At 42.6% G+C, this 144,179-nt stretch overlaps 2 protein-coding genes across 3 annotated transcripts; both read right to left on the bottom strand.

Annotated features, from left to right (window-relative positions):
- Nucleotides 1-2,289: 2,289 nt before the first annotated feature.
- Nucleotides 2,290-15,698, bottom strand: TCEANC (transcription elongation factor A N-terminal and central domain containing). 2 transcript variants are annotated; one of them, XM_040336521.1, is made up of 4 exons: nucleotides 15,569-15,698; nucleotides 13,070-13,220; nucleotides 11,948-12,073; nucleotides 2,290-3,650 (listed from the first exon to the last, which is right to left on the bottom strand). In XM_040336521.1, the coding sequence occupies exon 4, from the start codon at nucleotides 3,646-3,648 to the stop codon at nucleotides 2,629-2,631; it is 1,020 nt and encodes a 339-aa protein (XP_040192455.1). In that variant the 5' UTR covers nucleotides 3,649-3,650; nucleotides 11,948-12,073; nucleotides 13,070-13,220; nucleotides 15,569-15,698; the 3' UTR covers nucleotides 2,290-2,628. The 2 variants fall into 2 exon arrangements, with proteins under 2 accessions (XP_040192455.1, XP_040192454.1); XM_040336520.1 differs by lacking the exon at nucleotides 11,948-12,073 and having other exon boundaries at nucleotides 15,569-15,697.
- Nucleotides 15,699-36,789: 21,091 nt separating this feature from the next.
- Nucleotides 36,790-136,347, bottom strand: EGFL6 (EGF like domain multiple 6). The gene is made up of 12 exons (XM_040336519.1): nucleotides 135,951-136,347; nucleotides 104,013-104,128; nucleotides 92,118-92,210; nucleotides 76,299-76,418; nucleotides 71,437-71,556; nucleotides 67,476-67,610; nucleotides 66,183-66,305; nucleotides 60,792-61,133; nucleotides 46,193-46,279; nucleotides 42,116-42,211; nucleotides 39,634-39,899; nucleotides 36,790-38,432 (listed from the first exon to the last, which is right to left on the bottom strand). Exons 1-12 carry the CDS (start codon nucleotides 136,055-136,057, stop codon nucleotides 38,340-38,342), a joined length of 1,698 nt encoding a protein of 565 aa, XP_040192453.1. The 5' UTR covers nucleotides 136,058-136,347; the 3' UTR covers nucleotides 36,790-38,339.
- Between the last annotated feature and the right edge of the window lie 7,832 nt (nucleotides 136,348-144,179).

The raw sequence follows: 144,179 nt of genomic DNA, 5'->3' as shown, positions 1-144,179 counted from the left end.
CGAGTTCAGGTGAACTCACATGATTTCAGTCCCGATTTCGGCTGCGATTACGGAGACATCTCTGCAGTTTCTGCACAGATGTAAATGTAAATCATGATCCGAAATCGCAAAAAGTAGTTTAAAAACTAGTTTTTGAAATCGGTGCAGCGACGCAGGTGCAGTGTCGCACCGATTAGGACGGTGTCATTGCCGGCAAATGCCGCCAATTTCACATAATCGCATGTCAAATCGCACCAGTGTGAATCAGGGCTTAATTCAGGTTTTTTAAACAGAAGCAGTGTTGCTGCTTTCAAAGTTGAACTGATTTCCAGATAAGAACTTTAAGATATTAACTACAAACCTTGACAAATAAATAACTAAAGAGAAGGTTAATAAATATATTTAATATGTAATCTGTTTTAGCTAGATCTGCTTTCTTCAAGCCTTCTTTTTACATCAAAATAATGGCATTGGTTTATCATAATGCAAAAATGTGCTTAAGGCTGAACTCCGGCAAAAGGACACAGTTGAAATACATATAGGGGAAGATTTACTGAAACGGGAGAATAAAAAATTTGGTGCAGCTGTGCATAGTAACCAATCAACCTGCAACTTAATCTTGTTCAATTAAGCCGACAATAGCTTGGAATCTGATTGGTTACTATGCACATCTGCGCCAGATTCTGTGTGCACTAGTTTTAGTAAATCAGCCCCATAATGTATGAAAGCTGTTTAAATTGGCCTAGGATTTGAACTTCTGGCCATCCAGTCCTACACAGCTGTGCTAAACAGTATAACCGGGCTGGGGACCTGACATTGCTCTTCTGCTGTTAAACTGGATGAACTTGTGTCTTTTTTCCCCAACCAGATTAACTATGTAACTATGTTAAAGGGCTGAAATCCCTCTGGTTAAAACGTATTCATGACGATATCCCACTGTATAAACTTATGGTACTTTTGAACTCCAGAAACAGAACAAAACCTTCCACAAAATTTGGGGTAGATGGTTGGCTAGTCCGCTAACCCTCTCCCAGCACTGATTGTACTACTCTTGCTTGACCAATGATGGGCCGTGCCTCACGGATCTCGAATGTCTGGACCTCTGCTTTTGCTATATCCCGGTATTCTACCTGAGCCTTTTACCACTGTGCCTACTTTATATTTTGCACTGATGTCAGTTTATTTTTCTATGTTTGAGCCCAGGTTCACACTGGGTACGATTTGAGATGCGATTTCACATGTGAAATCACATCTCAAATCGGCGGCAATGACACCGTCCTAATCGGTGCGACGCCGCATCTGCGGCGCTGCACCGATTTCAAAAAGTAGTTCCTGTACTACTTTTTGCGATTTCTGGCCGCAATATACATTGACATCTGTGCAGAAACCTGCACAGATGTCTCTTAAATCGCGGCCGAAATCGGGACTGCCGGCGGGAGTGAAGCTGTGCGAGTTCAGCTGAACTTGCACTGCTTCACTCCCGCAGCCCAGTGTGAACCAGGGCTGAGTGTATTGCCTAATGTTTATGACCAAGTTGTCTGGTGGTTTTTTTTTTTTGTATGTTTTTCTGTTTGTTGGTTTGTCTTAAACCTAATAAAAATATCTTAAAAAAAAAAAAAAAAAAAAAAAAATAATAATAATATGTTAAAGGGGTGTTCCAGGCAAAAAAATAAAAATATTAAAAGCCAGCAGCTACACATACTGCAGCTGCTGGCTTTTAATAAATGGAGACATACGTGTCCCTCGATGTCGGCACCGCAGCTGATGTTTCCCATCAGCTGTCGGGTGCTGCCGTCGCCATTGCGGGTAAGGGAACCCGGCATTGTAGCCTTTCGGTTTCACGCCGGGAACCCTATTGCGCATGAGCGAGGCCCGCTCCTCTCTTATTAGCCCGGCGGCCAGGGTAGAAGGAGGAGTGAGCCCTGCGGTAAAGTCACAGCTGCGTCACGGCCGCGGCCAGACTCCCGGAAGTGGGGAAGGATACCTGTCTTTGACAGGTATCCTGTCCCCCCTCCCCCCGAAAGGTGCCAACTGTGGCACCGGAGGGGGGGGGGAATCCAATGAGCGGAAGTTCCACTTTAGGGTGGAACTCTGCTTTAAGCAGCAAACCTGGTCACCTCCTGCCCCCTGCCTGTTATTGCACAGAGACTGAGCAACAGCTTCTCACTTTGCTGTTACTATATGCTTCCTCCTACGAGCAATTATTTTGTGTGCATAGGTGTAGGCAGAACTTGGCTCCCAGTTCTGCCATTGCCTCCTAATCGGAGTGCTGCTATACAGGGAAGTACAAAAAGCTGATACCAAATCTAATTCAGGTGGCTAAACCAGTTACATTTACGGTCTTTAAAATGAATAAAAATAAAACAAGACTTTAGTATGACTTTAAGTACAAAGCATCAAGTGTACTGCTACATGACGCTGCTCTGAGCAGAGTGTAAACCCTGATAGCCTGTAGTTAAAAACACATACTGAGTAGAAGTTCATAGAGTAAACTGCAGATACTGTAAATCTTTATCAGTGTGATGCATCTCTCTGCAGAACTGGGGCTGGATGATCATTACAAAGTCTACCCTTGTAGGCTGCTCCTCTTATCATCTAAGGAGCCAGGGCACATAGCACAATAGTAAGAATAAACAGGACAGAATGCTTTCACAGACAGATCCACCTACTATGATACCACTTCTCTCCACACTCATTACAAATGATAAATGTCATCATTTCTTCATCAGGGTTTCCAGCCCGCACCCAAGCAGGCAGAAACAGAGTTCCTCTTGAAATCATTGTAACTGTACAATTAAACCTGTCACACTTCCTGCATTTAATTTTATTTGTCTGGAGGCCATCAACGCCTTGGGGTAACTGATGCTCCTGAACACTTTCTTGTGTATAGCTGGCTCTGAGCGTTCGGAGTTCATCACTGGCCATCTCCAATGCAGTCATTGTAGCAAACGCCCCAGGACTTAATGCGCCAGAGAAAATCTGCTTTTTTAGATGGGAATTCTTTGGATTTCTCAGATTGGAAACTTTACTCCGTACACAGTTTCTATACTTCTTCTCATTTTTGGCATACATGTTATAGATGCTTTCCTCTAGTGCGTGTGCATATGCATGCGTTTTCTCTGGACACTCTGTAGTATCAGACAAAGCCTGGCACAAAAGTTCTCTGCATTTTACTCTCAATTCCTCAGCAATGATTTTCTCTTCACCTACATTGTCCTCACTAGATTTTGTACAACAAGCTGCTTGAGTGCTTGCATCAGTATTTCCAGCTGCTGTTTCTTGAGTTGCTGTAGACAAATGAAGTTCCATTGTACTACCCAGAACACCTTTGTCTTGTTCATTTTCTGGGACTGACTGCGCTGTTACAAGTTCTTTGCTTTCACCTGTGTGATGTTCCTCCTTGGGATGGGCACAGCTTTCTTTATACAAAAGCTTCCATTTGGACAGCAAGCACTTGGCCTTCTTTTTCATAGCTCCTTGGGAACAGCTCTTAAGTACCCTGTAAATAACCCCGATGACGTCTGTCTCTTGAAGGGTTTGCAGACTGACCTCAAGAGTTTCAAAGTATGAGAGGTGGTACATAATGTCTTCATATTTTCTGTCTGCTAGAAGTCTTTCCACTTGTAAGGCTCTGTATGTCAGTTCTTTAATACCAGTTGCATTCAGCATTCCTATGGCAGAGAAAAATGTTTACATTTAAAAAACTTGTAAATATAAAGATTTTTTTATAAACCCATACAAAAGGCTTATGCACATGTAAAAACTGCCTGCAGAAATATTAAAGTGGTTCTAAAGGCATTTAAAAAAAAAAAAGGAGGTTCTATATACATGCACTGTGCAAAGATATTGCACAGAGCAATCCCTTAACACTTCTTTTGCAGTCCCCAGACAGTGCTCTTTTGTTAGGAGTGCCCTCCATAGTAAGTTGTCTCCTCTGGGGGCACCTGCGTGGGCAGGCTCCCAAGCTGGGTGACTCAGCCAAGCACCCCCTGGCTCATGCCTTACACCAGGGTGATGCAATTAGCGGACCTCCAGCTGTTGCAAAACTACAAGTCCCATCATGCCTTGGCCTCTGGGTGTCATGCTTGTGGCTGTCAGAGTCTTGCTATGCCTCATGGGAATTGTAGTTCTGCAACAGCTGGAGGTCCGCTAATTGCATATCCCTGCCTTACACTTACAGCATTTGACTGACAGCAGATGCTAGTGGCTCCTCCCACAGATCTTTCCATGCTCATTCCTGTCCACAGGGAAGGATCACGTGACTGCTCCAATACATGAATAATAAAAAAAAAAAAAAAAAAGAAAATATATTTAGATGGGGTTTTTTTTCTACAAAAAAAAAAACACCAGTTACACTTACGGTAGCTGTTTTTCTGTAAGTCTTACAGGACGGCACCTTGAGAGTAGACTGGCTCCACCTGACAGGAAACACAATCAGAAAGAGGTTTAAAAGCCCCGCCCCTCCCCGTGCACCTCAGTTAGTGATAAAGTAACCACCATTAGAGCACGGGAACCAGTATATAAAAATACAAACCATATAAATTCCTCAGGGTGGGAAATAGGCCTGCCGTCCTGTAAGACTTACAGAAAAACAGCTACCGTAAGTGTAACTGGTATTTTCTCAAGTCGTCTTCCAGGACGGCACCTTGAGAGATAAGCAAGTAACCCTCAGGCCTACCTTAGGGCGGGACCACTGCCTGCAGGATTCTTCTGCCAAACGTCAAGTCTTGGGGTGACAGAAGTTCCACTCGGTAGTGTTTGAGAAAGGTGTTCTGGCTTGACCACGTTGCTGATCTACAGATTTGTTCCACTGAAACTCCTGCTCTCTCTGCCCAGGAGGTTGCTATAGATCTCGTGGAATGTGCCTTGACTTTAGGTACTGTTTTGCCAGCCTTAATGTATGCTAATGAAATTGCCTGTCTTATCCACCTAGATATAGAGGCTCTAGATGCTTGGCAACCCTTTTTCTGTCCTGAAAAATTAATTAGCAAGTGTGATGAGCGTCTGAACTCGCTCACCCTTCCCAAATAACTTAACAAACAGCGTCTTACATCCAAACAGTGGAAGGTCTTTTCCCTTTCGTTCTGTGGATTTGCGCAAAATGAAGGAAGAATAATTTCTTGTGACCTATGAAATTTTGTTGCCACCTTAGGTAGGTACAGGGGATCCTGACTTAGGACTACCCTGTCTTCAAAAAGACGAAAATAAGGCTCTTTGATTGAGAGCGCCTGCATGTCTCCTATTCTTTTGGCCGTAGTAATCGCCAGAAGAAATGAGAATTTAAATGTCAACAGCCTAACCGGAATGCTGTCTATCGGTTCAAACGGAGGTTTGGATAAATGGTCTAGTACCAAGGTGAGGTCCCAGGGGGGAACCCTGGAGATTTGAATAGGGGATAACCTATCCCTAGCCGACAGGAACCTCTTGATCAGCGGATCCAGGGCCAGCCTCTTGTCTAAGAAGTAGGACAAGGCGGCTATTTGTACTCTTAAGGTTCTTGTGGCTAGTCCTAGATCAACTCCTTCCTGGAGAAATTCCAGGATGACAGATATTTCAGGTAGTGGGGCTTGCCTGGCTGCACACCAGCGTGAAAAGATCCCCCAGGTCTTAGCATAAATCTTTCTAGTGACCTCCTTATGACTAGCCAAAAGGGTATTTATTACCTTCTCCGAACATCCTCTCCGCTGCAGGTTCCACCTCTCAAGTACCAGGCCGTCAGACTGAAAAAGTCGGGCTCTGGGTGAAAGATCGGTCCCTGCCGCAGAAGGTCCACTCGGACCGGGAGAGGAAGGGGGGGAAGAACAGACCAACGTTCTAACATTGGGAACCAAGCTCTTTTGGGCCACTGGGGAGCGATCAGGATCAGCTTCCCTCGTGAGCGACTCAGTTTCTGTAGGACCCTTGGGATCAGACTCAGGGGAGGGAAGGCATAGGCCAGCTGAAATGTCCAGGCCTGTGCCAACGCGTCCACACCCTCCGATCCCTGATCCCGGGAGAGGGAGAAGAATCTTTCTACCTTCCTGTTCTTCCTGTTCGCGAAGAGGTCTATCTCTGGGTTGCCGAAACGATGTCGAACCCAGTCGAAGACAAATCCTGAGAGGATTTGTCTGGTTCCATGGGAGGCCTTCCTCCAAATTCTGAGGAATGAGCCACCACCCCAGTGTGCATATTACCGACTCCGGGATGCTGACCCTGGAGTCTAGGGATGAGTCCTTCCCGTCCCAAGAGGAGAGCAGGAAGGCCTGCAGGGTTCTGTAATGAAGCTGGGCCCATGGGACCGCTGGGATGCATGAGGTCATCAGTCCCAGTAACCTCATGATCTGTCTGAGGGAAATTTCTATTGAACCCATGACGGACCTGACCACTGACCCGAGTCTCTGGATCTTCTCCTCTGGAAGAACCAGCTTTTTCTCTACGGAATCTATCAGGAACCCCAGATACATTTTTCTCTGTTCTGGGAGGAGAGAAGATTTCTCTCTGTTTACAATCCATCCCAAAGATTCCAGAGTAGTCAGGACGGTGGTCAGATCCGAGAGAAGAAGTTCTTGGCTGGGGTTGAAAAGCAGTAGGTCGTCCAGGTAGGGGACAAGGGAGATCCCTTTCAGGTGTAGAAAGGCGACCACCTCTGCCAGGACTTTCGTGAAAACCCTTGGGCTGGAGGCCAGACCAAAGGGGAGTGCGGTGAACTGCCAGTGCTGAATCCCCTGAGGGGAGGCAATGGCAAATCGGAGGAACCTTTGATGGTCCCTGAAGATTGGGACATGGAGGTAGGCGTCCCTCAAGTCTATGGTTACCATAAAGACTCCTTCTAACAACAGTCCTTTGAGACTGTAAATGTTTTCCATGCGGAACTTCTTGTAGAGGAGGAAGGTATTTAAAGGTCTTAAATTTATGATCAATCGGAATTTCCCCGAAGGCTTGGGCACCATGAAAATATGTGAATACACCCCCTGACCCTGTTGTCCTGGCGGAACTGGGATTATGACTCCTTGCTGAGCTAGATCTGCCACATTTCCCAGAAGGGCAGCTGCCTTGAGGGGATCTTGGGGTAGATGGGTGAGGAGAAATATTGGGGGGGGAAGTTGGCGGAATTCCAATCTGTAAGCTTCCCTCACTATTTGCAAAATGTGAGGACTCCGCGTTATACTCTCCCAGGCTGGAAAAAATTGGGAGAGTCTTCCCCCGACTTTTAAGTCACTTGGAGTCCTTACCTGCGGGTTTGGGATCGGGGAAAAGGATACCCCCTTTTGGCTTATCCTTTCCCGCGATCCATCGCTTATTAAAGGCCGATCTTCGGTCAGAAGGCCGGTTTTTATTCTGGGGGCCTCGAAAAAATCTTCTCCTGTTAGGTCTGGGTTTTGGGGGAAACCGTTTCCCCTTTTCTGAGGCCCTAGTTAGAGCTTGATCAAGTCCTGCCCCAAAGAGAAAAGTGCCTTCAAAGGGCAGGGCACATAGACGGGTCTTGGAGGCAAGATCCCCTTCCCACGTCTTGAGCCATACCGCCCTTCTGGCGGCGTTGACGAGAGCACCCGTCTTAGCAGAGGATCGGACTGTTTCAATCGATGCATCTGCAAGATAGGCTACCGCACTGCCTATGACTGTAAGAGAATCTCTAATTTCTTTAAACTTGGAGGTCTGAGGTACATGCTCCAGAAGTCTGGTTAACCAGGTATCTGCATTCCTAGCGATGCAGGAAGAGGCCAAAGCGGGTCCAAGGGCGGCCGCATTAGCCTCCCAGGACCTGCGAAGGGAGGTGTCTGCCCGCCTGTCTAAGGAATCCTTTAAGTTCCCTGCATCCTCAAACGAGAGGTCAGACTGCCTGGAGAGTTGTGCTAGAGATGCATCTAGTTTAGGAGTTTTAAAGAAAGTATTTTCTAACTCCTCCTTAAAGGGACAGCGCCTCTTCCAGGTCTTGTACCTTAGCAGTTTCTTTTCAGGCTCAGCCCATTCCCTCAGAACTATATCCTTAAGTGACTGATGGACTGGGATAACCTTTGGCTGGGGTTTAGCTAGACCCTGGTACATTCTGTCCTGAGGCGACACCAGCTCTGTTGGCTGTTGGATCCCCTCAGAGGCATAGACAGCAGACAGCAGACCCCCCATGTCATCTGCAGAAAAAATGTATTTGCCTGATCTGGCATCCTCATCCTCATCCTCAGAATGGCTATCAATTACCCCATCTTCTGCAGCCTCTGAACCTTCGGTGTCAGATAGGAGAGACTCCCTGTCCCTGGAAACTCGTGGCACTGGGGTGGATGAGCTCTCTTGGGAGGAGGGGCCGGCTGCTATGGGCTCAGGATCCCTATTTTTTAAGGTGTCTTTAAATTCCTTTAACGTGGAGAGCATTTGGGATTGGACAGTTAGGAATTCTTTCATAATCAGGGAAGTTTCCTTTCCTGCCAGTTTTTGTATGCATTTGGCACAAAGAAGTTTGGAGTAATCTGCAGCCAGCTTAATGCTACAGTTACCACACCTCTTGGTTTTGGAAGTGTGTTTTAGGGAGAGATTAGCAGCTTCCCCCTGGGCAGAAACCTCCTCCCCTGTAAGGGGAGAGAAAAAAATATCACAGTCCATACAATTATGTGAGGAGAGGGGGGGGGGGGGGGGAGAGAGGACCCAGTCCAATATGCCCCCCTGACATTCTGAGGCAGACTCACCCTTGGTGGTGTCCTCGGCAGCGGCTGTTAGCGAACGATCTTCGCGCTCCATAGCGAAGTCGTGTAGGCGCCACTCTCCTCCTTGCTGCAAAGAGAACAGCGAGGAGCCGACGCCGCTGGCGGCCGCCATTTTGGTGAAGACCGGAAGTGCGTCATCACCGCGCGCCGCCTGTGACGCGGCGTCGACTGCTGGCTCCATTAGAAAATGTCCCCGGGAGGACAGCACACCGGAGCCACGCTGAGGAAGCCCTCACACCCGCCCAGCAGGTAAGGGGTCCTGGAGGAGAGGGAACATGGCCAAAAATAGGAGTACTGGGATAGCCACTATCCCAGGGATTCCTATAGAAAGGAAAGAAGGGGGGGTATTGTTGCAATCTTCCTCCCCCCCCCCCTATCACACGGGGAAAACCCCCCGGGACAGGCATGAAACCTTTAGCTGAGGCAGGGACGCCCAGGACCCACTGCTCAGTACCCGGAGGGGGACCACCAGCCCCAGGCCTTAGGTCTAACAAAAATAATAAACTGTTTCGCTGGTGGGAAACACAATCAATAACTGAGGTGCACGGGGAGGGGCGGGGCTTTTAAACCTCTTTCTGATTGTGTTTCCTGTCAGGTGGAGCCAGTCTACTCTCAAGGTGCCGTCCTGGAAGACGACTTGAGAAAATTAGATGCTAAAAAACTGTTTGTATACTTTGTAAAAACAATCATTCTATGGCACTTAAAGTATGACTAAAGAAAAAATTTTTTTTAGTTTTGAACAGTGTGGAGAGGGATTAAAACATCGTATACATTTTTATTTCTGTCTGTGGCCCCAATAAGAAGATTCACTCTCTATTTGTCCTGTTACCATTATCATTGAAAGTGAAAATAAACAAAAATTCCAAACTTGGGCTGTCCCCAGAAATGTAATAGAGGAGAAATCTCCCAATGGGGACACTGGTTATGGTGACCGGGGGGTCCCCAAGGAATTCCCTTAATTTGTTGAGATTTCCTTTCACTTTGTGTTTGGATTTGGGACAGGAACTGAAGGGAAATGTCCACAATAGGACACAGATGGCAAAAAAAAAAAAAAAAACCTGATGGGGGATAACCCTCCCTTGCTCTACACAAAACGGAAAAAAAGTTTTGCCTATGGTTCTACTTCAACCATTTTGGAAAAAAGGAAAAATTACCCCTAGGGGCTTTGTGTTGCAGCAATAAGTAAATGATAATGAATCAGGCTGCTTAAGAAAAGGTCCCATCCCATTGGCACCCCCACCCCAGACAGCAACGTTGAATTCTGACAGCGGGTCTCTCTCTGCATTCAGTTACAAATGTCAGTTTCACACACTCAGCGGCTCTGGCAAGCATCAGGGCAAAGAAAGGAAGAATATCTTCTGGACAGCCGCTCTGGCGCGTTTCATGCTATACTTAGTGTTTAATCATAGCTATCTAACACACAAATCATTTCTATTATATACCACTCATGGAGGACCATGTGACCCAAAAAAACAAAAGAGGGAGGATAATTGATGTTTAATTGATAAATTGGTGAACTAGCAGTGAGGATGTGCAATTCAAATCTCATGTGTACTAAATGAAAGAAATGAATAAGAACATCTAAATTTATATAGACATTAATGGAAATAAAATTAGTAAAAATAAGTGAAGATGCATGTGGTATTGAAATTAAGTTGATTCCACTCACTGTATGGATTCCACTCAGTGGTATATAATAGAAATGATTTGTGTGTTAGATAGCTATGATTAAACACTATGTATAGTGTGAAATGCGTCAGCTTTCCAGTTTGCTGTGACTTGTGGCGCTGTGTTGGATTTTACAATAAAGGCAATTTTATTTGGAGTGTGGCTGTCCAGAAGATATTCTTCCTTTCTTTGCATTGCCTGCACCCGTGGTTTCTGTAGGACTACCTTTGAAGACGACCACACCTGAGCGGCTTTTCCTTTCTGGCAACCGTCAAGCGCCGCTCTGCCAATAGAGTGTGGGGAAGGGAGGAGGAACACTTGTGGGTCGACGAGGCACGGTGCGACTAGATCGGCCGAATTTGCGGAATAAATCGGCCAATGCCGATTTCTTAAAAAAAGCCAAAGATCGGCCGACCTCTAATACTGTATGTTATATGTATATCCTAACTATGTCAGAAATGCTCTCCCCGTTATTCATAGGCCCCTTTCACACTTGTGCAACTTTTCCTGCGATTTGGGATTGCAATGTTGCATGACAAGTCATACCCCATGATTTCCAAAGAGTACCGTTCATATCTGTGCGACTTCAAAGTAGGGCCTGCACTACTCTGATGCGAGTTGATGTCCATAGACCTCAAAATTACACAGGCATTGCTTCAAGTTGCAAGACTTGCAGGGCGTACAAGTGTGAAAAGGGCCTAAAGCCAATGAGTTGTGTTTGTTTTAGATGGAGTAGAGAGCACCTGTCACATTTTATCTGTTGTCTGTATCAGATGTACATCGGACTGAAGGGAAGGGAAAACATTTTAAAGTGTTTGTTACTCCAGCATTTTATATAACTGATATGTGTCTGCTGTACCATGTATTTGTATGAGAAAGTATCCTGTTCTCTTTGTATTGCTTCTTTTATGTAAAATCCCTGGTGTTCCTGCCAGTCCCTCTACTTTCCTAATAAAAACTGACCACACAAAGTAGGAGAGCACAGCATGGTCAGTTCGCTAGCTGTGCTGGAAACTCAGTCTGCTCTCCTACAATGATCAGACTTGTCCTGACACCCCCCCCCCCAAACTGCACAGCCATTCAGTGTGATGTTGTTTCTCCTCCTCCCAGCTCTTATGCAACTGAGAACAGAAGGAATGTGATGACTAAATGACAAAAAAAATTTATAATGTTTTATTATATATCTATACACAAATGTTTTGCCTTTCATTTCACTTTTAAAGTGAATAGGTTGTTTTACAAGGTGATCGCTTACAATCACTTTAAGTTGTCACTTGAATGGAATAGGGATAATCTTTATAATGGGGACACTCTTTTCAGTAACAACTAGCTAAAAGAGTGGTTCCCTTCCTTTGGAAAGATCTCCTTTCACTTTCGTTCTAAAACACATGCACACACACAAAAAAAAAAAGGAAATTGAAGTAAAATCTCTACACGTATTGGTGGGCGGCGGGACTTGACTTTGGTTTTAACTATTCTTTACTCTATCCATAACTATACCAGCCCCCACTCTCCTTAGAGCACCTCTCAGCCCCCTCTACTGTATTAATTACGTTGATCCTCTTTGTTTTAGGTCCCTGTTCAGTACAGTGTGTGCGTTTTCCTAAAATGATAATGCTAAATACCTTCTTTGCAGAGCCCTGCTGTGATATGGGACCTCCCTCTGCTTTCTTTCCAATGTAAGCGAGTACCGTGGGAGGGGCTGAGATTTCCCTCTGATGAATGCACGTCAGCAGAGGGGGGTCATGGCTCTGCAAAGAAGATATTTAGCATTATAATTTTAGGATAACACGCACACTGTACTGAACAGGGACCTAAAACAGAGAGGATCAAAGTATTAAATACATGTTTATTTACTTTACAAGCACAGGAGAAGAGGAGAGGTGGGGGCTCACACACTGACTAAGGAGCTGACATGGAGAGAGAGAGGGGTGGAGGAGATGCAGAGAAGAGAACTGGATGACAGAGGCGTGTAAACTGACCATGGTATCATGGATCAGCAGCCATAATAAACGTGGAGTGTTTAAACAGGGGAAGACAGGATCAGCCAGGTATTGTACAACATTGAGAGGGACAATTGACATGGCAAAAGCGCTGTGCTACATCTTGTGCCTTTAAAGGGACAGGAGTATGTTTTTTTTTTTTTTTAAGGGTTACAACCACTAAAATGTAATTAAATCTGTAGTCTTTACTATGGTCATATACCATTATATTTCTTCTTCCTACAACAATGAGCAGGTCCTAATTACTGCAGAAAATAGCACCATGCAGTAGTGCAGTGCTTTTTTTGCAGCTTTTTCCTGTGCGTCCAGAGCTACTTGAGAACATGCCCTCCAAGGTCAGATGCTTGACACTCTGATCACAGGAAGCGAGTTAAATTATACTGTGCGGCATGGAGTCTGATAGAAGAGGTGTTGGGCAGTGAAGACTTTTTTGCTGTATTAAGAGTAACAACGCATTACATCCCTGCCCTAGCACAATATACTGTGTTCATTTGCTCCTGTACAGAGAGTTAAAGATGAACAACCAGGTCTGCTCAAAACTAGAAATCAGCCATACCAAGTACTCGTCCCTGTAGAACAGGGATCCCCAAACTAAGGCCCTCCAGCTGTTGTAGAACTACACATGAGGCATTGTAACACACTGACATTCACAGACATGACTAGGCATGATGGGAATTGTAGTTCCTGAACAACTGGAGGGTCGTAGTTTGAAGACCCATGCTGTAGAATATAATACACACTTACTTCCGTGTAGTATAGCATCCTCTTCCTCACACTCAGATCTTCCCCAGCATTTTCTTTCTTTGGTGATATTCATCAAGTGACAGCCAGATTTGGAATGTGAGATGGCAGTGTTGTCCTGAAGTTCATGAAGTGCATGAAAATCTCAGGGCAGCTGGAAAGAGGAGAGTACAACTTTAAAAAGCAAAGATACCTAAATATATATATATATATTTTTTAAATACAACAGCGATTATGCTAAAGTCTAAGGGGTATACTAAAACAAAATTGCATAGCCACATGTAAATACATTTTGTGCAAATAAGGCAAAACCAAATGTTCTCAGGCTATATTCTCTGCCGATAGTGTGAATGAGGAAAATACAGCATTATAGCCACTAGATTGCGCTACCAAAGATAGGAAATAAGTATGCTCTTCGACTCCATCTAGAGGCTATATTGTGGCATTTTCCCCATTCACACTTTCGATCTAGCCTGTAAACATTTTATGTTGCCCCATTTGCACAGAATTCATTTACATGCAGTTTTAAGGAAAAAACGCCAATGCAAAGTTTTATGAATGCACCCCTGTGATTTAGAAAAGTTGAGAAGAGGGGGGAAGGTCTTCTTCATGAGGAGTTTTCAAGACAGACAATACAGGTAAAATAATGCCATCTGAATTCTTTAGGCCGGGTTCACACCTTTGCAAATTGAATGCGCGATTTCCCGCATTCAATTCGCATAGCAGGGGAACGTGACTGGCTCTCTATAGAGACGGTTCACATATCTCCGCAGCGGGTCCGGTGCGGTGTGCCGGAAAAACGCACGCCTTTTTTGGTGCGTTTCAGTTTCGATAAATCGGATCTGAACCAGTGAACCAGCACGCACCGAACCCCTGCTTTGAGCCGCATGCGGCTACGGTGTGAACCCGGCCTCAAACTAGGTGTAGCACCCTCTACCTATGTAAGTGCTAGAGGTAGATTTTTTGCTTTGAGTAGGCTGGTGACTCACGAATAGCATCACTTCTTGGTTACATCCCTCTGACTTCTAGAAGAGAGGAGGGGAAGAGAGGTGGAGCAGTCTGAGATGTCTAGGATTGGCAGGGGGCAGGCCTCCTTGATATACCCTGGGTAGGGAGAAGCTCTGGCGTGTTCGCACAGTCCACGTGCAGAGCCCGCCAGGAAGTCTGCACGGTGCTGTGCTAATCACAGGCAGGGAGACATATTGCCGATGCTCAGCTGCAGAGATCGGGAAATGTGTCCCTGCCTGTGGTTAGTGCAGTGCCATGCAGACTTCCTGGCGGGCTCTGCACATGGACTGTGCGAACACGCCGGAGCTTATCCCTACCCAGGGTCAGCCTGGCTGGGTTGGATTTGTTGGGTGGAAAAACTGACAATGGAGTGCTAGGCTGTCGGGGTCTTTGAGGGTGCTCCCTATTCTGGGGGGAGGGGTGACCTTGGGCTGGAGACTCGGGTTCAGGAAGGATCCCTTCAAGAACGCATGAAGGATCTGGACAGGAGGCACAGAGAGGAGTCAGGCAGGACAGCAGGAGCTAGTACTGCCGGGCAAGTCTTCGGATTGGAATCACCGGTGTGTGGCCAGGAGGACTGGTGAGTGACAGGCGCAGTCATGAGGACTGGTAGAGTGCAGTCTAGGATGGGTGCAGAGCCAGCAGTAATGACTGATGTCGCGGGCAGTGGAGTCGGGCAGCTGCAGCCAGGAGGGCTAGCAGGGTCTGTAGAGGGATTACTGGGAGCAGTAGTCCACCATAGATAAGCTAGCACACAAAGTCTTCCTATTCTTCTGCTACATTAAAGGGACCTGCGGCCCCTGCCTGCAAGTGGAAATTTCTAGGGCCTGACCATATGCTAGCTGTACCTGGAGTTAAAGTGGAGGTTCACCCGAAAAGTTCATTTTTAACCTTAGATTGATGCTCATTTTGTCAAGGGGAATCGTGTGGTTTTTTTAAAATCAAAGCTGTACTTACCGTTTTAGAGAGGGTTCTTCTCCGCCGCTTCCGGGTATGGGCTGCGGGACTGGGCGTTCCTATTTGATTGACAGTCTTCTGACGGTCGCATCCATCGCGTCACGATTTTCCGAAAGTACCCGAATGTCGGTGCGCAGGCGCCGTATAGAGCCGCACCGACGTTCAGCTTCTTTGGGCTACTCGTGACGCGATGGATGCGACCGTCGGAAGCCTGTCAATCAAATAGGAACGCCCAGTCCCGAAGACCATACTCGGAAGAGTTAGTGGGGCACCTTTTACTGTAATGCAGGAAATTTAGGCATAAGGAAAAAAAAACAGCGTGACTGTGGAACTAGCTGAATGTACTGCATGTGATGGTAATGCTAGAGAGAGTGTCAGCACTCAGCAGGCATTGTCTAGTGTGATACAGAGCACCACACAAATCTCTCCTCTATAACAACCAAGAAGCTCACTACTTCCCCATGAATGACATGTGACTGTAATGTATGAGACTGTCTGTTTAGTTCCGCTGTGAGAGCACACAGTGATTGTACTGACCTCACTCTGTTCTCTGTACAGGAAGGACCAGATCACAGCAGTGCCCTGTGACACGGAACACAACGTTTCCTACATCCTCTGTGCGCACCCGCACACCGTCTACCACACGGCGCATGAGCAGTCTTCTATCAATAAGTGCCCGCTTTCGGACGAAATGCGCATGCGCCGTACATAACAGCACAACACCTGAGTTTACGATCAGCTGTTGTTTTGGCTAGACGGCGCCTGCGCTCAATAGGCGACTGAAGACATTTTTGAGTCAGTTTGTGCCTAGCGCTGACGAGGCACGTTCATGTAGGTGAGGAGCGGATTTCTCAACGATGGTCAGTGCTGCCAGATACAGTGAGCGAAAAAATGTATTTAATCCCCTGCTGATTTTTGTCCACTGACAAAAAATGGCTGGTTGACGCCAAACTCCCGGGTAAACAAGGCAGCAGACTGACAAGCTCCTGGATCCTGTGGTACAGAGTCCACAATGCAGTAACTGTCCTGCAACATTTTGCACTGTAGGCAACCATGCAAGATGTTACTAGTTGTACTTTTTTAGTTTTTTGATTGTGAAATCGTATTACAGGGTGGTTGAAGAAAGCCAAATGTCAGTAGAAATGGGAAAATTTGTATGTCAATGGTGTACCATGGCCAGGGCCGTTTGAAGGAATTTGGGGGCCCCAAGCAAACTGGACATGGAGGCCCCCCAACCCTCCCCACACACAAAGCCTACTGTTTCTTACTCCCCTCCCTGTGTCCTTCTTTCTCCCCTCCCCCTGTGTCCTTCTTACTCCCTCCTCCCCCTCCCTGTGTCCTTCTTACTCCCCCCTCCCTCAAACCAATCAATATACACTTATTGGGATTTTTTTTACCAAAAATATGTAGCAGAACACATATTGGCCTAAATTGATGAAGAAATGTTTTATAGCAGAAAGTAAAAAAAAGTGGAAAGTGGCACACTGCATCTGGTGTCAGGCTACGGGTGACCCGTAGCCTGATACCAGATGCAGTGTGCCACTTTCCACCCGCAGCCTGACACCAGATGCAGTGTGCCACTTTCCACCCGTAGCCTGACACCAGATGCAGTGTGCCACCAGTCCGACACACCAGACCCCCGGGAAAGTGAACACCCCTCCCGCCGCTGGCTGCTGATGTGACTCCTCCCATGCGGGGGCCAGGGTTTTCACATCTTCAGCTCTGAGGTGTTCATGCTTGGACCTGTAGTTCTTCACTTTTGGGGGGTCACATCCCAAAAGTGAAGGACTACGAGTCCCAGCATGTACACCTGACATCTATGAATGTGACCCCCCCCCCCCCATATTGAAGGACTACAGGTCCCAGCATGGACTAATGAGAATTAAGGGTGTGAGCCCATAGATTTCACATGCTAATGCTGGAACCTGTAGTTCTTCAGTGATTAAGGGGGGTATGTTCAGTTCAGGGGGGTTCATGCTGGGACCTGTAGTTCTTCACTTTTGGGGGGGGGTCACATCCCAGCATGAACCTTGCCCTGATATTTAGGGGGCATCACGCTACAGGCTGCAGCAATTATAGCAAGCGGCTGCTGGGGGCCCCTGGCCAGCTCGGGGCCCCAAGTAGTTGCTTGCTTTGCCTGTCCTGTTCCGACAGGCCTGACCATAGCAATACTACAAAAACAGACTGCCCAACTCATTTCAGGGTGGTGGAGAACTCATTTCAGGGTGGTGGCGATTGGCGAACTCATTTCAGAGAGGTGGCGAACTCATTTCAGAGAGGTGGCGAACTCATTTCAGAGAGGTGGCAAACTCATTTCAGAGAGGTGGCAAACTCATTTCAGGGAGGTGGGGAACTCATTTCAGGGAGGTGGGGAACTCATTTCAGAGAGGTGGCAAACTCATTTCAGGGTGGTGGAGAACTCATTTCAGGGTGGTGGCGATTGGCGAACTCATTTCAGAGAGGTGGCCAACTCATTTCAGGGAGGTGGGGAACTCATTTCAGGGAGGTGGGGAACTCATTTCAGGGAGGTGGGGAACTCATTTCAGGGAGGTGGCAAACTCATTTCAGGGAGGTGGGGAACTCATTTCAGGGTGGTGGAAAACTCATTTCAGGGAGGTGGCAAACTCATTTCAGGGAGGTGGGGAACTAATTTCAGGGAGGTGGGGAACTCATTTCAGGGAGGTGGAGAACTCATTTCAGGGAGGTGGAGAACTCATTTCAGAGAGGTGGCAAACTCATTTCAGGGAGGTGGGGAACTCATTTCAGGGTGGTGGAAAACTCATTTCAGGGAGGTGGCAAACTCATTTCAGGGAGGTGGGGAACTCATTTCAGGGAGGTGGGGAACTCATTTCAGGGAGGTGGGGAACTCATTTCAGGGAGGTGGCAAACTCATTTCAGGGAGGTGGGGAACTCATTTCAGGGTGGTGGAAAACTCATTTCAGGGAGGTGGCAAACTCATTTCAGGGAGGTGGGGAACTCATTTCAGGGAGGTGGGGAACTCATTTCAGGGAGGTGGAGAACTCATTTCAGGGAGGTGGAGAACTCATTTCAGGGAGGTGGAGAACTCATTTCAGGGTGGTGGAGAACTCATTTCAGGGAGGTGGAGAACTCATTTCAGGGAGGTGGAGAACTAATTTCAGGGAGGTGGAGAACGCATTTCAGGGAGGTGGAGAACTCATTTCACACTTCAGGGTGGAATGAGTTTACTCTGCTCAGTTATCACAGGACACAGGAGCTATCTCGCTAACTGTGTCCAAGTCCTGACAGTTCCCCCCGCAGCCGGTGGGAGAGGAGATGAAGGGAGCTGGCTGGGGGGGACAGAGGAGGAGGACAGGAGCGGCAGAAGAAGAACACGGGGGAGAACAGGGGGGGGGGGGGGAGAAGGACACGGAGGGGGCTGGAGGAGAATGGGGGGCAGAGAAGGACACAAAGGGGGCCGGAGGAGAATGGGGGGTCGGAAGACACGGAGGGGGCCGGGGGAGGAGCACACAGAACAGCAGGGAATAGTTGTGCAGCAGAAAACAGCTGTGAACACCGATCTCCCTGTATAGCTTTTTAGGAGGGAGAGAAGGAGAAGCGGCTGGCAGCTAAAAAGCTATACAGGGAGATCGGTGTTCACAGCTGTTTTGTGCTGCACCGATCATTCCCGGGACTTGGGGGTGTGTGGGAGCAGCCACAGAATTCTGCAAAAGGAGAAAAAGAATGATACAAATAATTATAACGGTGCAAGAAAAACTGGTGCAGTTTCCTGCATCATCTTTCCAAAAGTCATTACTCCACAGGAGGCCTCAGCTCTGCTTTAGATCACACACTGGTTCTAGTGTCACCTTCAGGAGTAGGAGGCTAGTTATAACCAAAGAAGAAAACAGCCTAGTGGGCAACCCCTGCCAACTCCCCCACACACTATGGAATAACTCAGTTAAATGCAGTGGCGGCTGGTGCTCAAAAACTTTAGGGGGGCGCAAACAAACAAAAAAAGAAAACCCCATCAATTGTCGCCACTGTGCCATCAAACGCAGGCCACTGTGCCATCAAATTCAGCCACTGTGCCCATCAAACGCAGCCACTGTGCCCATCAATTGTCGCCACTGTGCCATCAAACGCAGGCCACTGTGCCATCAAACGCAGCCACTGTGCCCATCAAACGCAGCCACTGTGCCCATCAATTGTCGCCACTGTGCCATCAGTGGTCGCCACTGTGCCATCAAACACAGCCACTGTGCCATCAATTGTCGCCACTGTGCCATCAAACTAAAAAAAATCTAAAAAAAAAAAAAGTATTTACGCAGATAGACAGCAGCAAGCCAGCAGGAAAATAATTATGTCTATTCTTCCTGCAATATTAAATTTGGTCACTAGATGGAGTCTGGAATAAATTGACTGTTTTACAGAAACTAGAAAGTGTTCAAGTAATATTAAAGTCTTGATTTGTTTTGTTTAACCACTTAAGCCCCGGAACATTTTTTTGCTAAATGACTTTTTGAGATTCGGCACTGTGCGACGTGGCTCCCAATCAAAATTGATGTCCTTTTTTCCCACAAATAGAGCTTTCTTTTTGGTGGTATTTGATCACCTCTGCGGTTGATTTTTTTTGCGCTATAAACAAAAATAGAGCGACAATTTTTAAAAAAATGCAACATTTTTTAGTTTTTGCTGTAATAAATATCCCCCAAAAAAGATATAAAAAAACATATTTTTTTCCTCAGTTTAGGCCGATACGTATTCTTCTACCTATTTTTGGTAAAAAAGTGCAATAAGCATTTATTGATTGGTTTGCGCAAAAGTTATAATGTCTACAAAATAGGGGATAGTTTTATAGCATTTTTATTAAAAACATTTTTTTACTAGTAGTGGTGTCGATCAGCAATTTTTATCGACATTATGGCGGACACATCGGACACTTTTGACACATTTTTGGGACCATTGTCATTTTTACAGCGATCAGTGCTATAAAAATGCACTGATTACTGTGAAAATTACACTGGCAGTGAAGGGGTTAACCACTAGGTGGCGCTGTAGGGGTTAAGTGTTCCCTAGGGAGTTATTCTTACTGTAGGGGGGCGTGGCTTGCTGTGACACGTTACTGATCGTTGTTCCCGATGACAGGGAACACGATCAGTGACAGTGTCACTAGGCAGAACGGGGAGATGTTGTGTTTACACCTCCCCGTTCTATCTCTCCGTGAGACGATCGCAGGTATGCCCACAGCGATCGAGTCCACGGGACCCGCCCTCCTGCCGAGTTCACCCACAGCAAGCAGCTTGCTATGGGGTACCCGAGCCGATGCTCTGTGTGTCCATTGAGACATTCAGCCCCTCTCTCTCCTCCATAGGCTTAGTGAGAGCTGATTGGAAGAAAGGGACACACTCCCTTCACACAGGAACAGAGCTTAGGCTGTGTGCTGGAGCTCCACCATCGCCTTTTTTTTTTTCTTTCGTGTCAGGATAACTTGTCAGAAGTGACTCATGCTGGCAGCAGAGAACTGACACCAAGTGCTTTGTATTGAGACAAGTACATACAATAGAGGGATATGCTTTGTTCATATTTCATGTCAGAGGTTTACAACCACTTTAAAGTAGAAGTCCATCCAGAAGTAAACTAAGCTTACATTTTCTCCCATCCCCCCCATTCTAAACCCTATGCTAACTATCCTGTACAGGAAAAGTGTATACTTATCTAAGCTAAGGTGCTTCAATCTGGTCACGTGATCGGGTCCCAGCGCCAGCTTCAATGTAGAGAAGGCACAGCGGACAACACATGCCCCATAGTAAGCTTATGGATGATGTCACTGCCCAGGCTCTGCAGCTGTTGTCAGCAATCTCTCCTCTTCCCTAAAGTAAGGTGACCAGATTTTTTAAATGAAATCCGGGGACATATTTTTTCTTTACTAGTAATGGCAACAATCAGCGACTCTCTGCCCATTGCCACCCGCCTCACAAGTCTTACTCTTCGGGCCCCGGCTACTACTGGATGGGGAGCGGAGGAAGATCACTCTGCCAGGGAAGGCAAGGAGATATGCAGGTGGCTGGCCGGGATTTGAGCCAAGGCAGAAGAACATGCGAGCGGAGCTAAATGGGCATGCACCCGAAACTGAAGAAATATTCCCTCCACTCCAACCAGCACATGATCATCAGAAAGGGGGCACAGATAATGGGAAAAATACAACCCCCTATGCTAGTAGGCAATTGTGTGTAATTCTAATTTTTTTATTTTAATTCTGCACTGACTGTCTTTGAAATTGCCCCTGCCCCCTATTAAAGCCAATCTGGGGACAAAACCAGGGACAGACTTGGTCCGGGGACAGTGTCCTCAATTAGGGGACTGTCCCCTAAAACTGGGGATGTCTGGTCACCCTACCCTAAAGCTACCGGGGTGCCCTTAGAATAGGTAAGTATAGACATCTTTCCTTTACAGGGTAGTTAGTATATGGCTTAGAATGGGGGTGGGAGTTGATGTAATCTTAGTTAGCTTTTGACCAGACTTCACCTTTGTTCATGGAGTGGATGAACACAACTGATAATTCACACCACAACACTGTGTTTTAAAAGCCAAAGCCATTAAAAACAGTTGTAAAGCAGTGTGGCAAGCAAGCCCTTAAAGGGGTTGTAAAGGATTTATTTTTTTTCCCCTAAATAGCTTCCTTTACCTTAGTGCAGTCCTCCTTCACTTACCTCATCCTTCCATTTTGCTTTTAAATGTCGTTATTTCTTCTGAGAACGCCTCACTTCCTGTTCTTCTGTCTGTAACTCCACACAGTAATGCTAGGCTTTCTCCGTGGTGTTGAGAAAGCCTCTTGAGGGGGGAGGGGCGAGCATTCAAGTCAGGACCCTCTCTACTTTGCAGATAGAGAAAGGAGCTGTGTGTTAGTGGGTGTCCTGACACTCCTGCTCGCCCCCTCTCCCCTCAAGAGGCTTTCTCCACACCAGGGAAAAAGCCTCGCATTACTGTGTGGAGTTACAGACAGAAGAACAGAAAGTGAGTATTTCTCAGAAGAAATAAGGACATTTAAAAGCAAAATGGAAGGATGAGGTAAGTGAAGGAGGACTGAACTAAGGTAAAGGAAGCTTTTAAGGGAAAAAAATTTTTTCCTTTACAACCCCTTTAAAACAATGGGTCTTTTCAGGACCAGTAGAATCCCCAGACAAATGGGATCGGTATTCCGAGACCTGCAGGGCCACCAAAATCATCAGACCCTCATGACTACTATCCAGTATGGTAGATGAAGAAAAAGGCAGGTGTAGCAAACCCATAGAGCCACACATGTGTCAGCTGCATTTGTCCAGGGTTCCTTTGTCCTTGTTACAAACCCGCTGCACCAGAAGATGATGGCAGTGTAATGATTGAAGGCCAATTTAGGGGTAAACTTGTGTTTGAACAGTCTAGGTAAATGCTATCTCTGACAATGCTTACGTTATTTAATATTGAGTTGGCTTTTGCAATGTAATGAACTACAACCTATTGTTATAAGAGATTTGATGCTGTAGGGATTTTGGTTAGAACTATACAAGAAAACGTTTGAAAAGACTAATCACGTAGGGTTGTAAGGCCAAGTTCTCAGGTAATGAAAATGCTTGCCATTCTCCAGTAGAGGGCATGCACACACTACTTTAAAATAAAAAACATTTGTACTTTTACTGCTGTTTAATTGTATCGGGATTCATTTATTAAACTAGTACCATCAAAATTTCCTTTTGATCTGAAATTTTGCACTATATTTTTTATATTTACAAAACAATTTAGTCATTTTCCAACACAGAAAGAGAGTCGTACTTCTTCATCAAAAGGGTGCTGTAATAGCATACACGTTTTATATTTCACATAGCATGAAACATCTTTCATGTTTTAGTGCAGTTTTTAATCAAAAAGAAAAGTTTTAATAAAAACAAAGTTTTTAATTAAAACTTTATTAGCAATCTTTCTAGGATGGACAAAAAAATGAGTAGTCAGTAGACTCCTGGAGAAAATGTTGCACCAAGCTATCATATGACCAAAAACCTTGTTCTTGTTTATACATTCCAACATAATGCTGATACATTAAGGTTAGAGTTGAAGTGGATCTTTACCCTTTTTTTTAAATACATGTGTATGTGTCTGAACGCCTCCTACATATAGTCAGGGCAGCCATCACAAATTTTGGGGCCCCTTACACAGCTTTAGGCAGGGCCCCCCTGGAGCAGAGAACCGGGGGGGGGGGGGCTTCCTCTCTCTTGCCGCAAGATTATAAGCAGGGGGGTTGTGGTAATGAAAATGTCATCCCTTCTCTCTCCTGCCACGAGATGATAAGCGGGACCCTGCTGCAAGTTGCTAATGGGGGGGTCAGACGAAGAAAAATAAAATGGGGGGGCCACCACCCCTGGGGACCATCAGGCTCCTTACAGGTGTAATCTTCTGATGGCGGCCCTGCATATAGTATATCCAACATTTGGATATTTATAATATTTTTTTCTTTAAAAATGCCTTTTTCAGTGAAATCTTCCTGCGCTTCCAGTTCTTCTTCTTCCACCTAGTCATATGCTATATATATGATATCCTGAAGGCTCCTGGGATATCGGCGTCATTGATCCCAGGAGCCCTCAGGCATCCTAAGCAAATACAGCAACTGATAAGAAGCATGATGATGTGTTAATTAGGTTTTTGGTTAACCACTTCCCGACCTCCTCATGTACATATACGTCAGCAGAATGGCACGGACAGGCACATGTACGTACCTGTACGTCCTCTGCTAGACGTGGGTGGGGGGTCCGATCGGGACCCCCCCGGTACATGCGGAGGTCGGGTCCGCTCGGGGAGCGTTCCGGGACGACGGCGCGGCTATTTGTTTTTAGCCGCGCCGTCGCGATCGCTCCCCGGAGCTGAAGAACGGGGAGAGCCGCGTGTACACGCGGCTTCCGCGTGCTTCACTGTGTCGGCGCATCGATCGCGTCATTCCTTTTATAGGGAAGACACGATCGATGACGTCATTCCTACAGCCACACCCCCCTACACTAGTAAACACACACAAAGTAAACCCTAACTCCTACAGCACCCCCTGTGGTTAACTCCCAAACTGCAACTGTCATTTTCACAATAAAGAATGCAATTTAAATGCATTTTTTGCTGTGAAAATGACAATTGTCCCAAAAATGTGTCAAAATTGTCCGAAGTGTCCGCCATAATGTCGCAGTCACGAAAAAAAATCGCTGATCGCCGCCATTAGTAGTAAAAAAAAAAAAAAACTATCCCCTATTTTGTAAACGCTATAAATTTTGCGCAAACCAACCGATAAACGATTATTGCGATTTTTTTTTTTACCAAAAATAGGTAGAAGAATACGTATCGGCCTAAACTGAGGAAAAAAAAAATGTATATATGTTTTTGGGGGACATTTATTATAGCAAAAAGTAAAAAATATTGCATTTTTTTCAAAATTGTCGCTCTATTTTTGTTTATAGCGCAAAAAATAAAAACCGCAGAGGTGATCAAATACCACCAAAAGAAAGCTCTATTTGTGGGGAAAAAAGGACGCCAATTTTGTTTGGGAGCCACGTCGCACGACCGCGCAATTGTCTGTTAAAGCGACGCAGTCCCGAACTGTAAAAACCCCTTGGGTCTTTAGGCAGCAATATGGTCCGGGGCTTAAGTGGTTAAAGACTGTAGCTCTTCTTTAAGTTTAAAGCTAAACTCCAGTACATTTTTTTTTAAAGGGGGGGGGGGGTTACACAACGACCAATCCCATGCTTTACCTCTAATAATGCAAATCCCATGTTTTGTTGGCAGCTGCTTATTGTAGAAATGTTCTGTTCACTGTTGCTGTATACGCCGTACAGCGGTGATCTTCCATTGCTGCGAGAGGTAAGAGCAGTGGATGTGACTGTGAAGGATCATGCTCCTCCCCCTCCCCATCTGATTGCTTATTTACAAAATGTCTTCTATTCTTCTCCCAGAAAGCAAGACAATTTGTGAATGGCCAGGGGATATACTGTTATTTACTCACCCTTCCCCTTTTTACAGGATGCCTTGCACTCTGTGAGAAGAATACTAGGACTTCAGAACACCTCCTCCTTTCTATTTTAATGCCATTGGGGGGGGGGGTGTTCTGTAGTTCACAAAGAGTTTAGAACAAAACTAACGGTCAATGGAGGCAGAGAGCACAGGAAGGTATGAGCGTACAATTTATTTTTCTAATTTCTGGATGTTGTTTATTTAAAAAGCAGTCATATCAAGAACACTTGTAAGTACCTTACATTTTTTTAAATAAACCTTTTTTTTTATGGAGTGTCTCAATGCCAGCACACTTTCCATTCGATTTTTTTGTATTTTTTTTTTTTTTGCACTTTTTGAACAGATATAAACAAAATTCTTTCAAAAGGAACATTTAACAAACAAAATAGGAAGCAAAATTTTGAAGTTCATTGTTAGGATTTGCAGTTCAATTTTAAGGATTAGGATTAGTAATAGGGTTGAGGCATTTGTAGTTTTCAGGAAATAGCTTGAAAAGAAGATAACATTGTTTGGGATTTCAGCTCACAGGAAGTGGCAAATACATTTCTGGCAAAATCAACAGGCATTTTCGGTATTTGCAGAAAATGAAATAAGAAAACAAATGCAGCCACATCATCCAAGAACTGATAAGCTGCCATACTGCAATTTAAAAGGGAGGAGGTGAGGAAGAGGAAAGTTCATAAGTGAAGTTCACCAGTGACACTAGTCAGATTGTCCTTCCATGGATTTTGCTGATGCAAGATGCTGTTTACCACTGCAAATCATTATTTATTTTTTATTTGGCAAGCATGAATCAATTACAAGGCAATTACTTGGCATGAGTTCATCCAGACCAGGCAGGACAGCTTCAGGACCACTTCGGCACACATTAGGGCCCAAAACATGCTATTGTGCCTAACAGATAAGCTCTATCCAGAAACACCCCTCTAGCCCAGGAAAAAAGAGCAAGCACATTGCCTACCCAAATATTTTTTATCCCCTCCCCCAGCATACACAAGTGGCATAAACCTTCTACTGGATTGGCTGAAGAAAATATAAATATTCCTAACCTAGTTTTGTTTGTGAAATGTCATACTATGACCAGTAATACCCATGACATCTACTGGCGACAGTGAGAAATCACAAGCCAACCTAAGCTAAGGGAAAAACCATGTAAGAAAAAATATTCAATCGGTCTGCACTAACTATAGCCCATCCAAAAACAAAATTGATATAGTAGCCCTTGTTTACACTAATACGTTAATTAAACAATAATATCCACTTACAAGAAAGTTTGGGAAGTAGCACAGAGGGTTAGCCTAGGTGACATAAATGCCATCTCTCATTGTGTGTGATGCAACAGCAGGGACTTCATTTTTGGGGGACCCGCAGAAACATGGAGAAGACTGGCATCCATGTTAATGTAACCTGTCAGTCTTTCCACTCCAGTATCCTCTGACAGGTTAGAACTGCATATACTTTGGATTACCTATAGGCTTGTATGTGCATTTAGCATTCAGTGTTTATGTTTTTTCTTGCCAAGTCTATTGCATTGCTGTATCAGGGATCTATGGTTTGGCCCTATTTACATTTCCTTCTGCATGGATAGGATATGTTTTCAAATGTATGTAGTACTCTAAGGCCTAGTACACACGACTGAACATGTTTGCTGAAACTGGTCCGCGGACCAGTTTCCGCGGACATGTTCGGTCGTCTGTACGGCCGACCGGACCGGATTCCCGGCCGAGCGGACAGGTTTCCAGCGGACAAATGTTTCTTAGCATGCTAAGAAACATGTCTGCTGGAAGCCTGTCCGTCGGACATGTTCGGTCGTCTGTATGACTCCCCGGACATGTCCGCTCGGCCGAAAGCCCTCGCATGCGTTGAAGTGATTCGACGCATGCGTGGAAGCATTGACCTTCCAGGTTTGCGCACGTCGCCGCGTCATCATCGCGGCCACGTCACCGCGTATCCTGTCCGTGGGAAATTTGGTCTGATGGTGTGTACAGCCATCAGACCAAATGATCCCAGCGGACATGTCCGATGAAAACGGTCCGCGGACCGTTTTCATTGGACAGGTCCCGTCGTGTGTACGAGGCCTTAGGGTCTTGCCTCAATTGTCTTCACTATATTGTGGAATAATGAGCAACACTTGGTTGGAACATTTATTACTTCAAATTGTATCTCCAGGATATATACTGTATAAACAACATGCTTTTCATTATAACCCGTTGTTATTGTGTACTGGCATTTGGGACTTTGTTTTGGTGCTCTACACATACAATACTTGAACTTTCCCTGAAGGGCACATGTGTATAAAATGTAATCTAAATAAAATTCAACAATATTCTTTTCTGGAAGGAACAGATTAGTGTCCAAATGTTCCAAGTCATCCAGAATTCCCTGCCAATAGGTGTCTGCTAGAACCTAAAAGTATTCACACTGATTGGTCATGAGCAATTAACTTCATTTAAGTACCTTTTAGTTATATCATAAATAAGCATTTTGAAAAAAAATAATGTTTTTTTTTTTTTTTTTTTTTACATTACTCTATTTGTATGCAATACATTCATAAAATGGTTATATCTGGCCAATGTTCCCGTGTGGGAGACATAAATGATATTGTTTTATGCCGTTTTCTATCAAATCTCCAGATGTTTTTGGCTCAGTACTTGTTGGCTTGTTGATGTTTATGTGTGTTTTCTCTCATCTTTCAGCACTTCTAAACACAGCTGTGTATGATGTATGGTAATAAAGTATGTATCTCCTGATTACCATTGCAACACCCACTTGATGATCCAAAGCAGAACTAAAATGTATCAATCCTCAGATAGTCAAAGCTATTTTTTCATCTTCAGCATTCCTTATCCATTTGCAGTGTTGCGCTCCAGCCATCATTCATGATGTATCAGGTGGCAGGTCTCAGGTAAATTTTTTATTTTATTTTGGCCCATAGTGGTGGTACTGCGCTTTGGACAGTTCTACCAACACAGTTGATGGGAGTGGGCTCATCATGCGGGCTCAGTAGGAGGGAGTATTGCATGAGAGATGAATTCACGTGGAATTGAAGCAGGGTTTTATACCATTTTAAATAAGTGAATCACGAGTGCATGGAGCAGTGATTCTGGTAGTTAAGTTGCCACTCCTGGCAAGGAGCTCAGGTTTACTTTTAGTGAGGGTTTCAGTTCACTTCTCATATGGGAATTAGAGATGAGCCGAACACCCCCCCCCCCCCCCCATTCAGTTCGCACCAGAACCTGCGAACAGACCAAAAGTTTGTGTGAACTTTAGAACCCCATTAAAGTCTATGGGACTCGAACATTTGAAATCTAAAGTGCTAATTTTAAAGCGGAGTTCCACCCAAAAATGGAACTTCCGCTTAATCCACTCCCCGCCCCCTTACATGCCACATTTGGCATGTAATTTTTTTGGGGGGGGGGAGTGGGGGCTTCAGGAGGAGTGGGACTTCCTGTCCCACTTCCTCCTTCCGCCGAGGGGCTGGTAAGGCGAATAGCTTAATCGCCTTACTGCAGCCCCTCCCTGTAGGCGATCGCCTGTCCAATCGGACGGCACAGCGACGCTCGCGCATGCGCAGTGGGTGCCCGGCCGTGAAGCCGAAAGCTGTCACGGCCGGGTGCCCACACTTGGAATGAAGACGCCGGCCGGAGAGGGGGGGAGAGGAGCGGAGCCCCGGCCGGCGCGTCGCTGGAACCTTGGAGCAGGTAAGTGTCTGTTTATTAAAAGCCAGCAGCTACACTTTTTGTAGCTGCTGACTTTTAATAAACATAAAAAAAGACTGGAACTCCCCCTTAAAGCCTAATATGCAAGTTATTGTCCTAAAAAGTGTTTGGGGACCTGGGTCCTGCCCCAGGGGACATGTATCAATGCAAAAACAAGTTTTAAAAACGGCTGTTTTTCCGGGAGCAGTGATTTTAATAATGCTTAAAGTGAAACAATAAAAGTGAAATATTCCTTTAGATTTCGTACCTAGGGGGGGTGTATAGTATGCCTGTGAAGTAGCGCTTGTTTCCCGTACTTATAACTGTCCCTGCACAAAGTGTCATTTCTGAAGGAAAAAAAGTCATTTAAAATCACTCGCAGCTATAATGAATTGTCGGCTCCTGGCAATACAGAGAAAAGTCCTTGATAAAAAAAACATATATTGGAGTTCCCCTTGATATCCATACCAGACTTGAAGGTCCTGGTAATTGAATTTGGGGGGACCCCCACGCATTTTTTATTCTCCATGACTTTCAATGCCTTTTCTCTGTATTGCCGGGAGCCGACATTTCATTATAGCTGCAAGTGATTTTAAATTACTTTTCTTCCTTCAGAAATGACACTTTGTGCAGGGACAGTTCTAAGCACGGGAAACAAGCACTGCTTTACAGGCATACTTTACACACCCCCTAGGTACAAAATTTAAAGGAATATTTCACTTTTATTGTTTCACTTTAAGCATTATTAAAATCACTGCTCCCAAAAAAACATCTGTTTTAAAACTTTTTTTGCATTGATACACGTCCCCTGGGACAGGACCTGGGTCCCCAAACACTTTTTTTTGACAATAACTTGCATATAAGCCTTTAAAATGAGCACTTTAGATTTCTCCCATAGACTTTTACAGGGTGTTTCAAGGCTTTTCAAATTTGCCGCGAACACCCCAAATTGTTCGCTGTTCGGCGAACAGGCAATGTTCAAGTCGAACATGAGTTCGACTCGAACGCGAAGCTCATGCCTAATGGGAATACATTTTAAATGTTTTACCTTGTGAAGTATATATTATGTATATATATATATATATATATGTGTGTAGTGCCTGTGTACTTTATGGTACCGGTGCTAGTTAAATTTAAGGGTAAGAACAGATAGGTAGATTCACAAAGCGTTAGGCCGGCTTATCTACAGATAAGCCGACCTAACTCTGAATCTAAGCCGACCTATGTTTAAGTGTATTCTCTAACAGAGATACACTTAAACATATCTAAGATAGGACGGCTTGCGCCGTCCTATCTTAGATTGCAATGTTTTAGCTTACCGCTAGGTGGCGCTTCCATTGCGGCCGGAGGAGATTATGTAAATGAGCATTTACGACGCTTCCCGAATGAACGCAAGCCTGCCGCAGTCGATTAACGTCGTTTCCGTACGCGATAGGCCGCCTAAAGTTATTCCACCTATGAGGTGGAATAACAATGTTAAGTATGGCCGCCGTTCCCGCCGCGAGGTTCGAATTTTTTATGTCGTTTGCGCAAGTCGTCCGCGAATCGGGATTTACGTCGTTTACGTACGCGTCGAAATCAATAGGCCCGTACGGCCTACTTAGCCGCAATGCGCACTGGGAAATGTAGTCGCCCGGTACATGCGCAGTGTCAAAAAACTGCAAAAAACGCGAGGTCAAGCCTCATTTCAATACAACACGCCCCCCTCCAAGTCATTTGAATTAGGCGTGCTTACGCCCGCTCGTTTTAGGCTACGCCACCGAAAATTAGCAGGTAAGTGGTTTAAGAATCACTACTAGCCTAACTAATTTACGGCGGTGTAGCCTAAAAAGACTAGGCTAGGCCATCCTATAGTTAGGCGCCCCTACGTGAATCTACCTATGTGTGTAGTTAGACTCTGATCCAGATTGTTAAGTGCAAAACAGGGTCTCTGTCTCAGCTTGGCTGTGCTGAAGGCTATTCTGTTACACTGGGGTGTTCTTCCAACCCCCGGTGCTGCAGGTGGCAGCAGTGGAGTCAAGGTTTGGGTGCTCTTTCCCAGCAGCCAATCAGGAGGGTTTGACCTCACTGTGCATGCTGGGGAGGGGTATTTATGAGGCAGACGCCATTGGTTCTGGGTCTTCTTCGTCCAGTGTGGCACCCACCTTTAGGGTGGCCACATCACGGCGCCCCGCCGTTATGGCCTACCTGGCGTGCGTGCCATGCGGTGTTCCTGGTTCCGGTGCCATTCTGGCCCGGAGCATCTGAACAACGACGGGGACCCAGTGAGTGACTGGATTCCCACCTTTGAGGATCCCAAGCTGTACTGCTGTTTGGTGGGGAGTCAGTCTGAGGAGCGCCATTGAGAGGCTGGTGGTCCAAAAGGGCCTGGACAAACCACAGGGGATCGAGGTAGCCGGACACTGAGGGATTGATCACCTGTCAGTCGGTACCTGGGCGACAAGTTGAAGGAGATCCAGGCGTAACTCATCTAAGGAGGGCTAGCTCCAAGAATTCAATCCAGAGGGGTCGTGTGGCAGAGGTATCTTTCTGAGGCTCACCAAGGAGGGTGTGTGGCAGAGACTTCATCCTACAATTGTCCGAGTGATTCTCCGGCTGCCAGGTCAGTGAGAGAGGCCTGTCCGGGTACACTAAACCTACTCCGGCAGGAGTGGCGCAGAGAAGTGTTACGTTTGGGAGCAGGACTGTTTCCCTATCATTACGCCTGAATCTGCTATTCTCCTATCTTCTTCAACTTTACTTTCCTCACCACAAGTTTACTGTTTTTACCCGGCTGGGTAATAAAGAGCACAGCAAAGAGCACCTGTCGTGGACATTCCTTTACTTCTACTATATGCAATACGCATCACATCACCCCTAGGAATTTGGAGGAGCCACGAGGTAACACGCCGCCCAAAAATCCAGCAGCTAGTTCTATAGTACTATATATACCTGTGTATATATACACAAAATTTGTATAGAGGCACTCATAGGTCTTGCAGAGGAGGTAGATCAAAACAGTGGTGTTTTTTTTTTATTGTCAATGTTTCGATGAAGCTCAATCTTTCTTATATGTATATGTGTGTGTGTGTGTATATATATATATATATATATATATATATATATATATATATATATATATATATATATATATATATATATATATATATATATATCATTAATTAAAAGAGGTGTGTTCAATAATAGCAGTGCGGAGTTAAATTTAGTGAGGTTATTCAAGCTGTAAAAAAGCAGGTGTTAAACAGGTGGCCCTTAACCACTTCAATACTAGGCACTTTCGCCCCTTCCTGTCCAGGTTGATTTTCAGCTTATAGAGCTGTCGCACTTTGAATAACAATTACGCAGTCATGCAACACTGTACTCAAACTACATTTTTATAATTTTCTCCCCACAAATAGAGCTTTCTTTTGGTGGTATTTGATTACCTCTGGGGTTTTAGTTTTTTACTAAACAAACTAAAAAAGACCCCAATTTTGCAAAAGATGGCACTGATGGGCACTTATAGGTGGCACTGACAGGTGGCAATGATGAACACTAATAGATGGCACTGATGGGCAGCACTGATGATGAGGTACTGACAGGTGTTACTGATTGGCACTGTGATGGGCACTGACTGGCAGCTGATGTGCACGGATTTGCAGATGTGGTTGGCACATCTCATGGGGGCTGAGCTGATAATTAATGTGCTGATTATCAGCACAGACCTCCCCTCTGACAGGGAGAGTCGCTGATCAGCTCTCCCTGCCGGCGCGAACCAAGGAAAGCCGTTTACCAGCACTTCCTGGCTTATATTGTGATTGGACACAGCTGATCACATGGTAAGGAGCCTCCGTCAGAGGCTCCTTATTACGATTAGAGATGCAGTGTGTCAGAGTGACACACAGCACCAATGATCGCCATGCTGCACGCCCTCGCGGGCATGCGTCTGCATTTTATCCTGCTGCATGTCATATGACGCCCAGTCAGGATAACAGAACCACTGCCCAGCCATCGTTCTGCAATAGGCCGGGCGGGAAGTGGTTAAGGACGAAAGCAGAAAATGTTGTACATGCTGGGTATAGAGTAAAATGGGTTGTTCCAGACATTGTTCAGAAGAACAGCGTACTTTGATTAACCACTTCAATACCAGGCACTATCGCCCCTTCCTGCCCAGGACAATTTTCAGCTTTCAGCACTGTGGCACTTTGAATGACAATTGCGAGGTCATGCAACGCTGTCCTCAAACTACATTTTTATAATTTTCTTCCCACAAGTAGAGCTTTCTTTTGGTGGTATTTGATCACCTCTGTGATTTTTTTACATTTTTTGCTAAACAAACTAAAAAAGACCAACATTTTTGAAAAAAAAAATGTTTTCCTTAGTTTCTGTCATAAAATTTTGTTTTCACCTTCACTGACGGACACTGGTGAGGCGGCACTGATGAGTTGGCACTGATAAAGTGGCACTGATGAGGAGGCACTGATATGTAGAACTGATGGGCACTGATAGGCGGCACTGATGGGCACCAATAGGTGGCACTGACAGGCGGCACTGACAGGCAGCTGTGATGGGCACTGACAGGCAGCTGTGATGGGCACTGACAGGCAGCTCTGATGGGCACTGACAGGCGGCTGTGATGGGCATTGACAGGCGGCACTGACAGATGGCACTGATCGGCAGCACTGATGATAGGTACTGATAAATTACTGACACGTGATACTGCTGGGCACTGATTGGCACTTTTATGGGGACACTGCTAGGCACTGATTGGCAGGTGATTGGCACATCTAGGGGGGCTGTGCTGATTATCAGATGCACTGTATGCATACATCATGCAGCGTATTTACACTATTGCACCTTACATCCATCTAATCCAAGCCAGATATGCATGAAAAAAAAGGCAAAAGAATTGTTTTTCATAAAAAAAAGAAAAAAAAAAGACATTAATTCTTTGTTAAACAATAACGTCTGTGTTTAATTTAAACATAGTCAATATGTTGTTTATATAGTTTATAAAAACACACATAATTTATTTGCTTATTTTGTAAAACATGTTTGAAATGATCTGCTAAATAAAACTTACTTTTGGCACAGTATTTGTTGTTTACTTTTCATTGTTTTAACACACCAAGGGAAAATTACCAATATACCAAAAGAGTCAGATGCCTATCTAGAGGAAAATGTGATTGTTTCTCACTTAGTGGAGGATTTGGAGGTTATGGGTCCCTTTAGAAGAAAACACAAAACATGCTGTTCCCAGAGCTTGTACTCCCTTATCAAAGAGCACAGGCTCTCCCCCACCCTACCCTGTAAAGCCAGGTTTATGGAACTTGGAGAAACTTGTCCTTCAACTGGAAAGCTGTCTTTGCTCACCATCAAGGTAAGCCCATAGTTCTAGAACTAGAAGTTCAGGTTCTGGGCACAGCTTTTGTAAACTTGTATACAGTAGGTGTTCAAAGCATCCCTAGGTAATGGAGAGGGTACATTTTTAATTGTCTATATCAGAGGCAACCCCTGAAGTCCCTCTGAACCCCAGGGGTTTATATATTCCCGATCAAGGATTACTACCCTTTAGGAAAAAGTGGAGATCCAAGTATTGGATGGTTGAAATACTACTGTTTGAAGACATCCAGAACTAAACCTGACACCTACCATCGGTTTCAAAGATATGGATGCTTAAAGTAGAACTTTAGGCAAAACTTTTTTTTTGGGGGTTAAGAAGGATTATAACCCCTGCCAGGTTTTTTTTTTTTTTTTTGCCACCCGTGTTTGATTGGTGAAATTTACCTTCATTTCCTGTCCGATAGCTACAACAGGAAGTAAGAGGAAATTCCTGCAAATTAAGGAAATCCCTTAGAACCCCCAGAAGGTGTCACCATTAGAAGATTTCACCAAATATTACCTTTAGTTATACTTTAACTTCTTCTCGCTGGCCGAACGCATATATGCTGCCTTTCAGTGGATGGGCTTTAATGCAGAAAGGCTGCATACTGTATATGTGGTCCTATGTGGACACATTTCTGTGCTGAGTGCCCGACCCCTGAGTGCACCAGGAACAGTAACCAGCAGGTAGCAGAAAGCTTCCGATGCATACTTGAGATCAGGAGCTTTCCGATCATTTGACCGCTGTGATTGCCAATCACAGAGGTCACCTGATCGAAATGCCTGCCTCTGCCTCCCAGCATTTAGAGCCTCTTAAAGGGCTGTAACACGGCAGTAGAAGGGGGTTAAGGAATGAATAGCTGATTGCATGTGATCTGATTTTTTTTTTTAAGACCACCCTTTCATTTAATCATGTGGAACTACTCTGTAAAATGAACCAAAAATAATCTCCCTTTAATGAATGGAGTACATAGCACCCAATGTTGTATGGCATGGATTTGTTTAAAATATTAGAGTGGTGGGCGTGTAATTCTGAAATGCTGTTTAAAAATGGCACTTCAGAAAACACACATAGGCAGTCAGTGCACATGTGAACGGCCATGATCTAAGGAAGCCATCATCAGACAACTGAGATCACAGGCACAATATGCAGTGACTCTGTACCCTGTGATCACTGTGATGACAAATCATACTGATCACAAATGTAAACATTCTAGTGTTTACATTTAAGAGCCATTTCCTTCCTCTCTCACAACAGGGGAAGCAAAGAAAATCTGTAAAAAAAAAAAAGTATTTATGAACAAAGAATACATGAATGCAGAGATCAAAGGCTTGGATTTTAACTGATTGGGGTATTTGTTTTAATCTGTTCCACCCCCTCCTTTCTTGAACATCTCATCTCCATCTGTGATCTGTTTATTAGCCATTCACTTCCCTTATCCTGCATATTAACCCCCTCATATCCACCCTCATCTGACCTGTGAGTTAAAGATGATCTCCAGGTTTCATTTAATGTTAAATAGTTCATTTGAACTAAGTTGGTAAAAAAGAAAAACGACTTGCTTCATTGTGGATGTATTAACTATATGTAACCTCAGCTACATACAGTATACAGAGATGTGCTCCGACAGCAGAACATGAACTTTCTGTCCTGCTCCTGTAACAAAGTTGAGTAGCTTGAGCAATGCTCAGCCATTCATAGGAAGTTTTGTATTCTATAAGTCTTCCTCTGGTTGACTGAGGCCGAGTTAATGATGTCATCAGACCGCTTCTCTGCCTCGGTCAAACGGAAGAAGCTTGGTATTCATTCATTGAAAACCAAGTTTCCTGTGAATGCAGCACTGAGCCTAACTCAATTTTCTTGGTCCATATTAACTACACTATATTACCAAAAGTATTGGGACGCCTGCCTTTGCACGCACATAAACTTTAATGGCACCCCGGTCTTAGTCCATAGGGTTCAATATTGAGTTGGACACCCTTTGCAGCTATAACAGCTTTAACTCTTCTAGGAAGGCTGTCCACAAGGTTTAGGAGTGCGTCTATGGGAATGTGTGACCATTCTTCCAGAAGTGCATTTGTGAGGTCAGGCACTGATGTGGATGAGAAGGCCTGGCTCACAGTCTCCGCTCTAATTTATCCCAACAGTGTTCCATCAGGTTGAGGTCAGGACTGTTCCATCAGGTTGAGGTCAGGTTGTGCAGGCCAGTCTAGTTCCTACACCGCAAAAACTCGCTCAACCTTGTCTTTATGAACCTTGCTTTTTTGCACTACTCCAAATCATTTGGTGGAGAGGGGATTATGGTGTGGGGTTCTTTTTTCAGGGAATAATAAGCTCTTAGTTGTACGTAATTGTCAGTCAAACTATCACAGCACTGAAAACGGAATACTTGCCAGCTAATTAATTATAGACTGGTACGCAAATGGATACAGCAGACTTTGCAACACAATGGTAGTGGTTTACTGATCCTTGATACAATGTAAATGTGTTAGTTGGCTAATCCATTGAAAAAATCCTAGGTGGCTAATATCTTAGGACTTATACTGAGAAAGCTGTGCCCAGAAAAGTAAATTTGAGGGCTAAGGACCAGTCATCAGTTTTGTCTGTATGCTCTTTGAAGCCGTTCTTTTCCCCAGGACCGGCTTACCAGACATCCTTCCATACTAGGTCTCCCTGTGACAACAGCCTTCTTAGTAAAGGGAAGTTTATTTTCTTTTATATTAGAGCTGCCCTCCTGATGACTGGTGATCTAATTAACTGATGGGTGGTAAATTGATGACTGATGGGGGAATGGAGATGATTTAACCAATAGGCAACATCACAGTATCCATTGGGAAAGGAAAATTAAATCCAAAGGATGAAATAAGTAGGAGTAGGGAGATCCTTTCTCTGCAGATCCAAAGGTACAGCTTGCTTTCCATCAAGTCCTCTGAGGTACAATGAGCAGCACAGTAGTGGCATCACCAAACTTAATTCCAAAACGTGTGGGAAAACAGTCGTTTAAGGCAAAAGTAGGCGAAACACGCCTTTAATAATCCCACACAGCAGATACTCAGCTTTGAGGCTACATGAACAGTAGTGTATATATATATAATATATATATTCCATATAAAATAGCAAACCTTTTTAAGTATAGGCCGTTGATAGGCATTTATTGCACTAAGCCACTAACTGCTCCTGCTAGTCTTAATCTACAAATCTTTGAATTTAATACATAACAAATGTATGGAAGAGCAAGCATGTAAAAATGTAAGCCATATTAAAATTACTTCAAGCTAAACACTACAATAATAACAGGAATATGTGTTCACTGAAAATACACAAAACTTTCCTTTTAATAGGAAATAAGATGTCTGCTTTGAGTTACATAATTCTTTGACATCTCTGTAACCAACCAGTATTATAACTTGAAAGGGATGTATGAGGCCACAGAAAATGTAAGCCATGCAATGGGTAACCAAAAGCCTAAATTCTAGTTACAGTAAAAATAAAAAAAAACAATCCATTTGCTATTAATCTTTTAAGAAGGGGTCCCATCACCCACAGCTCCTAAATTTTAGCAGGCTTTGGAGCTACAAATACAGATTTCAGACTTTGTGTGAAAATGTGTTATTATTCCAGAACAAAAAAATAATGTATCCAAACATTAGTACATAAAGTTCTGTAAGTATAATTAGTATGGTTGTTGTGCTCTTGTTTTCGGTTTGCAGAAGGTGAGGACCTATTTTTGCTACCGCACAGATAAGCCCCAAGCAAATAGAGGATTTATGTTTCAACTGGAAATTTTCTTTAACAATAGTATAGAATGGATATTTCACCATCACTTGTCTACAACATTTGGTTTGGTTCCATCAAGTATGTTTTTTTTTTTTTTTTTTTTCACAGTGCATACTTAGTCGTTATAATACTTTTCAATAACAATAATGCAGGTAAATGATGTGATAAAAATGATGCCACTAATTAGTGCCACAATGCATCAACTGTCCTACAAAATAGTTTTATAAAAGATTATTCTAACTAAAATAAAGCTATAAGCACCATTTTTGCCATTGTGGATATTTGTATATGACATGGTAACTCCAGAGCACACACCTACTCTGTCCCCTTCATGTTTTCTATGTGTTTCCATCGTCTGTAAACAAGATGGCACTGTGACCAAGGTCCATATAGTCACGTCTCACAGAAAAAATACAGTTTCTTTTCTTATAAAAAATGAGGCACGTCTGTTTTTTGGCATACAGTACAGTTGGATAAAATAATATCATGTTTAATCTTCAGGGCATGGACTAGTGACAAGGAAGACGTTGTCCAGGGCTATCTCTCCAGCTTTGCCTTTCCCGCGTTCAGCTTCAAATGTAATCTGAAAGCAGATAAAAGCAGGAAGGTTAGGTTAGGAAAACTAAGACAGTGAGGAAGGGGTAACTATACGCCGGAAAAAGCCGAAAGCAAACGATGTAAAAAAATGCGCCAGCCGGACGTACGTTCATGGATCGCCGTATCTAGCTAATTTGCATACTCGACACGGAAATCGACGGAAACGCCACCTAGCGGCCAGCGTAAATATGCACCTTAGATCCGACGGCGTACTAAGACGTACGCCAGTCGGATCTAGCACAGCTTCAGGCGTATTTTGTTTTGTGGATACAAAACAAAGATACGCCGGAGCAAACTAGAAGTTACGCGGCGTATCAATAGATACGCCAGCGTAACTTCTTTGTGGATCTGCCCCTATATGTGCACTTTCCAAAGTGGATGACAGTGAAAAAGGAAAACCTGTGTTCACTTTGAATACCACAAACAAACAAAAGATTTTTCCAGCACACTTACTGACCAGCCTGCAAAACAACCAAATTGGTTCTGTCTAACAGTTTACATTAAAAAAGCCACAGTGCCCATGACAAGGGGGACCTCTGTATATACTGTGGTGCTAATTCAAAAATGTCAAAGCCTCCATAGTAGGAGCACATATAATAATGGATATAATAAGGGCAGGGTGTGCCTGGAGGGAGCCTACCACTCCTTAATACATTAAGGCCCCATACACACGATAGAATTTATCCGCGAATAAGGTCCAGCGGACCGTTTCCGCGGATAAATCCTCTCGAGGATTTCAGCAGATTTTAATGCGATGGAGTGTACTCACCATCGCATTGAAATCCGCGCCGAAATCCTCTGGCGATGACGTGTCGCGCCGTCGCCGCGATTATGACGCGGCGACGTGCGCGACGCTGTCATATAAGGAATTCCACGCATGCGTCGATTCATTACGACGCATGCGGGGGATCCCTTCGGACGGATGGATCCGGTGAGTCTGTACAGACCAGCGGATCCATCCGTTGGGATGGACTCCAGCAGATGGATATGTTCTGCATGTCAGCAAATATTCGATCTGCTGGAATCCATCCCAGGGGAGATATATCCGCGGAAACAGATCCGCTGGCGTGTACACACCATAGGATCTATCCGCTGAAACCCATTTGCTGGGATTTATCTGCGGATGGATTCTATGGTGTGTACGGGGCCTAAGAGAAAGAACAAGAAACACCCTCTGGAAAACTTACAGTTTGAGTAGATCTGTTGTAGGTCTTTGGAATTTCAATTTTTGCTATCCTCCATCTTTCATCTCTACTTTTGTGTTCTTCCCATGCTGGATTCTTGCTCTCATTCACAAACACACGCAGTTTGCCAATTTTATCTCCAGTCAATTGGTAGGTGAATGCCAAACATAAATTGTTATCTGCCTTTATGTTTGGCAGTGAGAAGCTGAGTCGTCCAATCTCTTTTCTGAGACCAGAATTTGCTGAAACCGACATATAAAATCCACCACCTGGGAAATAAAATAAAATGTATGTTTTTTAAATGTTGTAGATCTGCAGTAAAAATCTGCTAAACACATGGTACATTTAATTTCTCTGTATATAACCAGCTATTTCTTCTCTCACTATTACATAGGGTGGTGAGTAGAGGCTGGCAAAATATGTAGTATCTCTATTTTCCACTTCCTTCCATTGAGTGAATTATTTTAAAATGCTATCAGCATACATTTATGGAAGGAGGCAGTACAAGCGAGGCAACATTAGAGTAAGGAATGGTCTATAGGAAGGAATGAAGGGGAATTCATCATCTTTGATAGGATGACAAATGCTGCATTTACCATACTTTAAAGGGGTTGTAAAAGTTTGTTTTTTATTTTCTAAATAGGTTCCTTTAAGCTAGTGCATTGTTCGTTCACTTACCTTTTCCTTCGATTTCCCTTCTAAATGTTTTTTTTTCTTTGTCTGAATTTCTCACTTCCTGTTTCTCCTCAGTAAGCTTGCCCCATGTTCTGGCTGGGGGTTAGTCAGCCAGAACAGCTTACTGAGGAGTAACAGAAAGTGAGAAATTCAGACAAAGAAAACAAAGAAAAAAAACATTTAGGGGCAGATCCACATACATCTACGCCGGGCGCAGCGTATCTAAGATACACTACGCCGCCGTAACTTATCTTTTTTAGTTTGAATCCACAACGAATCCGCGCTGTAAGTTACGGTGGCGTAGTGTATCTCTCGCGGCGTAAGGGCACGGAATTCAAATGGCTGTAATGGGGGCGTGTTTTATGTTAATACGTCGTGACCCGACGTAAACAGCGTTTTTTTTAACTGCGCATGCGCCGTCCCTGGGGTATCCCAGTGCGCATGCTCGAAATTAAACCGGAACCAGCCAATGCTTACAACGGTGACGTCATTCTACGAAAATTCCTATTCGCGAACGACTTACGTAAACGACGTAAAAAATTCAAAATTGTATGCGGGAACGACGGCCATACTTAACATTGAGTACGCCACCATATAGCAGCTTTAACTATACGCCGGAAAAAGCCGAACGCAAACGACGGGAAAAAAAGCGCCGGGCCGACGTACGTTCGTGGATCGCCGTAAATAGCTAATTTGCATACTCAACGCTAATTTCAACGGAAACGCCACCTAGCGGCCGCCGAAAAATTGCATCTAGCAGAGATGCCGTCGTATCTTGTTTTGAGGATTCAAAACAAAGATACGACGCAGGAATTTTGAAATTACGCCGGCGTATCAATAGATACGCCGGCGTAATTTCTTTGTGGATCTGCCCCTTAGAAGGGAAATGGAAGGAAAAGGTAAGTAAACCAACAATGCACTAGCTTAGAGGAACCTATTTAGAAAATAAAAAACGAACCTTTACAAAAATTTTGCACATTATTGGCACTTTATTTCACCTTGCATGAATCTCTATAAAAATTTACAGGCAATGGCTTTCTGTTCTCTTCCATTTGCGTGGTATGAAATATGCAACAAGTTCTTTAGATGCCAAAAAGGTAACCTGGGGCTTACCATACTCATAGAAAGAGCAGTATGGAAAAGGATGGCCAGGAACAATCCAGAAATTGTCAGGAAATGATCACAAACTAGTAAAATATGTGTCTATGGGCCAGATTCACGTAGAACTGCGGCGGCGTAACGTATCGTAGATACGTTACACCGCCGCAAGTTTTCATCGCAAGTGCCTGATTCACCAAGCACTTGCGATGAAAACTACGCCGGCGGCCTCCGGCGCAAGGCAGGCCAATTCAAATGGGCGTGTGCCATTTAAATTAGGCGCGCTCCCTCGCCGGACCTACTGCGCATGCTCAGTTTCACAAATTCCCGTCGTGCTTTGCGCGCCGTGACGTCTTTTTTTTGAACGGCGACGCGCATAGCGTACTTCCGTATTCCCGGACGTGTTACACAAACGACGTTAATTTTTAAATTTAGACGCGGGAACGACGGTCATACTTTAAACAGCAATACGATTGCTGAGTAAAGTTAGGGCAGGTCAAACGACTACTAACTTTGCGACGGGAAACTTGACTACGGACGACGTAGCGAACGCGAAAATCCGTCGTGGATCCGCCGTAAATGCTAATTTGCATACCCGACGCTGGTTTACGACACAAACTCCCCCCAGCGGCGGCCGCGGTACTGCATCCTTGTCATTTGGAAGAAAAAGATGAAATTCTGTTTAACCCAGTATACATACAGTACTGCTTACCCTGGCTGCGTTCTGCTTGCTTCCAGTCAAAGTCATCTTCACTTTCCTGTTTCCAGGCACAAGCTCCATGATCAAAGCTGCAGTCAATAGATACCTCTGTATGTATGGAAAAAATCAAAGAAAATCTTATTTACAGTGCAAATTAAAATGAATGACTGTAATGCTGCTTGGGAAACAAATGGGTAATTTGACATGATTAAAAAGAAGCAAAATCTATGCAAGCCTTAAGGAGAACAAAAGAGTAATGATGTGGGCACAGGTAAGTATTACTATATCGTTGCCACCCTGGGGTCAATCCATCAGGGGTTCTTGCATGCAATATTTTGGTTTTGCACGCGATAATAAATAGGTCAATCCGTCAAAGTAAAATATAGAATTTGAAGTAAATGACGTGAATTTGTTAAATATGAGCTAACTTCACTAACAGTTATCCACATGCAATATTTGTGTTTTGTTTTTTATATTGCATGTGATATTAAGAGTCAATTCATCAAAATAAAATATAAAATTTGCAGTACCGTATTTTCCGGCGTATAAGACGACCTTTTGCATGTAAAATAATGCCCCAAAAGTCGGGGGTCGTCTTATACGCCGGTACCTGTCTGTCAGACGGCGGCCATCCATTATTCAAAAGCCGCGCCTCCTCCTCAGACAGTTGCGTGATAGGCGGAACACTAATTTTCCCAGCAGAGCCTCTGTTCAGTGTTCCGCCTATCACGGATGCCTTCTCATCCTCGGCCTCGGGAAGAGAGGACATCCGTGATAGGCGGAACACTGAACAGAGGCTCTGCTGGGAAAATGAGTGTTCCACCTATTACGGAACAGCCTGAGGAGGAGGCACGGCTTTTTGAATAATGGATGGCTGCCGTCTGACATACTCTGCAAACGGGAGAAGGTAGGGAGATCGTTGAGGCAGGGAATGGAATGGTACCGTGAGGTCGGCAATTGCACAGTGAGGCATGTAATAATGGCACAGTGAGGCATGTGTAATGGAAAAGTGAGGCATGTATAATGGCACAGTGAAGCATGTATAATGGCACAGTGAGGCATGTATAATGGCACAGTGAGGCATGTATAATGGCACAGTGAGGCATGTATAATGGCACAGTGAGGCATGTATATCGGCACAGTGAGGCATGTATATCGGCACAGTGAGGGGTAGTCTTATACAGCGAGTATATCCCAAAACCAACATTTTAGCTGGAAAATTAGGGGGTCGTCTTATACGCCAGCAAATACGGTAAATACCGCAAACATGGTAAATATGTGAGGTGAATGCCACAAATATGGTAAATACGTGAGGTAAATACTGCACATATGGTAAATATGTGAGGTAAATGGCAAAAATAAAATAAAAATCTAGATGCATCATTAAAGTCATTTCACAAAAACAAAACAAACTTTTGCTATTTATCTCATGGCATGGGCCAGTGGTGGTTAACTTTCTTGATATGTTGGGCTTTCAACATCATCAAAGGTCTATACATAACATGTTGTGAATATTCAGAGTTAGGCCCCTTTCAGACGGACGGATAGAATGGTGCTTTTAGCTGCGGATTTTCTATTTTTCTACCGCAGCTAAAAGCACACAATGTTTTCCTATGGCCCCATTCACACACAGCGTTTACGCACGATTACGTTACATGCGGTTTGGTGCGAATAGAAAAAATAGAATTGAATGCGTCCAGGTGCGATGTAGCGCAGCTATATGCACATAACCGCAGGTAATCGCAGTCTTTTTTGTCAACTGCGGATAGCAGCGTTTTAGAATTCAAGGGACCCAAACAAAAAAAAAACAAAAAAATGGTTGCTATGGAAATGAATACCGCAGCTAAACGCAGCCGCAGTTAAACGCACGTAAACGCATGTAATCGCAATGTGCAAATGCAGCTAATCGCAGTGCCTGGAGCCTTGAATTTCACAAAACATTTGTAGTGCTTTTAACTGCGGCAAAACAGCCGTCCGTCTGAAAGGGGCCTTAGAGACAGCAGACACACAACAGGATATAGTAAAAGACTGTGGGTATGATACAGAAGATGGTGAGAGACTGTGATAATTATACAGGAGATGTCAGAAGCTGAAGACATGATACAAGAGATGGTCAAAGACTGCAAACATAGTGCAGAGAATGGTCAAATACTGCAGACATAGTGCAGAGAATGGTCAAATACTGCAGACATAGTGCAGAGAATGGTCAAATACTGCAAACATAGTGCAGAGAATGGTCAAATACTGCAGACATAGTGCAGAGAATGGTCAAATACTGCAGACATAGTGGATAGAATGGTTAAAGACTCCAGACATGACACTAGATAGTCGGACACTGCAGACATTGTCCAAAAGATGATCAGAGACTGCAAACGTTGTCTTAGGCCTCGTACAGACGACCGAACATGTCTGCTGAAACTGGTCCGCTGACCAGTTTCAGCAGACATGTTCGGTCGTGTGTACGGCCGACCGGACAGGTTTCCAGCGGACATTTGTCCACCCGACCGTTTTCGAGCGGACAAATGTTTCTTAGCATGATAAGAAACATGTCCGCTGGAATCCTGTCCGTCGGACATGTTCGGTCGTCTGTACAGACTCACCGTACATGTCCGAGCGGCTGCCATCCCTCGCATGCGTCGAATCACTTCGATGCATGCGTGGAAGCATTGAACTTCCAGGGCCGCGCACGTCACCGCGTCATCATCACGGCGACGGCACGGCCACGTCCCCACGTATCGTGTACGCGGGGATTTCTGTCTGATGGTGTGTACAACCATCAGACAGAAATCTCCGGGCGGACATGTCCGCTCAAAACGGTCCGGCGGACCATTTTGAGCGGACAGTCCGTTCGTCTGTACGAGCCCTAAGAGATGGTCGTAGACTGCAGACATGATCCAATAGATGGTCAGAGACTGTGGACATGATGCAATCGATGATCAGAGGCTGTGGACATGATACAAGAGATGATCAGAGGCTGTGGACATGATGCAATCGATGATCAGAGGCTGTGGACATGATACAAGAGATGATCAGAGGCTGTGGACATGATGCAATCGATGATCAGAGACTGTGGACATGATACAAGAGATGTTCAGAGGCTGTGGACATGATACAAGAGATGTTCAGAGGCTGTGGACATGATACAAGAGATGATCAGAGGCTGCAGACATGATACAGGATATGGACAGAGACTGCAGACATGATTCAAGAGATGGTCAGAGATTGAGAACATGATACAAGAGATGATCAGAGACTGCGGATATGATACAGGAAATGGACAGAGACTGCAGACATAATCCAAGAGATGGACAGAGACTGTGGACATGATACAGGAGATGATTAGATACTGCAGACATGATGCAGAAGATGGACAGAGACTGCAGACAGGATACAAGAAACCATCAGAGGCCATGGAGGAGACTGTCAGAGATTGTGAGCATGCTATAGGAGTTGTTGAAGACTGGGGAGATGCTTCCGTAGACATTCATGTTACGTAACATGGGACTTCTAGAAATCATGGCTATAACAGAGCAATAGGGAAAGACAGATTAGTGTGTAATAGAGCCAAGAGGGCCACACAAAGTTATATTGATCCACATGTGGCCCCTGGGCCACACATTGAGCACCAGGAGTATAGGCATTATATTTTAGGAAGGTACAAAATACCAATCAGGGAAACTCTGCACTGGCCAGTAGGTTTAAAGGAAACAATGTATCAGGGAGGAAATGTTATGTCCCTAGCTCAGGAATGTAAATAAATTGTAACATTTCACTAAAGAAGGATCGTTCTGTGAATGAAGATACATTATAATGTTGTTACAGTTTTACAATATTTCTGTGTGTCTTCATTTCACAGTATTTATCTCATAGTGAATTGACTCATCTGTGCTGACAGGGTCACTTCATTTTAAGTTGTGTGAAAGGGCAATGTGAAAGGATAAAGGGGAGCGGCACTTAAAAGTCTTTGCAATTTTAAAATCCATCACAAATGTACAGTATATCTAGTGTAAGGAGCATTCAGCACCCATTTGTGGTGATAAATGTTTGTTACCATCCTGTGCAAAATGTGCATTTGAATCATTACTTTACCTTCTGATTTTTGTGGCAGAACCTTTTCTTCTACTGCTTCTGGGCTGTACGCAGACTCTTCTCTCACCTTCTCTTTAACCTGTAGAGCTAGATACAACAAAAGTCAAATGCCTTTTACTTTAATGTATACATGAATACAAACAGAGATATTAAATAATTAACGGTAATTAATAATGAAGTAAATAAATATTCCACGGGCATAGAAGAATAAAGGGGTATTCCCCCTAATAAAACCCTAGTGCCAATAACACAAAAACTGATCCATTGCATGGAATGATCTGCACATATGTGATCGGTTTGGACAAGGTTAGCTCACTCTGTGCGTTCTGAAGCTCCAGCGTTAGAGCTGTAAAAACGCCAGACGTTAAAAAACGTGCAAAAACGCAAAAAAACGCTATCGCTGCGTTTTTGAGCTCCAGCTCAAAAAAAATATATATATTAAAAAAAAAAAAAAAAAAAACATGGACAGGCGTTTTTAAGCTGTAAAAAAAGTGTCTGTAAAAACGTCCATGGAAATGAAGCCTTAAAATTAAATAATTTTTTTTTCAGAAATGCTGTGTACATTAGTCAGAACATACGATCTTATTTACTTTTGTAAATGGAATTTCCCTAAATTTGACATAACTGAGGAATATATATTTGAACCTGATGTTAAAGGGGTTGTAAAGGTTCGTTTTTTATTTTCGAAATAGGTTCCTTTAAGCTAGTCCATTGTTGGTTCACTTACCTTTTCCTTCGATTTCCCTTCTAAATGTTTTTTTTTCTTTCTTTGTCTGAATTTCTCACTTCCTGTTTCTCCTCAGTAAACTTGCCCCCATCATCCAAGCTGTTCTGGCTGGGGGTTAGTCAGCCAGAACAGCTTACTGAACACCTTACTGAGGAGGAACAGAAGTGAGAAATTCAGACAAAGAAAAAAAGACATTTAGAAGGGAAATCAAAGGAAAAAGTAAGTGAACCAACAATGCACTAGCTTAAAGGAACCTAGAAAATAAAAAAACTAACCTTTACAACCCCTTTAACCACTTCTACATGAAGGACGTCATGTGACGTCCTCGGCTTTGTGCGGTGATATCTGAATGATGCCTGCAGCTACAGGCATCATTCAGAAATAACTGTTTTCTGCCAGAGATTCTGTGCACGATAAGAATGATCAAAGCGGCAGTTCCGCCGCTTGATCGTTCTTATAGGCGGCAGGAGGGGGACGTCCCCTCCTCCCGCCACCAGCCGGTGCTTCTCCAGGCTCTCCTGTGCCATTGAGAACGGAGAACGAATTGGCCGATGCCGGCTCACGACGATTTGAAGTCATCTCTATGACGGTCTGAGGCCCGGACACAACGTTATGACGTCACGCCCGGGTATCGGGAAGTAAACAAGGCCGCAATCGCGGCTGTCAGGATGAGATCGGTGATTTTTTTCCCGATCTCATGCTTTCCAGCCTGGAGGAGAGATGTGGGGTCCTATTGACCCTGCATCTTTCCATAAAGAGGGCCGGTCACATTATATTCCTATTACTTAGGGATATCTATGCGTAACTGATTCTCTGAATCAGTCGCATAAATACGACCGGCGGAACTCAGAGATACGACGGCGTATCAGGAGATACGCCGTCGTATCTCTTTCTGAATCCGGCCCCTGGAGTTCAGCTTTAGAACATTACATAGGACCAGTTGGCAGTAATTCTCCATAAGGAAGATAACATTGTTTATGCTTTCTTTTAGGCTATCAGGAGGTGAAAAGGACAGTGCCTTTCTGGCAAGATCAACTGGTATTTTTTTTATACCTGCTAAAAATGTTCTTAGCCTGAAAAAAAGCTAAAAATAACGAATGCAGCCACCACCACATCTCAGAACTGGTAAGCTACACTATCATTTTGGTTTAGGTTTAGGTATGTTTTAAGCAAAGTTTGTGTAGTTTAAGCATGGGTCTCAAGATTCAAGACTTTCATATATACAGTAATGTATAGTTTATGTGCACTGGTTTAAGTAAAACTGTTCTTCATATTTTTCTGAAATAGCCTAGTATAGCACTGTTTAAATGGGAAGTCAAGTGCCTGTCTTTGGAAAAAACACACACACACACACACACACACACACATTTGTTTAGAAACGCTAGCACCCAGACCAAACAGAGCTTACAACAGCTACAGCAATATCCGTGTCAAGATTAGGGATACAGGGCAATTTTCCAGTGACTTGGTTTATATTTACAACCACTGACTTTTATGTCTCCTTAAATGGTCTGATTGCAGCTAACCAATCATACAGACAGTGAACTACATTTTAGAGTTCACTATATGTCTTTCTACTTACTTCAGTCTTGTACGGGGAACACACAAAAAAGCATTTAGTATTCTGAATATCTGCACAATCCATCAGTGGAATTTTCTTGGGATTTTAAGGAACATAGGAACAATGCCAGGAATAATGGTATAATGGGATAACATGTTACGGTTGGGGCCCTACACACCTGCTATCTAAGCATTTTTAAGGAGAATGCCATTACTGAGATCCTTCTGCAAAATGCTTGGTGTTTAGTGTTTTTTCTCTCAATATTCAGTATTCCTGATCTGCATACTTGTTGCAAGTCACTGATTCATAAAGTAATGAAGCCTAATGGTCATTATGACCACTAAGCAATTGGCATGTTCATATAGTGTAGCACCCTTGTCCCAAAACAGGGTTACAGCTAAATTTAGTTTGCTGGGTGGTAGCTAGCCTGGCTAATTTGTAAATGGGCTTCCTCCTAATCCTGTTTCAGCTGTGGCTTCTCCCTTTGTCAGTAGGCGGCACTGTTGTCTTTGGCATTAGTATGATGAGCTACAGTAAGAGAGCTTCAAGAGAGAACTCACCCAAAGAATTCTGTATGAATATGTGAGTAAAGTTCAGCCTCTTTTGCTGTACTGCTGTTTGCCTTATCTCACCTTTTTGTCTAAGGAGTCTGCCTGTCTGCTAATCGGTTCTATTATCCCCGCATCCAATTCGCAATAGCAGGAGAATGTGACTGGCTCTCTATGGAGCCGGTTCACATATCTTCGGTGCAGCTTCGGTGCGAATTTGCACAGGAGCCCTGTGCGTCTTTTGCTCCATTTCAGGTCCGGATTCAGACCAAAATTCAGGCTGAAATCAGACCTGAAACGGTGAACCAGGACGCACAGGACCCCAGCTGGGAGCTGCACCGGCATCCAGTGTGAATGAAGCCTTAGGGTGTCCTGTGCCTCATCCCCTCTCTCCCACATTTTCCTGTTTGTGAGAAATAAACTTCTCTTTGTTCAAGCATAAATGTGACTAGCGCCAAATTTTCGCGACTTGAATTCACTTCTATACAGAAGCCATTTTGCAAGTCACCTCTGAAGTCCTCTTCAGGACGCCTTGCCGAGTCGCCCCAGAAGTTGTGCCGCCCCAGTGTGAACCGGCTCTTAAAAAGGTACGGTATATACATTGCATAAACTTTCTGTGACTGTAAGAGTGAATGTAGCTAAAGGAGAGGTAAGCTTATTTATTTTATATGGAAAGGTCAGCATTCATTTGATTATTGTCACCGCAAGTGTACCTTTTTTTAAAAAAGTGCCCATTTTGGGCTGCCAAACTATTAGTAACAGGGGAGCAGATTGCTGTTATGCTATGGTTGTGACAAGTTTTTAATCTGAATATATTTTGGCATGTGTGCACCAAGAGCTATATAGGCAGAACGCTTCTGCACATGTGGCAGCCATTGACTTAATGGAAATGTTATATATTTTTTGCATTCCACAGAATTCCAAAAACTCTTACATTTCATGTCTTTAATGAACATATAAGCCATAAATCAGGACTGTTTCCAATGCTGAAAAGTCAGTCAGAAATGTATCCTTTCATAATGTATTCCACAGCAGGGAGATCAATGGCTTAGCTAAATGCATGCCATGTATATTGTACTAGAGAAAGATAAACCACTGCTATGATCTGATTTGTGAATTGCAGTGTTAAGTTTATTGCTTTCATGACTAAAATAGTAATGAAATAAAATGAAACATATGGACAGTTCGTTTGCCTACCAAGTAAATAAGAATAAAGCCTCATGCACACTGTATACTCTTGATGCTTTTCTCCCCTACAGAAGTTTAGGAGCAACAAAAACGCAGTAAAAAGTCACATTTTGAATGGCCGATAATTCGAGTTTCCACGTCTGACATTAATACATTCTATCAGCCAGAATTCTGGTGGGAATGCAGCTAGCGTTAACCCGTGTTAAGGAGCTTTTGAGCGATTTTTTTATGCTCAAAAGCTTCTCTCTTGAACACACAAATGTTTTTTTTTTTCTCTAAACTCCAATGCCATTTAACTCCTTAAAATGCCTATATTGTGCATTGACACATAGGGGGGTATTTACAAAAGGCAAATCCACTTTGCACTACAAGTGTACTTGTAAGTGCATTCGCTGTAGATCTGAGGGGTAGCACTGAACTTAGGGGAAGCTCTTTTGATTTTATCATCCAATCATGTGCAAGCAAAAATGTTGTTTTTTATTTTCCTTGCATGTCCCCCTCAGATTTACAGTGACTGCAATTGAAAGGGCACTTTCAGTGCACTTGTAGTGCAAAGTGGATTTGCTTTTTGTAAATAACCCCCTTAGGCTAACACAGAGGGGAGTTTTCAGGCAGAGAAAAAAAAAGGCGTAAACGCCTGAAAAAGCAGCTTTTTTGAGATACAGGCCCGGATTCAGAAAGATGAGCGCATCTTTCTGCGGGCTTAACGTATCTCCGATACGTTACGCCGCTGTAACTTTGGGTGCAAGTTCCATATGCAGAAAGAACTTGCGCCCTTAGTTACGGCGGCGTAACGTATGTGTTGCGGCGTAAGCCCGCCTAATTCAAATGGGGATGTTGGGGGCGTGTTTTATTTAAATTTCACTTGACCCCGCGTTTTTGACGTTTTTTTTGAACGGCGCATGCGCTGTCCGTAAAATATCCCAGTGTGCATTGCGCCAAAGTACGTATTGGATTCGACGTGAACGTAAATGACGTCCAGCCCTATTCGCGAACGACTTACGCAAACAACGTAAACTTTTCAAAACTTGGCGCGGGAACGACGGCCAGACGTAACATTAGCTACGCCTCATATAGCAAGGGTAACTATACGCCGAAAAAAGCCTAACGTAAACGACGTAAAAAAATGCGTTGGCGTAAATACCTCATTAGCATATTCCTTGCGTAACTATACGGAAGCGCCACCTAGAGGCCAGCGTAAATATGCAGCCTAAGATACGACGGTGTAAGACACTTACGCCAGTCGGATCTTAGGGAAATCTATGCGTAACTGATTCTCTGAATCAGGAGATACGCCGTCGTATCTCGTTTCTGAATCTGGGCCACAGTGTGTATGAGGCCTAAAAGTCTTAGAAATCAGAAGCTCCATATTAAATAAAGTTGCTTTTACAGGAGTTTTGTGTTCTGTCTGTAGAAGCAGCTCAATGTTATCCTATGTGTCCATGCACATTAGGACGTTAAGAGGCATCATTTGAGTTTAACGCTTAGAGGCAGAAAAAAAAAACCTTCTGGATCGCGTTTCTGATTGACGCTTACTAGCAGATAAAAAACGTAAAAAAAACTCCTAAACTCGTCTAGACTTTGTACAAAAAATTCTCTATGTGAGTGTTTTTTACTCCCAAGAGAACAGACATTTTTTTAAGCCCAGTGTGCATGGAGCCTAATAGTATTTAAAGTATATTTTGCCTTAAATGTTTTTTTTTTCTATGTGTGTGATCACATATGTGTGTTTTTTTAAAATCGTAGTCTCTATTATTTGTATGTACTTCTGCCATCTGAAGTATCTAGCTGATCCTGCCAGTCAACTTTCTTCCTTGTTCTAAACAAAGTACAGAAGCTGGTCTACATTAGCGCGGTCAGTTTTCATCCTTTTTGCTGGCCATTCAGATGTACAGGACACTGTGCCAACACACACCATACCTGTATTGGGTAGTTTGTTTAGTTTAGCCACTATGCCCACTGATCAGTCGGCTTCTAGCACAGAACCGCTGACCAAACACAGCCTGCTATATTTTTTTAGCACTGATCACTGTATTCATGCCCGTGGTCCCCAAAAAGTATCAAAAGTGTAAGTTAGTGTCCAAACTGTCTGCCGCAATATCGCAGTCCCGCTATACGTTGTAATAAATAAATAAATAAAAACAATTCAAAATATCCCATAGTTTGTAGCGCTATAACATTTAGGCAAACCAAACAATATAGGCTTATTGGGATTTTTTACCAAAAATATGTAGCAGTATACATATTGGCCTAAATTTATGAACAAATTAGATTTTTACATTTTTTATTGGATATGTTTTATAGCAGAAAGTAAAAAAAATGTTTTCCCATGCAGTGGGGATGTGTCCATTGCACAACAGAGGTATACTTACCTGATCCTCTGATCCTCCCTGCACAATACCAGTCCCTGTGGCTCCTGCCCCCCCACTCTCTATTAGTCTTGTAGGTTGGACTGTTCCTGTCATCATCACGCCCATAGACCCGCTCTGGATGTGAGGACGTCAGGAACAGTCCACTGCTGGATTGTGGGGAAGCACCATTTGTAGGTGGATCAGAGAATCAGGTGAGTATTAGCTTTCTCCAATCCCCTAGACAAAAATGAGCAGTTGACCAGTGTAGTGCGGGCACAGCCTGAGTGCAAGGAAACGTTATTTTGCCTGGAGTTGGGCTTTTAAAGCTTTTAAAGAAAAAAAAAAACTTTCATTGGAAGCAAACATCCGTTTATGCTTACAATTCTAAAGCACACATTTGTTGTGTTTTTTTCAATTGAATTTTTTCCTGATGGCAGAAATAGGTCAAGTGAGGTCTTCAAATTCTAACATAAACATAAGTGGTGTATATAGAGATCTGGCTTATGAAACACTTGCATAAACATTTCAAAATTTAGCTGCTCTTTACCTTACATGCAGACGCTTTGTAAATATCGTTCTATTGTTTTCTTTACAAGCTCACCCTGTTTGAACATAATACATGGACATGTTAGAGCTGCCCTGTGAGTATTTAAAACTCAAGAGGGATTAGAACACCCGCCTGGTTTATATTGATGCCTGTACACCCATAGGAGATTCATCCTCTCTATTTGTCCTGTTTACTGTTATCACTAAAAGTGAAGCAAAACCCTAACAAATGAGGGTCATTTAAATGTATGAAACATAAAAACTTAGGCCCAGATTCACAAAGACTTACGACAGCGTATCTGCAGATACGCCACCGTAAGTCCGAATGGCCGCCATCGTATCTATGCGCCTGATTCATAGAATCTGTTACGCATAGATTTGGGCAAGATACGAGCGGCGTAAGTCTCCTACGCCGTTGTATCTTGGGTTGCAATAATTATGCTGGCCGCTAGGTGGTGCTTCCTTGATTTCCGCGTTGAATATGTAAATGAGCAAGATACGCCGATTCACGAACGTACGTACGCCCGTCGCAATTAGTTACGCCGTTTACGTAAGACATACGCTGGCGTAAAGATAAAGCTGGTCTCTAGGTGGCGCAGCCGATGCAAAGTATGGACGTCGGAACAAGCGTATCTTTTTACGTCGTTTGCGTAAGTCGTACGCGAATAGGGATGTGCGTAAGTAACGTTCACGTTACAGGCATTGAGCCGACGTATCTTCGGGCGTAAATACGACGTGATACTGAGCATGCGCGCGCATGCGCCGTTCGTTCGGCCATGCATCTACATGGGGTCAAGCCTCATTTAAATACAACACGCCCCCTACCAGCCTACTTTGAATTACGCGCGCTTACGCCGGCCCATTTACGATACGCCGCCATAACTTAGGACGCAAGTGCTTTGTGAATACAGCACTTGCCTCTCTAAGTTGCAGCGGCGTAGCGTTAATACGGTACACTACGCCCGCGCAACGTAGAGCGGCCGTACGTGAATCTAGGCCTTAAAGAGTAACTCCACTTTTGTGGGAAAAAATTGCAAATAAAAAAATGAAATAATATATCACACACAATTGTGACTCAAATCGTATTGTAATTGAATGTTCTTAAACATGATATTTCCTTTCCAATCTGCAGCTCTGTAATTTTCTGTAAAATGCAATGCAATACGCCAACCTGGAGGTGTTCTGTATACAGAATGTGTACAGAACGTCCCCCCGAAACATAATTTCCTGCTTGTGTGATTGGCTCAAGTCAGCCATAAGACACAAGTCAGATATCAGGCATCCCCTGCAACAAAAATTAAATTTTTAGATATTTTTAGACATACTCCCAATAGGAAATCACATCTACAGTGATAGAGGCCCAGCAATTTCCATCATTAGAGCTCTGCAGGTGCAATAGCTGGTTGATAATTAAAGCGGGGGTTCACCCTATCGACGGGAAAAATTTTTTTTTTTTTTATTTTACCTTAAAATCAGGCATTGTAGCGCGAGCTACAGTATGCCTGTCCCGAATTTTTTCCCCCCATACTCACCTTGTAGTCGTCCATCGAAGATACCGGGGAATGGGCGTGCCTCTGGAGACGGAGGATGATTGACGGCCGGCTCTGGCGCGTCACGCTTCTCCGGAAATAGCCGAAATAGGCTTGGTCTTCACGACGCGTGCGCATAGCCTGTGCGCAGGCGCCGTGAAGAGCCGAGACCTACTCCGGCTGTCTTCGGGGAGAGTGACGCGCCAGAGCCGGCCGTCAATCATCCTCCCTCTCCATAGGCACGCCCATTCCCCGCGGGAGACGAAATCTACGATGGACGACTACAAGGTGAGTATGGGGTTAAAAAAATCGGGACAGGCATACTGTAGCTCGCGCTACAATGCCTGTCTCGATGGTAAAATCATGGGATTGTGGGTGAACTACCGCTTTAAGAAACCATTAGATTCACTTACAACACGGACATAGGCAAACACACAGGGATTTCTTTACACTAACAAAATGTAGGAATCTGCAACAAAGTTTATTAAAATTTTGCAATGTAACACCCAGAGGGGAATGTTTTTTTCTCCTTTAAATCCCGCAGGGAATTGAACCTTTAGCATTTAACTATTAAAAAGCTCAGGCTGTGATGGGATAAATAAAGGTAAAGTAGAAAACCCATAAAACCCAAATTTAGCCAAAACATTTACTTTTAGTTTTGCATAGTGATGAGAATGCATAGAATCCAGGTTTCCATGCCTCCTTGTGTCTCCACTGGGCATATTTTCCTTCCATTATTGCCTGATGACAATAGACCCCACTGAGTACGGAAACAGCAATAGAATCCTCACAGAAATTTTACCCACTTCCCACTTCACTTAACAAAGCAAGCAACATTTTTTTAGAGATTTTACGTTTTGGATGGAACTGGGATTTATTATTGACCAGAGGATATATAGGAATGGTCTTGCTTAAATTAATGGTTGTAGGAGAACATGGAACAGTTCCATCATCTGCAGCATTCATATTGCGCATTCTATATTACTGGTATAACTCAGAACCAATCAGTGCTTAGTGACACCTGGTAGGATTCTAGTGATAATAAAGCACGCTGCAGCATGCTGCTATTATCTACCTAACACAGAGCCTCTGTCTGGGTCATGATCTCTGGAATGGAAAATACATGCAGGTCACCTTTGAAAAGTAGATTAAGCATTTTTGGTATTATCCTTATCATTTCATTATTGCAAATTCTAATATTTTTAAGTTCATTTTTTGTTTTATTTATGAATTTACAAAAGCTACAATATCTAACCTGTTGCAGTAATATGGCATCATGGGCTTCCTGTTTCATCTAAATCTAATAAATCTAAACTCAGTTAAATGTCATGTTCTAAATTCCTTTTGTCTGTAGCCCACAGCAATTTGCATTCCATACTAAATAATTTTATGTACTAGAGGCTTAGATCTAAGAGGGTACATAGCAAAACTTTCTCAGCATTCAGATACTTTATTTGGAACCATAATAATATAGACATGTGCAATTTGTTTTATGGACACATTGTTGGTTATTCGGAGATTCAGATGTATACGAATCTCCGAATGAAATAGTAACAAATTTAATTGAAATTTGTTTGATTTCATTTTGTTTATCAGATTCCTAACAAATTTTTAGAAATTATTGAATCCAGATCAGTGGAAAAATGATTGACCGGTTCAAATTCTGTGTGAAGAATAGTTGGTTGTTAAAAGCGGAGTTCCGCCCACTTTTTAAACTAGATTCTAAAGGAAAGCCTACCCCTCCACCACTAGTTTTTGGCTATTGATTTTTTTTTATTGCTCCTTCCTACCTTTATTGAAGTACCGCGTGTACTTCTGCCCCATCATCACCGTGGGCCAGGGTGTAATTTCCTGCTTGCTCGTCTGCTGCCTTTTGGTGTGTCCCAGAAGATGACAGGGCCATTCAGGAAGCGCCCCACGACTCATGCATGCACAGTAGGAAACTGTCAGTGAAGCCTGAAGGCTTTACTGCTGATTTCCCTTAGTTAAAATGGCGGCGACTGCACCCAATCCGATGGACAGATTGGCCACGGGGGGCCGACATCGCAGGCTCCCTGGACAGGTAGGCGTCCTTATTAAAAGTCAGCAGCTACAGTGTTTGTAGCTGCTGACTTTAAAAATAAATAAATAAATTCCAGTCCCCCTGCCCCAAAGCACCCCTCATGTTGAGGCATGTGGCCTGGTATGGATTTTGGGAGGGCCCCCACACAGTTTTTTAATTTTTTTATTTTGAGATTGGGTTCTAGTTAAAAATACATACCAGGCTCCCCCAATATCCACAGACCCTTATTCAAGCATGCAGCCAGGAAAGGGGTGAGTGCTTTGGGGCAGGGGGCTCTGCGCCCCCACCCCAAAATACCTTGTCCTCATGTTTATGGGGACAAGGGGTTGGGTTGTCAGGGTCTGCAGGTGGGGGGCTTATTGGAATCTGGAAGCCCTCTTTAACAAGGGCCCCCAGATCCCGCCCCCCATGTGAATGAGTATCTGGTACATAGTACCCCTACCCATTCACCAAAAAAATGATAAAAACACAGAGACCATTTTTGACAAATCCTTTATTAAAAAATAAAAAACAGTGTCCCCCAATGTAGATCCCTCATCAATCATGCCGCCAACCTGAAGAAAACTAAAAAGGAAAAAAAATTGCTCTCTCGCCGACACAGAGATGCTATGCCTACTGCAGGATTCTCCGTTTGACAGTTCTTTTATAGAGACTGGGCGGAAACCACCTGTCTACGTCACCTGGTGGCACCACCCCCTTCTGACATCACGGACCGGTGCATGCTGGGCCTGTGACGTCAGAAGGGGAAAAGTTCTTCAATGTTTACAACAGAGGCATAGACATCTCAGCTAATTTCTATAGAGAGCAGAATCTTAGCAGGCTGCCATTCCTCTTATGTAAACACACAACAGGTGTTTCTAAGTTGTTTAACATGAGGGAGGGTAAAACATATCTTACGCCATGTTTAATTTAACATTAAATTGTTTGTTTGGACCAAGCTGGTCCTAATGAACTATTTCCTTCACTGATAAATGCACAAGCTATCAGCACTGTATGAACTGTATGTACTATACAGAGCGGTATTTCCATAGTTCCATAGTGGTATGACCAGCTTGGTCCAAAGCGAACTATTTTAGATTTTACTAAAAGATGGAGTTAAGTTTTATTGTCTGTACCCAGTTTTCCAACTTTGGCAAATATTAGTAAAACTATACATATCATTGCAACTACGTAGTGTATCTGGGTGAATTATACTTTTTTTTTTTTCAAAATAAATTTGTACTTTATTTGGTGGAAAATAGTAATAGATATCTCCCGATTTTTTTTTATTGTCAAAATAATACCCATAATAGTAAAAAAAGATATATATATATATATATATTTTCTTAAATTTAGCTATATATTTTTTTCAATTACCATGACCTACCACCAGAAAAATTAAAAAAAAATATTCCACCCCTGGCATTTGTGGCAATACCACATATGCGTATTATATTTATTGTTTGTACCTGTATTAGGGCCAAGAAAAAATAATGAACCTTTGGGGTGAATTAGAGCGGAGACTGCGAGCCAGGTCTTCTCGTCCAGCATCAGTGCCTGGCCTCAAAAATGTGCTTCTGGAAGAATGGTCAAATATTCCCATAGACAGACACACTCCTAAACCTTGTGGACAGCCTTCCTAGGAGAGTTGAAGCGGTTATAGCTGCAAATGGTGAGCCAACTCAATATTGAACCTTATGGACTAAGACTTGGTTGCCAATAAAGCTCATGTGCGTGTAAATGCAGGCGTCCCAATACTTTTGACAATACAGTGTATGTGTGAGGCTGGTAATAATAGTTTAAAACAGACTAAAACCTACCTTAACATATTTGTTGTGAATTGTGAGAATGGATTCCTTCAAAGTACAAGCAGCTAGAAGGTCAGTTATGGATTTTTCAAAGCCAATTTACTGCTTGTTAAGAATACATGAAATGTTTCATGTCTGCAGTCTGGGCACATGTGCAATTTAAGGTTTCAAATGTCTTATTTTGATATACAGTATTCTTTATTCATTTACAAAATTCAGTTGAATTTAAATTAAAAAATGCAAATATACTGTATGTTTAAAACCAGCAACTTTGAACTATTGTATATTACATTTGTATCTTCATTATTTGCAGTCAGTAGATGGAGAGCACTGTGTGGGCTCTGTGCTATGTAAAGAGTATTTTCTTTAGAGCTACCGTGGTACAAATAGACCTGTCTATCAATGGGAACAGTTACACATAGCTATTAGCTACCAACAAAGTAAGCAACCATTGCTGAACTTGGTTATTAGAAAGCTCAACATTATTAACAAACTGAGTATTATAGAGGCAGCTTGTAAAGGTTTATTTGTTTAAATAAATAATTAAAAATTGTGTAACATTTATAAAAAAAATGCATTTAACCACAAATAATTATTGTTTCTCTTTAAGGTTATAACTGTGTACTTTGAGTGAGGTTTGATATGGATCAGGCTGTGATTATGTATGGTGACTACAATGGTATATCGGTTAGCAACTTGTTTACTCAACTGTAGTTAAAGAATTGGGTATATGTCAGGGCTCAAGTCCTGCAGGAACGCGTGGGAACAGAGTTCCTGAACTTTTTTCACAGCAGGAACGCAGTTCCCTTTGCAGGACTAGAGCAGCCAAGAGCAGCCGAGCCGCCCGAGCCAATCCTTCACTAAGCGGCGATGCCCAGCTCGAGTCACTGTCAGGAGCAGGCGAACCTTAGTAATCCTTTGTTACTGGCCGCTTCCTGTATATGGATTCATCGAGTAGTGTGCGGGTATTCTGTCACTTCCTCGATGCTGCAATGTCTCCTGGGAGATTTTGTCATTGTTCCCGTATCGAAGAAGTGACGGAATACCCGCACACTACCCGATGAATCCACATACAGGAAGCGGCCAGTAACATAAAGGATTACTAAGGTTCGCCTGCTCCTGACAGTGACTCGAGCTGGGCATCGCCGCTTAGTGAAGGATTGGCTCGGCTGCTCTTGGCTGCTCTAGTCCTGCAAGGTACAGTAATTATGTGGTTTAGTAATTATGCATATGAGCGTATCATTTTTTATTTTTTTTGGTGGGGGAGTGAATCTTGGGTGGGAGTTCCCTCACTTTTTTCCCCAGGACTTGACCCCTGGTATATGTGATTGTATGACTTTATTATTATTTTATTTTTTATGATTGAACTTGATGGACTTGTGTTTTTTTTCAACCTGACTAACTATGTAACTATGTACTCCTGTGGTAAGGGTTAGTAGTATATAACCCCTCCCATGTTACTTCACCACATCCTTTTTTTCATGTGAGCCCAGTATCCATCTATGGTGAGCTAATATTTTCAAATGGAGGAGGCTCATTTTCGTAGGACTTCTTCCATCAAATGCTGAAAAGCATGGAAAAGTATTCAAACATTTACATGCCTCCAGCCATGAAGATAGAAGACTGTGGGGGAGATTTAGTACAATTAGAGCAATCAGAATCTGGTGCAGCTGTGCACGGTAGCCGATCGGCTTCTAATGTCAGTTTGTTCAATTAAGCTTTGACAGTAAAACCTGGAAGCCGATTGGTTTCCATGAAGAGCTGCACCAGATTTTGCATGCTCCAGTATTAGTAAATCTCCCCCTGTTAAGCCTCCTACACACGACCGAGGAACTCAACGGGCGAAACACATCGTTTTCCTTGTCGAGTTCCTTGTCAGGCTGTCGAGGAACTCGACAAGCCAATTTTCTCCATTCCCGTCAAGGAAATAAAGAACATGCTCTCTTTTTGGCTCGTCGAGTTTCTCGACAGTTTCCTTGACGAAAATGTACACACGACCGGTTTCCTCAGCAAAAAAATATCTCCCAGCAAGTTTCTTGCTAGTTTTTGCCTAGAAACTCGGTCGTGTGTACGAGGCCTGACTGGGGTGCTATGCATGTATCTAAGAAGGGTTGCATGTCCCTTTCTTTATAATGTTTAGATAAACTGTTTAGAAATTTGAGTTCAAAATAAATATTAGATACTGGTGGATTTGAATCCATCTGATAGGATAGTAGGAGTGGGCTGGGTGACGGAACTGAGTTTTCCATTTTTGATTATTCACTCATATCTTTAATCAAATACAGTAAAATAGAACTCACCAAACACATCCCCTCTCAGTGTTTTCTTTTGTCCAATTGTATTTTCATAGACATCATCATCATCAACATCATCCTCTTCTTCATCTTCATTGTCATCTTGGTCTTCCTCCTCTTCCTCATATTCCTCCTCCGCTTTGTTTGTGTTTCCTATGTAGACTCCATCCACATAGTCATATGGCTGCAAGCGTGTTTTTGGAGATGGTGTCACAACCAATTCAGGTATTAGATTCTTTATGTCTTCAATTCTCTTTAGGCTGTTCTTATGTGCCAACAGTTTCTTTATTGTGTCTTTTGCACTTCCAACTATTTTAGGTCCTTCTTTCACAGGTTTATCTGGAACAGCTATAATGGAACCAAAGAGTTGTTCATTTGCAGATTCAATCTCAAATATATTTTAACAATGTATGAATGCTTTTGTATACATAAATACTTATATGGATGGACACTAATTACATACAAATATTTGCCTTGTGTTAAGCATTAAAAGCTGCATATGCCAAAGGAAAACCACAACTAAATTCTCAATTCAGCCATCAACACAATGAAAGCTTTCCTACTGGTTTGCTACCTACCATGATTGACATGCTCTACACTGCAACCTTTGAGAAGTAATTCCTTCTTCATTACAGTTCATTACCATGCACTGAGCACAACTGAGAGATTTACAAAGATTGAATAGTACATTATTATCTAGTGTTATTGTTTAGCCTGTACTAGGGTATGACAATTTTAGATCCCCAAACGCAAGATGGGACGTTAAGATCAATATTCAAATGTAAAACAACTAACTTAATGAAAAAAGTGTTTTTGATACTTTTTGGAGTAGATACAAGTAGGAATCTGGAACATGTTTCATATACTTGGGGTTAAGCAAACCTCAGGTTTCACACAGGGGGACACCACAGACTGCACCTCAGGAACAAAAGGAGATGAATATTACTTTATTGTATACGGCACTGGTCTTTAAACTTTGGCCCTCCATTTGTTCAGGAACTACAATTCCCATCATGCCTAGTCATGTCTGTGAATGCCAGGGTTTTACAATACCTCATGGAATGTGTAGTTCAGCAACAGCTGGAGGGCCATAGTTTGAAGATCCCTGGTATACAGGGCCAGGACAAGGGTTGGGTAGGAGGGACGGCTGCCCTGGGCACAATGGTTTATCGCAGGGATTTGGGCCCCCTGTCCCCAACCCTAAGAGAAGAGGGGCGCAGTTTGACATCTTTGCCATAGGCGCTGTATGGCCTTGTCCCGGCACTGATTGTGTACCATCTTCATTGCCTCCTAAATCAATTGGGTGAAATTTTCCTTTGAAATGTTCACTGCAGCAGGGGCTTGGCATAGGTAATCAGATGTGCTTGGCATAGGTAGCTTAGTACAAACTGACAGCCATTCAGGCCAAAGAACAGTTGCAATAATATCTGAACATTATTTATATACCGTAGTTATATTATTATAAGCATTCAAGATTTCATTCGATGTTTATCATGTTGTCACATGAAAACAAATACTACGCCGAATCAAGCTCTTTGATCATTTTCATTTTGTTAAAGGAAACATAGGTTACACATTCTTGACGTGACTCCTGTATGTTGATACATAAGCTAAATCAAACATACCACACATTAACTTTTCTGGAGCACAAGAATGTGCAGCCACTGCCAAATCACTGACAGCGATCTGCAGTCCAAACATCTGTTATTTATTTAGATGGTAGGATAACTGATATAGTGTTGTATTATGTGTATTATTCATTTTTTTTATTATTATTATTACTGTGTGCATGAAAAAACATGCAATACCCTGATTAGAAGGTAGAATTAGCCTGTTAAAAGCATGAAGATTGTACCTACGAAGTAACCATATAAGCATACAGAATATTTGTGTTTGCCCATTAAACATGGTATGTTTTACCAATAGAAAATAATGCCTAGTGGTGCTTTATTTCTAACTTGTTTACATACCCCTTCAGTTTAGGTTATTGCTAATGTACAAGAACCATGTCACACGTGTCTACTGTATATGGAGTCAAACACTCACATTTACTTAAATATTTATTCATCTGAACAATTTGACAAATGCTCCCAGGCCTCTAATTCCTAACTATGTGATACAATATATGGATCAAAGGCAGACCCAAGCCATGAATTACAAAGCCGTATAGAGTCAACCAAGTACAAACCACTCTATTCCACGGAGATATAAATTTAGCCCTTTGTGAAGGATTAGATGTTTACTGCTTTCAGACATAAATAATTGCAGTGCGACATAGTAATTTCTTAGCTCTTTAAACAAGCACTTTTTTACATTTAAAACCTAATATTTATTCTTCCATCAATGAGTTTTCATCTATTACTAGCCATACATAGTGGGGTTGATTTACTACAACTAACGAGTGCAAAATCTGGTGCAGCTCTGCATAGAAACCAATCAGCTTCCAGGTTTTTTGTCAAAGCTTAATTGAACAAGCTGAAGTTTGAAGCTGATTGGCTACCGTGCACAGCTGCACCAGATTTTGCACTCTCCAGTTTTAGTGAATCAACCTCAATGTTCCCTATTACTGAAAACATAAAGACACTGGGATTGATTTACTAAAGTGGAGTCTATATTTACGCTGCACTCTAAAGTGAATGCAAGGGAATAAAGTGAAGCCATGTTCACTTTTTATACATAATCATATTAAAGAAAAAAGACAGGATTTTATTCTAGGGCATGATTGGGTATACCAAGTGAATACCGTTTAATCTTATTCAGCAGCATTAACTTTGCAAAGTGAACATTCAAAAGCAGCCTCTGCTCATTTAGTAAATCAACTCTATTATCCTCAGATTTATGATACACTGAAGGTGGGAAAGGAAAAGGTTTTTTAAATTAAAGTAGCTGTAAAGGCTGATGTTTTTTACCTGCATTCTATGCATGAAGGTAACCCCCCCCAGTTCCCCTCCAGCACCCTAATTATTACCTGACCCGATCTCGATCCAGTGATGTGCACAAGAGCAGCTGCTGTCCTGGCTCACTACTTCCTCATTGGCTCAGAGACAGCAGCAGGAGTCATTGCCGCCCACTGCTGTCAATCAAAGCCAGGGAAGAGGTATACTGGCTGGGCAGGGCTCGGGAGTTTGTACGAGTGCCCCCATAGCAAGTGGCTTGCTATGTGGACACTTGGCAAGGGAGAGGAGCCCAGAGCACTGGCAGGTGCCCGAGAAGAGGTGGCTTGGGGCTGCTTTGTGCAAAACCATTGCACAGAGCAGGTAAGTATGAAACATTTGTGTTGAAGTATGAAAAAAAAATGAGCCAACCAGGAATGACGGTAGTCTTCAATCCTGGCCAGGTTCAAATGCTGTGCCAGTGAAAAGGGGTAGACTGGTGAAAGGAGCAGGCTAGAGGTGTAATAGTATGGCGTGGCTGTGTAAAAATGCTGGAGGCAGAGTATCTGTATCAGCGAGTGAGACCCCTGAGAAAAAGTTGTGTTCTCAGTGGGGGTCCTCCTTTCTTCTGCCCCCCGTAGCCTGCTATTAGACCAAGTGATGACACTGCCCATCACTCCTGTTGTTGAGGCAGCAAACTCCCTAAGCCCCCCCCCCCCCACATAAAAACATTGATCCCATGGCACATGGCCCTTCTGTCCTCCTAACCCCCTTCTTTGTCCTGGCCCTGATAGGACTATAAGGAAGTTAAAACAAATGTAAATTCTATTGGGTCTGTTATTTAGAACTTCATTGGAAAAATGAAAAAATAAATCTGACTGTTCACTTCATTTTTAGAGAACTTTTTAGTTTTCATAGGTTTACATACTTTTGATACATAAGAACATTAAAATAAACGTTATTTATGGTAATTATTGAGTTAAGTCATAAATCACTCCTGTCACCTTGGCAGAGATCCTTCAGTTACATATGCAATGACTAAATGTTGTACTGTTTTACATCAATCTCCTGGAAGTTAGAACTGGAAAAGTTTAGCGTTCAGGAAACTGATATTTAAATTGTATATTTCATGTATGAGACTTAAGTGACTTTAGTTTGGCTTCTATTTATTTAGTATAAATAATCTAAAGTTAAAAAGCAATCTTATGTGATGGTTGGATACACTGACATTTTTAATTTAATCCGATAGATCAATTTGGTTAGTGGCAATTTAGGTTTATGGCACCAATGTACAAAATAGATGACCAGATTTTAAACAGTTATGACCAAAGCTGAACAAACTGTATTTTTATCCTCCCAAAAGTTTTAGTTTGCCTTCCAGTCACTGGTATATAATGTCAAAAAACCAAGGTGATGCAAGGACCAAAATGTCTAATGTATGCAGCAATCATAAGTTGGTTAAATACACTTTGAAGAGCAACAATCAAACCAGGCTTAAGAATGTGTTTCCCTGGTAAGTCCTTAGATCTTTTTATGTCAATTTGAATCTACAGCTCACCTTAATTGACAAGCTTAGTTCAGGTGTCCTCAGATCTTTTGATTTCATTCTATAGTTCACCTTAATAGACAAACTTAATTGACCCTGTTACTCATACTATTATCTTTAAGGATATTTGTAAAGATCATTCCATTGTGTAGTGCATTCTAGAGTGATGACTTCATACTTCTGTTCACGTTACATCTCTAGTCTAATGGTAAAATATAAAAGTATGCACAGATGTGGGGGACTGCAAGGAATGTCTATCTGCACTCAGAGCCAAAGTATATACCGTATCTTTCAGTAGCAGAGGCTTATAGGTGTATTTCAGTTGTCATTACTGTAACAGACCAATTTCACAACCCACTCTAAAAGGTACAAGGATATATTCTTCTAAACATTATCCTATCCCTTTGATTAAAATCTGGGCTTAGTCAATGAACTCTTGTAAATGCTTTGCTTACACGCCAATTTATTTGGCCAGAAGAGAAGCTTAGAAGCAGAGTATATCGCCCTTTATGAAGTGGGTTATATTATGTCTGTTGTAAAATTGATGTAGTGCAGTGTTACCAAACTCTGTTTATCAAGTACCAATAATAGGTCACATTTTAAAGATTTTTAGAAAAACACAGAAATGTATTCATTTTTAGTAGACACACTTTAAAGTAATACACTTTATTTACTTCACCTTATTTTTATGAAGAAAGTCTGGACACATGGACTTTTACTGGTACAGAAGGCTAGGCTTTGCAAACACAAAGTAAAGTAATAATTTTACACTCTTCTAAGATGTAAAGCTCTTAAAATATTTGATACTCCAATATTGCAATTTAAAAAATACAAAGAATAAATGGTAATGTTACATAAGTTATAGGGTGCTTACGAGTTACAAAAAAGGTTTATAATTAAACTCTATACTGTCCTATATTCTTTTGAGGAAAGTAAAGTACATGGTAACATATGAAATTCATTGCTATGTGAACCTACCGGAACACTGGTATCCACTACCCTTGTATCCTTGTTTACATCGACATTTATAGGAGCCTGGGGTATTGAGGCAATCACTGTGAGGGCTGCACTTATGATTCTTCATCAAACACTCATTTATATCTGTGAGATAAGAAACAAGTTAAAGGCCACAGACATGAAATAAACAAAGACCAGTCCACTGAACAAACTCAATAGACAACCCAGTGTTCTATCAAGAAGTGCCCGCTATCGAATAGTGCCCGGGATGAACTGCACAAGCGCCGTACATAACAGCACAACAACTGAGTTTATGATCAGCTGTTGTATTGGCTAGATGGCACCTGTGCACAATAGGCGTCTGAAGACATTTTTTAGTCAGATTGTGCCTCGCGCTGATGAGGCACGCTTATGTATGTGAGGGGCGGATTTTTACATGAAGGGGGCGGATTTTTCAATGATGGGCAGTGCTGCAAAGATGGGGGCAACATTTTTAACGATGACCAAAGAAATCTGCAAAACAAATCTTTATCCGCTATAGAAAAAGCAGCCCTTTAGTTGAGTAAACACGCCCCACAAGCGTCCAGGAAGAATAGCAGATAAAGATGTGTTTTGCAGATTTCTTTGGCCATCGTTAAAAAATTTACGGAAGTTAATCGGCTGCTGGTTTTCCAGCATGCTCGTCCGACAGAATCTGGCCAAATGGCCTACTTCTATTTGCATAGAAAATTTCAGTGGGTGGGTCCAGTGGTTATGGCAGGAGGATTTATGTTAATTCAGCACTGTGCACATCCTAAAGTATCAAATCATTAAAGCTTATTTTAACTGAAGTTAATATTTAAAGTATTATTGATTTCATATTGATGATCTTATATGTCATAGCAAATACAGTGCAATACAAGACAGACAGATCACTTTGCTGATTAGCCAGAAAACTTTTTTTTATAGCAAAGCGGTGAAATTCAGCAGTATTTATTGGGAATTATATGAGATAAAGTATTCTATAGTATAGGCCCATAAAAGTCAAATTCCAGACCTAACCTTCCTTTTTAGAGTGTATTGCTGTATGTGTTCCCCCATTTCTTGACTTGCCAGCCATGGTCACCAAGAGAGGCACAGACACCAATAAAAACCTGACGCAGTTTTTAATCCTTTACTGTTTCACTAAAAAAAAATGTTTTATTGTTGTCCATTTCTACATTAAAGAGGTTTCTCCTCACTTACTGTCCCAGTGACTAGCAGAGATTCTAACCTTTTCCCCTAATCCAAAATTAGAAAATAATTAAACATTAACATTTTTTTTTGTATTCTTACCTACACAGTCATATCTTCCATTCACATACTTTAAATCATAACCATTTTGGCACTTGCAAAAATAGCTTCCAAAAGTGTTCACACATCTTCTGTTAAAAGGACAAGTTACTTTTCCAACTGCACATTCGTCAATATCTACAACAAAAAATATATAATTTTGTTAATTCTGGTTATGATACAAAATGCCATTTAGTCTGCTACATACAGTATTTAAAGGGAAGCGCACACTATATTTTCTCCTGCTTTCCATTGTACTCAACTTATTAATATAAAACTGAAGGACTAAATTGCAAATTGCTGGAATTCCTGTGACACTGACCTTTCTTTGACTCCAATTCATTTTTTCCTAGCATCATAAATGCTGCTTAGTGCAATGCCATAGCTGTGTTAAATCACTGCCAACAAATTGATTGCCCTAATAGAGGTGTTTTTGAAGCTTACCTCCAAAAATAGTACATACTTAGGATTCCTGTCAGCGTCACTAAGGGTCTGTGTTGATGGCCCTTTGTTTGCATCAGAATTGATTCTCTTCCTATACAAGTCAATACCAGCACAAATTCAGCATGGTTTAGCTTAGATGGACTTCAAATGTGGTCAGAAGGTGGTCAACTGCAAGTCAAATATACCTGTCAATGAACCCTGGAGGATCTCAAAATCTTTTTAAATGGATCTCAAACCAAAGTGGAATTTGCCTGAAAGAAAGCTGCATCTGCTCAATGACACAACGCCGTAGCAACACGGAGCCACACTTGGGATTGCATCACTGGATCCTGGAAGAGGTTACTTACCTTGTCCCCGGGTTCCCGCGATGTAGTCCCGCTGTGTACGGCTTCCGGATCTTCCGCCCGATGCACTGTGTGCCCTGGCTTCCGTTCCCTGCGAGCGTTGCGACGCAGGGGGTGGAACCAGCGGCAAATTCAAATAGTATAAAGCACAACACACAGATACATTGTAATCCTATTGGATTACATTACTAAATAAAATAAAATTTACCTTAGTTTGCCCCCCCCCCCCCCCCAGTGCTTTCTCCAGTGCCCTTGCCTGCAGTTTTACTGTACTTTCTGTCTGGAAACTACAGAACGACCATGGCATCAAAAAAGCACGCCTCCACCTCAAAAGCAGTTTATGACCTGCCTTGAAAACAGTGACAGCGATACAGATTCGCTTGCAGAATTGAGTGATAGCGATTTGTGGGGAAGTTCGTCATCAGACACAGAAAGCGATTTCAGCGATGATCCTGCGACTGTGCGAAGTGATGTGTGGATTTGGTGCGCCCCCAAGATTCCCGTTTACTGGAGCACCTGATATCAAAGTAAAGGTTGAAGATGACAACCCCTTGGCATATCTCCAACTCTTTTTGACCGATGAGATTATTGAAAAAATTGTTATGGAGACAAATCGGTACCAGGAGCAACAAGCTGCTATGCATCAGAGGTTTTCAAGAAGCAGAAAGTGGGAGACAGTGACCAAAGAGGACATCTGGAATTTTCTGGGCCTAATAATTCTTCAGGGAGTGGTGGGGAAACCCCTGCAGAAGTGGTATTGGACAACCAACAAATTACTAACCATTCCTTTTTTTGTCACGGTCATGTTGGAGTACAAATTTTCTCTGATAATGAAGTATTTGCACTTTAAAAATAATAAAGAATTTGATGAGACTACGCACCCGGCACCAAAACTCAAAAAGATTTGGGAGGTATAGCAAATTATTCAGAAAATTTTCCAGCAGACCTATGTACCAAATAGAGACATCAGTATCAACGAAAGTCTAATGGCCTACAAAGCTGGATACAGTATATGGTGTCAAAGAGAGCACAATTTGGCAAAAAATCATTCATGCTATGTGAATCGAGCACTGGGTACATATGGAATTCGACTGCTGAGCTCTGATGAAGAGGCCTCTGTTGCCTTGAAACGCGTCAGCCGGCAGTGACACACCTCTTTCCCCCCTATCCGGGAGTGTGGCTCGAGGGGTATTCATCATCATATCGTTGTTGACAAGCCCTTTATACCATTTCGTTTGTGAGTAGTTATATTTTATCTTATCTATATATTAAATTGTCAACAGTAATACACTAGGCTGGTGCGCCTTTCTTTTTCTTCTTTTTGACATATGGAATTCGGTCCTATACACCGGGAAAGGAACCAAATTCAACAAAAGATTCAGTAATTATGGAATGGCAATCTCTTCAGTTCTTACTTTGATTGAGCCATTGCTGAATCAGGGCTACTGTGTAACTACAGACAATTTTTACACTTCTCCAGAACTCTATAAGTTCCTTCTACAGAACAAGATGAATGCATATGGGACCGTTAGGGCTAACCGGCGTGACATGCCGCCAACCTTTGGCAATAAAAGGCTCAAGGCAGGATAAATAGTTGCCTGGCAGAAAGGCAAAATGATGGCACTGAGATGGCGTGACAAAGAAGATCTCTACTGTCATGGTACACACCAAAGGTGGAAAAGACGTAATGAAGCCACAAGTCGTGATGGATTACAACAACACCATGGGAGGTGTTGACAGAGCTGACCAGGCAATGACATTTTATCCAGCGATGAGAAAACAACAAAAAAAAAAAATACAAAAAATCTTCAGGTATCTTCTCGGACAGTGCTTGTGGAATGCATTCATTCTGCAAAAAAAAAAGTGACAGGCCTATGGTTCATGCGGACTTTGTTTGAAAAGTTGCTAAACTTATATTTCTCAAGCACCAAACACCAACGGCTGTAAACAGATCTGGACGTCGTGCTGCTGGCGTTGTGAACCCGGAACGCATGACTGGTCGTCACTTTATGGACTGCATTCCACCAATGGAAAATAAGTCAGCACCCACAAGAATGTGTGTGGTTTGCTGCTCTAAGCATGATGACACTGGAAGGAAAATCATAAAAGAAACCAGGTTCTTTTGCCCTGATTGTGACGTCGGACTTTGTGCTGTGCCATGTTTCAAAATTTACCATACCTGGGATGTTTACTGATTTTTTGCTTTTGTGTTTCAAATTTTATGATACCGGAGATGACTACTAGACTCTGGTTTGGACAGATTTAAGTGAGTTATTCCTAAAAATTATAGGCCTACAATATAAAATGCCAAATTTCCATGCAAAATAATTGTACTTCTTTCTGCATCTAAAATCTGACATAATCATACCGCCAGGGAGGTTAATGAAGGCCACAAATCTACTATTACAATCATTCAATGGGACTAAACTGATCAAACTGGATAAAAACTGCAAGTCAAAGAAACTCAATTTGGTCAACTTATTGAGCACTTGGGCATATTCAACTTCGCCAAGCTAAATGGCCATGGGATAATTTTGTCGATAGCTTCTAACCATTTGAATAAATATCTGCATGTGAGTTGAAGAACCTATCGTACTTCAGGAGGATTAAATTATTACAATGGACTGCAAAGTATGTAATAATGCCATGGTGTTGATTTACTATAACTGTAGAATGCAAAATCTGGTGCAGAAATCAATCAGCTTCCAGATTTTTTTGTTGTCAAAGCTTAATTGAACATGCAGAAGTTAGAAGCTGATTGGTTTCTCTGCCGAGCTGCACCTATTGTACACTCTCCAGTTTTAGTAAATCTATCCCTATGTGTTGCATCGCTTGATATTTTAATCGATGATGACTTGTTTGCACACACTTGTACATTTGTACACTTGTACTTGCACATCACTACATGTTTGACTACCATAAGAATCAGATCACTGGCTACAGGTTCAGTTTTAATTCTAATCAACAAGAAAGAATAATAAAAAACTGGAGGCTTTCATTGTTGAAGTATTTTGGTTAGTAATAGTTTGTATGTAGCAAGTTATACAACTATTTTTGAATGTGCTACTTATAAATGAGCTATGCAGTACATCGCTTTTTTCAGGTTTTATGTTCATTTGGCATAAATGGTTCAATTCTGCGGAGAGCTGAAATCTGAAAGCTATATCTTAACGCACCTATACAATTTCTTCCATCTGGTCCCAGCTGCAGTCCACTAGATGGGCATGAACATCGCACCTCCCCCTTGACTTCTTCACAGCCATACTGGCAGTTTGCCATTGCACAATTTCTGGAGTCTGAGAAACAAGATTAATAGCACACGGTTTAAATTATGGCTGTTATTACTTTACTCATGTCTTCTTTTTTTTTTTTTTTTTTTTTTTTTTTTTTTTTTTTTTTTTTTTTTTTTTTTTTTTTAAAGTGTATTTTGTGCGTGTGCTCGAGAGAGGAGCTGGACTGCAGGAGTTGGGAGTAGGCAGGCCTCCCCCAGAGGCAATCTGCCACCTTTCTCCATGCCCCGGGTGGCAATGGCGGGTGTGTGAGGGGGTCCTCCCACACAGCCCGCCCTACCTGCTCCGCTTTGAAGCCCAACGGGGCAGAGGGACTCCCTATAAGGGAGTGAGAGGATTAGCCCGCTCAACCAGCCCCATTAGTCCTTCGCCTCTCTTTAGAGACCGCGTGGTCAATGTGCGTGTGTTAACCCAATTTAGAGTGCGTGTGTAGGTGTGGTGGTTTTTGTGGGAGGGGGGTGGGCGTACTAAGCACAGGCTTACCTTGCATAGCACACCCACCGGGAGCCGGGCTGAGACCACCAAACTCAATTCACATGAAGCCGAGACCGGGATCCGAACCTCTAGCTGCAGAGGTGAATGGCTTGTCAGCGCAGTGCCAATCGCGTTGAGCCACCGCAGCTCCTCTCTACTCATGTCTTCTCATCAGCAACAACGAGAAAATTGGATACCTTCAGTGGGACCCAGTAAAAATTACCTTTATGAATGTTTCATAAAATATTACATCTGGAAAGGACTGTTTTTTGTTATGTTCATTAAAGCAAAGGCACATGCTTTTCAGCATTCTCTACTCACAGTAGCTGTATTTAGAGCACTATGAAGTTTTAACAGCATATATATCAATAAACATTTACTTCACTTTCAGCTTTTTTATGCAATCTCTTCACCGCACACTTGGCTGACAACTCTAATGACTACATTGCTGAGGTTTTTCTCTACTATTTGCTCCATACATAAATCCTTCCAAATTAGTTAAAGTTTTCTCCAAGTGTCCTTGTTACCTCCCAACATTCAAAAATATAACTTGGGACTGCAAAAGCTCCATTTCATATACCGTTACCAGACTTATGTAACAAAGGTGCAGCGATATAGTCAAAGGTAAAAAAGATTGGATAAAGAACCAATCTCTCAGTTTCTAATCACTCTCTGCTCACCCACTGACAAATAATTTCCCAAATACTGGCATTGTCATATCTGGGCAATGACATCACCTGTATCCTTGATCCCTCTGTTATGTTTGGCTTTCAGTCAGGGAATCTTCTCAGAAAACAACTAAATAGGGTCAGTGATACAAGATTGTGTGGGAAGCTGTCATGCCACATTCTGAGGATTAGTGTACCTCTGTAGGCTAGCTCAGAGCTGGTCTTAAAGCAGAACAAAACTCCTGAATATACTCATCTACACCCTCCAATGATGCAGCCATCACATCTCTCACCAGCCACTGTCATCTTTCCCTTTTGGTTTTTGGGTTCTTGATTGGCCAGTTGATGGTCATATCATCTCATTCATTTGCATTCAATAAAATATTGGCGATTTGGCAGGCAAGTGTGTATTATTGAAAAAGAAGCATAACATGTCTCTTCTGCAATAAACAGCTGCCTGCTCACAGTTTTGGACAAGCTAGGTTTAGTTCCACCACTCTAAAGTGATAATGTGTTTGTTTAAAATAAAAAAGATGTAAAGTCCCATACACACTATCAGTTTTCCTGCTGGTTTTCTCTTCAGGTTTACCAAAACCATGTAGTACAAGGACCTGCCTGATTGCATTCAAATTGAAACGCTTAAGGTTTGACCTCATATTAGATGGTTTTCGTAAACCTAAAGAGAAAACCATCAGGAAAACTAATAGTGTGTATGGGGCTTTACACGTACCTGCTCTGTGCAATGGTATTGAACAGAGTGGTCCCTTACTTCATATTTTGGAGGCTCCTCCTCTTCTCTGCCATGTGCTAAGGGAGGCACCTGTGCAGACACACTCCCGAGTGGGGCTGTGTGTGTCCATAGAGACAAACAGTGTGGCTTGGCCATGTCCTCCACACCCTCCTCACAGGATTCGACTGACAGCAGGAAGAGACTATGGCTCCCTGCTGCTCTCAGAGTCTCCTGTGAGAAGTGGAGACTCTTAAGAGACTTGTGTATAAAGCTGGCTCTACACTGATCAAAATTTGGCTGGTTCAGCAGTGCTAGGCTGAATTTTGATCAGCGTGTATCTGTCCCCACTTGACAGAAGTCGAGACCCTCTGATTGACTTTTGTTGAAGGGACAAGCAGAAAATGTTCTCTCCATTAGCGCCTGCAGCCACAAATCAGTGTATTCTGACAGCTGCTGATGCAGCTGACACAATATGAAGTCCCAGTGGGGTTGATTTCTCCATACACCTTATTTAGGCTAAGATCAAGTGTAGTATCTGTCCTTTTCAGTGTCCAGTAGGGGTACTGTGCTGTCATTCTTGCTTATTGAGAGCTGTAATGGCTGGCTACACAGTATCCCTGTTAGTATGATGGAGGCTCTGAAGGCTATAACCTGCTGGAACAGAAACCGGGGCACCCACAGGCAGTTGGGGCATGGAAGTAATTCCCCTGGGAAAACTGGATGGGCCCAGTTCCTCCTGGTTTAAATGGATCTACCTTGTCTGGCCATAGGTTGGTGAAGTCAGAGTGTCCGCAGTGTCTGTGGCCCCTGGGAGTGGCCACTCTAGGGGTGCTCTTAGTAACACTGTGGAACCTCACGGTGTATACAGGCACATGGTCACAGCACCAAAGCTCAGGTCTCGGTAGTCGGCTTCAGCTGGCCATGAGAAGAGGGGTCCGCCAGGCCTTTTGGCTAGGCAGACCAAGTCGTACTCTATATCCTTGTCAGGAGCCTTGCACTTTGGGGTATCAGGGAGAGGTCCTACCCCTTAAGTGCATTTTTTAGTGTGTGTATACACATGCACATTTTGTATGCTTAAATGTTTTTGTTTTTAATTTTCGCTGCGGATTAAAAAAAAAGAATAGTGTGCCTGTAGGGAAAAAAAAACTGTATATGGCCAGCTTCTCTCTGGGCATGTACTCTCTACTGTGCAAAGTCTTTTCTCATTTAGATGATGTATTACAAATAGCTGTGAGGCAAATGGGCATTTTCCCATACCAACCACAACATCAAACTAAAATAAAGATTGTGAAGGAGTGCTCCATAATGGTTTTCTTTGTATATATACCGCATGTTACAAAAATGTAAGGACTAAGGTGGTCAGCATATTTGCTAACTATATTAAATGTTTTCATTATTGCTTGCATGGTTTTTGTAAGCTATGGTAAGAATTTAAATATATTACATCTATGAACAGATTGTATATGTTTAACATTCCTGGACTTTAGAATATATCATGCCTGTTCATTAAAATGTGAGAAATTCCTCACTATGTTGTTATTTAATAGAATAATGCTGTCTGCTCCAGGCTTTAGGAGACCTCCACAAGGTTTACTTTCCAAATATTGTTCTTTAAAATAATATAAAAATTTAAGTTTCATTGCCAACATAAACTGCCCGAGTGACTTTACTTTAGCCATGCACAAAAACACTTTGAGGGATTGATGTTTATCTACCGCTTCAATGAGTATTTAGGTTACATTGCCATTGTTATTATGTAAAAAAAAATTTTTGTGTCTTTTATTTATAGATAGCCTGTCGGTAGCATCCCCTCCTGATGAAGTGAATAAATATTCAAGAAACACGTTGAGATTGAGGTTTTTTATTCTTTCTTGTTTCATTCTACTTTTGTGATACCTCAACATGAGTGTTGAAATAAGATGTGAGATCTTGTTTTAGCTATGCTAAGGGACTGACAACAATATTTTTTTGCATTGTAAAGGTTAAACACTTTAATTTTTTTTAAATTTAATATAGGATTGGCTTTTTATATAATTGTTATTGATGGTGTGATATACCCCATTTTTAGTAGCTTCATTTGAAATGAAGGATGGAGGTTACATCATTTCATGTATCCTGTATTGCACCTCTCATGTGCACTTGCATTTCACTGATCCCTCAAGTATGTCAGTCTCTGCATATTCTAATTATATTTCAGTAATATGACATACATTACCCAACACATACAACACATCTATATATACTCAATTATATACTATATACTCAATTTATTGAAGGGGTCAGCTTCATAAAGCTTTCAGAGGGGGTAGTCCAGAAGCTCTATTTGCATGTAACTTCTTTAATGAGTTTTTAAAATGTGAAAAGCAGCACACCAGCCATTGATTTCTACGCAGTAAAAAACTGAGAGCTGCTGATTGCTGCTGCTCGCACAGGCTGCAGTGAGGTGACCTAGCTGTATTGCTTAAATGCAAATTACCAACCTGGCCCTGTTGCCTGCAGGTCTGTGTAACTCTCAATGAAGGATGGAAAGAAATATAAATCCCTTGGCAGATAAGACAGCAACCATATAAGTATTTGGATGTTTGCCTGGAGTTCATTTGCAAAGTTCTACAAAAATATAACTTAGATTGATGTAGCGCAGCAGTCATAGCAAAACATTTATCGGGAAACTATATAGTGCTATATAAGAAATGCAGATAGATCATATTATTCAGATTTAGAGACATTTTGGTTTCCAGTTGTGTCATTGGTTTTCAACTAGTTTTTATATTGTCTCTCTTGTGAATATAAGAATAGTAAATGTGTTCAGACACAAACAAGTTGCAGTGGATATAATGAGATAAAAATTAAATGTATGAACAGTTTATATAACTTACTTGAGCAAGAGCCATCTGGCATCAACATGTAGCCATTAAGACAGTAACACTTGTAGCTGCCATGAGTGTTCATACACCGATGCTCGCAGGGACGAGGCTTAAGACCACATTCATTCAGATCTGCAAAAGACATTTCATTCAGAAATATGTGGACGCATACTTTTTCAGCGGTTTTATTGCTAAGCCAAAGATTTTGAGCTGGAAAGTGAAATGAGGTCAGCAGCAGTTCATGCGGCTTACTTAGACTCACCCGTAGCTTTAACCTGCACTGCACTATAAACACCAATGAAACAGACTTACAGCTAATTAACAAGAAACCAATCACAAATTGCAATGCATAGAAATAATATATAAATATAATTATGCAAAAAAAAAAAAGGCACAAGGCATTCATATGTGGAAAACAAGACAACTGGTTACATAACATTTATTAATCAGTTTGTTAAAGCAGAAGTTTAGAAATTATAATTGCCACTTCTCCTGCACTTAAAAAAAAAACATACATACATACCACTTGCCCACCGGGCCTATTCTGGCACTTGTCTCTAGAAATCTTAAATCTAGATAGGCGACGTTTAAAAAATTCTACAGGTTGCATTTTTTGAGTTACAGAGGAGGTCTAGGGCTAGAATTATTGCTCTCGCTCTAACAATCTCGGCGATACCTCACTTGTGTGGTTTGAACACAGTTTTCATATGCGGGCGCTACTCACGTATGCGTTCGCTTCTGTGCGCGAGCTCGTCGGGACGGGGCGCTTTAAAATTTTTTTTTTTGTTTTCTTATTTATTTTTATTTAGTTTATAATTGGATGTAAACATTCCTTGTAATGGAAAAAAGCATGACAGGTCCTCAAAAAGACCTCAGATCTCATATTTAGACTTAAATGCAAAAAAAAAAAAAAAATTGAAACTGTAATTTTTTCAAATGACAAAAAAAAAATGTTTCTTTAAGACGCTGGGCGGGACTGACGTTTTGACGTCACTTCGCCCAGCAGAGCTATGGGGACGCATTCCCCACACAGCTGCCAAACAGACCCGATCTCCCCCGCCGCTACCGACGGCTCCGGTAAGCGGCGGAGGGTGCGGGAGAGCGGCGGGAGGGGGGGCCCCTCTCCCGCCACCGATAACAGCGATCTTCTTTATCATTAACAGAACCGCCCACTGAAGAGATAGATATCTCGGTTCTGGCAGCAGCTGCTGCCGTTACCGAGATATCCCTCTTCAAAAACATGACGTATTTTGACTATGGGCGGTGGGCAAGTGGGATTTGGTCACCTGTCCTTCCTCTTTTCTTTTAGGCTGCATTCACACCTCCGCGACAAGATACGCCGCGTACGCCACCGATAACAGCGATCTTGCGGCGAATCCGCTGCGGAGACCTCCTTTATCATTAACAGAACCGCCCACTGAAGAGATAGATATCTCGGTTCTGGCAGCAGCTGCTGCCGTTACCGAGATATCCCTCTTCAAAAACATGACGTATTTTGACTATGGGCGGTGGGCAAGTGGGATTTGGTCACCTGTCCTTCCTCTTTTCTTTTAGGCTGCATTCACACCTCCGCGACAAGATACGCCGCGTACGCGGCGTATTTTGCCGCGAGTGTGTAACTTTTTTTTTTTTTTTTTCACAAAGCCTTCCCATTGCTTTGTATGGCCGAACGCCAATGCCGCCTGAAAAAAAGGGTCCGGGACTTTTTTTCAGGCGACAGGCGTACGGCGTCTATAAGATGTGAACCATCTCCATAGACAGCAATGGGAATTCTCCCCTCCAGCGGCACGAGCGTCCGGCGTCGGGCGTTTTGTCGCGGAGGTGTGAATGGGCTCTTAGTGGAAATGGCCCATATTGCTGAACTAAATGGCACTCATATGAAGCCACGTGTGAGAGCCATGCACTGCAGTGCAAATATACCTTGAACCCACCATGAATAACGATGCTGCCCTTGAGGATGGATCTACAACAGCCCATCTTTAGAAGAAGTAGGCTGGATGAAGTAGGTCATCATTCAACCCAGAAGACTAAATACTTCTAGAGGTAGAAAATTTCTGTGGAGCACAGCTTCAGACTAAAGGTTGGCATTGTAGCAAAGACGTTTTTATTTTATTTTATCTTTAAAGGGCTATTTTTACTATTTTCCTCAAAAGAGGTCATATTTGAGTTATATACAGCACGGGAACCATTCTATTAAATATATTAAACTTGTGCAAAAGCTAAGAAGCAATACAGAAGGCTCTTGGGCCCCATATTTATTTTGGATTAACTAAATTCAGCTATGAGGGGAATGGGGGTTGTGTGGACATGGACTTCAGTAATATATACTGTATGTGTGTATATATACCGTATTTATCGGCGTATAACACGCACAGGCGTATAACACGCACCCTAACTATAAGAGGGAAGTTTCAGGAAAAAAACTTTCCATGGCCCCCTGCGTACAACACACAGGCACAGTTTACCCTCTATTTTCAGGGTAAAAAAGTGAGTGTTATACGCCACTAAATACAGTATATATAATATTGAATGACCACTCTGGGTAACAATGCAATTTTTGTTCTTCATTTGTATTTGCTTTATATAGACCCCACAAAGGGGGCAAGTCAAACATACTAGAGAATACATGTAGTCAAATGTTCACAAAAACTACAGAAATACATACAGTATAGGCAAATGTTCACTGCCCCCTGTTCTCTACCTGCTGACCTCTGCCCTCCATTCTGCTGACTTTGTGCAGCGCCCTGCTGACCCCTGTCATCTGCCCTGCTGAACCCCTGTCCTTTGCCTTGCTGATCCCCTGAACACTGCCTGCTAACTCCTGTACACTTCCCCGCTGACCATCCATCCTCTGCCCTGTTGACCCCCTGTACACTGCCCTGCTGACCCTCTGTACACTGCTTTGCTGCCCCTGTCCTCATCCTGCTGACCCCTATGAACTGTCTTGCTAACCCCCTGTACACTTCCCTACAAACCAATCACCTCTGTTCACTGCCTTACAGACAGTTGACCCGATCTTCTGCCATGCTGACCTCCGATCCTTTGCATTTTTTACTGCATCTCCACATCAGACAGGCTAGATATGGCCTTGGTGACAACCTTATCTTACTGTACTGTATCTATGGAGCAACATGTTGTCAACCTGAAGTCCACGAAGAGAAATGGGAACACTGCTAACTGATAGCTTCGGCAGAGGCAGAGACAGCACATGAACTTATCAGCTCACAAGATTTCTGGCAGTATAAACAGGTATTTGCAAGAACAGGTAAAACAAAATGCTTTCAATGGTACATTTACCACAGCAACAAGAAGCAATAAGAGATGTGCATTTCTTTGTGTTTACATACACTTTGAATATACCACTAAAAGGGTTTAGTTATATCTGTTTAATTGGTGGAAAAAATACCTGTTAATCCTGCCAAAATGTATTGAACTTGTAATTTCTTGTAGTCGGTTGACAATACAGTACCTGTGCTATGCTGAAATCCCAAGAAATGTTATGACCCCTGCCCAGTTCACCTTTGTAACTGCATAAAATCTCTTCTCTATGATATCAAGATGATGTGTGAGATTTAGGTACACTTTAGGTTCTGCTATTTTTAAAAAGAATAAATGGGCAAGAGTGAGAATTTATAACTACCCTGTGATTATTCTGACCTCTAACATCATGGTTGGGTTTGGTTACCCCGTTTTACTTTGTATTGGCTCATGCTTTCTAGTCTCTACTTTTCCATTTGCCCTTTTATTTCTCATTCTGTCTCTTTACTAAGCTACATTTGTCTACATGTTTTCTTTGTACTTCTTATCTTCTTATCATGCTGTACCAGGTTGCTTGGCTACCGCACACTATATATTTCCAGGAAGTGTAGCAAGATGGTGCTTCTCCTAATGATGTTGTGCCGATAAAACGCGTAGGGAGGAGCTTCCAGTGTCATTACGTCACTTCCTGTTTGGTCCGTGAAGCGCACAAGCCTCCCAGACTTTCTGCTTTTTAAAGCTTACTGAATTCAAACTAAATGTAAATGCATTTCCAATCATTTTAAATAGAATAAAAAGTCAAAACGATATTGAAAATATTTTCTTATATAACTGAGATGAAGGGGCTAACTGTATACGTATACGTACCAACGTGGATCTGTGTCCTGTCATATAGGGGCATAGTTGTGAATGCGAGATACCCCCTTGAGGGGAGAGCTCTACGGTGAGTGCAGCGGCATAGGGGGAGAACAGAGGGGAACACCTGCACTAATATATATCTGTTACAATCATATAAAAAGAGCACCTGTCACCTTAATTTGTACATTTTTGCTTACATCTTTTAACATATATGGACTGATTAATGATACAAGACTTGATTGCTCACAGATTGGGCACTTTTACCACTATAGAGTTCAGTGGTCACTATATTTGCTGTTCTATCACTACAGAGTTCATTGTTTACTATATAACAGGGATATGCAATTAGCGGACCTCCAGCTGTAGCAGAACTACAAGTTCCATGAGGCATAGCAAGACTCTGACAGCCACAAGCATGACAACCAGAGGCAGAGGCATGATGGGACTTGTAGTTTTGCAACAGCTGGAGGTCCGCTAATTGCATACCCCTGCTATATAAGGTCCATAAAAGCACTGGTCACTTTATTAGCTGTATATGTAATTCAATTATTGATTTGTGCACATACCATGAAGTCAACGTTTACTCATCTGTTGGTTTAACAGAACACCTGTCACCTTATCAACTTATCATGGATTGTATTTTTATTTAATTTAACAAGTTGGTTTATGGAGTAGCACAAAGCATGTTTCAACAAATAATTTGTAGCACACATCCAGCACATTAAAAGAGCAGCGCCATACCCAATACCTTTTTAATCTTTTCACAGGTGTAAAAGAAAGCTTCTCTTGGAATTTGAGTGATTTCTACACCCACTGTACATGCATGTGAAGTTCACACTGCATTATTAGTGACCCTTACAACTTCTCTACGTGATGAGCTGTCACCCAAGCAAGAACATATAAAAAGGCAACTTGATAAATTGTCATAGGCTGTCAGATCAAAAATAGAGAGCATAAAAATGACAGTATTACAAAAATGTACATGATAAGATAGATTGTTCAGACATGTATGATCTTCCTAGGGCATTTCATTGATGGATCACCAGTCAATGTAACATTCCTTTGCATTGCCAAGAAACAAGCCCCAAGTCTTAACTGTTAAACTCCTGACAGACAGAGATGCTTTGATTTGAGTTTGTCTTGAAGGATGTAAGCTAGGACACTGTTATCAATTCCCCCTTGGTAATACGTATTTGCAAACATGTGAATGACTGTAGTGAACAAAGCTAATGATAGAGCAAATGTGATAACAGCTTTTCCAAGCCCTAGGGTGGCAAGTTCCGGTATTTTACATCAGCTATGTGCAGGTATGTTTTGAAGGCTTACAAAGCTATGTCAGTTGAGTTTTGTTATCTTTTGCCTGAATATATTTTTGCGGCTTTTAAACGGGTTTTGCTATTAAAGCGGTTCTCCACCCTAAAGTGAAGTCCCGCTGATCGGAACCCTCCCCCCTCCGGTGTCACATTTGACACCTTTCAGGGGGGAGGGGGGTGCAGATACCTGTCTAAAGACAGGTATTTGCACCCACTTCCGGCCCGGCATTCACGGGCAAAAGACGGGCATTTCGTCACATCACGTCGCCCCCCTCGTTGTGTGCTGGGTACACTCGGCTCCCAGCACACAGCGGGAGCCAATCGGCGGGCGCGGCGCGACTCGCGCATGCGCCGTAGGGAACCGGGCAGTGAAGCCGCAGCGCTTCACTTCCTGGTTCCCTCAGCGTGGATGGAGGGGGGAGCAGCAGGGTGATGAGCGATCGCTCGTGCTCTGCTGCGGACGGCGCTGGACTCCAGGACAGGTAAGTGTCCTTATATTAAAAGTCAGCAGCTGCAGTATTTGTAGCTGCTGGCTTTTAATATATTTTTGGGGTGGAACATCCGCTTTAAATTGGTGCTTTCATGAAATTAAGCATAGTATGATTTTATTGTATGACTTTACCATGTTGTTTTACCTTTTAATATTTTTATATATAATATGTTTGTCCTTTGTCCCCTTTCTTATTATTGTAGAATATGTTTTATTCCTTGATTGTAGCCCTGATGAAGAGATTGAAGTACTGTAGTTTTGGTATTCAACACCCACTCTTGAAGTGACCAAGCAGCTTATATATGGGATTGACAACAGATTAGCTATGATGAGTAAGGCCTCGTACACACGGCCGAGGAACTCGACGTGCCAAACACATCAAGTTCCTCGGCCAGTTCAGCCCTGAAGCCGCCGAGGAGCTCGGCGGGCCGAGAGCTCCCATAGAACAACGAGAAAATAGAGAACATGTTCTCTATTTTCTCGACGAGTTCCTCGGCGGCTCCATCGGGCCGAAAGTGTACACACGACAGAGTTTCTCGGCAGAATCCGGGTCTGACCGAGTTTCTCGCCTAATTCTGCCGAGAAACTCTGTCGTGTGTACGAGGCCTTAAGGCTTTGTAAGCCAAAATGCATTAGCTTTGTTATTTACTGGACCACTTGACTTTTAATAATGAAACTCTATAGATTATGTTTGGGCTCCTGCATTGACTTTTTGAGTGGATAGGACTGACACGAGACCAGCTAGGAGGACTGACACCTGCTGTATGAGGATAAAAGCCAGGGGGTAGAACTAAGCTAATTTGTTTGGTGAGCCTGATGAAGAGGATAGCCGAAAACCATCCCAAATGAGTTGGATCTTTACATCAAAATAAAATTAGATTTTCCATGTAATGGGATGGCTGCCGTTTCTTCCAAAAATGATTTTTTTTTTTTTTTCCTTTTCTGGTTTAGATGTACAATGTTGTAGGAATGGGCTTTCTCAAGTGGTGATTTCTCCAGGGACACATGCAAGGATGATATAGTTTCATAGCCTTTCACAGGATAGAAAAACAAAAACTGTAATCAGAGAATAAACTAAGGTCATACGTAAAATATCAGTCATTATTGACTGGGTAGTATTCTGAACAGCTACAAGGACGAAGAATAATGATTGCTTGAGTAGTGACGTAGCATACAGTTTCTTTTGGTGGTATTTGATATTTTCATTTTTTTTGCTATAAACAAAACAAGAGCAACAAAAAAGCAATATTTTTTACTTTTTGCTATAATAAATATCCCCCAAAAATATATAAAAAAAAACGAATTTATTTCTCAGTTTAGGCTGATATGTATTCTTTTACATATTTTTGGTAAGAAAATCACAATAAGTGTATATTGATTGGTTTGCGCAAAAGTTATAGCATCTATAGGGGAAGATTTATGGCATTTTTTTATATATATTTTTTATTAGTAATGGTGGTGATCTGCGATTTGTATTGTGACTGCTACATTATGGCGGACAAAACGGACACTTTTGACACTATTTTGGGACCTTTGTCATTTATACAGCGATCAGTGCTATACAAATGCACTGATTAGTGTGTAAATGACACTGGCAGGGAAGGGGTTAAACAATAGTGGGCGATCAAGGGGTTAAATGTGTCCTAGGGAGTGCTTCTAACTGTGGGGGGGGTGGTCTCACAACAACATGACAGAGATCACTGCTCCCAAATGACAGGGAGCAGTAGATCCTGTCATGTTGCCAGGCAGAGCAGGGAAATGCCTTGTTTACATAGACATCTCCCCGTTCTGCCGCTCCATGACACGATCGCAGGCCCCCGGTGGACATCGAGTGCGTGGGACCCACGGGCGCCCACTAAGCCGCAATGTAAAGGGGACGTACCTGTACACCCATTTGCACAGCCGTGCCATTGTGCGCTGGTCAGCAAGCGGTTAAACTACATGAATGGGTGTTTTAAAATATTTTCACATTTTTAAGTGGATACATGTGTGAACCCTGGGTAAATGTTTTTATTTGTTATTCCTTTTGGTAAAGACTCAATTATTAAACTTTCTGAAAGTTTGTACTACAAAAAGTACGTGTTTTCCCCACCCATAACAGTTTACATTTTATAAAAAATAAATAAAAAATCTATTACTCTAACAAAGATTCAAATTTAAGTAAAGCAAAACCGCAAGAATACAAATTATACTATTGGGTGTCATCTGACCATAGCATGATCTTATACTAAAAAACGTCTTTCTCACAGTCTAGAAAAGCTTAAGAGAGGTTAATGTTTGCACTTGTTTTTAGCGCAGCTGCTATTGTTTAATAGATAGGTACATCCGACAGCCTGACAGAAAAGATATATATTGAGTTTTCTTTAATGAGACTTTAATTCCCACGATACATTTTACTGCCAAAAAATTGATTATTTGAAACTATCTGTTTACAGAACATTCATCATTACAATGTACTTAAAAATAAAAAGATATCACATATCAGCTTGTAACAAACTTCTAATTAATTTTAAAGTAAAACTCCAGCCAAAATGTTTTATTTGTTTAAGCTGGGAAGAATTTAACTGAGGACTGCATTTACTGGCCAGATGCTTATTGGTCCTGTTGTCTATTTGTGGCATACACACATTGGTACGGAGATTATTATGGATGGCCAAATTCTCTAATAGTCCTAAAGCTCCTGGAAACCTTAAAAACCCTCCCTTGCAGAGGGTTAACTGCTCATTTATAAATAGACAAATGCACATGATCAGAATTTCCGACAAGAAAACCGTGAATTTTCTTCCGACGGATGTTGGCTCAAACTTGTGTTGCATACACACGGTCACACAAATGTTGTCGAAAATTCTGACCGTCAAGAAAGCGGTGACGTACAACACTACGACGAGCCAAGAAAAATTAAGTTCAATGATTCCAAGCATGCGTAGGATTGATTCCGAGCATGTGTAGGATTTTTGCGTGTCGGAATTGCATACAGACGATCAGAATTTCCGACAAGAACTTTTCCAGTCAGAAAATTTGAGAACCAGCTCTCAAATTTTTCCTGTCAGAAATTCCAACAGAAAAAGTCAGACGGGGCCTACACACGGTCGGAATTTCCGAACAAAAGCTCACATTGAACTTTTCTTGTCAGAAATTCCGATCACGTGTACGTGGCATTACTTACCTGATCATCCGCTCAAGCCAGAGACTGTGCTCCTCATGCTCTTGTGGTACATCCTCACATCCAATGCAGGGCTATGGTGCTTGCATCAGTCTTGATGACACCAGAGGACCACAGACTGCAGAGGAGCCTGTAGGAGAGGATCAAGTAAGTAAAAGTGCTTTGCCAAGTTGCCAGAAATTGGCGATTACATTTTTCAGTGCAGGTGCATCCCCACTACAAAGGAGGATTTTTAGGTTTCTTGGAGTTCAGCTATCTTTAGACAAAACTTTTTTTTTTTTTTTTTAAGTGATGAAGGGTAAGGTCCTCGAGGTTTGTTTGTTTTTGGTTTTTGCTGTCTCTACTTGCTGTCCCCTACCACTGTTCGGGAGATCAAACATTAATGCCGCGTACACACGATCGGTCAAACCGATGAGAACAGTTTGATGGACCGTTTTCATCGGACCAAACCGATCGTGTGTGGGCCCCATCGGTTATTTATCCATAGGTTAAAAAAAAGCAATCTTGTTTTAAATTCAACCTAATACCTAACCGATAGAAAAAAAACGATTGTTTGTAGGCACGTCCATCGGTTAAAAATCCACGCATGCTCAGAATCAAGTCGACGCATGCTTGGAAGCATTGAACTTCGTTTTTTTTCAGCACGTCGTTGTGTTTTACGTCACTGCGTTCTGACATGATCAGTTTTTTAACCGATGGTGTGTAGGCACCACTGACCATCAGCCAGCTTCATCGGTTAACCGATGAAAACAGTCCATCAGACCGGTTTCATCGGATGGACCGATCGTGTGTACAGGGCTTTAGAGTTGATTCAGAACAAGAGGTAAGGATAATTATAAGTAAAATTAAAATTTCCAATGGGGATATCTGTTCTAGAAACAGCTGTGTAAGCGGAGAATCCCCTTACTTTGGGAGGTCTTCTCTAAAGCCTCTTACACACGCTTAGATTTTTTGGACGACCGAACATCCGTTTTTTGTGGCATGCTAGTCTCATGTCAAAAGTGAAGAGGTTACTCACAATGCGAACATTTTCGTATGACAGAATACATTGTCGGAAGTGACGTAATGTGTATGTAAAGTTTTGTATGTATTCTTTCAATTCTGAGCATGCGTAGTCTTGCTCTTAAGATTTTTTTCGAATGAAAACCATACTAATGAAACGAAAATCAGACGTTCAGTCCACATCCGACAAAAAATGTATAGTCTGCACATCCAGCTTTTGTCTGACGGAAAAAGCGAAATTGGCTGTCGAAAGCACCGTACTAACGATCCGAAAATCGTCAGACAGCTCGTCATACAAATTTTTCCATCCCATTTTCATATCGTGTGTACGGGCCTTAACTCTCTGCTGTGTCCCTGGAACAGGAAGTGAAGATACATTTTCCCAGTGATAGTTAGAAATAAAAAAACAGCATGACAGTGGTTTTATCCAAAACTAAAAAAACATTTTTGCAATAGATAGATTTTAAGTTTAGAATACATATGCACATAAATCTAATGCAACTGAAGAGTTTACACTAACCTACAACAGAAAAAGATTTGACCCTATATATAGGGTAAAGGGTCTCAAAATTGTTAGCTGCAGTGTATCCCTCAGTCCCAGATAGATGTTGGTGAGGCTGTGGTTTACAGGGCTCCCATGACCATATCTGGTGGAATTGTCCTAAGATCCCTTTTTGGGTGCATTTTATTAATGTATAGGAGATATACCGTATGTATTGTGTTTTTTTTTGTAATGTGTATCTTTATCTTTCTGTTGTTATATAGATAATAAGAAAAATAGAGATTATAAAAAAAAAGAAGAGAAAGATTTGACTTATTTCCATCCAAAGCATACATTGGTTAAACAAGGAGTAACAATTTGAAAGGCCTTTACTTGCCCCTGCCTGCCACATATACAGTACTTTAAAGGTTTTCCTATATAATTAAAACTTTTATATGTTGTGCTCAAATATGCAGGATTAAATGCCCACACATACAGCCTGATTACTGTATAAACAGTTTATACCCCTTTGGTCTTTGTGTTGTCATATAACAAACTATTGAACCAAAACACAGTTGGATACATTGTTAATACCAGTCAATTTAAAGTGAATGGAGGTGGTGAAGAAGACAGACACTGTCATTGTTAATTTTTGCTTATTTTGAAACGGTGATGTTAATTTGATTTCAATTGCAAGGCATTTTCTCTAATGGCATTCTGTGTGCAAATCGCTTCTGAGTCTGATAAAATACACTAACATTGGTCTAGACCAGCGTTTTATAAAATTTTTAGTATGCAAAATTTCTTGGCACCCTGGTCTAAAATGTAAAAAAATTAAATGTTACTTATCAATGGGAAATATGAGCCTGGGACAATGTACACAACCACCTTGATGTAATTGGCTTCAAATCAGAAGCCTCCCTTTACATCAGAGGTTCCCCCATCACATTTGAGGTCCCCCATCACATCAGAGCCCCACTTCATATCAGAGTCTCTCACATCAGAGGCCCCCATCATATCAGAGTCACCTCTTTTATATCAGAAGCCCCATCACAACAGAACCACCCTATACATTAGAGGCCCTCTCTTCTCTTGAATGCTCGGGGTGGCCCTGCACTCTGCCTACGCTTGATCAGAGTCATGCATTGCTATGGTGCCGTGAGATGGCTGCCATCATCATAGAAATGAATGATGCCATGCATCCTGGCCCTAGAATGTCATTGGATGGCATGGTGCTCAGGACCAGCCCATATGCACCCTCACAGATAGCAAGGATAACTTGCCACAAATTTGTGGCAGTGTTAAATTGTAAGTCTGTTAACTTGCTGCACATTTTCACTTGAAAGTCACACTTGCAGAGCACTTGAAGCACAAGTTCTAGTTGACACTTTTCCAATTTGTAGCAAATTTGCGTGGCAAGTCTCTAGCAAGAACAAAGTTACAGTGGTGAGTCTACAGCAAGAGTTCTGCAAGTCTATAGCAACACAATTCAGTCACAGTGCCCCCTGTGGTGGGATGACTATTGCACAACATAACTGAACCAGAACTTGCAGCAGACTTGCAGAATGTTTGCAAAGAAAGTTGATTACCAATACTAGCATAATGTGTCCTTGAATAAGACTTTCTAATAACAGCAATTGACACAGTATTAACTTGTATGTAAAGAGATATAACAACTGTTTTCTTAGTATACATATGTCTTTAATTAATAATACTAGGAAGTAAGAATAAATCATGATTCCATATTGTTTTTATCACAAAAGACCCCAAAATAATAAGTGTAATCATAAAGAAATTATGAAAAACACAGGAAGTTCCAAGACATAATCCTCTTACGCTGCAAATATACTGCTTTGGATGAAATCCAGAAGCACATGAAGGCTTGACATTTATTTCTTTTGGCAACTTTGTCATCAAGCACAGATAATAATCATGATTAATCTGCAAATATACTTTGATGAACCGAAGAGTTCCAGACATTTTAATATACAGTTTATGGACAGCACAGATCAACATAGTATTCTGTAGTGGATGATAACCAGACTCTGTAAGTCCATACCTTGTTATTTTTTTCATTTTCTCATATTCTGTTGGATCAGCAGATTTGATTGGAAAGAAAAAAATGTTTGACTTTGTTTCTTTATGTTTCACTTTATTTTGTGACAACTGGAGTATTTTGTTTTGTAATCAGAATTCACTGTATAAGGCAATTCCAAGCCTCCAAGCCTCATTTGGCGCATTAAGGTGCCTTGTACCTCATTCATTTAGAATTGTTTGCCTAACACAGAGCGCTGCAGTACACCTTAAAGCGGAGGTTCACCCATAGCCAACACCTTTTCCCCTTAGCTTCATGCTCGTTTTGTCTAGGGGAATCGGCAATTTGTTTTAAAATATGATCCGTACTTACCCGTTTTCGAGATGCATCTTCTCCGCCGCTGCCGGGTATGGGCTGCGGGACTGGGCGTTCCTTCTTGATTGACAGTCTTCCGAGAGGCTTCCGACGGTCGCATCCATCGTGTCACGATTTTCCGAAAGAAGCCGAACGTCGGTGCGCAGGCGCAGTATAGAGCCGCACCGACGTTCGGCTTCTTTCGGCTACGAGTGACGCGATGGATGCGACCATCGGAAGACTGTCAATCAAGAAGGAACGCCCGCTCCCGAAAACCCATACCCGGAAGCGACGGAGACGATGCATCTCGAAAACGGGTAAGTACGGATCATATTTTAAAACAAATAGCCGATTCCCCTAGACAAAACGAGCATGAAGCTAGGGGGAAAATAGAAAAAAATAAACAATTGGTTGAACTCCCGCTTTAACATGTGAAAAGATGTGTTTCAGTGAACAGCATTGTGGTGTCAATGGACTCCTAATGGCAATACTCTCATGCATTCTTACTGTAAGGCACTCATGTGATTATTCAATTTTTCTAGGACATAAAGTATATGACAGGGGAAAATAAAATGAAAATATTCAGTACATTTCTGTTAAACATTTACATGCTTTATTCCTTTAAAAATACAGCAAATACAGAAAATATACATTGAGCCTGAAAGTGAACCAGCATGCTCCTACCATGGTTTGACAACACAGTGGTTTTTCTATAAAGAAATCCCAACCAGAATTGTCAACTCTGCCTACTGGACTACAGAAGTTCATCTATCTCCTACTCCTTTTTTCCCACTCCACATGCATACACCGATTAATTTACCCAGTAAAACAATGCTGCTGCCTTGACTCTCAAAAACCTGCCCACACACTGTGTGGGGAAAGAACTCTGGTGAGTTGTAGTTCTGGAGACGTGCTTACCAGAGATGTGCGGTGAGGTCAGTGGCTGGTAAGGCACTGGCTAGTATCAGAGCCAGATACACACAGGTTACGTACGCCACAATCGTTAGAGCGAGAGCAATAATTCTAGCACTAGACCTCCTCTGTAACTCTAAATGACCTGTAAAAAAATTAGAGCGTCGCTTATGGAGGTTACTATATTTTCAAAAACTGTACTCAAGCAGGTGGCTTAACGGACAAATTACTAAAGTTTGAAGTTATAACTTCAAACCAATAATTTCCCAGTAAATAGATATAAAATAAATTATTATCTTATAACATATAGCATAATAATATATGATTTAGTTTGATTATAACAAAACCTTTTCAACAGCAGCATATTCCCATTCTCCCTCTTAACTGTGTGAGAAAAACATGAGAGGGCTGGTCTGGAAGGGAGCATTTGTCTTTTAGACACATGCCCCTTCTATGACACTGCAATGAGAGGCGTCCACTGACTCCACTGCAGCATTTGTATTGGACAGCTTGGGCCAATGGTACTTTACCATTAGTTGAAGACTCCAAGCTGTCCTTTGAGCTCCGTGCCTCTGACAAGAAGTGAGGAGAGGCATTGTGAGCTCATCCTCTCAGTCTGCTGCAAACAGAATGTGCCAGCTTGCATTTAAACTGGCTGCTCTGTATTTAGCTTCTGACAAGGAGCCCTGTATCTCCGGAACCATAGATGATAGGAGTTCCAAGTGGTTGGGTAGGACTTCAGCTATCTACCCCCCAAATGTATGTTCTTTGTGACCCCTGGTCGCTGAGCTATGACCTTCGAAGTCGATCTTCGTTTTTTTATGCTTATGGCTTTGCCTCACCCTCCTCCCCTGACTGCACGTCCTTGGTGCTTACATCAATACAAACTGATCTCCCAGCAGCTGCCCCTGCAAAAACGTTGTAGGCATGATGATGATGTCCCAAGGAGTAATAAAAAGCAAATTTCTTACTATAGGAATAAGACGAAAGAAAACAAAAAATAAGCTGGAGCCTGTTCTAAAGGGGCAAAAGGAGAATTAAGGGTACATATAGGTAATGACTGGAAATACACAATTAATTACTTTTAAATAGCACCTTACAATGCTGTAACCGATGACCTCTAGTAAGAGCTCACCCATAAAAGGCTGCCATTGGTGACCTGCTTGTGAAAATGCTAGTCTTTGGCTGTAGTACTTTGTCAGTGGGGTTAGATTACTGAAGAGGAGGGTATTTACTTAGAAAAGTGAATGTTCACTTGACTTAATACAGATGAAGCTGCGTTCACTTAGATCATCCAAACACGCAATCTAAATACTGTTTTTTTTTTTACATCTTCCTTGCACAATTGAGTGTTCAACATGAGCACAGGTTCACATTTACTGGCAATCACTTTGCAAAGGTAACATCCACTTTGCTAATGAACACCCTACTTATTTACTTATTTACATGTACCAAGTGAATTCAGAGCTCTAGTTCTGAATACTTGTTCTGAGTCAGTAATGAATCTATTAGACCAGCATGTCACCAGCCATTTTCAGAGAGGTTAGCAATAGCAGTGCACTCATTTCTTTACTGAGAGGTTCATTCCAATTTAATAAAGCTCTGTGTCCATTTGGTTAAAAATTTAGTTTACAATATTTTTAATTGTAGTCACAGATATGCCTAAACAAGCCGATGTTTGCTTCATCTTTCTAATGCACATTAGAAAAATATTAAATAAATTTTCAATTGGACTGGGATCATTATGTGGCTGAAACAGGATCAGACAATACTGGATGACATTTCATATATTGATTAAAAATGTACATTTTTTTGAAGCAAAGCAAAAGTGATGACTAAATGTATCCCAAATTCCCAAACAGACCAATACTGTTACTGCAGTCCTATAGCATGGAACAAAACCAATCCCTGCTTTGTTCATATTACTGTAGATACAAACAGGATTTATCCATATTTAGCACATACCTTGACTGCAGCTTCTTCCAGTAAATCCAGGAAAACATTTGCATTTGTTGGGTCCAACACATTCACCATGCTTACAGCCTTCCTCACACACAGCTAGGGAATGGAACAAAATGTATCAATAAGTAACAATCGTAGCACATTTTGATGATCATTTTGAACATTTCACTACAGACCTATGTTGACGGTTCTTGTCTTTATTAGACAGGTTTGTATTCACTAATCTATAGGAATGCAAAACCCAGTTGAAGAAGTTCAAATGTAGGGCAGATGGAGGTCAACTGCAAACCATCTGTACCTGCTAATAAATTCTGAATGATCTCAGAAGAATTTCAAGCTGATTTTAATGTTCTGCTATCAACATACGCCCATCTTAAGCCATCAACACTTACGCCTTAAAAGTGAAATACAATTCTCTTGAAAAAAAAAAGGATGCAATAGAGAGGGATTCAGAGAAAATAGACGATGCAGTGATATAAAAAGAGAAAAAATTATGACCATCGAGTGATGATCTCATGTCTATGGCTGCACCAGAACCTCACAGAGGGAATGATTGCTCAGAGAGGTTAAAAAAAAGAATTCTGACTGCTTTGGTTCCCAGCTTTAATATGGGGTCTGGCCTTCTAGTTTCTCCAGTGACATACACTATATTACCAAAAGTGAAATAGGGAAAATAAGTTGTTGGGACTTTGATTGAAACAGAACACTAGGGCAGACTGAATCAATCAATATGATAAAAAGTATTTATTAATGGCATGCTAAGGCACAATGCAATGTAGGTAAACAGGGTAGATAAATAAATGAGTTACAATGTATAACAGAAGCATGATTGGTAAATCATATAGCATTCTAATAGTAACATAAACAAACATAATAACACATGATGAACAATGAAACCCAGAATGACATATAACCATGATAAATAGTAAAATACAATTGATGATTCAGACAATATCAAGCCCATAGTAGTAATCATCTTCACTGTGAAATGACAGCTATATTGTATGTTCGTATGCTCGACACGTTTCGTGGAATATCTCCACTCATCAGGAGCAGCTAGGGACTGGGTTAACCTACAGTAAATAGTTGATAATAAGAAACAAATTAATGGTAATTAATTAGAAAGGGAAGAGAGGGAACACTACATGGTGATTCCTAACAATCTTACCTATGGGTATTTGGTAAAACAGTATAAGCAGTAGCAAAACTGATAGAAGGAATTTGGGGGCTGATAGAAGGCATTTAAAGTCCCACCCTATTAGGTTTTAAATTTAGCAATTTAAACTCCATATTCATATTACCAAAAGTATTGGGCCTTTACACACACATAAACTTTAATGGCATGCCAGTCTTTACCAGTAGGGTTCAATCAGGGCTGGTGCAAGGATTTTTGACACCCTAGGCAAAACCTAATTTTGCCGCCCCCCCCCATTAGCTCCACCCCTTTTGCCCTGCCCATGTATGCGGCAGGGGTGGAGTTTTTTTGTGTCACCTCTCCACCTATTTCCTCAGCCACCTGCGCCTCTGGAACCGGCCTGAAGACAAAGAGTGGCAATACAGCACCCCTTTGCAATACAGTGCCTGCTTTACATCACAGACCTCATTGCATCCAAGTACCCCAATGTCATCAATTACCTCTTTTCCCCATTACATCAGTGTCCTCAGCCTCATTCCTTGAACCTCAGTCCCCTCCACAGCCCCTCACCCTGCATACCAGTCCTCTCCACAGCCCCTCTCCCTGCATACCAGTCCCCTCCACAGCCCCTCACCCTGCATACCAGTCCCCTCCACAGCCCCTCACCCTGCATACCAGTCCCCTCCACAGCCCCTCTCCCTGTATACCAGTCCCCTCCACAGCCCCTCACCCTGCATACCAGTCCCCTCCACAGCCCCTCACCCTGCATACCAGTCCCCTCCACAGCCCCTCACCCTGCATACCAGTCCCCTCCACAGCCCCTCACCCTGCATACCAGTCCCCTCCACAGCCCCTCACCCTGTATACCAGTCCCCTCCACAGCCCCTCTCCCTGCATACCAGTCCCCTCCACAGCCCCTCTCCCTGTATACCAGTCCCCTCCACAGCCCCTCACCCTGCATACCAGTCCCCTCCACAGCCCCTCACCCTGCATACCAGTCCCCTCCACAGCCCCTCACCCTGTATACCAGTCCCCTCCACAGCCCCTCACCCTGTATACCAGTCCCCTCCACAGCCCCTCACCCTGCATACCAGTCCCCTCCACAGCCCCTCACCCTGTATACCAGTCCCCTCCACAGCCCCTCACCCTGTATACCAGTCCCCTCCACAGCCCCTCACCCTGCATACCAGTCCCCTCCACAGCCCCTCTCCCTGTATACCAGTCCCCTCCACAGCCCCTCACCCTGCATACCAGTCCCCTCCACAGCCCCTCACCCTGCATACCAGTCCCCTCCACAGCCCCTCTCCCTGTATACCAGTCCCCTCCACAGCCCCTCACCCTGCATACCAGTCCCCTCCACAGCCCCTCTCCCTGTATACCAGTCCCCTCCACAGCCCCTCACCCTGCATACCAGTCCCCTCCACAGCCCCTCACCCTGCATACCAGTCCCCTCCACAGCCCCTCACCCTGTATACCAGTCCCCTCCACAGCCCCTCTCCCTGTATACCAGTCTCCTCCACAGCCCCTCACCCTGCATACCAGTCCCCTCCACAGCCCCTCACCCTGTATACCAGTCCCCTCCACAGCCCCTCACCCTGCATACCAGTCCCCACCACAGCCCCTCTCCCTGTATACCAGTCTCCTCCACAGCCCCTCTCCCTGTATACCAGTCTCCTCCTCAGCCCCTCTCTCTGTATACAAGTCTCCTCCACAGCCCCCTCCCTGTATAATAGTCTCCTCCACACAGCTGCCCCCTCCCTGTATAATAGTCTCCTCCACACAGCTGCCCCCTCCCTGTATAATAATCTCCTCCACACAGCTGCCCCCTCCCTGTATAATAGTCTCCTCCACACAGCTGCCCCCTCCCTGTATAACAGTCTCCTCCACAGCTGCCCCCTCCCTGTATAACAGTCTCCTCCACAGCTGCCCCCTCCCTGTATAATAGTCTCCTCCACAGCTGCCCCCTCCCTGTATAACAGTCTCCTCCACAGCTGCCCCCTCCCTGTATAATAGTCTCCTCCACAGCTGCCCCCCTTACCTCACACAGCAGGTAGAAGACAGAGCATGGCAATGGCATGTCCGAGCAGAGGGCGGGAGATGTTCAACTCTCCATTTAACAGAGATGATTTGTTGCTAGGACCGCCCCTAGCAACCAATCACAGGCTTTTTAACTTAAAAAGTTTGACAAACTTCTGCTCGTACATTGTGTCTTCTCTACCTGCTGGATGAGAGCGGCGGCGGGGGAGAGAACACCCAGGCAGGCTGTTTTACAGGTTCACTGTCCCCTGCACATGAACCCCCCCTCACCCCCCTCGCTCTCTTCAGCAATGATACTCTGCAGCAAGCGCTGGACCTAGCAGTGCTGGGAGCGCAGTTTGCAGAGAAAGCAGTAGCACAAATTAAACACCTCACTCCTCACCGACGCATGTAGCCAGCATTGCGCTCCCTACTGATGTGCGCTCTAGGCCATTGCCTAACTTGCCTATTGGTAGCGCCGGCCCTGGGTTCAATATTGAGTTGGCCCACCTTTTGCAGCTATAACAGCTTCATCTCTTCTGGGAAGGCTGTCCACAAGGTTTAGGAATGTGTTCTATGGGAATATTTGACCATTCTTCCAGAAGCGCGTTTGTGAGGTCAGGCACTTATGTGGACGAGAAGGCCTGGCTCACAGTCTCCGCTCTAATTCACCATGTTTCACAGTGGGGATTGTGTGTTCAGGGTGATGTGCAGTGTTAGTTTTCCACCACACATAGTATTTTGCGTTTAGGCCAAAAAGTTCAATTTTGGGCTTATCTGACCAGAGCACCTTCTTCTACATGTTTGCTGTGTCCCCCACATGGCTTCTCACAAACTGAAAACAGGACTTATTATGGCTTTCTTTCAACAATGGCTTTCTTCTGGCCACTTATCATTTTCCTTCCACTTCACAATTATGTGCAACTTTGTGTTGGTCTAAAATCCCAATAAAATACATTTACGTTGTTGGTTGTAACATAACAAAATGTGGAAAATCTCAAGGGGTAAGAATACTTTTTTAAGGCATTGTATACCCCTACCAGTGACACTCATATTTTGTAATGTTTAAAGTAGTATTAAACCCAAAAGCAAAAATATATAAAATATAAACCCCAACACACTTTCAAGCACTTACAGCAACAGCTTTATTTACCTTTTGGGATAAAGTTTTTTATATAAATGTAAAAAATCTGTCCATTGTAAGCAACCCCTAATTGTAAATGGTTTGTCTCAACCCTTTAACTCTCTAACTGACACCTTTCCTGATCAGCATGGCCTGCTAAAGGAAGTTGCAAAATAACTGACTTGCTGGTCAGATCACCAGGTCAAATTAAAGGGAAAAAAAAAGCCATAAAAACAAATGCAGCCACCACATTAAAGGATTGATTAGATACCATATATTTCATTTTTGTTTTTGGTTTAAATATCAATTTAACCACTTTATTACCCGGCTATTGTCAAATGACGTCTGCAGGTGGGATCTCCCATCATGGGCGTGCATCATATGACGTCCTCAGCTTGCCGCCGATGTAGGGGGCACACGTGCCGCATCACTGAGGAGCTGATGCGCTTGCTTGGCGGCCGCGATGTCCGCCGGGCACCCGCGACCGCTCGTGACAGAGGAGGATCGTGGATCTGTGTGTGCAAACACACAGATCCACGTCCTGTCAGAGGAGAGGAGACAGATCGTGTGTTCCTAGTATATAGGAACACTGATCGGTCTCCTCTCCCAGTCAGTCCCATCCCCCACAGTTAGAAAACACAGTCAGGGAACACTTTTAACTCCTTGATCACTCCTAGTGTTAACCCCTTCCCTGCCAGTGACATTTATACAGTAATCAATGGCTATTTATAGCTCTGATCGCTGTATAAATGTCAATGGTTTCAAAAAAGTGTCAAAAGGGTCCGATCTGTCCGCCGCAATGTCGCAGTCTGGATAAAAATATCACAGATCGCTGCCATTACTAGTAAAAAAAATGCCATAAATCTATCCCCTTTTTTGTAGACATTAAAACTTTTGTGCAAACCAATCAATATACGGTTATTTTGCGATTTATTTTACCAAAACATGTAGAAGTATACATAATGGCCTAAACCTGAGGAAAAGATTTTTTTTTTTTTGGATATTTATTATAGCAAAAAGTTAAAAAATATTGGGCCAGATCCACGTAGAAATAAATGGGCGCAGCGTATCAGAGATACGCTACGCCACTGTAACTTACTTTTGGCCGGTTCGAATCCTGGAAGAATTTGCGGCGTAAGTTACGGCGGCGTAGCGTATCTCTGGCGGTGGAATTCAAATCGGCGGTTAGGGGGCGTGTTTCATTTAAATGAAGCGCGTCCCCGCGCCGAATGAACTGCGCATGCTCCGTTTCTAAATTTCCCACCGCGCATTGCGCTAAATGACGTCGCAACAACGTAATTTTTTTAACTTAGACGTGAATTACGTCCATCCCGATTCACGGACGACTTACGCAAAAAAAATAAAAAAAATCTAATTTCGACGCGGGAACGACGGCCATACTTAACATGGCAAATCTAACTATACGTTGCAAAATACCAACTTTAACTATACGCCGGAAAAAGCCGACTAGCGATGCCGTAAAAAAATGCGCCGGCCGCTCGTACGTTCGTGGATCGACGGAAATAGCTAATTTGCATACCCAATGCGGAAAATGACGTGAACGCCACCCAGCGGACGCCGAAGTATTGCATCTTAGATCCGAAAGGCGTACGAGGACGTATACCTGTCGGATCTAACCCAGATGCCGTCATATCTTGGTTTGAGGATTCAAACTAAAGATACGACGCGGGTAATTTGAAAGTACGCCGGCATATCAGTAGATACGCCGGCGTACTCTGTCTGTGAATCTGGCCCATTGTGTTTTGTTTCAAAATTGTCACTCTTTTTTTGTTTATAGCGCAAAAAATAAAATCATGATCAAAAACCACCAAAAAAAAGCTCTATTTGTGGGGGGGGGGGGGAAATACATAAATTGTGTTTGGGTACAATGTCGCACGACCACGCAATTGTCAGTTAAAGTGACACAGTGGCGTATCGCAATAAATGGCCCAGGCAGGAAGGGCGTAAATTCTTCTGGGGCTAAAGTGGTTAAGGTTATAATTCCAGCTATCACCATAAAAAAGGTCATGCAGAAATGTGTATCTAGTTTCTACTAACACTTAGAAGTATGAACATACAGTATATGTTAGCAGTGCTTTAATAAAGTCTTAATTGACTGTAAAGCTATGTGTTTATAGGATTAACTTTATAGCTGAGTACCTTAGAATAATATTTTGTTAATAGTCAAACTATTGCAGACTAATCAGAAATACATGGACATTCTGAAACGAGATATGTGGAATTACAGTAAATGCACTGATAGGTAAAACTAATAGAAATTCCTTTGTTATCAAATCCTATCATTAAAAGACATTTTAAATACTGTTGATCTAGTAGCGGGATTAAATTACATTCTCTGGAGAAAGTGAGTGTTTCCAGGCCACATAGGGACAGGTCAGAATCAACAGTATGGTAATCATACCCCTGTTCCTGTTATTGAATGCGCTTATTTATGTATAGACTCCGGGGCCGATATAAAACAGCAAGGATAAAAGTGAAGTTCGTTTCCCTATTTCTCCTTTAAATAGAATGTATAGTCATTTTGTAGAAATTTCTTTATTATCATAAGGACAAAAAAACAAAATATTTGCATATTATCCTGCATTCACACCTAAACAGAGCATATTCCTGGTGATTATGAAGCGTTCTTAAAAAGCCTTTCACAAGCTTTATGCAAGCATTTTTGTGCATGGATCAAACTTTCAGGCATTTGTTTCCTGGGCTGGGTAACAGGAGGGGAGTACTTCTAGAGAGGGAAAAGAGTTCTTCAGGCACAAAAACATGCAAAACCATATTTGTCATGCATTTACAAGCCCTACCATTGTCCTAGTACTGCTCTAAACGTATGGGGCGTCGAGTGTACAAACAATCGGATTCTGCATGTTCAGCATAGTCAGGGATAGGTAAACACTATACAAAATAGTGTGAAAATGTGTCTATTTTATATACATAAAGCCTTAGAATGACTGGATAAATATGATTTATTTTGTTGGAGGGCTTGTTGCATGGAGTGCACTGGACATCAGGGCCGATCCTAGAAGGGTGCACTGGGTGCACTGCACCCAGGCGCCGCAGAGGTTGGGGTGCCAAAGTGCTACCCTCCCTCCTCCTCTCCTTGTGTGTTGGCAGGCGCGCTAGTGTGGGCACAACCGCCCAGGGATGAACTGACCGCCAGCACCGCGCCCTGCTCAGAAAACATTGCCCTCAGCCCCTACTGAAGCCCGCCCAATCTACCATCCCAGGATCTGTGTCGCGGCTCCTCCCCCGTGGTTGCCTAGCAGCGGGACGTTGTAGACAGCGGAGTGGTGGGTAAAGGTACCATGGTGCCTAAGTAGGGGGGAATAAAGAGCATGGGTGGGAAAAAAAAGAAAGTGGCAGATGAGAGGACCAGAGGGGAGCTTGTCACAGAGGCACTGGTAGGCTGCATTGGATGGGCACTGATGAGGCTGCAATTGATGCATAGATCTCTTGTATCATTTTCACAGTCTCTGACCATCTCCTGTATCATGTCTGCAGTCTCTGACCATCTCCTGTATCATGTCTGCAGTCTCTGACCATCTCCTGTATCATGTCTGCAGTCTCTGACCATCTCCTGTATCATGTCTGCAGTCTCTGACCATCTCCTGTATCATGTCTGCAGTCTCTGACCTTCTTCTGTATTATGTCTGCCGTCTCTGACCATCTCCTGTACCATGTCTGCCGTCTCTGACCTTCTTCTGTATCATGTCTGCAGTCTCTCACCATCTTCTGTATCATGTCTGCAGTCTCTCACCATCTTCTGTATCATGTCTGCAGTCTCTCACCATCTTATGTATCATGTCTGCAGTCTCTGACTGTCTCCTGCAGTGTAAACAACTCATGGGAGGATCCCAGGGTAACAATGACTCCTTAGGGGAGCATCTCTGAGTTGGGTCGTTGCCATAGAAACATCTGTAAAAAGGAGGAGTTATTACGATAACCACGCCCAAGCGGGGGCACCAGAAATATTTCTGCACCCAGGCATCTGTGACCCTAAGATCGGCCCTGCTGGACATTTTGTATTTATGGACTAATTGTAAGATCTGGTGACAAATTTTGGATTTACCGTTTCTGTCTGTCCTGGTGACAACAGACACCAGCTCAAATAAAAAGGAAAAATCTACCGGGAAAAAAATAACAATAAAAAACTTGACAATGGTGTTAATCCTTACTTTCCTTTTGACTACTGTGATACATTTGCCTATATGTCTCAGTGTACTGCTCCCTGCTAGCCATGGGTAGATGTAGAAAGGAATTTCATGTGTGATTCATTCCTCTGACAGGTTATTGACGTGCTAATGTCCCCTCACTATTCTAAAGGTTAATTGATCTATTGTGTTGTGTAAAGAAGATCTGTGTTTACCCTTAAAAGATGTGTATTGTATCATCAGGCTAAATGATTAGAGAAGTAGTATGTTAATTATTCTGATTGCTTCAGCGTAGTAATTAACTCCCCTGATGTCTTTATCTAAAGAAATGTGTCTGCATGGTCGGCTCCGACTTGTCTCCTATAATCTGTATGGGAAACCCCACTGTGTGAGGGGGGCGTTCCTAACAGGCTGTAACCACATATAAGCTGAGTTTTTGTGTCAATAAAGTGTCTTGGTTCCAGCATCCAGTCTTGACTCATGTGTGGGGGATCCTGTGATGTTCTTGTATGGAGAGGAGGGAATGCTTGACGGGGATATCATACCGATACCGTCACAAATTGGTTGGCAGCAGCGGGATCTTCCCTTCTACTCTCCTTCACACCCGGATTCCAAGCAGACACTGGAAGAACTACTGGAAGGATTTCTAGCAACAAAACCAAGCGGGTCATCATAGCGGAATCAATGGAGATAGACCAGGAGGACGGGATTGCAGCAACGCCAGCAGTACAAGAGATGGATACACCAGTGATTCAGGAGGAGGAATCGCCAGCCAACAAGCTAATGAGAGAGAATCTAGCGTGGTTCGGCCCGAACCCAACGCCGGATGTGGTGCTGAAAGTGATGGACCTGTTAGTAAACGCAGAACTACAGAAGGATAAACAAATAAGAGACGCAGAACTACAGAAGGATAAACAAATAAGGGACGCAGAACTACAGTTAAAACTGGCAGCAGTCCAACAAGCAGCCGCACCTTCTCCGAACAGTGAGTACAGCACAGCAGACGCAAGGAAGATTCCGTTTAGCGCTTTTAAAGCTTTTGATGAAAAGGACTGTGAAATTGATAACTACCTGGCGGATTTTGAGCGACAATGTAACCTGCACCGAATAGCTAGAAGAGAGTGGGTTGCAATATTGTCAGGCAAACTGTCAGGCAAAGCTTCTGATGCTTTCCGGACCGTGCCAGATCAGGATATCCATAGCTACGCCAGGGTTAAAGAAGTGCTCCTGGCTCGTTATGCGGTAACTCCAGAGTCCCACCGACAGAAGTTCAGGGACTCACGCAAAACCACGAAAGACTCTTACGCAGAATGGGCATGCCAGTTGTCCCTGTCGGCCTCTAACTGGGTTAACAGCAGCCAGGCCACCACCGCAGAGGACATTTTGCAACTAATGCTCCTGGAGCAATTTTACAATCACATCCAGACGGACGTCAAGGATTGGGTGAGAGATCGCAGGCCCATGACTCTACCAGAGGCCGCGAAGTTGGCGGATGAATATGCGGATACTCGCAAGACAAACCAGGTCACACCACGGGTACAACCCCCACAACCAACGGCGCCCTCACACCCACCAGCCGCTAGATACCAACCGCCTAACAGACCGATGACATATAGCCCTCGCTACCCACGCCAGGAGGACAACGAACAACGCTGCTTCCGGTGCAAACAGTTGGGTCACTTCAAGCAGAATTGCCCCATGAATGACAACACCAGGTCAAATTGGTCTCAACCTGGGTACCGCTCACCAGCAGCAGCCCATTGTGTAGACTCGGCTTGGGATCCCCAGGAGCTGGGTCAGGAAGAACCATTGGGCACCCCTTACGAAGCCCTCATGGTATAATCTGTTATTACGGACAACAGGGAACACTATTGTCAGCTGGTCATGGGCGACAGCCATGAGCCGGAGGGGCCTTGGAGGGAGCTGGGCAGAAAGAGGCACCGCCAGCTACCCTCCAAGAAGAAGAGGTCCTGGAAGTCATATAACCAGCGGACCTGGGAGGAGAAGAAGCGACTGGAGGAGATGGAATCGCAGCGGGCGCCCCAGATGCGGGCCGAGATGTTCGCCAAGGGCCCACCGGTGGCCCCTTACACCACCACCCAGTTCCTGATGATGAAGGACCACGTGGAAAGCCTGCAGGACATGAGCAAGCAGGATCTGATCCGTGAGTACATAGAGCTGGAGGAGTGGATAAGCCGCATGGAGGAGGAGAACAACCACCTGAGGTCACAACGGGCTGACCCCCCCAGGCTCCATGAACTGGAGATGGAGCTGGAGAAGCTCAAAGAGGAGAACCGGCGGCTGCGGAGGGAGCAGGGGGTGGCTGACCTTATGGGGCTCTGAGTCCCCTCTTCCCCCCCCCCCGGACTCTGAGCACCAGTGCTACAGCATTTCAACAAATATAACTTTTTCTTTTTATGAATCTCCTGTGATTGTCACTTCAGAGCCATAACCTGCCCCTCCCATAGCGGGACACCTAGACGGCGGCGCACAGACCCATTCGCTGTCTTCACACTGACTTCTGGTGACTTTGCAGATCGCACAAAGACTTGGGGACTGACCGGCGTGTGATCTGACGACCCGGTGACATACCTGAGTCTGAAGCAGTTGCCAAGGGAGATCAGTCATGCCAAACGGAGTTAACCTCGGACTAAAAGCTCTAAACCCGTCAACCCTACTGGACCAGGAAAGGTCCAACCGGATTTGCCGGAGCAGGGAGCAAAAGGGGGGCCATTGTGATACATTTGCCTATATGTCTCAGTGTACTGCTCCCTGCTAGCCATGGGTAGATGTAGAAAGGAATTTCATGTGTGATTCATTCCTCTGACAGGTTATTGACGTGCTAATGTCCCCTCACTATTCTAAAGGTTAATTGATCTATTGTGTTGTGTAAAGAAGATCTGTGTTTACCCTTAAAAGATGTGTATTGTATCATCAGGCTAAATGATTAGAGAAGTAGTATGTTAATTATTCTGATTGCTTCAGCGTAGTAATTAACTCCCCTGATGTCTTTATCTAAAGAAATGTGTCTGCATGGTCGGCTCCGACTTGTCTCCTATAATCTGTATGGGAAACCCCACTGTGTGAGGGGGGCGTTCCTAACAGGCTGTAACCACATATAAGCTGAGTTTTTGTGTCAATAAAGTGTCTTGGTTCCAGCATCCAGTCTTGACTCATGTGTGGGGGATCCTGTGATGTTCTTGTATGGAGAGGAGGGAATGCTTGACGGGGATATCATACCGATACCGTCACAACTACATACTGTATATACTTTAAGTGACTTAAGATGTTTTATTGTTTGTTACTGCTTGGTGCCCTAACTTTTTTTTTGTAATGATTTCTGGCAGATCGTGTTTATTACTTTTACAATATCATTCTAGGTGATTGGATTGTAATACTCACTGTTAGATCTATAACTGGAAGTACACAAAGGAGAAAGGCTTGAGCATGAAGCCTACCTTCACATTGACCTTTGCTGTTTCGCTTCCATCCATAGCAGCATTCAGTTTTGGTTCCATATCGACATAAACCAGCTGTGTGTGCAGATGATACAAGTTGCCTACGTCCTCTTGAGCTGCATTCATACAATTATAAAAAAAAATATGAACATTCAATTTAAACATTTTCAAAAGGCAGCAGGTCACTAATAGACAAAATGCAAATTCAATATCTTCTTTATAGGGAAAAAAGCTGGTGGCTCTCTCCACAGTGCTAAAGTGAGCAGTAAACCCCGTATTTTTTGAATTAGTGTAGAAATCTATGACCTGTAATATATATGTGTGTTTTACGAGAACAAACTATGCTTTCGTAAATCTAATTTTAATACATTTTTCATTCATGACATTCAATCGCATCAAAAAGTCTACTTCATAATTCCTGTGAGGTTCTAGGTAAAGTAAAACCTTGAAGGACCCCATTTCTTTATGTCCCGTTGAGTATACTGTCACTTTTGTGCGAGTACAGGGACTACAAGTAAAGGATTGGTAGGAAATCCAATTCTTGGCTAAACATAGTTTAAGTCTTATCTTTCAGGAGTAGTTTAGACTGAAATGTTAGTTTAGCTGGATGTATTTAAATTGCTTTAAAATTTTACAGATATCACTATTCCTATTCACTATTTTACGTATATCTGGGTATTTCCTATAACTACAGAAATCATCCAACAATTAGTCTTTACAAGCCTAGAGTAGGTTATAGGACAACTCTGCTCAGAGCTGGAAAAGGGAATGTGTATGTCCAGCTTAAAAGCAATGGTTCTTAACCTTTTTTGAGTCACAGACTCCTTTAAGAATCCGATGAAAGCTATGTACCCCTCCCCAGTAATATTCACACAAACGCAACTATACATGCAATGAATATATGTACTTTAATTTATTGAAATATGATTGCGTCATACATACAACATATATGAAATACACAGTTTGAATACAGTGAACAAGCTTAACAAAAAACTCACTCCTTTTACAGAGGGACACAAGATGGCGGCTGTGCACAGAACGATGATACCATTTTAAATGGTAAACATGGGCCAACAACGAGTCAAGAGGTATTTAGCAGTCAACACTATAACAATAACAAGTGGTAGGATGCATTTTCTTGAATTTTTTTCAATGGGAAACCATTGATTAGGACAAGGGGAAGGCTGTATAGCGAATACAATAGTTATTTTTTATCTGACCCTCATGGACTCCCTGAAACCAATCTACGGATCACTTAGGGGACCATGGACCCCAGGTTAATGTGGTACTAAACCCAAAAGCAAACATTTAATACATTGCAGATTACCAATTCTCATGCCACGTAAACACGATCGGAATTTCCGATGAAAAAAGTCAGATGGACTTTTTTCATCGAAAATCCCGATCATGTGTGGGCCCCATCTGACTTTTTTCCATAGGTGTTTAGAAATAGAACATGTCTTTCCGATGGCAAAAAGAAAACGATCGGAAATTCCTATCGTCTGTGTGCAACTCCGAGAAAAAACCCATGCATGCTCAGAATCATGTCGACGCATGCTCGGAAGCATTGAACTTTATTTTTCTCAGCTCGTTGTAGTGTTTTACGTCACTGCGTTTTGGACGGTCGGAATTTAGCCTGACAGTGTGTATGCAAGACTGATGGAAGTCAGCTTAATGGGAATTCAGACGGAAAATTCCTTTGGATTTTACTCCATCAGAAATTCCGATCGTGTGTACGTGGCATTAGATATGATTGCTGCATTAATTTTTTATTTTTTGGGCCTTCTTTCCTTAATTTTCACTCCAGCCAGTAAGTCTTTTGTTTTTCAGCAGAACAAGCTGTCCTGCAAATATAGCAGTTAGGCCCCGTACACACGACCAGTTTTCTCGGCAGAATTCAGCTTCCGACCGAGTTTCTGGCTGAATTCTGCCGAGGAAACTGGTCGTGTGTACACTTTCGGCCGAGGAAGCCGACGAGGAGCTCGGCGAGGAAATAGAGAACATGTTCTCTATTTCCTCGTTGTTCTATGGGAGCTCTCGCCCCGCCGAGCTCCTCGGCGGCTTCAGGGCTGAACTGGCCGAGGAACTCGATGTGTTTGGCACGTCGAGTTCCTCGGCCGTGTGTACGAGGCCTTAGAGTGTTTGAGACAAACCATTTACCACTGACCGAGAGATCGGCTTCGGGTGCAGACTTCGCGGGCACCCAGGACAGGTAAGTGTCCTAATATTAAAAGTAAGCAGCTGCAGTATTTGTAGCGGCTGACTTTTAATATATTTTTTTGTCGGAACTCCGCTTTTAGAACCCCTTTAAGAACTCCTATATTAAAGAACTCCTGTATAAAACTTTTTATTTTATGTCCTGCTAACAACATTTAACATTTCTCAGGACAGGAAGTAAGGGAAAACCTGTCAAAGCAATGCAGACAGAAATAATTTTTTATTTTTTTTTATAGTAGATTAGGTGGTGGCTAGAACCCGTCAGGTTTTGATTCCTTCTCTATCGATATTGCATGTTTTCCTTCACTTCTATCTGGTAAAACCATTGTAAGTAGGGCAGGAAGTGAGTCAATTTCTCTAAGGCCTCGTACACACGACCGAACATGTCCGCTGAAACTGGTCCGCGGACCAGTTTCCGCGGACATGTTCGGTCATCTGTACAGCCGACCGGACCGTTTTCCAGCGGACATTTGTCCAGCCGACCGTTTTCCGGGGGACAAAAATTTCTTAGCATGCTAAGAAACTTGTCCGCTGGAACGATGTCCGCCGGACATGTCCGATGGTCAGTATGACCGATCGGACATGTCCGCTGGCCCGAGAACCCGCGCATGACGTCGAAGTGATTCGACGCATGCGTGGAAGCATTTAACTTCCGGGTTTGCGCACATCGCCGCGTCATCGTCGCCGTCACGTCGCCTTCATGTCGTCGTCACGTCACCGCGTATTCTGTCCGCGCGGATTTTGGTTTGATGGTGTGTACAACTGATGAAAATGGTCCGTGGACCGTTTTCATCGGACAGATCCGGTCGTGTGTACGAGGCCTAACAAGTGTTCCAGTCTTTCCCACTATATCCAAAGTATCCAAAGCAATATATATAAATATCTATATAAAACTAGATATCTATATAGATATAGATATATAGATCTATATAGATATCTATATATATATATATGTTTGGCTTGACACACTTTAAGATGAGTGCAATTAGTTAAAAAGACTTAGCTTTGTGCCATCAATTTGCCAAATGTTTGGATTAAATTCTCTGACTGAATATGAGATCTATTGGGTTACAGCCCAATTCCAATTTCCTACATGGAGTCAAGATTTATCTTAGGCAGAGTTGGCTGAAGAAGTGTAAACAGACTCCTGGCTGTTAAAGTTTACACAGCTCTGCTGGCCCCTCGATCTTACTATGGAGCACAGACTAAAACCTCTTAAGCCTCGTACACACGACCGAGGAACTCGACGGGCGAAACACATCGTTTTCCTCGTCAAGTTCCTTGTTAGGCTGTCGAGGAACTCGACAAGGCAAGTTTCTCCATTCCCATCAAGGAAATAGAGAACTTGCTCTCTTTTTGGCTCATCGAGTTTCTCGACAGTTTCCTCGACGAAAATGTACACACGACCGGTTTCCTCGGCAAACAAAGTTTCTTTCTGTTTTTTGCCAAGAAACTCGGCCGTGTGTACGAGGCCTTACACACGATAAGAATATTGGACGAATGATTGTCTTTTTTTTTTTTCCATGCTAGTCTCATATCGAAAATGAAGAGGTTACTAAATATGACAATTCTGATAAGACAGAATACAACTTTGGAAGTGATGTAATGTATTGTATTGTAATGTATTCTTTCATTTCCGAAAGTTCATTGTGTGGTCTTGGTCTACCATTTCTTTTCAGATAAAAACTGTACTGATTAAACAAAAATCGTTTGTTCTGGTATATGAGAAAAAAAATTGTGCTCGTCCCTTCAGATAATTTTGCATGAAATGATTGGCTCTCATCTGATTTTTTCATTGTGTATACTAGGCATAACAGAAAGACCCAGTGATTATGCCACTGGGTCTCAAATGGGAAATTTCTTAGAAACCAAATCATTTGCTTGAACAATTTTACTTGCATAAGTATCTGGGGATATGACAAGGGAAGGTATGATATAAATACAATACACTTCAACTTAAACTGTCATTACAATGACCCTTCTTGCATGTGAAACAAATTAACAAAGATGATCATTTGCAACATAAGAAAAAATTAAAAATCGCCAACGAATCAAAAATTGGTAACAGATAACAGTTGCTGATTAGCGCAGAGTATCTGAAGCCTCGTACACACGTCCGAGGAACTCGACGGGCGAAACACATCGTTTTGCACGTCGAGTTCCTTGTGAAGCCGCCGAGGATCTCGGCGAGCCAAATTTTCCCATTCCCGTCGAGGAAAAAGAAGACATGCTTTCTTTTTGGCCCGACGAGATCCTCAACGGTTTCCTCGAAAAAAAACGGCACCCTCCAAAACTATGGACAGTCTTGAGACGCCTCATTCTAAAATGTAAAAACTATTCTGATAGTTTTACATCAGGCATGTCCAAAGTCCGGCCCGCGGGCCAATCGCAGCCCACGTCTCGGTTTCGGACGGCCCGCCTGGTCATTTTGACATGTATATCTTTTGTGGCCCCCAACGAATCCCTGAGTGCCGGGGGCCACAAAAGAAATACATGCTGGCTCCCGGAGGAGGAGGCGGGACGAGGGTCGTGCATACAGGAGTATTTCCTGTTTATACAGCGACCTCTGTAAAAAGTCCCGTCTCCATTGGACGACTGTTCTGTCCATCACAGAAGGTGGGACTTTCTATTAAAGAGCCAGCCGATAAAACAGGAGTTTCTCCTGTATGTCTGTCGGCGCTCATCCCGCCCCCTGCCTGTCTCCTCCGATGCTGCAGATGGGCATGCATCAGGCTGCAATGGTGAGTCTGCATTCAGGGCAATGTGTGGGTGCTGCATTTATGGCACTCGTGAGGCTGTATTGATGGGCACTTGTGAGGATGCATTGATGGGCACTTGTGAGGCTGCATTGATGGGCACTTGTGAGGCTGCACTGATGGGCTGTGACCCTTATTTTGCTTCACAGTTCTTTATTTAAAATGTAAGATTTTTTAACGTGAAGGTGTGTGTGTTATACGACGATAAATACTGTATATCCAAATAACACGCCTGAGCTCATCTCTTCATCACGCACAGCCACAAAGGCAAGAGAATTCTTGTTGGGCCGTGTATTAATACTCGGAGGAACACACTTAGACCAAATTTTAATGGTTCACAGAATGTCAGTCAAAAAAGTCGGCCATTACGCATGTTCACTTCATCAAATCTGGCTCTCTTTGAAAAAAGTTTGGACACCCCTGTTTTACATAATGCAGTAACATCACTACACATAGGACACATAGGACACCCAACGTTAAAGGTGATTTATTCTTCCAAAGCAAATACACTTTTGCAAACTGGTACTGACTAGTATTGCAATGTTTCTCTTCTCCCTCAGTTTTTCTCCATCACTCAGCTAATGAGACCCCAAAGCTAATAGAAAAAGCTAATAGAAAAAGGCAAGGGAAGGTGAAACAAGGGTGATATGCAGGCAACTGACTTCCTCCTGATCAACTGATGATGTCATTCTCCCTTAGGCAGTTGGCAGCTAGAAGGTTGTAATGTTGCACAATGAAAACCTGTGGCTTTGTGTAACTAAAACCTTATACACACGATCGGATTTTCTGCAGACAAAGCGTAGGACTTTTGTCCGAAGGGCTTTGGCCATGAACTTGTATTGCATACAAACGGCAAAGAATTGTCGGCCAACAAACACGAAACTACGTGTTTTTTCCGCTCTTTAGCGCCATCCTTCGGGCAACTTCTGCTAATGTTGTGTTATGATTAGCATTGCTTCTGAGCATGTGTGTTTGTACTTTTGAGTTTTGTGTACGCACGATCGGATAATCCGACAACACACATTTGTTGGCGGACAAATTTAAAGCCTTCTATTCCACATTTGTTGGCAGAAAATCCGACAACAATTGTCCGATGGTACATACAAATGGTCGGATTTTCAGACAAGAGCCTGTCATCACACAATTCCCGTCAGATAATCCGATCGTGTGTACAAAGCTTAACCACTTGACGACCGGCCACCGCCGTTATACGTCAACAAGTTGGCTCGGCTGGGCGAGAGCACGTAATATGACGTCCTCTCTCCCAGCCGCAACTAGGGGGCGCGCACGCGCCCCCCGCTCGCCCCCGACTCCCGTGCGTGTGCCCGGCGGGCGCGATCGCCGCCAGGCACACGCGATCGCTCGGTACAGAGCGGGGACCGGGAGCTGTGTGTGTAAACACACAGCTCCCGGGCCTGTCAGCAGGGGAAATGCTGATCTTCGGTTCATACAATGTATGAACCGAGGATCAGTGTTTCCCCTAGTGAGGCCACCCCCCCCCCACAGTAAGAACACACCCAGGCATACTTAACCCCTTCCCCTCCCTCGTGTTAACCCCTTCACTGCCAGTGGCATTTTTATAGTAATCCAATGCATTTTTATAGCACTGATCGCTATAAAAATGCTAATGGTCCCAAAAATGTGTCAAAAGTGTCTAAAGTGTCCGCCATAATGTCGCAGTACCGGAAAAAAAAATCGCTGATCGCCGCCATTACTAGTAAAAAAAATATAATAAAAATTACATAAAAATACCCCCTATTTTGTAAACGCTATAACTTTTGCACAAACCAATCAATAAACGCTTATTGCGATTTTTTTTTACGAAAAATATGTAGAAGAAAACGTATCGGCCTAAACTGAGGAAAAAAATGTGATATTTATTATAGCAAAATGTAAAAAATATTATTTTTTTTCAAAATTGTCGCTCTATTTTTGTTTATAGCGCAAAAACTAAAAACCGCAGAGGTGATCAAATACCACCAAAAGAAAGCTCTATTTGTGGGAAAAAAAGGACGCCAATTTTGTTTGGGAGCCACGTCGCACGACCGCGCAATTGTCTGTTAAAGCGACGCAGTGCGGAATCGCAAAAAGTACTCTGGTCTTTGGGCAGCAATATGGTCCGGGGGGTAAGTGGTTAACAGACAGGTTTCTTTTACCCACTGGCTTTTATACAATTTTGGGGCAATTTTTGGGCATTTTGCCAAGGCACCCCTGAAGAAACCTCAAGGAACCCCAGGGTGCCTGGGCACCCCGGTTGAAAAAAGCTGATCTGACTGATAACTTATAAATTGGATTGCTTTTATTGTAAGAAAAAGTATAAACATAGCTATGAATCTAGATAAAGAATAGATCCAACAAACAATATTAAAGGTGAGTCTGGCAAATATCTCCTTGTATATGAAAATGACATATGATAGCTAATCCTTATAGTAGCATGTGAATTTTGTAATAACAATGTATTGTGGTGTGGTCACTGTCAGCAAGATCACAAATTATTACTTCTTTTACTATGAGAGCAATATATACAGGGCCGGATTCAGATACAATGGAGTATCTATCCGCGCGGCGTAACGTATCTCAGAAAGAACTTGCGCCCTATGTTACGGCGGCGTAACGTATGTGGTCCGGCGTAAGCCCGCGTAATTCAAATGTGGATGGTGTGGGCGTGTTTTATTGAAATTTACTGTGACCCCACGTATTTGACGTATTTTTTACGAAAGTGCGCATGCTCGAACTTCCGCCGCAAATCATCATTGCTTTAGACGTGAACGTAAATTACGTCCAGCCCTCTTCGCGAACGACTTACGCAAACAACGTGTCAGACACAAACAATGTGCTGACCAGGACTGTCACAGAAATTATACAGCAGAGAGGTATAGGGAAAATTGGCTTCTTGTTAAAGCACACCTCACTCAATCATAAATTAATCTTGCTTATTTAAATTAGATCAAAAGATAACCACTAAACTCTGTTATACGATTTAGCATGTTAATGTCATTTCATAAATTGCTTCAGTTCTTTCAAATTTGCAGCCTTCATTGAAAAAACACCTTGCAACCCTGCCAAGAAGGCTTTTATTCAGGCACTTCCTGTTATATGGTGACAGATGTCTCCCGGTTATGCTCCCACGTTGTCACCACATAACATGCTCCCTTGCTGGGGATCACAAGTGGTTGTGCTGATACACATTGCTCAGACATAGGGGTTGAATTACTAAAGGCAAATAGACTGTACAATTTGCAAAGTGCAGTTGCACTCTGCAAGAGCAATTGCTCCAGAGCTTAGTAAATGAGCAGAAGCTCTGCTGACTTCCATCATCCAATCATGTGCAAGCAAACATGCTATTTTATTCTCCTTGCACGTGATTGGGTATTCTTTGCAAAGTGAAACTACCTCATTTACTAAGCTCTAGAGCAACCGCCCTTGCAGAGCTTGACTGCACTTTGCAAAGTAGTCTATTTTCCTTAGGTATATTAACCTCATAGGCCATTGTTATCAGGGAGCCAGTTCTGAACAATGATATGCAGGCAATGCTAGAGTGAGTGCATGCCAGGGTTGCCAACTTTCAGTAATTCTACGAACAGTTTGTAAAATCCATACTTTTTGCATCTGTCCTTGAATGTCCATTACGGAACATGTAGGCTACATGTCCGTAACTGACATTCATGGACAGATGCAACATCTATGGATTTTACAAACTGTTTGTAAATTTACTGAAAGTTGGCAACCCTGGTGCATGCAAACATGAAGTTGGCGAAAGAAGCTGGAGGAGATATAAAAAGATTTTTGACAACCTGGGCAAAACCTAACGCAATAAACCAGACAGGACTACTTATCTTTAGAGTGATAGGAACAGGCTATCCCTGATATGCCGTGTATGCTGTGTAAGCCTATAACCTGGAAAGAAGAGTACTCTTCAGAGTAGGCCCGATCTGGACATCTTCCGATGTAGAAGAAAAGTAAGCATGGTGTGCCTTTCTTTTGCTGCATTAAGTTTACTTGGCTGACCACTGTGCTTACGGTCTTCAACATTGCCCGATCAATGGTGTCCTCAATGCTGAGAAATACAGACAGATATTTATCCATCACACTTAACCATCAGGGAGGAGTGTGATTGGTCCCAAATTTTTTTGGCAGCAGGAAAATTACCAAACATACAGCCAATGTCATTAAAACATCTTCAGTGTACAGAAGAGTAAGGAGTTCTGGAACAATGGGTTGGCCCCCACAGAGCCCTGATCTCATCATCGAGGGATCTCTGGGCTTACATTGACAAAAGGATATGAGGCAGCCTACATCCACAGACGATCTGTAGTTAGTTCTCCAAGATATCTGGAACAACCTACCTGCTGAGTTCCTTCAAAAACTGTGCAAGAAAGCACCAAACAATTGATGCTTCAAGACTTCAAGAGTGTGTTAACTAATGTCTGTGTGCATGAGGTGTAAGTGTTTTGTCAGCAGTCAGCCATTTCACACAGCAGCAGTCCCTTAAAGCAGAGAGAGAGCCTTGAGTATCAGTCAGCTAATTAACGAGATCTAAATAACAGGTACAACATAGGACCTAGGAATAAAGGCCAGAAACAAAGCTGTACAAAGCCTCTGGGATCAATGACCCATAACAGGGCTTATTATTGTTACAGGCCTAAGTTTGCTTCCTCAAAAGCAGACACCTATCATGTATAGGTGAAATGTACATACTTTTACACCATTCAAATCCTACCAGCCAGTGCCTCACTATATATTGTATATATTTATTTTAGAGCCTCTAGTGTAGTGCTACAAAGACTCATAGATAGTCTCATTATCCTAATGGCCTACTAATCAAGATAACGAGTCAGAAAAGGTTACTGATGTTCTAGTTTAAAAACGGGAAGTTATATAGCAAAACAACTGGATTTACACTCTAAATGGATGCATAGAAAATATTAAATTAGCAAATGGAACTGAGAATTCCCATGTTAATACACGGAAATCACCAAGTCAGCCTTTAGGGCTTTTGTAGTTCTCTTATCTGTTAGAGTCTCCATAAGGGAAACAATATAAGATCAACGAAGAAGATTATGCAGGAAATGGCTGGAGTGGTGTTAAAGTGTTCAGTTACATCATTTCTATTTGCTATTACTTCCTAATAATAATCTGTTAATGCCCTAAAATCAGCAGATCTGCACTGAAAAAAATAAACTTTGTGTAATAATATTTCATTGGACATCTGGATTCCCACAAATTACCCAAGTGTTGACATACAAAATGCATGTTGTGCTAAGACCTCTTTTAAGAGAGCTGTTGTGAAAAGAAGAGACGAAAGAAGAAAGTCAATGCATATTTTTGCTATCGCTGCTTGATGTATAACAGGCATAGCTCAACAGATGTGGAAAACAATGCATTTATTTTCACTATACTAACGCACAGGGCCCCATAAAAAAAGAAAATAAATAACAGCGTCCGATGTTGTCATTCAAATGTACAAAGAGTGATTATAAAATTTAAGTTATAATTTTTCTAGCCTTAATGTAATTTTTGTAAACTGAGCTGATTTTTCTAAACCTAGCAACACAGATTGGCTCCTGATAAGTCTTTCAGGAGGAAGCAGGTCTTTGTTTTTACCGAGCATGCACACACAATGTTTGCTAAATGTCCATTGTCTGAACCTAATGATGACTTCTCTATACTCTGGTGGTATCAGTTGCTTTAAGCCACGTACACACAGTTCCGAATGTTGGAAAACAACGGCCAGTTTAAAAAAAATGGCCGACATTCAGGGTGTGTATGCTGGTTTGTCCGACAGAAGCTGGCCATTCGCCTGCCTTCTGTCAGACGTGCATGCTGGAAAACCAGCATCCGACCGACTCCCGATCAGTGCTCTAAGCCAATGGCAGAGAGCACTGATTGAAGTGTTCTGACAGGAGAGCCATCCCTCTGTCAGAACCCAACAGCTCCGCTGGGGAGACCGCTGAACTGACCTTGCATAGTTAGTACAGCGGCTCAGTACTAACAGTGACAGTGACGGGGTTGAACAAAAAAATAACTAATAGTGTGTACCCGGCTTTAGAATAAAATGCTTTACAGATTGTGGTGAATGATACAAATCTCCATTTGTTTTGATGCATCTTTTGCATATGTTAGCTATTACGTGAATCCTAATATATGCAATATGTGTGAAATGGTGGAGTGATTTCAGGTTTTTCTCTGATGCAGTTTACAAATCCTTTAACTAACTATGTTGGCTTAACATATTGTATAATCTGTGGCATCTAAGAATTATCTTTCCCAAAGAGCCATACTGATAAAAGAAAACACAAGTCCATAACTTTCAAACCGGTTAAATTTGACTTTACTTGAAGCAGAACTTTACCTATAACAACCTGATAAAAAAATGATGTTCATTAGCAAGGAACATACATTCCACATGAATAATTATGCTACCAAAACTAGTGTATGCTGTAAATAGCCTCCAGCATTGCTCCTGTTTTTTCTTGCTGGAGGCTGCCATTTTGCCTAAGACCAGAGCCCCTGAACAGCAGTAAGTCATAAAGTGTAAACACATCAATTTAATGGTTTCAAAAAGCAGTTACATTCCTGGAACGCTGGAATTGTCCTCGACCAAACTGTCAAACCATCAAATGGCTGGAGTCATAACTGATCACATATGCAGTACCATAGCAGTTGCAGATCAAACAGTATTGAGAGCATTTTGGTTGTGTTTACTTTTATTGAATTGTACTTTCCACCATGTGTAGTTTTCTATATTTTATTTTTTCATCTTTTCAGTTTTTGGTTAACAGCAATTCAAGTTTCAGCTGCCCTGGTCATAGTCTTCTGCCTAGTCCTCTATTGGGATTTTGTTTTCTTATATGGGCATGGTTAACCTCTAAGTAAGCTTTGCTCTGCGTTTTATTCTGTGTATATCCAAATGCTTGTACTCCCATAAATAAGAGCAGAACTCTCTCTTTGCATGGAAACCTGATTCGTTTGTTTGGCTTCCACATATATTTAACATATATACTGTACACGTAGTCTTGACGTGTTTGATAAAGCTAAACTCCAGGCAGATATAATAAAAACAACAATGTATTTGTTCCAATCACATTTTAATTAAAAAATCATTAAGATCCAGTTTCATTTTAATTTAAAAATAATTAAAAGTACCTGGAAAGTACTTTACAAAATCACTTATGCAAACAGGGGGTGCTTCCTGAAGTTCGACAAAATATGGGCCTATGGCTGGAAGATGACATTACTGCATAGTCCTCGCATATATCTGGGACTGGGGATGAGGAAGAGTTTGATCATCTGCTCCATAATTGTATCCTGCTATTTAGGGAGGCCTGAGTCGGCTGTTATTACTGCTGTCGTAATGAGTTAAACATGAGCCAACACACACTTATATTCTCTTTATGGTATACTTTTTTAATGTTGATTTTCTTTTTCCCCTATTTTGGTTTGCGGGGTTTGTTTGTGAGCACATCAGTGGGTCCAGGATGGCCTGCACCTGCGTGTTCTGGGCCACCTGGTACTTTTTGTGTACCTTCTATGAAATTAATAAAGATATTGTTTAAAAAAAGTGATTCATTTAATGTTAGCACTAAAAAAAACAAAAAAACAATATGTACTAACTGGAAATACATTATAACTTCTCTTAAGCCTCGTACACACGACCGGTTTTCCCATCGGGAAAACTGCCATGAGAGCTTTTGGCCGGTAAAACCGTCCATGTGTATGCTCCATCGCAGTTTTCCCGACAGGAAAACTGCTGTAAAAAAAAAAAGAGAACTGGCTCTCTTTTTTCCCGACAGGAATCTCAGCGTTTTTTAACTTGGCAGTTTTCCTATGGGAAACACTGCGATGGAGCATACACATGGCCGGGATTCCCGACCAAAGCTCCCATGGCAGTTTTCCTGTCGGAAAACCCGGTCGTGTGTAGGTGGAAATGTTACCGAGCAGGTTCTCGGTTTTCCCCTAGGGTTTCCTGGCGGTAAAAAGTCAGCCGGGAAACACGTACGTGTGTATAAGGCTATAGACTTTTCCTTTTCTTTTCAACTGGTACAACTGTACTTTATGACAAACAACATCAAACTTAATGAGTTATAGTTAGAAAACTGTAGTCAGATCAGATTTGTTCCTAAACCTGTGTCTAAGGCTCTGTTTCCACAAATGCGAGTTGTTGTGTGACTTGACACATGAGAAAATCAAAATCCATGTATTTCAATGGTCCGTGTTCTAATTGATGCGACTCAAGTCGCAGGGACTCCAATAAAGGTTTTTGTACTACTTTGTTCTGACTTCGGTGTGACTTGTTCTCACCAGTAGCATGACATCGCATCAAAAATCGCATTGCAAAGTCGCACTGTAAATCGCGCGACTTTGGGGTCACACTAGTGGGAACAGGCACTTAAACTATAGAATTATATGTTTGTGCAACACTATAAACCTCAATCTCATGTTTCCTGTTTAATTGCTGCAGGTGTGGTGTCTCCTTTCCCCACTGTCCCACGCTTTTAGCGTGGGATACTGCTCCCTCTATTTGTGTGACTCCCTGTGTAGCGCCTGTGTACTTTCAGTACAGGTGCTATGTTAAATTTAGAAGGGGGATGAGAGAGTTACTTTGCTCTCATCCATGTTGATTTGTTTAAATTGTGTTTCTGCCAGGCTGGACTGCTCTGTGGGTTCATTCTGTGTTCCAGAGATACCTTTGCATCTCTGGGTGACAGGTGGCGCCAGAGGGAGTCCAGGCAGAGGCGCCTTTCTCCAGCAGCCAATCAGAGGAGTGTTTCCCTCACGGGCATGCTGGGGGAGGGTATTTCTTTGGCAGACGCCATTTTGTGAGGTTGTTCTTCGCCCGTTCCTGGTTCCAGGTGCGGCACCCACCTTTAGGGTGTGCGCACATCACGGGTCCCCCGGCGAGATGGCCTACCAGGCCGGGGCGCACGTGCTACGTGGAGTTCCTGACTCTGGGCCCTCATGGCCCAGAGCAACTAAAGCTGCAAAGGGGCCCCAGTGACTTACTGGGTCCCCACACTTCATGAGGAAGATCCCAAGCGAGTTGTGTTGTTTGATGGGGAGTCGGACTGAGGTGAGCCCGGAGGCAGGTGATCCAACAGGGCTTAGACAATCCATCCGGGATCTGGGTGGCCGGACACTGAGAAGTTGTATGCTGCAACTTGTCAGTCGGTGACCCCAAAATCTAGAAGTCTGCCTGAGGGAGATTCAGGCAAATTATATTCGTTGAGAGGATACGCTCTATTATCTATGTTCCTGAGTAGAGGGCCTGTGGCAGAGGTTCCACTCCTAATTCTAATTCCATTAGAGCCAAGTCGGTGGCAGAGACTTGTTCCTTATCAAAGGTTCTGAGTGATACCTTGGCTGCCAGGTCGGTGTGAGAGGCCTGTCCAGGTACACTATACCCACTCCGGCTGGAATGGCGACGTGAGTTAAAGTCCTATTGGAGGCAGGACTGCTTCCATTATCTATAGGCCTGAATTTGCAAATTCTCCTTCCACCAACCCTTCTCTATCTACCTCAAGTTAACTGTTTGCCATGTTGGGCAAGAAATAAAAGCATAAAAAATGACACCCTGCTGTTTGGACATTCCGTCATTGCTCCTCATCATCATCATCCCTAGACACATCACAGAGGTAACATAACACGCCGTCCCAAATCTAACCAGCGGCTCCTGAGGGGGTAGCGCTACACTTGTATGGTTCGATGTGGTGCCCTCTTCTGGTGGACAATTGATCGGCTGTCGGCCCTGGCTTTCAGGACATTGTGAAGATGTTTTAGAGGATTTCTGGTCATGTGATCTTATGCAAAACCGCCTGTGCGGTAAATATGCTTTGTAATTTCCTGCTTATGTCAGCAAAATGTTTTTTGAATTTCGTATTACTTACCAAATGCAATTTCCTCACAGTCAAACATATCTTCTGAAGAAGACCCGGACGGGTCGAAACACGTCAAGAATTTTGTATTCATGCCCACATACATAGTGTTTGCACTTCTTTGTATTGAGATTTTAGTCATGTACCAGAGCTCATATTTTAACAGTTAAATTGTTTAATCCTGGCGGTTTCAATTAATAAAGTATATTTTTTACTATCCTCATTGCCATTTTGTTAATTTTTGCTGCCTTGAAAACCCCAGTGGGGGAAACCTTCCTTTTTTCACTAGTGGGAACAGAGCCTTAGAAAATCATGGGGGTCATTGTGCTAAACCATCAGTGACTGTTTGCATTGCATCTTGCTGTTTACAATTACTCACCTTGGTGATCTAATAGAATCTTCAGCTTTTTTGGTGTTTGAAACCTAAACTGTCTCTACTAAATACTGAAAAGGAATTTTAACAGTTATCTACACACCTCCAATCAACTCCATTGTGCAACAACGTTAACAAATAAAATGTTGGGATAGCAACCACAAAAAGATGTGTTAAAAGCAACTGATTTGTTAGACAATATGTTATTATAACAAAAACTACAGCCTCAGAACAAAGTCTTAGAGATCTGAGAATGTGATAAAAGGGTTTTATTGACTTGTCTACTGTACTTAGCAATTTTCTAAGCATTTACAACAGGTACTTATGCATGCCATTGTTGCCAGCACCTCTTTGTAATGTGAGACATACACTATGAGCAGCTGTTCTGAGACATAAAAAAAAAAACACAATATATGAAAGCCCTCAACACTATGTAATAGCAACAATAAACTATTACCAAAGGCTGTTAATAAAATAAAGAAAATTAGCACTGTGATCATCTGATGTAAATGCATTTATATTCTACTACTTGATAAATTGACTGATTTGTTTAGTAACTGAGACGACTATCAAAAAACATAAAAGCCAAAGGTAACCAGAAGTGATATTTAGTTTAATCAATCTAGCTGTTTTTATATTTTTGGGCTTTGGAAGAAGAAATTGTCATTAGCGTCAAATGATGAGGTGAGACAGGGAGACACTATATTAACGGTGGAGTAAACACAAGAACAATAGAGGAAAATCATATTCCTAAGTCTACTAGTTTTTAGAAACCAGAAGGTAATTTGTAACTTAGGCATAATACCTTGCAGTTACTAATTCTTTTGTCACTTATCTACGTATACAATCAGGAAAGTTGAAGCAAAGTTAGGACTGATATGCAGAACTGTTACTCAAAGTACAGAAGCAAAAGAGCCAGCATGACAGCTAAGCAACTAGCTCTTTAAAGAATACCTGAGCTGTGGAAGCTATGACCAAAAAAAGATAGGCAGGGGGCAGAGCACTAAGTCATCAATTTTGCCTGACGGTTCCCTGCATTACTTACTAACCATGCCACCAGGGCTGGCACAAGGGGTGAGCACGAGGGAAAGCTTCCCTGGGCACTGAGGTATCATGTGAGGTGGAGGGAAATTGGGGGAGGGGAATGGGAATTTATGGGGGGGGGCAGGGGATAAGAATTGATCTAGGAGGACAAATTTGGGAAGGTGTGCTAGCAGTGGTGATTTGGGGGGGGGGGGGGGGTGTTGGGAGGGGGTATTGGGAAGATAATTTGTGCTAGGACGGGGATATAAAAGTAAATTGGTAGAGGGGAGATTATTTTTTTGGGGGGGGGGGGGGTTATGCTAGTAGGGACGATTGGTGGTATTGTGCTAGGCAGGGACATTTTTGAGGGGACTATTGCTTGGTTGGAGGTTTGGGGGAGGGTAATTTGTGCTGAAATTAGGGATTTGGAGTGTGAAGGGAGAAGATTTGTACTTGGAGGGGATATTTGAGAGGTATGGATTTTTGCTAGGTGGGAATGGGGGTGGGGGGGCTAAAGATTTGTGCTGGGAGGGGTGATTTCAGCAGGGGGACAGATTTGTACTGGGAGGAGGGGGAATTTTTGCTTTGGGGGCGAGCATGCAGATTAGTGCTTTGTTTTTTTAGGGAGAGGAGATTTTTGCTGACACATATATCTTGAGGGTTGTAGGGGGTTAATTTGGCATGTTCGCCCTGGATTTGAATCTAGGTGACCTTGTCCCGGCACTACATGCCACTGTGACTTTGTGTGACATACTTGGTAGAGGAGAAAAGCTTTGCTTTCTCATGTCTCTGATGACTGGTAATCTGATAGCTGACTGGGTAATATTAAAGAAGATCGCTGCAGGGAAAGCAGCAGATTCAGAAAACACAGATCCACCATATTATTGAAGCAGGAAGGTGCTTGCACGGCAAGCTTTCAGGTATAGCTTTCTCTCCAGCAAACAGAACATTTATCATCACAGTAGTGACAACACCAAATCTAACTCCAAATCTTGTCAGAGGCAACAGTGCCTAGAGCATCTCACACTGCACTGTAGATGTAAGAACATCTAAGATACAGAACAAGAACGCATAGGCACAAATGTCAAATGTCAAGAAGGGTACTTTCTGGGTGCTGTTTAGAAACAATCCACATTTCTAAGTATTATTTCAAATAAATCTTCAATGGTTAAACCTTTTAAAATTTCAAGTACCGTAACACTTAAAGCAGTATTATTAAACCCAAATGCAATTATTTGTTATATTGCAGTTTATCAATTCTTAGATGTGATGGCTGCATTCGTTTTCTTCTTTAGGCTTTCTTTCCTTTATTTTCACTTGATGATCTGGCTATTTATTTATTTATTTTTTTAAAAGAAAAAGCGGTCTTTGAGATCAGTTACAGAAATGAGACAAACCATTTACTACTGACTATATGCTTACAATGGTCAGGGTTAATTTATTCATGTAAAACCTTTATCCCAAATAAAAAAAAAAATGTTGCGGTAACTCCTTTTGTGACTGCAGTGTGAGCTGAAATTTGGCTTCAATTTGTTAGTGTATTTAAAATTGGTAGTACATCTAAAGCCTCATACACACGATCAGACTTTCTGCGGACAAAGCCTCAGACTTTTGTCTGAAGGGTGTTGGCCGTGAACTTGTATTGCATACAAACGGCAAAGAATTGTCGGCCAACAAACACAAAATGTGTTTTTTCAGCTCTTTAGCGCCACCCTTTGGGCAACTTCTGCTAATGTTGTGTTAGGGTGAGCATTGCTTCTGAGCATGCATGTTTGTACTTTGGACTTTTGTGTGGTGTACACATGATCGGATAATCCGACAACGCACATTTGTTGGCGGACAATTTTAAAGCATGCTATCCTACATTTGTTGGTGGAAAGTCCGACAACAATTGTCTGATGGAGCGTACAAACGGTCAGATTATCCGGCAACATCCTGTCATCACACAATTCCCGTTGTATTATCTGATCTTGTGTACGGGCCTTAACACTTCCCTCCAACAGACTAACAATGTCCAAAGGTGCCCCTGTGCTCCTTCATTCGGAGGGGTGGGACGCTAATACAGGAGGTGTGTTACTGGTCAGATTACCAGGCGAAAACAGAGGAAAAAAAGCCTCAAAAGAGAAAAGGAATAAACCCACCACATCTAATAATTAGTAAACTACAATATATAAAATTTTTGGTTATGGGTTCATTACAGCTTTAAAATAAACATAAATATTCAGATTGAACATACCATATCTTGCACTTTCCTAGACAAAAAAAAAAGTGATGAAGTAAAAAGCTAAATGCATATGTTCAATATAATTATTAAAGTATTTATTGGATTCACAATTTCCCTTACATCCAGTGTAAGGCTCCATTCACACCTCCGCGACAAGATACGCCGCGTACGCGGCGTATTTTGCCGCGAGTGTGTAACTTTTTTTTTTTTTTACAAAGCCTTGCCATTGCTTTGTATGGCCGAACGCCAATGCCGCCTGAAAAAAAGGGTCAGGGACTTTTTTTCAGGCGGCAGGCGTACGGCGTCTATGAGATGTGAACCATCTCCATAGACAGCAATGGGAATTCTCCCCTCTAGCGGCACAAGCGTCCGGCGTCGTGTGAATGGGCTCTAAATGTCACTGAATTTGCATCTATTATTTGTCTTTTAGATGCTTGTTTAAATGTTTAATTTACTTTTGCTCAAGTATGAATTTATTATAAATTAACTTTCTAAAATATTAAAATAAATCTAATGTAACATAGTTATTTTACTGTCATGCAGATAACTACTAGACATGCCCTCAGCAGTATGCATTTACAGATAAACAGCTATTTCTCAAGCTGTTCAAACAAATCCAAAAGTAGAGATACATATCAGATGTAATGTTTAATGTTTTGTCTACTTACAAGAGTGCAGATATGGAGTATAGTATTTGTATGTTAATCAAGGGTTTCCGGACTATAGATTTTTTTTTTGTTTAGACAACAAATTTGAGTCTCCAATAGCATTTATACCACAATACTAAAATATGTACAGTGATACCTCGGTTCACGAACGCTTCTGTTCACGAACAACTCGGTTCACGAACAGGAAAGTTCATAAAAATATGCTCCGGTTCACGAACTCCGCCTCGGTTCACGAACAGGAGCCGCGGCCATTTTAATGCTATTTCCCGGCTGTCACATGGTCGTGACTTTCTGTAGGAAGACCGTGGAGAGAAGAAGACACACAGAAAGAAGTACTGTGAGTACTCTGCAAACATTTTGAGTGATTTTTTGATTTTTGGTGTGCTTTTTAGCACATACAGTACTGTACTGTACTACAGTACTGTCCTTGCTGTATTGTACAGTTCACTGAAGGAGATCCCCCTGATGTCCTTATGGAGGGGGACTCTCCCTCCAAACAATAACTGCCTCCCACCTGCCTTCCTCCATGCCAGAAGTCATCTCAAGCAAGGTTAGTGTCCTCTCTTTATACATTACTATACTGTACAAATTTCCATGTAATTTGTTTCATATTTTTGTGCTTCAAAAACCCCCAAAAAAAGGTCAGCACGGATTAACTGGATTTACATTGAACCCTATGGGAAAATGTGCCTCGGTTCACGACCAATTCGGTTCGCGACCAGAGTCAGTTCACGAATTAAGTTCGTGAACCGAGGTATCACTGTATTATTAATAGTTAAAATATTAAAATATATCATAGAGAAAGATATATGCTTTAAACTCAGGAAGGTTTAGTTACAAATGCTGCGAATGTCCTTATTATGACATGCTTTGGAATATTTCACATTTATTCAAAATATGTACCTCCAACAGGATACAAAGAGATTAGAATAATTTAGTTGTCTGAATCTCTACAAGGTATCTTTTGTGTTTTTTTTTTTCCCCCCTCTGACATGGTTGAGCGATGTGGTCTGGTGGCATGATCAGTTAGTAGACGTGAACTATTTTGACAGTAATATGATCACAGGATGATGGCTACTATGTAATGTGACAGCCTGGTCCAGCTGTTGCCTTTTTTTAAAAAAAAACTAAGGCTGATTTTCTTATTTGTATACAATACTGAAATTCATGCATTAGGGCTCTCCTCTTGACAGACTGGCAATTATTTTTACATTTTTTTTAGGAGCCCCATTGGCTTTAGGAGATTAGGGTGTGCCCAGGTACACCTATGACATAATGATCGTTAACGTTTTCTTTATTATTTCAAGTTTAGTACATTTTGTTTACTATGCTTCAGTTTGTGAATGAATAGGAAGCCATCCAGCACAGAGCACTTCCCATCAGGGATGGACTGGCCATTGGGACTACAGGGAGTTTCCCGGTGGGCCGATGGCTCAGTGGGCCGGCTTCAGTGACAGCGGACTGCCGCCCCCCTCTGCTCTTCTGTCTCTCCCTCCCTGCAGCGCTCACCTGGGGGGAACAAAGAAGCAGGGGGAGGACCAGAGAAGCAGGGGGGGCAACAGAGGAGCATGGGGGGAGCAGACAGACAGCTGACTTAACAGCTATGGCCTGGGAGTTTCTCACTTCTGCCTAATCTTGTCCCATAAGGGGGGCACCAAACTGATTCTTTGCCCCGGATGAAATAATGTCTAGCTTCCCCACTGGTACTGCCTATAAGAGTACCAGTACCAGCCGTTCTACTCTAATAAAGTAGAACAGCTAGTGGCTAGTGAAGGGGGAGAGGGGGCTTGGTTGGCCAGGGGGGTGCAGGAGTTGTCGGCCACAATGGGAGAGACCTGTCAAAGTGGGCCAGGCTGGATGAAGTCCAGGGCCAAATTTCTGTCCCAGTCCAGCCCTGCTTCCCATTCATTCACTGTCCCATGCAGCTGAGGCTGCAGAGAAAAGTATGTGTATTTGAGCTTTGGGGTGCACACCCTAATGCAATGGGCATGCGCACACCTATGGCTGCAAGTACTGCATGCATGTAAACTGACTTCATTGCCAACAAGGACTGCGCAGGAAAATGCCACCCATAGACAGTTCCAATCTTGGCTGATTCAGCAGGGACTGGCTGAGATTCAAACCATACATAGACAGACTGAATGTACCCAAGTTGATCAATCGATCAGCTTGGGTACAACTAGCATGTCAGATTTTTCATGCGAACTTTGCCATCGGCTATAGCCGCTAGAAATGTTCACCGTGTGTTCTTCCAGCCCGGAAAGGCTCCCCGCATCCCCCTGCTGGGAGAACATAATAGCTCTGCAGGAGGGATTGCCTCATCAACACTGACTGTGTTGAAGGGGGAATCAAGCTATTTTGTTTCCTGCAACCAAAATCGCTCCATTTGTGGCTGGCTAAAGAATGCCCAATGCAGCCCAATAGAAATTGTATGAATGGGCTCTTATGCCTCGTACACACGACCGGTTTTCCTGGCAGGAAAACTGCCATGAGAGCTTTTGGCCGTGAATCCCGGCCGTGTGTATGCTCCATCGCAGTTTTCCCAACAGGAACAGGGAACAGGAACAGGAACAGGGAATCCCAGCGGGAAAAATTAGAACATGTTTTCTTTTTTCCTGCCGGTATTCCCGGCAGTCTTTTTCCCATCAGTTTTCCTATGGGGAAACAATGCGATGGAGCATACACACGGCCGGGATTCCCGACCAAAGCTCTCATGGCAGTTTTTCTGCCAGGAAAACCTACTGTTTGTAGGGGGAAAAAGTTGCCAAGCAGGTTCTCGGTTTTCCCGGCTTACTTTTTACCGCCGGGAAAACCGATCGTGTGTACAAGGCATCAGGCTGGATTCACATCTATGGATTTTTAGTCCTTTTTCAATTTTGTAGATTTGCACTACAGAAGGTGTTCCATAGCAAACCATGTTTAACGAACTGTAGTGCAAATCTGCAAAATGCAAAAAGCACAAAAAAAAATGCATAGGTGTGAATCAAGCCTTAAGGTAAAATAAATAATAAAAAATCCCAGAAGCTATTTCATTTCACAAAAGACAGAAAATATATCACACCATAGAGAGATAAGTAGAACTGCTACCACCTATGTGCAATCACTATACACATACACAACAATCAATAAGATAAAAGTGAAGCGCTCCACACTACAAACATGAAAATAGATATAAGACAACAAAACACAATAATGCAAATAAAAATAAGTCCTAAATAAAGCCCCAAATGTCACTTCATATTTCATGTGTGACATTTTGGACTTTATATAGGACTTATTTTTATTTGCATTATTGTGTTTTGTTGTTTAATATCTGTTTTCATGTTTGTAGTGTGGAGCGCTTCACTTTTATCTTATTCATTGTGTCCTTAAGGTGGCAGGAAGTTATGGCTTTTCAATTGTTTGCAGATGGGAACATTTTGATTGCGTTACACATCAATCAGATAATAGAATCAAAGCCTTAGTAACCTCCATTAGTCTAAAATGAAAATTCATAAAAAGTGGCAGAGGCATAACTATCCTACCTTGCCCCAGGAGGGGTTGTCTGCTCAGACAGTGTGACTAGATTATGTGACCAGTGATGTCACTTTAGGGGCCACATCTCTGCAATCATCCCAGCTGGATAATATATTACTTCGGTGTCAATAATTCTTAGTGACAACCCAAGTTCCTTCCATTTCAACTGCTGCACCTGGGCCCCATAGCAGCTGTTGTTATTCCAGACAAGTTAAATCACATGCTGGTTTCCTTACACATCACAGGCAATCTACGAATCTCTCCATTTTGCTCAACTCACTCAATTAGGGCCTGTGTCTATGGCATCAGGTTGACATCACTGTGAGACACTTCAGAGAGCATTTCACCTGCAGTGTACCTGCTTCTGACCTCAATTTAACGTGACAGTAAGCTCTGGAAAAAAAATATATTCAAGTATGTATTCTTAACTCAGAAAAGTACCTTCTATTGCTCTCTGCCTCCTACAAATCTGCAGACTTCATATTTTTAGTGTTTGGATATCCTGATAGACAGTGGTGCTTGTTCTCGATGGTCAAACTGTATGTAGGAATGTAGTTACTCTCTTGCTTCCTCCAAAGATGGGCTTGGGTCTTCAAATTATTCCCCCCCCCCAGTAGTTCAAGAACTACAATTCCCATCATGCCTAGTTATGTCTGTGAATGTCAGAGTTTTACAATGCTTCAATGCCTCAATGCCTCATGGGATGTGTGGTTCCGCAACAGCTAGAGGGCCGTAGTTTTAAGTTCCCTGAACTATGGGATTTGTAGTGTGCATGAAAAAAAAAAAGTGTTGGCTAACAGAGCCAGTCCAGGCTGGGAAAAGATTGTGACCACATGGTCAGGATCCACCCATAAGCCTGGACCTGTACCTGGCTCAGCCTCTTAGCAAGCCTCTGAGAGACAGCTGATCCTGCCCCCTTCCACACCCTAACGCTCTAATGAGGGCAGGGGGGGGTCTCAGAGCAGAGAGCAGTGACTGACAGTCACCAGTTCTCTGCTCACGGAGCTCTGAGAACTGAGCGATCAGCAGTCTTTCATCGCTCAGTTCTCAGCCACCTGTGCCCATAATATGCAGGCAACTGTGCCCATAATATGCAACCAACTGTGCCCATAATATGCAGCCAACTGTGCCCATTCTATGCAGCCAATTGTGCCCATCATATGCAGCCAACTGTGCCCATAATTTTTGCAGCCAACTGTGCCCATCATATACAGCCAACTGTGCTCATAATGCCCATCATATGCCCATCATATGCAGCCTCTGTGTCCAGCAAATGCAGCCACTGTGCTCATCATATGCAGCCACTGTGCCCATCATATGCAGCCACTGTGCCCATCATATGCAGCCTTTGTGCCCATAATATGCAGCCACTGTGCCCCGCAAATGCAGCCAACTGTGCTCCATCAATTGCAGCCTTTGTGCCCATAATATGCAGCCACTGTGCCCCCCGCCCACTGTCTGCCTGGCACTTACCCTATTGTGGTGGTGGGTCAGGCAATGGGACAGGCGACGAGATGTGTGTGGCAATGGATGCAGGACTCTACTGTGTGTGTCTTCTTCCTGTTCTGCATGGCGGCCAATGGGATAGTTTCTACCTTCAGCCAGTCAGGTGCCCAGTATTACATCTGAACCTCCTGATTGGCTGAGAGAAAGTTCTGTGTTAGCGTGTTAGGGTTAAAATCGCCCTGGATGCACTGCAAGCGCAATGGTTTGTGCTTGCAGGGCACCTTTTTTGAAACTTATTAGAGCTATGGGTCTAATCAGGTGCTTCAAACCCCCATGAATCTATCCATAGTACACAGAGGGGGAGGCTGGAGAGAAGGGGTGGCGACTCAGCGCCCCTAATGGACGCACTGCCACTGGGTGGCATGCAGCACTTCCTTGATAGATTTTCCATGTTATATCCTTTGGCAAGAGGCTGAGATGCAAAATACTACACAGAACTACTTGCCAATTAAATTTGCAAAAATGTTAAGATGCAGAAAACTGACTGAACCTATTCATACCCCCCTAAACTACAAAACTAAAACATTTTGTGCGAAACTTATCTTCATTGCTTTTTTATTTATTTGGTGAACATTTGTCTTTAAAGCGGATCTGAACCAATGAAAAGACATTTAATATATGACAGTTTACCAGTCCTTAGATGTGATGGCTGCATTAGTTTTGTTTTTGCAAGTTAAGTACAATTTCTGCAAGTACAAAAAATACCTGTTGATACTTATAGAAATCCAGTGCCCTTTTACTCTGGGGCCACAGTCGTTGTTTTTTTTCTGGTCTACATCCACTTTAAGGGTTGGGGAGCTGCAATATATTACATTTTTGTTTTGGAGTTTATTACTGCTTTAAAGAAGGAGAAGTAAAACAGCCACCATATGTAAGATGCAATATACTACATTTTTGTTTTTGGGTTTAGATATCTTTTAAACTTTCAAAGCTCACATCCTCCTTAATCTTGGAAATGTGGCGAATCCTGAGACAATTCCAGTTATACACTGATGGTGCAAATGTGTCTTTGCTATTGAAGTGAAACATAGCGGGTGGCACAGTTGCTAGAACTGATTTAATACTGTGATACAGAACTTTTACTCCATTAGGATGCTACCTGCATAGATTTTGTACAGCAACCTAGTGTTTGTGTGGGCTCCTGCTATCTCCTGCAATATAGTGACATGCTGGCAGGTTAATTGGTTCCTGACCAAAATTGTGTTAGAATGTGAGTGAGTACCTGTGTGACTGTTATAAGGGTATTCAACTGTTATATGATTAACTTTTCACTGCATGGAATGCTTGTTAAATTTTTTTAGCGTCACCCCCATGAGGGTCGCTAGAAGATGACTGACCCCAAAGGTTGCCCTGACCTTGCAAGCCCCTCGACACCTATGACATTCTGGGTTCAGACATATTTTAACCACTTCCTATCCGGGCCATCGACAATTGACGGGCACAAGGCAGCTCTAATATGCCGGGAGGCCATCAATATACGGCCTCTGGCCTTCCGCCGCTGGGGGGGAAGGGGGCGCCGCCGGCGGCACGCGCGTGCCCACCGCATCACTCAGGTGCCGATGCGCGCGCCTGGCGGCCGCGATGTACGCCAGGTACCCGCGATTGGCAGTCAGAGAACCAGGGACGTGGATCTGTGTGTGTAAACACACAGATCTACGTCCTGTCAGGGAGAGACCGATGGTGTGTCCCTTGTACATAGGGACAACCATTGGTCACCTCCCCCAGTCAGTCCCTTCCCCCCATAGTAAGAATCACCTAGCAGGGAACACATTTAACCCATTGATCGCCCCCTAGTGTTAACCTCTTCCGTGCCAATCACTGCATATTTATAGAACTGTTCGTTGTATAAATGTGAATGGTCCCAAAAATGGGTCAAAAGTGTCCGAGTGTCGCAGTCCTGACAAAAATCGCAGATCGCTGCCATTACTAGTAAAAAAAATAAAATGAAAAAAATGTCATAATTTTATCCCCTATAACGTTTGCGCAAACCAATCACTATACGCTTATTGCGATTTTCTTTTACCAAAAATATGTAGAAGAATACATATCGGCTTAAACTGAGAACATTTTTTTTTTCAAGGAAAAAAATGGGATATTTTTTATAGCAAAAAGTAAAAAATATTGTGTTTTTTTTTCAAAATTGTCCTTTTTTTGTTTATAGTGCAAAAACAAAAACAAAAATGCAGAGATGATCAAATACCACCAAAAGAAAGCTCTATTTGTGGGAAAAATGGGACATCAATTTTGTTTGGGAGCCACGTCGCACAACCGCGCAATTGTCATTCAAAGCGTGACAGCACTGAAAGCTGAAATTTCGCCTGGGCAGGAAGGGGGTATATGTGCCCAGTAAGCAAGTGGTTAAAATGATAATGCAATTACACAGACGCCAGACTGCAGCAAAGTAAACAAGTACAGTAAAACCTTGGATTGAGAGTAACTTGATTTAAGAGGGTTTTGAAAGACGAGCAATGTTTTTTAATACATTTTGACTCGATAAACGAGTACGGTCTTGATATACAAGTAGTGTCATGTCACAACTGAGCATAAAAGAGAAAAGAGTCGCCTCTAAGTGTAGCAATATGGTTACATTTAATGAAGGTACAACATTTAGCAACTCACATGGTGGATGAATAAAACATGCACATCTAAGTATGGAAGGATCTGGGGTAAATATGTCCACATAAACCATCCTCTGCACCACCATCGACATCATCCCTTCCACGCTGCGCTCTTCGAGAGCTTCAAGCCACGCTATAAGATTGCTCTACTACAGGGTTGTCTACCCTGTCACAATTGCAAACTGTGAATCTCAGGATTCATCACATTTCCAAGATTAAGGAGGATGTGAGCTTTGAAAGTTAAACGATATCTAAACCCAAAAAACAAAATTTTGTATATTGCAGCTTACATATGGTGGCTGTTTTTCATTTTTTTTTCTTTAAAGCAGTAATAAACTCAAAAACAAAAATGTAATATATTGAGAACCAGCGGTGTGAAGGATGGTCTATGTGGACAGCTTTACCCTACTTAGATGTGTCTCTTTTAATCATCAATCATGTGAGTTGCTAAATGTTGTACCTTCATTAAATATAACCATTTTGCTATACTTAGGCGCCTCTCTTCTCTTTTACACTATGTAGCTCCTGCTGGATTTTGCTTCTAATCCCCTTGTGGAGGCTTCCATTTGTGGATGGACATTTTTTGGTTACACAACCTATTACATTGCTGTAATATTTTTATATGAACTGAAGAATTTAGGAATAAATTGTTGTGGGACAAATCATCTGAGTTTCCATTATTTCTTATGTGTAAATTCGCTTTGATATACGAGTGCTTTGGATTACAAGCATGTTTCCGATACGAATACTGCTTGCAATCCAAAGTTTACTGTATTTCACTTAAAGGACAAGTACAGCCAAAGTTTGTTTGGCTGTACTTCTCGCATGGATCACAGGAGTGCAATTTGTTTTGCACTCCTGTGACCCATTTTCAGCAGAGAGTGGGCTGAAGTCTGCTCTCTGCTGACATCCCAGAAGTCGGTCCAGGCACCACACTATTATGACCACGGAGTCAGGATTCACCAGATTCCTGGACCGATGATTGGTTCAGCCTCTCAGCGAGCCGCTGAGAAGTGGAGCCGGCAGCCCCCACCCCCTCCACAGCTCAGCGCTCCAGTGAGCAAGGAGGGGGGCAGAGCAGAGACTGACAGTCTACAGCTCTCTGCTCGGGGAGCCGTGAGAACTGAGAAATCGGCGGTGTTCGATCACTCGTTTCTCAGTGTAGAGACGCCGGGGGACAGATGCTGCAGTATGTGCAAAGTGGTTCCTTTTGAGGCCTTAATGTGAAGAAATGGAATAAAGGTATCTGCATGCAGTGTCTTTGTAGGGTGTACAGAGGATGGGCTTCTGTCCGCTCACCAATCCTTATGACACCAAGGCTCAAGGGAATAGGATGTCCCAGAACAGACTCCTCAAGAATCAACAACCAGAGAAGGGTGCCCAGCTGCACACCTAGCGATGCTGTGATTCATTGGGGTCTGTATCGGTGATGATGGGCGTGACCCCAACAGTCACGCACCTGACAGGGAGCTGGCGATGGTGAATACACTCACACACTCACCAGAGACTCTTGACGCCACCTAGGTCGTGCCACCTGCTTGCATTACTCCAAGTGTTTGAGTCCCTGCTCTCAGCTGAAGGCTGTGGTCCCAAGAGGAAAACTCCTTCCCAGACTAGGCAATATATGTCCTCAACCAGCATTTTGCTCTCTCTCCCAGCCAACTGGAACTTGTAGTCTACAGAAGTCTGGCTCCAGTGAAAATCCTGGCTCCTTGGACCACATATCCCAAGATCCGTTGCTCTCAGCTGTGATCTCTGCTCGCTCTGCATTCAGGAGATGATGACACAGTGTCCATGTTGAGCACTAGAGGGCTCCTGAAGCTGATGTTACAGAATGTCCCAAGTTGACACATGCAAAGTTAGCCAGCACCTGGCTACATATTATTATCACCTATCTCTATTCATATGAAAACTCATGAGTTGTTGGCATTCACCAAATTTTACAATTAGAAGATAGACGATGGTCAAATTTAGGGATTAAATAAAAAAAGCTGATGATATCCTAAGCAAGAATAAACATGTTTTCGGGTATTTGCCATCTTATGAGCTCATTCACTTTTCATAACTAACAAAATGCATGGAAACCTATATGATTAATAGGGGAAAACCAGCACACAGTAATTACACTATAAAGGTTTTTCACTTTTTATGAAAGTAGACTTTAAAAATAAATTTCTTCTTGGATCACTTACTTGCACCTCTCCAATAAACCCACAGGCTGAGACATAAAGAAGTTACTTTTTTACAACGTGACTATACTTGGCACTGCAACTCAGTGTAAAGAACAAATTTCCACTTTGGTGTACAAGGGTAGATTGGTGCTTCTGCTACATGGAGAGTTCAGAATCTTTGTCCATGGTTCAATGCAGTTATTTACTAAAACGGAAACACACAATCTGGTGCAGCTGTTCATAGAATTCAATCAGCTTCCGGGCTTTATTGCCAAAGCTTAATTGAACAAGATGCACCAGATTCGGTGTGTGCTCCAGTTTTAGTAGATAACCCCCTATTGGGTGCTCACCATTATGATTGGTTGGCTTTATAAATGCATGATTGGGCAGTAAGCCAAGTTTAACTTGGTCAAGTAAGAAGGAAGATCTCACACAATGAATAGTAAGAGATCTTATCATTTTTATCTGAGCCAAGAAAAAATAAATTGATGTCTCAAGAATCAGGATTACAAAAGAAAAGTATATTCAAGAATCATGATTATGATTCTTATCACTCAGGAGTTACCCAAGAAAAGATCCAACAAATGTTTCATATGTTACTCGAATTTGTCACATCTGCCTATAGACTTCCTTATGCCGCGTACACACGATCGGTCAAACCGATGAGAACGGTCTGATGGACCGTTTTCATCGGACCAAACCGATCGTGTGTGGGCCCCATAGGTTATTTATTCATAGGTAAAAAAAGCAAACTTGTTTTAAATTTAACGATGGATACCTAACCGATAGAAAAAAAAACAATCGTTTGTAGGCACGTCCATCGGTTAAAAATCCACGCATGCTCAGAATCAAGTCGACGCATGCTTGGAAGCATTGAACTTCGTTTTTTTCAGCACGTCGTTGTGTTTTACGTCACTGCGTTCTGACACGATCGTTTTTTTTAACCGATGGTGTGTAGGCACGACTGACCATCAGTCAGCTTCATCGGTTAACCAATGAAAACAGTCCATCAGACCGATTTCATCGTATGGACCGATCGTGTGTTCAGGGCATTAGGGACCTGGATAGTTCAACTCCATCCAAAACATTTGGACTGCTGTAAAGTTTTTTTTTAATGATTTCTGTGTCCATAACTGAGGGCTCCTTCTAATTCATGTAGGGGCATAACGGAATCAGAAAGTGAAGGAAAACCTCCCCAAAAGGGGCCATAGGCAAATTTTTACTATTTTTTTCAAAACTTGAATACCTTTGCTATCTGTGCTCACAGACATTTTGTAAAACAAGGGCAGAAATCAATGTCCCCACTGTATATGGAAAAGAAGGGTAGGATCTGATTAATCTAGATTAGAGCATTTACCCAAAAACACACACCTCATCCCAAAGAATATGGGAGAAAAATTGGACAATGGCGGGACTATAACGGTGCAAATATAGTCCTGCCATTGTCCAATTTTTCTCCCCACTGTATAGTCACCAACATTACATTTGGTCACAATGGAAAATTAGAAAAATCGGGTGCACAAATGGGGGCGCCTCCTTATATAGTTCCTCAAAAGGTATTGAAAACAATACAAAACGATTAAAAACAGTAGAAAACACAATAAATCATAGAATTTCAAACCAGCTGCCCATCCAAAAAGTGTAAAGACACCTTGTATACTGGTATACAAGGTGTCTTTACATTTTTTGGATGGGCAGCTGGTTTGAGTCTATATGGTTTATTGTTTTTTTATGTTTTTTTTATTATTTTCAATACATAATACCTTTTGAGGAACTATACAAGGAGATGCCCCCATTTGTGCACCCCATTCTGATTTGAGTAAATATGAAGAAAGGCTGAGCTTTAATGACCTGTCGTTTCTACCTTCTACTGGTACAGTTAATACTTTTTCCTTTATAGATATGTTTTCAGGTTACACTACTTTTATGAAGGGCATGGTTCTCTACTTAAGGAAATCTCTATCACAGTAGTTATTCTAACTCCAGGGCAAAAAAGCAATGACATGTGAAAAACAGACTTCGCACTCCTGCTTTTCAGGGCAGCAGAATTCCTGGATCATGCTGCTGTTGGCTTAGTCTTTATGAAACATCTGGTAGAAATTATTATTTGGGTCTCTGCATCCGTTTGCACCTGCTTTCCCCCCCTCTGTGAAAATAATAAATGTGTGACTTATAAACAAATACGCAGCAATTATGGTGGTGCAAAAACGTGCTGCTTATCTACCCAATCAACTGTTACTTCCAGCGCATGTAACCGCACACTGAATATTTGTCTACTGCTCATTTCCTGCCACTTAAGGCAATTGTCTACTCCTTACAGGACTTCCATTTAATCTTGCCCAGGACCAAGCCAGAGCATTGGCACGCAGGAGAAAAATCACACACACAAGGCATCACTTAAGATGACAAGAGCCAGACCTGCAGCATAGCTTTACAGAACCCACAGTGTTTATTATAGGATGGAAATCCTCTTGCTAAATAACCATTTAAGTATGCTAGTCAGTACATTTACAAATCATAAAAAGTCCTGCAAACTTTTTAGCGTGTGTAGTGTTGGTAAGTCAAAGTATTTAGTAAATTGTTTTTAAGAAGTTTCTAAACTATAAGGCATTAGCGCAAATTTAAAATGAATGTGAAATAAAGACTTAAACCATTCAATTCAGACAGATCCTCATTTTGCTTAAAAAAAATGAAACCTGTTCATTAAAAAAAAAAAATGATGAAAAAATATAATAAAAAAAAAATAATAATAATAAAAAAAAAATATATATATATATATATATATATATATATATATATATATATATATATATATACACATGCAGTATATATATATATATATATATATATATATATATATATATATATATATATATATATATATATATATATATATATATATATATATATATATATATATATCACACATTTTAATAGAGTGAAAACCTGATTCTGCATTATTAAGCATTGAGACAATTTCTAATTCCCACGTACCTTGAAAACTCTGCAAACCTGCTTGCAGCAGGGGTAAGGTATGCACCTACAGTTATCCAAAGCAGCAGCAACATGTCTGAGCTCAGCACACCTCCTGGAAATCTCATTTTAGAATGATGGGTACCAGAAGATCCTTTCTTCTTCCTGATGTGTCCTATTTCATTAACTCTTATCAGGCCTGCTCCTTGTATAGTGTGCTATTCCCTAGCAGGCTAGTCTCTCCATCTCTGATGTTGGTGGAATAGCAGCACTTCAAGCAATGAGAATGAGAAGCAGTTCTCTTCTCTGGCTTGTCTTTTGTTGGGTGGAAGCTCTGCCTTTTTCCTGCCTTCAGCAGCTGCATGCAACTCTTGGCTGTAGTGAAATTCCAGCCTGTCTGCCCTTGCACTCATTGATGACAGCGCAGGAGGTCGGTGGGTTGTGACAAGACTTTACATTGGGAGGAGTGGGCTGCATATACTGTGAGCGTTATTACATTTAACCCCCAGGCTCCCACAACTACCTAGACAGAGAATGGCATGAAACCTATAATCATACTTTTAAGTTACTTTTCAACGTTCTGTTCCTTTAATTTATTTTATCATAGAATGATATGGGCTAATCAAATGAAATATGCCTGTATGCCAGGTAAACCTAATGCTTGAAATAAAGCAATACTAAATTCTGGTTTAAAAAATAATAAATCGTGTGTTCTTAAGTAAAAAAGTGCATCATTTTGCTCCTAGCCGTCTCTAAATCTACAAGTTTATTTTTATATTTTGCGGCTGTGACCCGACTTCCTTTTAAAGCCTCGTACACACGTCCGAGGAACTCGACGGGCGAAACACATCGTTTTGCTTGTCGAGTTCCTTGTGAAGCCGCAGAGGATCTCGGCGAGTCAAATTTTCCCATTGCCGTCGAGGAAAAAGAAGACATGCTTTCTTTTTTGGCCCGACGAGATCCTCGACGGTTTCTGCCGAGAAACTCGGTCATGTGTACGAGGCCTTAGAGAATGTCTACATTCAGGCCTCGTACACACGACCGAGTTTCTCGGCAAAAAACAGCAAGAAACTTGCTGGGAGATATTATTTTGCCGAGGAAACTGGTCGTGTGTACATTTTCGTGAAGGAAACTGTCGAGAAACTCGACGAGCCAAAAAGAAAGCATGTTCTCTATTTCCTTGACGGGAATGGAGAAAATTGGCTTGTCGAGTTTCTCGACGGCTTCACAAGGAACTCGACGAGCAAAACGATGTGTTTCGCCCGTCGAGTTTCTCGGTCGTGTGTACGAGGCATCATTCGCCATCGTCCCACTGTATGTAGGAACGCAGCCACCCTCCTCTCTTGCTCACTTCTAAGAACTATGGACTGTGGGATTTGTAGTGTGCATAGAGCAGTACACATGGCTGCAAGTATTATGTACTACTCATCCCCAACAAAAAAGTGATGGAGAAAAGAAGAGGCACAGAAGCTCACAGGGATTGTTTTAAGGAAGCATAAAAACACAGTAGGGCTGATTTACTAAAACTGGAGAGTGCAAAATCTGGTGTAGCTGTGCGTGGTAGCCAATCAGCGTCCAACTTTAGTTTGTTCAACTAAGCTTTGACAATAAAAACTGGAAGCTGATTTCTATGCAGAGCTGCACCAGATTTTGTACTCTCCACTTTTAGTAAATCCACCCCTTTAAAACAATTTCATGAATAGTAGATGACAAGTCAAGGCTTTTAAGTAGTGGACGTGTAAGAATTATTTTTAGAGAATATAGATATATTAGTGTCACTGTAAACTGGACTTATTTACAATGTGATTTTTTTCAATTGTTCTTTAAGCAAATTTGTCAGAATCCGGGTTAGTTCAAACTGAGCTTATGATCAAAAATACATAATCATAATTTACGGTCAATGAAAAGTGCATGTCAAAGCAATTAGCTGAAATTATATGCAAATTTCAACCTTTCCTGTGCAAGTTCTGACTACTCCCAAGTCTCCTTATTGGCCCTTTGAGAAGTGGTCAGTCTCACTGAACAATAGAAAGTAATTTGCACTATGGGTAATCTTTACTTTGTACATCATATTCTCAGAGTAATTTGCCCAATACAGTATGTGTCAGGTACCCATAGCTCCCAACTGTCCCTGATTTCGAGGGACTGTCCCTGATTTGGAGCAATGTCCCTCCTCATTTGTCCCTCATTTTGGTCGGATCTATATAGTTGTATATAAAATGCACGTTTTATCTATCAAAAAGTGTTTCCCAGTGCTGAACTTATCATCCAATTTCTAAATTGCTGCATCTGTAAATTAAGCCAATATAAAGGCATAGTAGTGGTTAAAAAATGCTGATAGCGGCGGTTTACCACGTGATCGCTCCGTCCAATGACGGAGCGATCACTTGTAAACAAACCGGCTCTGTACCGAATGGTACAGTGTGAGAGGAGAGGGGGGGAGAGAGCAGATGCAGCACGAGTGCTGTGGGCTGGATCTGTGACACATGCAGTCACAGATCCAGCCAGCCATCCATCCCTGCTCAGCCATCCCTGCCCCATACTGTGCAATACTACACACCTATACTGTGCAATACTCTGCAATACCCCACACTACTCTGCAATACCCCACACTACTCTGCAATACCCCACAATACTCTGCAATACCCCACAATACTCTGCAATACCCCACAATACCCTGCAACGTCGCCTATGGGGATTTTTAAGTAGCAAAGTTTGTCGCCATTCCACGAGCGTGTGCAATTTTGAAGGGTGACATGTTGGGTATGTATTTACTCGGTGTAACTTCATCTTTCACATTTATGCAAAAGAATGAAGAAAACATACTAAATTTGCTAAATTTTATAACAGAAACAAAGAAAAATTCTTTTTTTTTACATAATTTTCAGTCTTTTTTCTCTTATAGCGCAAAAAATAAAAAACCCAACGGTGATTAAATACCACCAAAAGAAAGCTCTATTTGTGTGAAAAAAAGGACGAAAATTTCGTTTGGGTACAGTGTTGTATGACTGACTAATTGTCATTCAAATTGTGAGAGCACCGAAAGCTGAAAATTGGTCTGGGTATTAAGGGGGTTTACGTGCCCAGTGATCAAGTGGTTAATTAACCTTTTTTTGGATGAATTCTCCTTTTAAGGGGCTGTTGCAGGGGGCGTGCCTAAATACGTTTGCTAGTAGGCGTCCCTCATTCCCATCTCAAAATGTTGGGAGGTATGCAGGTACCTGATAGGAGACTGAGTTGACGAGGTCGGCCTCTCTTATATCTCCTGTCCTGGCTCAACTGAGGATGAGACAGAGGAGCCCAAAGGATAAGACACGAGTGCCTGATGTGGAAGGTCCCGATCAGCAGCTTTTCAGGGTCCTGCAGACTGGAATAGGCTGCAGTGTGCAGAGCAGGAACAGGAGACAGCCAGGCAGGAAACTGAGGGTTAACAGCAGCCAGGACCAAAGACAGTAACAGAGTCACAGGAATAGCCGGGTTCGTCAACAGGCGGACAGGAAGGTACCAAATCATAAACAGAGCCAAAGTCAGGAACAGAGGTAGGTATAACACAGGAACAGAATATGGAGCCAAGTTCAAGAACAAGCCGGGTCATAAAGTAGGAGAGCACACAGGACAGGACACAGATCAGGATACAGGACACAGCTGAAGATCAGTCAGCGAAGACTAGGAGGCTAGACACCCTTTAAATAGGCCGTCTGGCGCCAAGAGGAATTAAGTCCATGTGCGCGCGCGCATATGCGATTGTGGGCTCCTGCGCACATGCATGCGCCTGTTAGATATTCTATGGGCAAACCTATGCGCTTGCGCACATCTATTCGCCAGACGTCTCACAGGGATTCCCTGACAGTATGTTTCTAATATTTTTATAGTCAGCTATGAAAATAATATGCAAAAACTAAACAACTCCCTCACTTTTTTGTCTGTTCTTTTTCGAAAGCTTCTTTTGGGGTTTATTCTTATGAATTCAATTTATTTATCCGCTTTATTTGTTTAGAGAAATGCACAAAGATAACAAAAGCTATATAATAATGTTTACACATTTGCATGTTTATTTAGTAAAGAACATTGTTAATGTAAAAAACAATGTTCCTTTAAAATGTTATGTAATTTACTTTTTTTTGTGTAGTAAAAAATATTTATGTAAAATTGTATAAGTAGAAGTTTTTTTTTTTACCTAGTATTCACATCTATTTTTTTTGTATTTATTAGCCAAGCTCCCAATACCATGCGTAACATTGAACCAATTTATATCTGACACAACAATTAAAGTGGAGTTCCACCCATAAAAAAATGTTTTGCCCAAAAATCCTAAAAAAAAAGAAAGAAAAATAGAAAAAAGAAAATGTTTTATACTCACCCGAAATATCTGTTGCTATGCGGAAGTCCGTAATCTGCCTCTTCCGTAACTGCGGTCTGTCTTCTTCTTCATCCTCTTCTAGTGAATGGAGCTCGCTGCTTTTTGGGAACTGTGTGTAATCCCAGAGAGCACACGCCCATTCACAAGTCGGCGCAAGACTCACGCAAGCGCAGTAGGAAACGGGCAGTGAAGCCGTAAGGGACCTGCACTGATCAAGGGATCGGCATCAGGGGGCCATCAGCGCAGGTGAGTAGGACAGGTAAGTGTCCTTATTAAAAGTCAGCAGCTACAGTGTTAGTAGCTGCTGACTTTAAAAAATAAATAAATTTGCGGGTGTAATCCCGCTTTATGAACGGCATAAATATTTCAAATTAATTTCAGAGAAGCCTATCCTGCCTCCACCTAACAACTGTTGTTTTATTTTCTTCATCAGTTCATCCCCCACAGTTACTACCGTTTCATATCACTTGACCCCCCCCCCTCCTAGATTGTAAGCTCTAACGAGCAGGGCCCTCTAATTCTTCCTTTATTGAATTGTACTGTAATTGTAATGTCTGCCCGAATGTTGTAAAACACTACGCAAACTGTCGGCGCTATATAAATCCTGTATAATAATAATAATATTTTTCCAATTGTGGATGCAGATTTTCTTTCAGAACATAGCAAGTGTATTGTTTAACACTGCTTGAAATGAATACAGGGAGATTTCTATGTTCAAACTTACCAACCAGCCAGCGACCAACTGAATTGACCTGTCTAACAATATGGGTTAAGAACAGGGGTTTAGTCTGCATACATCTGCAAAAAAATGCGTAAGCTACAGACCTCGTCAAGGCTCCCTGTTTTCTGTAGACCCTAACCCTGACTTCTGGGACTCCACAATGGGAGCACATGCATTTTTATGGATAAGTGAGGACAGGTGGCCTAAAAGGAGCCCAACACTCCGTAAAGGTACAGGGGCACACTGAACACCCAGCACATTGCACTATGGCAGCAAAGAAGTGAGTGTGTTGCCTAAACCAATATACAATCAAAATACAAACAAGTGGGGGTTCAGTGTGCCCCTGTACATTTAAGGAGGGATGTACTCCTTCTAGGCTACCTGTCCTCACTTATCCATAAAAATGCATGTGCTCCCATCATGGAGACCCAGAAGTCAGGGTTAGGGACTACAGAAAATAGGGTGCTTTGACGGGGCCTGTAGCTTACGCATGTATTTGCAAATGTGTGCAGACTAAAACCCGGTTCTTAACCCATATTGTTAGACAGGTCAATTCAGTTTGTCGCTGGCTGGTTGGTAAGTTTTAGCTTGGAAATCTCCTTGTATTTGTTTGACATTCTTCTCCCTTCCAGTGCTCCTTGCGGCAATAGACAAGTTAAAGGTGGGCGCAGTGGCCACTTGATTCTACTGCCTGAAATTACACTGTCCCATTAGGGTCAAAAATTACAGCGTTATTTGTAAAGGTCTGAAAACATTACACAATGCTCGCAGGTCTGGAGGGGCTTGCTATCTCCACCCATGTGACAGTGCTTGGGTCTAGCAACCAATTGCTTAGTCCCAGCACTATCACCTGACCAGGGAAGTGATGTCACTATTTGCGTTAGTGTTCATCAGGTGACAAGATGACAGTGTTCTTCACAGAAAACGTTGCCAATGCAGGAAGAAGCAACAGGTATGCTTTAATGCCACCCTTCCTAAGCAGCATCAATGGACCACTTGGTCTTTTTTTCTGCTGTCACTTTTCTATGTTTCTATCAATTTGCCTTTTCTTCATTCACATGCTTCTACCCCAACGAGAGTGGAGTAATTACCAAGTTCTGTGGGTATGGAGGAGCATTTGACAGTGCTGGTAGTTGGCCCATTGTTAATACAGGGGGTTGAAGTAAGCTTATACTCTTGTGTAAGCCCCAACTTGAGCAACTTAAAGGAGTGGCAAGGTACTGAAGGAAAGGTATGTACTACAGATGATAGGGGCAGTTACGTGAACCTGTTTATGTGCCCTGCATGGGCAAAACACAGGATAATTTACAAGGTACAGGAGATAAATAGCTAGATTCAGATTCAGAATTTGCGTCGGCACTAATTTAAGCGTATTCTGGTAACCAGATACGCTTAAATTAGGCTCAGATACGAGCGGCGTGTCTTACACCCTCGTATCCTAAAGTGTAATTTTTAGGCTGACCGCTAGGTGGCGCTTCCATTGCGGTCGGCGTAGAATATGTAAATCAGTAGATACGCCTATTCACGAACGTACGCCCGGCCGACGCAGTACAGATACGCCGTTTACGTAACGCATTAGCAGGCCTAAAGTTATTCCATCAATAGTAATGTTAAGTATGGCCGCCGTTCCCGTGTCGAAATTCGAAAATTTTACGTTGTTTGCGTAAGTCGTACGTGAATAGGCATTTACATCGTTTACGTCCACGTTGAAATCAATAGGCCCGTGCGGCGGACTTAGCTGCAATGCACACTGGGAAATGTAGGCGCACGGCGCATGCGCAGTTCCAAAAAAACATCAATCACGTTGGGTCAAGCCTAATTATCATAAAGTGCGCCCACTCAGCCTAATTTTAATTAGGCGCCCTTACGCCCGCCCGCTTTAGGCTACGCCGCCGTAACTTAGCAGGCAAGTACATTGTGAATCATGTACTTGCCTCGCTAACTTACGGCGGCGTAGCCTAAATGCCATAAGCTAAGCCGCCGCAAGTATGCGCTCGCCATCCTGAATCTAGCTAAAAGAGTTCAATTAATTAAACCATGTCAGTTAATGTAGTAGCGACCAGTAGCAAATAACAGGTGATAATTTGATCTTCTGGCTCTGGCCATATGTAATAGTCCATTTTGTGCCTGCAATATGACCAGTATCAGGATAATCAAGTGATCTGTTGGTTATGTACCAGTTAATAACAAGCACTTTTGAAAGTATGCAGTGCTCAGTATTGCACACAGAGGTTTGGTACAAGTTAGAAAATCTGAACAGTCACTCAGCAATCAGTTTTTCACAGAAAAAGAGACCGTTCCTTTACCTCATGTGTGCTGAATGTGTGTGTCATCCATGTTGGAGGCAAATCCATGATGAATAACAGCGGTTTGAGCATAGATGGTCATCTCCCATCACCTTTTGCAACTGATGAGCGATCTGTCCTTGTATCACTGAATTAAAACTCAGGTGTGATTAAATGGTCATGGCCTGACTCTGGATACAAATGCGTCATGCAGCCATATTTCTATGTATTTTGAGGCCTTTACTTTTGCACATAGAGGCATGATGATGTCAGGTGATCATTTTGGGCATATTTTGACCTCAAGTTTAGAATCCCATACTGGAAAGGCACTCCAAAAACCCAAGCACCAGAATTATTAAATCCATGTCCTGAAAACATCTGCTGTTCGTAAAGTGATTATATAAATTGTATGTAACACCCTGAAGACCATGCAGTAAAGGCTTAACATTTTATACACCAGCTGTCTGAGCCTGTGTTTGTTTTAAACGCTCATATTAGAAGACTTTTTTCCTTTAGTTCCTTAAATCTCCTTCAGTGTTTGAAGCTCACACTACTTACTAAGTTATGTAAAATCCTCTCCAAGTCAAATCTTATGGTAGGAATACATAGTTTTGATAAATGATTGATTAATTTCCAATCAATCTCGAATATTCGTTTTATCATCTACAGCCTTTTCAATTGATGCAACACACAAGGGGAAATTGGTTTTGATTGCTGATTGTAAGATACAATCGTAAATTATTGATCCCGGTTTTCACCATGCGTTCTTATAATCTGATCAGTCGAAAGATCATCTAATTTACAAACAAAGCATCTCAGTGCTGCCAATAAATGCTTTTGATTGAACATCTTCCATCTTGACCAACCAACTCCGTTTGATCAAA

The sequence above is a fragment of the Rana temporaria genome, chromosome 2 (genome assembly GCF_905171775.1).
Source record: "Rana temporaria chromosome 2, aRanTem1.1, whole genome shotgun sequence".
NCBI classification, from domain to species: Eukaryota; Metazoa; Chordata; class Amphibia; order Anura; family Ranidae; genus Rana; species Rana temporaria.
This window is presented reverse-complemented; position numbering and strand designations above follow the sequence as displayed.

Excerpts from the sequence above, each read along its gene's own strand:
- TCEANC (XM_040336520.1), bottom strand. The coding sequence starts at position 13,142 with ATGAATATCACCAAAGAAAGAAAATGCTGGGGAAGATCTGAGTGTGAG. Across the intron at positions 3,651-13,069 it reads GGATGCTATACTACACGGAA|GAATGCTGAATGCAACTGGT; the intron begins GTAAGTGTGTAT and ends TCTCTGCCATAG.
- EGFL6 (XM_040336519.1), bottom strand. The coding sequence starts at position 136,057 with ATGAGATTTCCAGGAGGTGTGCTGAGCTCAGACATGTTGCTGCTGCTT. Across the intron at positions 76,419-92,117 it reads TGGAAGAAGCTGCAGTCAAG|ATCTGAATGAATGTGGTCTT; the intron begins GTATGTGCTAAA and ends TGTCTTTTGCAG. Across the intron at positions 67,611-71,436 it reads AGATGGAAGAAATTGTATAG|ATATTGACGAATGTGCAGTT; the intron begins GTGCGTTAAGAT and ends TTTTTGTTGTAG.